Below are 144,179 nucleotides of genomic sequence, written 5' to 3'. Positions count from 1 at the left end.
CCTAAGTCAATGGTTCCATTGGTATACAAATCGCTAACATCATTTCTTGCTGTAATTTTTTTTTTCCGTATTTAAATAAACATATATTATTATTTACATACAAGGTCACTACTTTACGTACTTCATCATTATTAATGACTTCATATACGTTGGACTTTGAAGCTTTATATATAGATTGCTTATGCAATTCTATTTGCCTTTTTCCTGCGCAGGATTTTTGTCTACTTTGGTTTCTGGTAGTGACTTTCAGAACCATTTTGTTTGATTGCATGTTTTTTAAGTCAGTGATAGTAATTCTTGATAGCGCATCGGCTACATAGTTGTCTTTATCCTTTAGATACTCTACCGTAAAATTATATTCCTCTAATTCAAGTCTCATTCGTGTTAATTTGGAACTGGGGTTTACCATTGAAAATAAGTAGGTAAGTGCTCTGTGGTCCGTTTTGACAGTGAAGTGTCTACCATGTGAAGTGTCTGAAATGTGTTATTGCCCAATGAATATCTGCTAGTTCTTGTTCTGTTGTGCTCTTGTTGCTTTCATAAAAAATGAATATTTTGCAGGATGTAACTTTAGGTTGTGTTGCCTACATTTCTCGAAAACATCAGTTAAATTCTTGAGCATATGTTTTTCGGAACAACCTATGACTATTAAATCATCCATATATAGAAATGCTTGCAAAGGTTTCAATCCAGAGAAAGCTATAGTTATCATTCTCTGAAAAGAAATTAATAAAACAAATTATTGGTAGTGATCGATTCGGTTTCTAGTCCGAATACATCGCTATACTGGGTGCATAGTTTTGTTCGTTGTTTATTGAATTGTGGCGGGAAGTTTTTTGAAAGCTGAGTTAATACACTCCTTTCTCGGTTTTTTAAGTCTGTTTGTACTACATCGTAGTTTGAAAGTGGTTCATGTTGAATATTGTTAATGTATGATCTGTGTTTGTTGTGTTTAATAGTCTTATTCTTTTTTAGTCTTTTAGACTATTTTATGCTATGCTATATAAATACCATGCTGGATTTCTTGATTCGGAATTAATACACTGTCTTCTTCTAAATTTATTTCAATTTTTCGGACGACTTGGGATCTTGCTGGCAGAACTAGGGAGTTGTTGCCAGAACTGTATGTTATTGGAACATAAATCGGATATTTGAGGTTATTTGGTCTAATTATAAGCCAGTCTTCAGACGGCTTGAAGTATAGTTGATAGTTGTATCTTTAAATAAAATCGATTCCTAGTATTCCATCACAAGGAATAGCGAATTGTAAATTTACGATATGGAAATCGTGTGGGATTATATATTTAGAAGTTTGTATTTCAATGAGAGTTAAGCCTTTCGATTTGATAACTTCCTGACTTATTCCCTGTATGTTTATTATATGATTATTTTGAATATGTTGAAAAATATCGGTTGTTTTGGTAATATCCGTTGTTTTGGTAATATCCGTTGTTGTGATAGTTACCTCTATTGTTACCCCTACCGCGATAATTATTTTTGAAGTTATTGCCGCGATAGTTGTTTCCTCTTTGGGTGTACAATATTTAATTAGCGTTGCCCGTCATTTCAGTACTGCATTGTATGTGCTTAGTTATTGCTTCGTTCATAGTTGCAAAATTGCCTACTTCCAATATTGTTTTAAGGCGGCCATGCTCACAATTTTTAACATTTGTGGGGATGGCTTCCTTTATGCTGAATTTGTCAGCGGGTTCGGCCGATAGGATTTCATCAATATACGAAGCTTCAAGGATCTTTCGTGGGTTGTCTATTTTTGTTGTTGTTTTTTCCATTTTCGCTTTAACTGCGTCAGATGTTTCGCCGACTATAGTGTCTTGCAGTTTTTTGATTATGGCACAATTATGCTGACACTTGCACTTTCTGTGTGCGGGCCAAGGCATAGCGATCGATTCGAATTTCGGCCACTTGGGTTTATGACCGGGACTTTGAATTATGTAAACACTGCAACAAAGTGTTACAGTGTGTTCCCTTTTAGTACTCTTGGTACAATGGGTGCTCGATATATGTGCATACTATACAAGATCGGACTTGACGGCAATAAGAAAACCACCGCCAAGACGCATTGTGCGGTCACATCTATATATAACATAATATTCAGCAAATATTTCGCAATCAGACACATAGGAATTAAGCCATGTTTCGGTAAAAGCAATCACATTGGCATCCAAAGAAACACTGTTGACGTGCAGTTTACTAAGTTTTCAGAATAAGCTACGAACATTCTTGTAGTGTAGGGAAAAATAACTATATTAACTTTTTTGGAACTTTGGGATATGAGGCCCATGGACCCGAGGGTTAAGCATGTTTACGTTCTCGTGAACAATAAAATGTTCTGGCCATATAGAAACATCGAGAGCTTTATTAAGATGTTCCTCAGGAAGTCAAATTTCAAACGATGATATTTCACGTCACTTCTTAAACTTGAACTTCAAGACGGTTAGTTCTGCTCGAGAAGCATTCAGACAGCTGCTCAGGTAGTTTTTGACGTCATCTTCAGAAGCATCAGGATTAAGGCGGGAGACAGAAATGAGTTTGTTTTGTGCAACGCCCGATAAAGGCTTAGGTTCCAGATGAGCGACTCCAGATAAGGTTGACTGCAGTGGTCCCGTGTTCGTATTAGAAGCCGTCAAAATTATGCCAGAACCAACTGCAGCAGCACACGACGTAGATTCCTGGTCAATGTTGACGAGTTGCGGATCAGAAGGTGCGAGTCGATCGGGCGGTCCAGAATAGGCAGCGGCGGGTGAAGGTCCAGAAAAAGCGTCCGCGTGCGGCTGTCAGCAACATCAGAAGATGCCATCCTGGTAGCCAAACGGCTTTTAAAGTTGGATTCAACCTTTTCAAACCAAGTGAATAAGTCCTTAAATCCGGCCAATAAACACTGCTACTCCAGATCGGATTGCCACCGACCTCAAGATGGTAGGAGGAATAGGAGCGGGCTTATACTGCACTGATCCAGAGTTCAGGCTATCCTATAAGCCACCTACCCAATGCAGCATATTCCAGGCAGAAGTTTTTGTTATCAGGAAAGCAGCGGAGGTCGCACATAACATAGAACGTCCACATGACGTGGTCAACTATTTTGTAGACAGCCAAGCAGTGATAAGATCCATGCATTCGTCCATGATCTGTTCCAAAAATGTACTGGCGAGCAGGGAAGCACTACATAACCTCAGCACTATTAAGATTTTAAGATTTTTGCGAATTTACTTGGTCAAGGCATTGATGGCAACGAGACCGCGGACGCACTAGAAAAGGACGGCGTAATACTGGCAAATGACAGAGCAGAGGATGTTCCCATCTCCTTAAGAACGCATCAAAGCGCTCCGGAGAAACGGGCCGAGGCGCTAACTAAATTTAGGTGGAGAAGAACCAAAACCTGCAAAATGTCAAGATTCAAGTGCAACGAGCGCAATGAGAAACGCAATATACTGCACCTACCACGAAGGGACAGCAGACTACTAGTGGGAATTCTTACAGGTTACTGTCTAACCGCGACGCACGCAGTCAAGCTAGGCATCACCAACAATGGCAGTTGCAGAATATCTGTAACTTCCCAGCAAGGAGAAGATACCTGGGCCTCCCGGAACTGGCACCGCTAGAAGAAGCCTCCAGAAGAACGCCGGAAGAATTAATTGTCTTCACCAAAAGCTCCTCGATGGTCAACGACTTGGACACAACACTCACCAGGTTCGTACTTAACCATCCGGAGAGCTTAGGGCCATATTGGCCTATGCGAGGTCCCTCATTCTGAGGGCCGTCCGGCTAACCTAACTAACCTACACGTTTCAACGCGGGGAGAATGTTGGAAGAGAACGCCTCTCTTATATCCCTGAGTATTATTTCTACGACATTGTAAACTGTTTGCTATATGAATTTTGAATTTGTGAATCGATACATTGATAACCTGGGAAGCACGCGAACTGTCAATACCAATACCTTTCGCTCTCCTTTTTGATACTGTCATTCTTGTCGGACATTCACATGCCCACAAGTTTGGAGATGTTTATTGCGTGACGATTGAGCGAATGCGACGGACGCTCGTTTTTTTATTTGATCGAGAAAGGGTCCAACATATTTCTCATTTATTTACTTTAGAGCTCCACATTTCGGTGGCCTCTGGGAGGCTGCCGTGAAATCGGCCAAGACGCTGGCACTCAAGAACGTGGCACAAGCGAACCCGACATTTGAAGAGCTTTAAACTATTTTTCTTCAGAAATATAAGGCGACAGCGCGTGTCAGTATAAGAAGCAACTAAAATTGAACCCAAATCGGCAGCGACTTAAGAGTCCAATTTTGGAACGGTCGGGAGATGCAGCTTTTCTTGTAAAGGAGAAATAGAGTTGGACCAAGGGCGCTACCTCTATCGTGTAATCGGCGGATATTGTAGTGTTGCATCTCACGGCGAAGGCTCTGTTGTAAAGGTACGATTCAAGTATCCTGTGAGTGTTTTCCGGTAGTAACGCTCTGATTTTATGCATAAGGCCATCGAGCCAGACTCGGTCGAAAGCCTGCGCAACGTCAAGGAATACCGCACTGCAGTATTCCCGAGACTCGAATGCAGTTCGTATTTCTGTTGTTAATCTGTTAACTTGCTCTATTGTTCCATGGCTTTCTCGAAAGCCAAATTGATGCGCCGGAATAATGTTGTGCTCTTTCAGATATGGGATTATGCGTGTCAAAAGGCATTTTTCGAGCAGTTTTGACAGACACGAGGGTAAACTTATCGGTCTATATGAGGCTGGTATTGTGTGATCTTTTCCTGGCTTTGGGATCATTATGATTACCGACTTTTTCCATTTTTTTGGGAAGTAGCCAAGTCGTGTAATCCCGTTAAATAGTTTACAAATTACCTCAACTGCACAGTTTGGGAGTTCAATTAGCATCTTAGGAGTTAATAGATCACCGCCTGGGGCCTTTTTTGTTTTTAATTGCTCGCTGATGACTTTTGCAACTTCGTTTGTTTGGAACAGAATTGGCGCCGTCTCAGTTCCACCTCGAATTGACGGCGACGGTAGTGTGAATGAATTATTTGCAGGGTTTGGCTGAAAAACATTTCGAAGGTGTAAAGCAAATGTACAGGCTCTGTCTTTGTCGCTTCTGGCCCAGCTGCCTGAAGAGTCTCTTACGGAAATTACTGTTTCGGCCGGCGCATTTGGTATTTTGTGGGTGGGGATGCTTGGTGCTGGTGGGTGAAAGTTTCTCAATGTACTGGCGTTGTGCTTTTTCTTCTTCGTGCCTTAGAGCCCTGGTAAGTCTGCGACCAGCTCCCTTAAGACTATGTTTTGAGGATGGCGATCTGCTGGTTTGCCAAGCACTCCTCAAACGTCTTTTCTCCAAAACAAGCTGTTCGATTTCAAGGTTAGTTTTGTGTTGGTGTGTGTGCCCATCCCTCCCTTGCGGTGTAGAGACTTTGGCTGCTGCGATGAGTACAGACTCCAGTGCATTGGCATAGCAGTCGATGTCCTCCTTGAAGTTGAGCTGTGGAGTTAGTTCGATGTGGGAACTTACGTACTTTTTGAACTTCAGCCAGTTGGTTCGATGCGACGTCAGCCTGCAAGGGTGCTCGATTAATTCCGGGCTTTGAAGAAGAGTTATTAGCACTGGTGAGTGGTCCGATGATAGATCCAAAAGCGATTTTGCAGATATTAGATTGCGAGAAATATTTTTTTTCACAGCAAAATCAATTAAATCAGGTAATTTTCTAGGATCTGTTGGCCAGTATGTAGGACTGCCTGGTAAATTATATGTAATAATAATGTTAGGTTCAATATATGTGCGATGTGGTAGTGGTGTAACCAGGACAACCAGAAGTGGACTCACGTTCTGATTCATTATTTACCCCTTTCTGTTAGATAGTATTAAAAAGTACTCGATATCCAGGTCTCACGTAAGAAAAAAATGTAAGCTAGCTGACACTACTCACTCGTCGCCAGAATCTCGAATATAACAGTTGAGAGAGGCACACGTTTATTTTTGTTAAGCTTAAGCAAGACCGTCGAATGTTAATTAAAGACAATTATTAAATACAATATCAACGTCAGCGTTCTTCATTAAAACAGGACTCTGCAATTTTTGGGGTCTCATCCGAGGATTAGCTCACCATTTGGCAATGCCTTAAACATCAATTGACAAAACTACGTGGAGTGCGGTAAACACACACAAACAAGCTGATACATTTGGCGGCTTATGTGTAGAGAAAAATCGAGAAGCAGGAATACAAGAGCTGGGAAAGGTAAAGGAGAATCGGATCGGTCAGGAAACAGTTTTAAAAGCAGCGTAACAAGTGCTGGAAGTATTAGAGAAACGGATCGGGCAGATAGCAGTATTACAGGTTACAGCTGATAGTCAAAAAGGGCTGGTGATCTTGGAGTAGAAGCGGATCTGGGAGCAGTTTCAAAAGCGGCAGGCAAGACTTTGGATCTGGCTGCGTCATCGTGCGAGCGTGCTGTAAGCTGAGGGCTGGTGCAAGGATTTTGGCAGCAGACGAAGGTAGCCAGAAGGTTCCAGTTGAGTTTGGACCATTTGATTGAATGTGTGACGCTACAGAAAGCGGTGCACACGTAAGAGCGAGAAAACGACGAACATAGGCGACATCTTTAAACAAGAAGTTGTACTGTTGGTGGAGTTTTAAGTTTTTTGGAAGCAGTTGGGGTAATTGCAAATGCTGCAAGCAGTGTGGTTTTCACTTTACATTTTGATTTGCGATTTAAATTTAAGAATACTTTGTTTTAAACTTGATATCTAGCAGGTTACCTACGTAAAATATAGAGAAACGAAATCTTGGCATTGAGTGTTGAAGAGTCACGTCAGAATTTGTCAAAAGTCTCGTGGTTCATCCATGCCAGGTAACAAGTATGGCTCGCAGAGCGGCAAAGTTGTGAGCGACATGAACAACGAAGCGGCTGCTGGAACGGTTAGAAAGTGTTTCAGTTGAGGAGATTCCTCGCATATGAAGATAGGCTGTCCGGCTAAGAAGAAATGTCTTAGGTGAGATCAACCAAGACACCGAGCAGCGCAGTGTAGAGCAGAATGACCAGTAAAGCAGAAAGAACAACCAATATCGTACAAGATGAAAAAGTTGTTTCAAAGCCATTGCGTGCATCCTTTTCTTTGAGCCTGGAACTGAAACCTGTGATTTGAGATTGATGCGTAGGCGTTAGCTCATGCAACTAGGTGTACGAATTGGTAGTCTGATGGGTCGGCAAGGGTTTTTAACAGGAATCAGGGAGAGTCAGGTGCCAACGTATGGCTGTTTTATTACAAAGGTCAAGATTGACGGGATTGCCATGTCGGTCGAGTTTCATGTAATTCCTGATGAGGACACGAAGTTTAGACAATGTGGAAATGATGGTAACCGAGTCCGGTACAATATTTTCGCCAAAACAGTGGTCGACAACCAGATTATTCAAAGTTCCTAATTAACGAATTTGAAAGCTTGTGCAGGTTCGGAAGTTGATTTGCCACATTTGAGTCGAAAAGTAGAGTCAGAAGTTGAGTGTATGATTGAAAAATCCAAACCGAAGAAAAAACTTACTTCGCCAGTAGAGGTGAAGATTTTGGTAACAGATGAGTTGCTGTTTTCCAACATCCGAAACGGTTGGCATTTTTGCTTTAAGAAAATCGTCGATGATCAAGCCAAGTGTATCCGAGTTTGCTTCGCCAGTTGTTTTTGTTGATAAGAAGAACGGAAATAAGCTCTTGTGTTGCGATTATCGCAGGTTAAATAAAAAATTAAGCGCACATGATTGAGAAGTTACAAGGTGGAGAGGTTTTCATTTCGTTAGATTTGACTAATGGATTTTTCACGTGCCTGTTTCGGTAGAATCCCAAATGTATACATCGTTCTTTACTCAGAGTGGTCAGTACGACTTCCTGTTTGTAATTTTCGGTATAACAAACTCTCAGCCGTGTTTACCCGATATATCATGGCAGTTATAAGGATTCCATTTAGAACGAGGATGCGGTAGTATGCGTGGATGACGTGGTAGTTGCAAGCAAAAGTTATGAAAAATGCGTGCAGAAATAGAAAAGAGTTCTGGAGGTGGCGCAAAGAAATAGCTTGCGTACGAAAAGTTCTGAAGCTTTATGATCATTCGATTGCAACTGAAATTCGTACGGATGCTTCAAAGTTTAGATTCGGAGCAGTCTTGCTTCAGAGTTTCGACATGGGCAATGTATTTACAAGATTTCGACTACGAAAGAGAACACAGATAAGGTTCGAAGATGAAACACGTCGATGCGTTAAGTAGGGTGTCTTGTTTTGCGGTGACAGATAGCTTGCGACAAGCGCAGTTGCGCAAGCGCTAGACGATTGGACAAAAGTGCTAAAAAGTGTTGTTGAGACCAAGGGCTATGAAGATTTCTACGTGGTAAACGAAGTTTTTTTTTAAGAATCCCAATAAGGAGTTTTTAGTAGTTCCTTCACTGATATAAAACGAAATTATTCAAATGAGTCACAAACAAAGTCACTTTTCTTCTATCAAAACTCAAGATTTGATTCAGAAGTCGTACTATATTTCGAAACTGAACTACAAAGTAGCGCGAGTGGTTTATAGCTGTGTTGAATGCATTCTCGTAAATGCGAAGCCTTGCAGGCAGGAAAGGTTTAAACACCGATTTATAAAAGTGACAAGCCCGTAGTAACAAATCATGTTGATCATGTTGGCCCAATGGAGTCGACCAAAAAGCGTTTTTGTGAATGTAGATGCTTTTTCTAGGGGCTTCATTGCGTCACTGCGTTTTGTCAGATAGAGATGAGGAAAAAGTGAGTCAAAGAGCATAAGTCTACAAAATTTAGATTTTTGCCGATGTTTACTAGATATTTACTCGATATTTGGTATATATTCGATATTTCGATATATATTCGTAGGAATGTATAAGACCTTTAAACAAAAAAAGCTGTTTCTAAAGAAAAATATTCAGAATGGACGAAGGAAAAGGTAAGTATAATCCAAATAAAGAATCGAATATACTTTAATATAAGACCAACACAGATAAGCGATTTTTGTGGAGCAACATTGCTTTTTTGCAGTTGCTAGAAAAACTCCCACATATACAAGGAGATGGCTGAAAAGCTTAAAATGTACTGGCCAACACACAGCGAGGTTAAAAACAAGATGGATAACCACACCAAAAAGGACAGGTAGGATTTGCGAAAACGATAACCACAATCTAAACCATTGTTTTTATCACACGGAGTGAGCTGATCAAGATAGGGCTCTCTGGCAGAGAACCGTCAACATGGGAGCAATTTGACAGGATGTCCGACATTATGGGGGCCAGAACGGATTCGAACTCGTCGGAAAGTACAGGTAATAACGTAACAACATTTTTTTTAAATACATTTCTTGCAGATTACTTTTCGCGAAGTAAGGCCTCCGCCGAGCTGAACATATCCAGTTTTGTAAGCGGATCCTCTTTGGCAGAGACCTCGAGACCTCCGAAAAAGAGGGGTCGGGAGTCCGAGCCCGCCAAGCTGGTCGAGGTGGAGGAGAGAAAGCTGGCCGTGATGAAGAAGTTGGCTGAGGCCTTTTGGCCTTTTGAAATATATTTAACGCGAAATCTACTTCTAAGTAAATATTAAGCAAATAAAATATGTTATAGTGAAGTTTTTACACTATTTATTGAGGACTTGCATTTATGAAATGCCGGCCTATGGGCGAATACATTCAGCACTTTCGTTGTTATTGCCAAGCCAAACTTCTTGCTGAGATTGCTCTCTCTGCTCAGAAATATCTGCTTACCCTTGCCAGTTGTCAGCAAGGCTATACAGCAACAGGCATTTACTATTGTAGTGTTTTCAAATCTGTTCTCAAATCCTTTCCCTATCCTCCGAAATCGGGCCTTAAGGTGTCCGAAAGCGTTTTCTACCACACGTCTTACCCTGGACAGGTGGGAATTGAAGGATTTCTGTTCCGGAGTTGCTTCTACGGAAAAGGGGTAGGGCTTCATAAAGTGTCTTCCAAATCTGAAAGCGAAGTATCCTATTATTAGTAATGAACCTGGGTGCCGTTGATACATTTAGTATTCTCCTTTACTAAATCAGACTCATGAAATATCCTTTTCAGGCTTACTTAAATAATCTGTAACTACATTAAGAATATAAAATAACGAATTTCATTATGTACAAACAACTTCATACCGAAAGTCTACCATGGCGAACAGGACGGTTGAGTACCAATCCTTATAGTTCCTTGTTCCTTGAAAATCTGGTCTAAGTTTTGGACAACATCCTCCTCCCAGATTGATCCGCTTCAACGCTATTTCAATTGGAAATATTAGTATAATTGTAATAAGACTTTATTGACTATAACTTACAAAAGTCCAAACTCTTCGAGGAACCTTTTCCAAATCTTGCAGTAGCTGTAAGGTTCTTGGCGACATCCCCGCCAAATCCATCATTGCCAGTACAGTAGTAGTTTGTTGCTGCACTGCAGAAATGATCATCAACTCTGTTTCGTCCAACTTCCCGTTAATTGTCGTTAATAAGTTTTCGTTTCAACACACAACTTTAGCTATTCCTTAACAAATCAGACGCAATGAAGCACGTCTGTCAAGTGTAAGAGCCTAATCTGCTTCATTGCTGCATCCTCCTCGAAGCACTGGGGTTGAAGAAGTTGTCACTTGCTTGGAGAACCAAGCTGATGCACAAAATTGTTTTTCCAATGCTATCCAAACTAAACCAAAATAGTCCAGGTTGCTGGTATAAGCATGTAGGTAAGGTTCAGCAGATCATAAACAAATTTGAGCCGAGTAGTACCAAAGTTTCGTTATACAAACTTCTAACTGGATTAGATATGCGTATTTCAGGAGATGTTCACCTCAAGGAATTGATCCAGGATTGCCTGATTTCCGAGCTAGATGATGAACGTCATTTAGTAACCATCAAACGCACACAGTATGGTACTGGTGAAGGACCGTATAAAACAAGTACAGTTGCGGAGTTCATTAAGGCATTCGGGGCGAATCCAGTGTCAGGAGGGCCGATTGTGGTATGTGGTAGTGGTGTAACAAGGACAACTTGAAGTGGTCTTACGTTCTGATTCATTTTTTATCCTTTTCTGAACTCGATAGTATTAAGAAGTAATCGATACGCAGGCGCAACCTAAGCAAAAAAGCAATCAAGCTGACACTACTTACTCGTCGCCAGAATCTCGTAGAGAACAGTTGAGAGAAGCACACGTATACTTTTTTTTAAGTTCAAGTAACACCGTCGAATGTTAATTAAAGGCAATTATAAATACGATATCAAAGTTAGCGTTCTTTATTAAAAGGGGACCCTGAATATGTTTTATATATTCATCCTCTGATACAAATGTGTGTTGACAATTCGCTAATTGATTAGTAAGAAATTGAGAGATACATTGATCAGTGAGTTTAAATTTCTGTTCTTATATATTAGCAATTGTGTTTATCAGCTACAAAAAAGATTTAAAGTTATCATTTATGTCAATTTGTAGGCGTAACTTATCTGGGTATTTTATAATTTTATACTTTTGGGTTTTTTAAATGAAGTGGTATATGAACTGAAATAAAAGTGTCCTTAGTCTGGCTACTTATCCAAGCTACATTTTTGATTGATAACAATTTTTCTTCGTCTATGTCATCCAACTCTTCATGTTTTAATATATTATGATAGAATATTCCTAATTTTATTTAATTGTAATCCAATTTGTAAATCTTTAATATACTCAAGGAAAATGTTTAATGAAAATCTAAAAATGTGTAATGCATACTTTTCTTCTTCATTTCTTACAAATCTTTATATGTCCTCAGATTGTTTATTTATTATTGTAATTATTTCGTTAAAATCATTATTTTCAATTACTTGATCTTCTAAATTTTCTAATTTATCTTCCAAATTTTTTTTTAAACGTTAATTGGTCGTTCAATGCAATTACGATTATCTTGTGCATTTTGCACTGTTGCTGTTTTAGTTTTTAACTCATCTTAATTTTGAAACAATTAACTAATTTTGTAAGCTTTAGTTTCCTTTTTTGTAATTCTTTATAAAGCATCTGCTACGTGAGTCGCTATTCCTTTAATGTATTTTATTTCAATATCTAACAATCCAAGTTTTATTTTCAAACGTTGTAATTTCATATTCGGTTCTTGTCGGTTATGTAACCAAACAAGCGGTTAATGGTCTGAGCATAATTTAAAAATTCTTCTTCTTAGTTGCCCGTACTCAGTGTTGGGAAAGGTACTAGTTTTGGATCTAGGTAAGGAAAAAGGAAAGAAAAAGGAAGATAATTTGTCAAGTTGTAACGACCTGATTTCTATGTATTCTCGCTCGCTACGTTAACGGGCGGCTAGCTCAGAGAGGTTATGGGTTCGTTCCACCAAATTTATTATTGGTGATTGCCTTTGACCAATGAATAACGCAAGAGTTCTGTTGGGATCGTAACTGTCTTTATTCGTCTCCTTGTACAAGCCTCGCGGCTCTTCAGCTGCTGCTGCTCCTCGTCGTCGTCCTCTGCGGCGTCGCTCCTCGTCGCTGTCCTTCGCGGCGTCGCTCCTCGTCGTCGACTGTTGCTGGTATCTGCCTCGTGACGGCTCCTTCGAGACTCTGGATGTTATGCGAACCTCACTATCGGGACCGGCAAGGTGTTTCGCCTAGCAGGTAGAACGCCGTTCTGCCTTTCCGCCTAGCTACCTTTATCGCAGGCTCCCTAGGTTGGTCCGGATTGTGTCGGCAAGGTGTATCGCCTAGCCGGTTGAACTCGGTTCGACCTCTTCGCCCAGCCACCTTTATCGCAGACTCCACGCAAGGACTCCCTGAGCTCGATTTAACCACGACCTAGCACCCTTTGGATCTCAGCGTTGAAGCCTCAGCCTTGTAGACTCTCAGTCGTTCGGCGTCTCGACTTTGCGATCTTAATCCTGGTACTCGGCACTTGATTAACTTGCTACTAGTCTCGCGTACACGCACTCGCTTTGATTCTCGCACTATTACTCTTCCTGTGTGCTGCGCTTGCGCCGCCTTTTATAGCCTGTGATGGTCCCGTTATTTCCCTTTTCCAGCTCGCGTGATCGGGTCCAAGGTCCACTGCCGCACCGTTAGTTCACGGTGCGTCCTCTATGTGCGGGTCCGAAGTCCGCCAATTTACCGTTCGACCCTGTTGCCCTTGCCGTATGCGGGTCCAATGTCCAGCGTGGTACCGTTAATTCACGGTGTCTCCGCTTTGCCCGGGTCCAAGGTCCGTTGTTTACCGTTTGACCTTGTTGCCCTTGACTCCTCCGGCATTCTCGCCTCCTTCGCTGTTGCTATGCAGCTCTCCTGCCTCGGAATTTGTGGGGAGTTTTAAGACTCCTCACATATCCCCCTTTCTTCGGAAATGTTATGAAAGTGGTGATCTCCCCGCCCCTGTTGTTTGTTCATTCCAATTCCCCGCCAAACTCGTTCTCCTCGTTCCCCAAAAGACTTTAACTTTCCCTAAACTGTCCTCGTAAGACTCCCCCCAGACAGCGTTCTGAAAGACCTTTAACTTTCCCATGGCTGTGCTGCGTTAGCCTGTTCCCCAGACAGTTCCCCGAAAGACTTGAACTTTCCCAAAACTGCATCTCGTTTCTTAGACCATTCCCCGCGTAGAATTTGAATTTCCCGCCCAGACATTTCCACGAGTTTGAAATCACCATTCCGATTCCCGTCGTCTGGCCACTCTACTGACCCTGTCTCGATCGCACTTATCGATAGTGGGTCCAGCATTGACATCGTTGTTGCTGTTATCGTTTCCGTTGTCTTAAGTTGCCTCCGTGTGACCGTTTCTTGAGAAATCCAGTATCTATCGATCGACCGCCTATCGCCTGGCGCCCCCGTCCCTAATTTCCTCACGGCCTCGTTGTTTTGGAAAAACTGGTAAGTTAACTTGCTGATGATAGTTTTCCTTTAATTAACGACTTTTTACTTTACAGCGACACCATGACCATGATGCCCCTGATGCCCCTGACATGTCTCGGGGTGCTGACCCTGGACCGCGTGCCCCGGGAGACCCTTGCGGCGGCAAGTGACCCCCCTCGCCCTACGCCTGCGGCAGCCTCGTGTTTTCTGCCGGCCCGCGTGCTTGGCCCGCGATTCCCCCCCTCACCGCCCCCGTTCCGCGATCGGCTGCTGCGGCGGACCACTCTTTTTTTTCTGTGTTGTGCCTTGTTGTGATCCCCTGCCCAAAAAATAACTGCTGGGTCAAATTCTATTATCTGTTTATTGGGCCTTAAACACCCGCACCCGGCCCCCTGCTACCTTGACTCGGTAGCGCTGTCCCTCCTCCAGCACGAGCTTGGCCCACCTGGCCTTCCTCTGCCTCCCTCGCTGTCGCTGCGCCTCTTCGGCCACCCGCGCCGGCCAATCCGCCTCCGGAACCTCCGCCCACGGTTCCGCGCCCTCCGACTGCTGTCTCCGCAGCGTCGGCCTCGCCGGTGGGGCTCGCGACTCCGGGCACGAAGTCTGCCGCGCCAGCTTCGGGGGTGGCGCCGTGTCCCGCGACGTCTCCGGCGGGGTTGGCCACTCCCATGGCCCCTTCTCCAGCCCCTCCTGGGCCTCACGTTCCTCCTCGGTCGTCACCTCCAGCCCCGCGCGATCGGCCGTCTCCGCGACGCGTTTCGTCGACCTGGCCTTCGGATCGCGCGGGCTCAGCGGCGGTGGGCGCCGCCACTCGATGGCTTCGATGGCCTCTCTCATCCTGGCCTCCTCTGCTGCCTCCTCGGCGCGGGCCACGTCCACGTGACCGTCTGCTGATGACACCGCCGCCCCTCCACCACGATGGTCCGCAGCGCTTGACCGTTAATTTCGATACCGTGTATCGTCCTCCCCCTTTCTTCGGTTAGGGTACAGTGCTCCTCCGATACGCCGGATTTGTTGAGACTGCCCCTCTTTGCTTTGGGGTTTTAACTGGCTTATGTGTGTTTTCCTTTCTTTGCCCGTGTGTTCGTGCCGCAGGTTGCAAATAACCGGAGAATCGAAATTAATTATTTTAAACGGTCCCTCGTATCTGGGGGCCAGTTTCGCCGCGAATCCTTCTGCCGCTTTGGATAGATGGTGCTCCTTGGCCCATACCGTGTCTCCAATCTGTGGTTTCCAAGGGCGCCTCCGGAGATTGTAGTGGCGCGCCTGATCCTGCGCCGCCTTCTCCATGTTCCGTCTGACCAGCTCGAATATTTCGTTTATTTTTTTCGCATTCTCCGACGGGGTCTGGGTTTCCCTTCCTGTGCCGGTGGTTTCTTCATCAAACAACGCGCTCGGTAACCTGGGCTCTCTACCCTGCGTGACGAATGCCGGCGAATACCCTGTGGACTCGGCTACACAAGTGTTCACGGCCAGCTGCAATTCTGACCATTTCTCATTCCACGTTCTCTGGTCTTGTCCGGCAAACTGTGCGATCATTGTTTTTACGGTTCTATTGGCCCTCTCCGTGGGATTTTCTTGTGGTGTGTACGGGGCTGTGAACTGGTGCCGCACTCCCAACTCTGTCAGGAACCGCTTGAACGCCCTGCTCGTGAACTGCACCCCGTTATCGGTGATTAAGACCTTCGGCACGCCGTACCTTGAGACAATCCTTTCCCGGATTGCCTTTTCCAGCGTCTCCGTGGAAGCCCTACGCATTGGTACTATTTCCGTCCACTTCGAGAACCGATCTACGAGCACTAGTAGCATCGAGTTCCCGTGTTTCGACCGAGGAAGCGGCCCAACGAAATCGGCGCATACTGTGGCCCAGGGCTCCTCTGGGATCTGTGTGAGCATTTTTCCGGCTGCCTGGAGCTGACTGGGCTTGTACCTGAGGCAGCTCTCACAGTTCCGCACGTGCTTCCTAATGTCGCGGTGCATGCCCGGCCAATAATACCTCGCTGCCACCCTCGCGATCGTCTTCCGGCTGCCCATGTGTCCGGCCGTCGGCGTATCGTGGTTCTCAACCATGACTCGCTGCCTTGACCCGATTGGTACGCATAGCTTCCATGCGACAACATCCTCGTTGCCTGCTCTGTGAGGAATGTGCCGGTACAGCCGGTCGGCCTCCACTAAATAGTCCGGATATTTTTGGGGGTTCTGTGCTATCTTGCCCCTTATGTCCCTAATCCAGCTACATTCGGCTTGTTCTGCTGACTGACCAGGTGACTTCGTTTTCAACCTTCGGCAGGTTTCGGGTAAGGGCTGCCGCGACAGTTCGTCCGCCACAATATTCAGCTGGCCTTTTCTGTATGTTATTTCGAAGTCGTATTGCTGGAGCTCCAGTGCCCACCGCGCGATTCTTCCGGTTGGGCTCTCGATGCTATTCAACCACTTCAAGGCCATGTGATCTGTTATCACTTTGAAGTGGTATCCCTCCAGGTATGGCTTTAATTTTCTTATGGCCCACACGATTGCTAAACATTCCTTTTCAGTGGCGGAGTAACTTTTTTCCGACCCGTTTAGGGTCCGACTGGAATAGGATATCACCCGCTCACCCTGGTCGGAATTTTGAGTGAGAATGGCGCCCAGCCCATAATCGCTGGCATCGGTCTGCAGCACAAACGGCTTTGTAAAATCCGGGCATGCCAAAATTGGGTCGGCGACCAATCTTGCCTTGACAGCTTCAAAGGCCTGCTGGTGGTCGTCGGTCCATTCCCATTTGACACCCTTTCGGAGAAGGGCGTTCAGCGGATGCACTAGCGTGGCAAAATCTGGCACAAAACGCCTGTACCACGACGCCACTCCCAAGTACTGCCGTAGTTCCTTGACATTTGCCGGTGGTTTTAGCAATGCTATCGCTGATACCTTTTCCGGATCCGTCCCGATGCCCTGGTCTGTAATGCGATGCCCTAAGTATTGAAGTTCCTTCCTGAAGAATTTACACTTATCCGCGTTTACTTTCAGGTTTGCCGCTCGCAGTCTTCTGAATACTTCCTTTAGGTTCCGCATGTGCTCCTCTAGTGTCCGTCCGATGACGATTATATCATCCTGATACGCGAAAGCGTGCGGCATCATTTCTGGTCCAATTACCTGGTCCAACGCCCGCTGGAATGTTGCTGATGCCGAGTGTAAACCGAAAGGCATAACTTTCCATTGAAACAGGCCTTTCCCTGGCACTGTGAATGCGGTATACTGCCTGCTGGCTGCCTCCAACGGTATTTGCCAGTACCCGTCCTTTAAGTCGAGGCTGCTTATATATTTAGCTTCTCGGAGTTGGTCCAGGATGTAGTTGATCATCGGCATTGGATATGCATCCTTCACGGATTTTGCGTTGATCTGCCTGAAATCCACACAGAGCTTCCATTTCCCGGTCTTCTTTCTCACCATGACTATTGGTGAGCTGTACGGACTCCTTGACGGTTCGATGCATCCCTTTTCAAGTAGCTCGTCTACTTTGGCGTTGATCTCGCCCTGCATTTTTGGATTCTTCGGATAGTACCGCTGTTTGACCGGCTGATCGTCCTTCATGGTGATCCTGTGTACTGCCACGTTTGACGTGCCTTGCAGATTTTCCAGGCTCTCCAACTCGGTCTTTAAAAACTGGTCCACATCCTTCTCCGAAATTCCTTCGCGGCTTCCACGACTGCTACCGACAGTTTTTCCTCTAGCCAGCCTCGGTGTCTGTCCCTCGCCGGTATCATCACTCTGTGACCTGCGCATTTCACCTCGGCTCCGATTTTGGTGAGGAAGTTCCATCCTAGCACCAGTTCGTCAATCAATCCTGGGAGGATCAGCAGCTCCATTGACACTTTTCTTGTGCCAAGTCCGATTTGAATTTCTAACTGCGATTTTACGTCTCCGCATCTACCGTCCGCCATCCGTACTTGCCTCTTTGTGGGTCCAACCTTTTCTGCCGCCTGCAGCCTGTCCGCCAGCTCTTTGCTGATGAAACTCGCTGTCGCGCCGGTGTCCACCGTGGCCTTAACGTTCGCGTCACCTATGAGCACTGTGGCGGACAGTTGCATTTCTTCCGCCTTCAGGTCGCCCATTATTTTTGAGAGGCAGCGCCTTACGATCCCTGGCCGCCCCTCGGAGGCTGGGATCGTTGCGCGTTTCCCGAACAGCACTCCACCGTTCGGACGCCTATCTTTACGCATCGCCAGCAGAATGTGAGTCGCCGGTTCCGGCACTCCTTCGTCCAGTGGTCCGCGCCCCCGCATCTGCGACACGCGTTGGCCGGATTCTGTATAAATCCACTGCGATCGGCTGGTGGTCCGTGTTCCTACGGGGTATGCCTCCGTGGCGCCTCCGTGTCCTCCTGGCACCGCCTACACACCGCACCCTGATCTGCCCTTGGCCTTGGCACTGGGCGGTTCTGTGTCCTCTGGGAGTGGTTTTCCATTTCAAACTTCTCCCGTTGCTCCTCCAGCTCCTCGAACTCGTCTGCCAGCGCCATCAGGGTGTCCAGGTGCCGACACTCGTACGGCCGGATAAACATTCGGAGGGCCGGCGTGCTGTTCTCCTTTATCCTGTTCAGGACTTCCTTGGCAGACATACCCAGGGGCCGCATCATCGTCTGCATGTCCACCATGTAATCTTTAAATTTTTCCCCGTATGTCTGCCTCCGCTGCCTGACCTGGTCCGCTAGTTTCTCCATGTAGCCTCGAGGAAGGAAATATCCTTGGAAGCTGAATATGAAGTCTCCCCAGTTGTCCCACTGCCGGTTGTTGGCTATGAACCACTTTAGGGCTCTGCCCTGCAGCAGCTCCGGCATTGCTCGTGGGATCTGGTTTATATCCAGACCATATGTCACGGCTGACCACTCCACCTGCTCCAGGAACTCCAGTGGCTTGTCGTTGCCGTCATACCGAAAGTTCCACTCTCGGACTTGCTTGGCCACCTTGGCGTAGTCCTGCGGATGTGGCCGTACGCTTTCTTTCCTCTCGCTGCCTGCCGTCGCTTGCCATGCTCTGAATATCCAGGCTTGCTATAAGGCCTTCGGCATCTGCGGCTGTTAGCTTGAATTTTGGGACCGGCAGCTTCCGGAATTTGACCTCCAGACCTGCCACTAACTCTGCCACGACCGGGTCTTCTGTTATGCGGTCAACCGTCTCTGCCAGGGTCTTCCTCATCGCCTCTACCGAGCCCTCAAGTTCTATTCCCAGAACATTGCTCACCTCGGCGAAGTCCTCCTTCCTGAGATTATAAATCCAGGACTTTCCCATCTTTGATCTTTTGTTCTCTTGGTCAGGGCAATCACTCATGGGCGCCAGATGTAACGACCTGAATTCTATGTATTCTCGCTCGCTACGTTAACGGGCGGCTAGCTCAGAGAGGTTATGGGTTCGTTCCACCAAATTTATTTTGGGTGATTGCCTTTGACCAATGAATAACGCAAGAGTTCTGTTGGGATCGTAACTGTCTTTATTTGTCTCCTTGTACAAGCCTCGCGGCTCTTCAGCTGCTGCTGCTCCTCGTCGTCGTCCTCTGCGGCGTCGCTCCTCGTCGCTGTCCTTCGCGGCGTCGCTCCTCGTCGTCGACTGTTGCTGGTATCTGCCTCGTGACGGCTCCTTCGAGACTCTGGATGTTATGCGAACCTCACTATCGGGACCGGCAAGGTGTTTCGCCTAGCAGGTAGAACGCCGTTCTGCCTTTCCGCCTAGCTACCTTTATCGCAGGCTCCCTAGGTTGGTCCGGATTGTGTCGGCAAGGTGTATCGCCTAGCCGGTTGAACTCGGTTAGTTCACGGTGCGTCCTCTTTGTGCGGGTCCGAAGTCCGCCAATTTACCGTTCGACCCTGTTGCCCTTGCCGTATGCGGGTCCAATGTCCAGCGTGGTACCGTTAATTCACGGTGTCTCCGCTTTGCCCGGGTCCAAGGTCCGTTGTTTACCGTTTGACCTTGTTGCCCTTGACTCCTCCGGCATTCTCGCCTCCTTCGCTGTTGCTATGCAGCTCTCCTGCCTCGGAATTTGTGGGCAGTTTTAAGACTCCTCACAAAGTATCTAGGTGAGGTAAAAGGTACAAAAAAGGGTAAAAAAAAAACAAATTTTCTAATACAATTTGTTTTTAATTTAATAATTTTTTGCTCAATTTTTTTTTACGAAGTTTCAGATGAATTGTGATATTGTGTATACGCTCTGTCAATTAAGTCTGGTTATATAAACATGTAAAAGAAACATCTAATATCTTGCTATTCCAGGGCTTCCGACATCCTGCCAACTTTAACATTCAAAATAAGTGTGAAAAAGTATTTTTTTTTATTTTTTTAATTTTTGTTTAGGATAGCTCCTAATAATCTTTACCACTGGTAAAAAAAATTTAGCTGAACATATCCAGTAACTTCTTGGAATTAAAAAAAAATACTTGAATTTCACACGCGACAAAAACAGAACAGCAATTTACAAAACATGATAAAAACACAAAGGTCTGCAAATCTGGATGGTCATTTTTTCAGCCCTCTTAGTAGGGCTAGCATTCATCTAGCAAGTTTTATTGAAAAATTTTCGAAAATGAATATATATTTCGGATCCGACAATTTCGGACGTGACATATTTTTACTAAAAAAAAAATTTTTAATTGCAGAGATATATTTTGTTTTATTAAAATTCATCCTGAAAAGTTTGGCGACATTTTTTCAACAACAAGCATCTATTTTAAGTCAACAATCAACAATCAAACAATCAAATTGTATCTGTTTTTTCTACGGCACACACAAATTGAATTTGATAAAGACTGTTTAATTTGGCGATTACAAGAGATTTTTATATTAACCATTGAAAATTGTACTTTTGATGTTAGAAAATGTTTTTTTTAATTTTTTTGTCATTGAAAGTTCTCTTAACTCGAAAAAGAGAGAATCATGCAAGATGGCGACAAAAATTCAATAAGTTAGACGGAGAAGGAGAGTTACGAAATTCCAGCTCCCGCTTGCACGGCTTTCGCATTGTTTGTTTTTCGGTCAGTCGAAATAATTGTGGTAAAGTGGTCGGTGCGTTTTGCAAATGGAGTGCAGAAAAGAAAAAGTGGGTAGTAGTTTTAAACTTAATAAATAAATGAAATTAAAATGTAAATGTAACTAATAAGCTAAACAAGTTATTGTTTTAGTAACATTTTAATATTTGTGTTGTGCGTGTGAGTGTCTTTGCTGGCCTGCAAAAAAATGCACAAGTGACTGTATGTGTGTATGTGTCTATGACAGTAGTCCGGCTGCGTTCCAAAAATTTCGGAAATGTGTGTTTAGGAGAAAGGGCGGTGAAGTGACAAGTGAGATCTTGAGCTTGGGTTGGTAAAATATTATAAGTTTTTAACACAGTTTAAATTTTATTGAAAATATGCGTCGAATGAGACGGTTGGATCCTATGCTCCGTTCAAAAGTTATTCATATATATATATATATCGTATATATATATATATATGTTTTAAAAATACAAAAGTTTTTTTGTGTTGGGCAGGTCGTTACAAAAAAAGTTTGTTCTAAGACTTTTTGAAAGACTAGCTTGTTTAGCGGAAAATCGCTAAAAAAAAACTAAACTTTGCGCGGCTTTAATTTCTAAACTAGTAAAACTACAGACAAGTGATATCTGTCAATAAAAATGTATTGTCAAATGCTAATCACGTTGCCTTAATATTATATAATTTATGTAATTAAAATTGTTTAAAAATTATAACATTTTTTGGTTTTTTTTTACCTTTTTGCAAATTTTTAAAAATTGTTAGAGTCGATTTTTGTTTAACTTTGTACGATAATAGCCCTTGAGATTCCTCTAATTTTGGTATATAACTTGCCCATTAATCTTTTTACTTTCACTTCAAATTTTGGCGTGTTTCGATCGTCACCTTGTTCATGATGCGCCCCAAACTATCAATGAGTACCCTTTGCTCACGGAACATGGATTCAATTTCCAAATCTTCATCCGTAGATGTAATGGATTCGGTTTGAAGAGATTATATTTCGATATTCACCCACCAGGTTCTTTAATACAATGAAATAACTATTTGTAAATACCTGTGGTCAATTTTTTTTCTCTTGAGGGTACTTTGAAATTAATCATCCCTGGAGGCGAAATAAATCCACTGGCCTTCCGGATTAGTTAAGCGTTCCATATAACAGGCAGGATTAGTCTTTCTGCTCTCGGAATCTTTTTTAAAATTCCTTATTATACTTTGGAAACGCTCGCCCACCGCATGCTGTTCATCCATTAAAGTGTGAATGCTTGAAGAAGCAATTTTATTTTTATAATAGAGGCATGTTGTTATGCATGCCTCGACTCAAACCGTGGTTAATAAAATTACTATAAAAATGGTCAGTAATCAAGTGTTTTTTGGTTTTTGTTATGTAAGGAAAGTTCTTCTCGCCGGATTGACCACAACTTGTCTTCGGTTGTGTGTTTTGATCGCCAAGTTGATCGTACACAAAACGCAGAATGATCGGGAATTCGATTGGAGTCCCAATTCAAACAAATTTTGCGGCTCAAAGTCGAAGGTCAGCAAATGTACGAATTCAAATGAATTCAGAATGCTGAAATATTTTTTTGTTGCGTGCCGCAATAATTACAATACCAATTGAGCTGCGGAAAAGTGAATACGTTGTAACGACCCTGTTTTGGGAGGCAGTATAGCTCGCCGTGGCCAGGGCACTACGGAAGGCCGTATGTTGCACTGCTTGCTACTGACACTGTACAATGGTTCGAGGAACTGCTTGGCGTTGCCGATGTGTGATGACCGAATGTACTGCTCGTTGTCGACGTTGTGTGGTAGCTGGGCGCACTGTTTGGTGTTTGCGCTTCGGGAGGGCCGAGTATGCACTGCTTGATGTCGACGGTGTACTGTGGCTGGGTGCACTGCTTGGTGTCGGCGCTTCGGGAGGGCCGATTGTGCACTGCTTGGCGTCGTCGTGTCTCGTCGTTCGAGTACGTCGGGTTCGTAATGATCTGGGTCGTTTTAGAGGAACGAACTACTTGGATTTTCTAGTGGGATGTGGGAATGTAGGGCATCGTTAGTTTCGAGCTGCCGGGCATCGACTAACAACCAGAAAACTTACCCGGGTATTCCTCCTTGTTGTTGTTTCCGCGAGAGTCGTCGGAACGCAAGTGACTGGTCTAGGGCGGTATCTCCGCTTATATAGGCGCTGCTTAGTGTGACCAGATTGGACGATGATGATAGTCCCGCTTTGGGTAATCGGGTTTTATTGTGCGGTGATTATCGGCAATCGATAACTTCGTGGAATAAATGTGACAGGGTGCTGTTGGCTTTGGGCGCGCGTTTGAATAAAAAATAAAAGGCCAGTATTTGGAATGTTCTTTTTAAGTTTTAATGACGGTGGGTCGTCACACTCCCCACTCTTCTGTACCAGGAGGCCACCCCAGGAAGCTGTGTACTTGCTTCGTTGTTTGTGGGCTTGGCATGTTGAGGATCGCGGCTATCTTTTCTGGATCGGTATGTATACCTCTTGCGCTGATTACCTGTCCTAGGTATTTAAGTTCTTCCTTAAAGAAGTGGCATTTCTCTGTGTTGATCTTAAGATTTGCCTTGCGGAGTCGCCTCATTACCTCCTGTAGCTTCTCCAGGTGTTCCCGTTTCGAGCGTCCGAATGCGTCCATTATGCGAACGCGAATGGTTCCATCTCTGGTCCGATGACTGAGTCTAGCGCTCTTTGAAAGGTCGCTGGTGCTGTGTGTAATCCGAAGGGCATTACTTTCCACTGAAAAAGTCCGCGTCCTGGTACTGTAAAGGCAGTGTACTGTTAACTGTCTTTGTCCATCGGTATCTGCCAGTAGCCACTTTTCAGATCCAGTGTGCTTATGTATTTTGCCTCGCGGAGTTGGTTGAGAATGTGATCCATTCGTGGTACTGGGTATGCGTCTCGCTCAGAGTGCTCGTTCAGTTGCCTATAGTCAATGCAAAGCCTCCATTCCTTGTTTTTTTTTCTCCACGATTACCACTGGCGAACTATAGGCGGAGTGTGAGGGTTCTATGAGGTTCTGTGCTATGAGTTCGTCGACTTGTTTGTTTATTATTGACTGCATTGCTGGGTTTCGAGGATAGTACCTCTGTTTAATTGGGCGGTCGTGCTTCATGAAGATTTTGTGGCTTGCAATGTGACTTACTCTTTTGAGATGATGAGCCATCTCTAGCTCTCTTTTGAGGGTCTCTTGGATCTGTGCGTCTGTTAAATCCCCTGTTTCTAGATCCGATGCCGTGTCTCTTGTGTTTCTTGCATCTGCGTTGGCTCCTCTTCTTCTTTTTAATTTTCGCTGTGATGCCGCCGCATTCTAGTGTAGCGTTGCATTGTTCTGAGGTCTATTCCCAAGAGTAGGTCTCTGATCACCTCGTCGAGGACTAATAGTGTTGTTGTGTTTGTTTGTGTCCCAAATTATATTGGTACTTCTAGCCTCTGTGACCGTTCTGTTTGTTCCGTCTGCCAGTCTTATGGCTTCGATTACTTGTTTTCTTTTTCCATGTCTAGCTATTCTGCTGGCTAGTTCTTGGCCGATAAAACTCCGTGTGGCTCCTGTGTCAATTGCACCGCGAATTCTTGTGCTGCCTATGATGACTTGTGCTAGTAGACGTCGACCGTTGAATTTTATTGATGTTGCGGGTGTGGTGTGTGCCTTGTGTGCCCGCTCTGATCCCATGGGCATCTTCCGTTTCTCGCTTCCATTCCATCCTGTCCGCATACCCAGCAAAACAGTCTTGGTTGGTTATTGCATCCGCGTGCTACGTGCCCCACTGCTTTGCACCGCGAGCATCTATTGCTCATGTCACAAGATCTTGTGACGCCTCTGTTAAGTATTGGTTGTGTTTCTTGGGGTCTCCACTGGTTCCTTGGTGGTCTCCAGTAACATCCTGGTGGTTGATGTCCCAAGCGAGTTTCCGGTGTTTGTTGCGTTGTCTGCTGTGCTGTGTGCCCATGTGGTTGTAGTGCCTCGAATTCCTCGGCTAGTCGGAGGAATTCCGCTAGGGTTTGGCATTCTCCACGTTTACGTACACCCACTCCAGTTTATTTTCTTCTGTGAGCGTAGTGAATCGCATGATTTTCCTGAGTTCTAGCGCATATTCCTTCGCTGGCTCTATGTGTGATGCTTTCCATAGCTTTCTTCTCATGATCCGTTGGCCTGTAATACTCTAGGAATTGTTTCCGAAAGGTGCTCCATGACGGCATCGGGTTTGGGTGGGTGTGCCACCAATCCAAGGCACAGCCTCTGAGAAGTATTACCATTGCTCCTGCTGCATGATCTAGATCTATGCCGTATGCTTCTGCTAATACCTCTATTCTACTAATGAACTCTTCCGGGTTTCCAGTTCCGTCGTATTCTTCTCCCCAACTTCGTATTACTCCCATCGTGGCCACTTTATGTCCTTCTGTCCTTGTGGGCTTAGGTCCAGGTTTTCCTTCGACCAACTCCGTCGGTTTCGGCACTTTTGTATTTATGTTTTTCCTCGATGTGTTCCTCTGTGTCGGTTGTCCCACTAATGCCTTTCGGTTGGTTTCCTGTTCCGTTAGGTGCTGGTGATGGGCTTCTTGCGTGTTTCTGAGCCAGTTCTAAAAGGCGTTTGATAGTTTCCTCGCCGTGGTTGCCGTTCTTTATAAAATCTGACATTTGTCTTCGCATGTCCTCGCACAGTGTTTCTGGTTTGACCTCGAATTCTATAAGATAGGCTTCCAGTTGGGCTTTATTGGCATTGCTTATCCAGCCTCGAGTTAATTTGTCTGCCATTGTATTATTTTGTGTTGTGTTGAGGAAGAGGGTAAACGATCTTTGGTGTTTCCATTTGAGGATACTGTCTTGTTGTGTTCAATTTGCTCGGGCGCCACTGTAACGACCCTGTTTTGGGAGGCGGTATAACTCGCCGTGCCCAGGGTTCGAGACAGAAATTTATTTCCTCTTTTGATCGGTTTACCTCCCTTTCCCCAAAGAATAACACAAATCGAACGCTACAGAGTATGGTTATATTTTAATAGTACGATTGATTAAAACTACGTTTCTAACTATAATTATATCGAGCGAGATACTGCTTGCAAAGTGGTGTCGGCGCTGCTGAAGGGCCGAATGTGGTACTGCTTGTTGATATCGACGCTGCGGAAGGGCCGAGTATATCGCAGCTCGTTGAGTATCGCACTGCTTGGTGTGCGGGATCGGCGTTACGGAAGGCCGTATATTGCACTGCTTGCTACTGACACTGTACAATGGTTCGAGGAACTGCTTGGCGTTGCCGATGTGTGATGACAGAATGTTCTGCTCGTTGTCGACGTTGTGTGGTAGCTGGGCGCACTGCTTGGTGTTGGCGCTTTGGGAGGGCCGAGTATGCGCTGCTTGATGTCGACGGTGCGCTGTGGCTGGGTGCACTGCTTGGTGTCGGCGCTTCGGAAGGGCCGATTGTGCACTGCTTGGCGTCGTCGTGTCTCGTCGTTCGAGTACGTCGGGTTCGTAGTGCTCTGGGTCGTTTTAGAGGAACGAACTACTTGGATTTTCTAGTGGGATGTGGGAATGTAGGGCATCGTTAGTTTCGAGCTGCCGGGCATCGTTTCCGGGTCGTCACAACGTTAAGAGTTCTTTCGTACTGATAATATTGAGTATAATTTGGGGTTTATTCATATGTTTTTGGGTCAAAAGGAATTTACTTTGGTCTACTCTACGCACAAAAAAATAATCGTAAAGTTCAATTTGATAACGACTTTTCAATTTGATATTTACAAGAGAATTGTTTTTCTGTGATTCATCGGTAGTGCGTTTTACAAGTGGAGCGCAAAAAAATTTGAGAAGTGATTTTTAAACTTTATAAATTAGTGATAACTAGTTAAACAAGTTATTGTTTAAGCACTTAAAATTTAATAATTAATTTGTGTTGTGTGTGTGAGTGTCTTTGCTGGCCGGTAAAAATGTGACTGTATGTGTGTGTGTGTCTGTCTCAGGTCGTTACAAAAAAGTTTGTTCTACGACTTTTTTGCGGGAAATCGCTAAAAATAGCTAAGCCTTGCAACTTTAAAGCTACAGACAAATGATATACGTCATTAAAAAGCTATTGTCAAATGCTAATCACTTTGCTTAATATAATTGATCTAAATAAAATATTTAAAAATTATTAAATTTTTGTTTTTTTTTTTTTAAATTGTTAGAGTCGGTTTTAGTTTTCACGTTTATAGTCCTTGAGACTCAACTTTTGATATATAACACAATTTTCTGCATGAATGTTTTTGCTGCTTAGGCAAGAATTTCATCCTTAAAGTATCAACCAATTTGGTGAAGGAAATAATATAAAAAAATGGTTTCAGGCTGAAGGAAGAAATATTTTCATTAAATAAATGTAAAATATTAATTACTTATTTATTAATATTAATTTAAACAAATTTAATTGAAATCAGATACTTTGAAAAAAAATGAGCAAGATGAAACTTGAAATCAAATATCTTAAAAACAACGATTTTATTCTAATTTAAATCTAGTTAATTTTTATATCCTTACAAATGGTATTTTAGTTTCAGTCATTAGGACACATTCTCGACACGAACAGCATAATTAGGAGACTCGATCTAGCCATGTCCGATTGTTTGTCCACTCGCAAACTACGCAAACTAGCCCATCAGTTTTAAAACTTTTAGTGGAAGTGGAATCAAGCCGGATCGGACGGCTTTATCGTACAGTTCCCATGGGAACAATCGGGAAAATATATAAAGAAATATAATTTAACTGTTTTTTTATTGATTTGAATGTATTTCGATACAAAGTAATGGCTTATTGTTTTAGAACTACGGTTCTAATTTTATTAAAATCAAACCACAATATCAAAAATCTGCTTGTAAAACACAAAAGCATAAATATCAAGTATTGTTGTTTTACAAAATATTCAAAGTTTGGAATAGTTGCAAGGGTAGATAAATTTGGACTTGCCGAAGTTTCATCTAAGTTGAGATTTAAAGTCTTGCCAAAACAAAATCAGTACTTAAGTATAGGTAAAAGTTTTTTTTGTAAGAACCATGGTCACAATATTAAGGTACTTTGACTATACTTCAAACCAAAACTTCTGATATCAAACAAAAACACCTCTTAACGAGGTAAAAATGTCGTGACGATCGCACCTTCAACATGTAATAATAAATAATTAAAAATATCATCTAAATAGGTAAAAAAATACAAATTGAAATAATCCATACAAGCAGGATTCGAACTCGGGCGGCCATTCTCGCCCATGACCTATCCAACTGACACCCTGCGCCACTAACATCTTGAATTCTATGTGCACGAGTAACGTGTAAAGCGCATGTACGTGTGAAGTTTGTTCTTTTTTTGGCCTGACAATAAAGCAAAATCTTGACAATCTTGCAATGTATATAACTGTTAGATTTGTATTGCGGTTCATTCGTTTAAAAATAAATTAACAATTAATTAAACTCTTAAAAATTCTTTGAATAAATAAAAAAAAAGAATTTTATACATAAATACTAAAGCAGGTACAGAACCAAAAAATTCAACAAACCAATTGTATTTTTCCATAATAATTGGGTGCTCCTGAGTAAAAGTCTTTTACTAACATATTATGCATCAACTAGGGGTTTCGCGGTATATCTAAGAATACGAAAATCAGATGTTTGAAGAAATTTTAAAGTAAGTAGCCCAAATAATTGGAGTTGCCTAATTTTTTTTAATACACTACAGGACTATAACAAAAAATCAACAATTGCAAAATTCGTCTTTGTAAAAGGTGCAGGCTTCTTTGCACATTAAAATGTAAGTATAGACTTATCTAAGCATGTCTGTATACTTAGTTTTGGTTTCTAAAGCTTCGTATTTGTGATGTTGCGGTTAAAAAAAAATAACAACATTTAAAGTTTTAATTAAAGATACCTTCGATACAGTGTAATCCACTTCAATAGAACTCTTGAAATTAAATATTTTAGATGAATTTGCTTACATTTGTATTGAATTTTCCATCATATCTTAAGTAAAACTAAAGTTATGAATATTTTAATAGATGTGCTCACCTTTTTTCCCAAGGTATTTCAAGTGTAAACTTTAAAAAATATAAAGAAAAATTGCTACAAGTAAATATTTTACATGCGTGAAGGTCGGTTTTTTCTAATTTTTGCGTACCAAACACTATTGTAAGTAAATTTTTTCAAAATTTTACACATTTTCTCAAATTATAAAATGCCCCTAAAATATATATCTTGGAATCTACAGTCCTCTGTATGTTGTAACTTTGGTTTAATCATTATTTATATGTATATTTAGTTTATATATATATATAAATATATATTTATTGTTATATAATATATTATACATTATTTTTTCAGTCAGAAGTTTGCAACGCAGTGAAGGAGACATTTCCGACCCTATAAAGTATATATATTCATGATCAGCATGACTAGAAGAGTCGATCTAGTCATGTCCGTCTGTCCGTCTACCCGTCCGTCTGTCCGTCCATTTCTACGCAAACTAGTCTCTCAGTTTTAAAGCTATCTGCATGAAACTTTCCCAAAAGTTGTCTTTCTATTGCAGGTTGTACAAAAGTCGGAACGAGCCGAATCTGACGACTATGGCATATAGCTCCCATATGAACAATCGGAAAAAAAATTTAAAAAATTATAACTTAGCTGTCTTTTTCTTTTTTTTTAGTTCCTTGACTTTTAGTAATGGAAAAATATTTCAAAATTACTGCTTAATTTTCATCAAAATCGGACGACTATAACATAAAGCTCCCATGGAAACAATGAAAATATAAATTTTTTTTTTATATGTAACTTTTCTATTTCTTAATTTTTTTTTTTTAATTCTTTTTGACTTATTAATAATTTGACAGTTCAGAATTACGCTTATAATTTTTCTAAAATCTAAAAACGATATCAAATAGCTGCCATAGGAACTATCGAATAATTGAGCTACAATTCATCATAGCTTCAATGTTTTTAAACATATACGCAAGTAAATGATAATTTTAATGTTTTCAAGAATATTTAATTTTTGCAATAGCTGCAAGGGCATATAAACTTCGGCTTGCCGAAGTATGCTTCTTTTCTTGTTTTTAAAATTGTTTCAATGGGAACGGCTTATAGCCTGATTTCATTGTCGCATTAGTGAACTTTTTAAATGTGCCAGATTTTATTAGAGCATTAGCATTAAGCTAATGCTACTCCAACATGTGAGTGGCACGAACTGCTGATCTGGGTTTGTTTATTTTTGAATTTTAACAAATCCAAAAGAAATTAATTAAAAATAATCAATATGAGTGAGTTTACTCAACTCTTTAATGCTCACCAGGACATCCATAATGCGACCGATGCATTTGCCAACTTAGACGACAAGGAAGAGAAGCTAAGTGCGTTCTTTGACTGGTTTGCAATGGAGACCACCACAGTTTCTAAAAATAGTTATTTCATGCCAGATCCAGCTGAAATGCTTTGTGGTACTGCGAGCAGAATTTGCAGCGTGCGCTCTAGCTTTCAGTCATTTTTATACAAAATAGATTTTTTGCATATTGAAAACAGCTGTTGTAGTGGTGGCACGAACAAAATATCGATGGTCCTATGGGACGATCCGGCTCGTTCCGACTTGTATACCTGCAATAGACAGAATTGCAGGTAAAGTAAAAGTAGGAACTAATAGCCTGATCCCATTGGCGCTCTAAAACGCATTTAGCCTGGTGCGCATTTATTTACACAGAAAATCCCATAAGGCTAAATGCCGCATTTAAAATAAATGCTATAGTTAAATGAGATTAAACACCATTCGCCCCGAACGTTTTAAAAAACAAATACCGGAAAATACCGATGTTTAACGATATTGTGTTCGTGCCACCACTACAACAGCTGTTTCTACATGCAAGGTTGGCGCAATTTTGTATGTCTTTTGAATATAAAATCTATTTTGCATAAAATTGACTGTTGTATTTTTAGGTACTTGAAGGCTTTTTGACATTGATCTGTCCACTTGAATTTTACATTCTTTTTGTAAATTCGCGTTATGTGTCGTGAAAAATCGGAAACATTTTTAATGAATCTTCTTTAATAATTGCAGAATGCAACGAATCTTCTAGCGCTATCTGCGTCCGTTGGGACTGGGAATTTTACTATGACCTCATATTTCTTTTTGTCTGGTAGAATACCTTTGTCAATACACTTATGTCCAAGGAAGGTTACTTCGTGTCTGAAAAATTGGCACTCTTCTGGGTGCAATTTAAGGTTGTGTTTCCTGCATAAATCAAAAACGTTTGTGAGGTTTTTAATCATATGCTTTCTGAACAACCGATGACAATTAGGTAATCCATATAAATAAATACCTGCGAAGGTTCGATACCTGAAAATGCAACTGTCATCATTCTTTGGAAAGAATTTATGAGACATTGCTCGTGGAAAATGACGTTATATTCCGAGAGTTTTCTTCGAGCTCTATTTGATGAACTTCTGACATTAAACCTAAACATGAGAAGTATTTTGCTCTGCTTTTCGTCTTTCTGTTCTAGTGCTCCTGTCTTTTTGAATGGGTTTACTAATTTCGCTTTACGTGTTTACACTTTTACGCATTTATTTTTATACGGCAGTCTGATAACCACCCCTCCACTACCACGCGATGATCAGCTAGTAGTGCTGTTGCCTGAATTGGGCATTTGGACCGACTTAAGATCGCGATATCGTCTGCGAATGTAGAAGTAGTTAGCCGCTCGTTCGTGGGAATATCTGCGGTGTAAAGGAGAAATAGAGTTGGACCAAGGGCGCTACCTTGAAAAAACTCCAGCCTCTATCGTGTAATCGTCGGATATTGTAGGTAAAGGTACGATTCAAGTATCCTGTGAGTGTTTTCCGGTAGTAACGTTCTGATTTTATGCATAAGGCCATCGAGCCAGACTCGGTCGAAAGCCTGCGCAACGTCAAGGAATACCGCACTGCAGTATTCGCGAGACTCGAATGCAGTTCGTATTTCTGTTGTTAATCTGTTAACTTTCTCTATTGTTCCATGGCTTTCTCGAAAGCCAAGTTGATGCGCCGGAATAATGTTGTGCTCTTTCAGATATGGGATTATGCTCGTCAAAAGGCATTTTTCGAGCAGTTTTGACAGACACGAGAGTAAACTTATCGGTCTGTATGAAACTGGTACTGTGTGATCCTTTCCTGGCTTTGGGATCATTATGATTACCGACTTTTTCCATTTTTTTGGGAAGTGGCCAAGTCGTGTAATCCCGTTTAAGAGTTTACAAATTACCTCAACTGCACAGTTAGGGAGTTCAATTAGAATCTTAGAAGTTATTAGTTATTTTAATTGCTCGCTGATGACTTTTGTAACTTCGTTTGGTTGAAACAGAATTGGCGCCGTCTCAGTTCCAATTTGAATTGACGGCGACGGTAGTGTGAATGAATTATTTGCAGGGTTTGGCTGAAAAACATTTCGAAGGTGTAAAGCAAATGTACAAGCATTGTCTTTGCCGCTTTTAGCCCAGCTGCCTGAAGAGTGTCTTATGGGAGTTACTGTTTCGGCCGGCGCACTTAGATTTGGGTGGTCCCTCCACAAGGGATGCTTGGTGCTGGTGGGTGAAAGTTTCTCAATGTACTGGCGTTGTGCTTTTTCTTCTTCGTGCCTTAGAGCCCTGGTAAGTCTGCGACCAGCTTCCTTAAGACTATGTTTTGAGGATGGCGATCTGCTGGCTTGCCAAGCACGCCTCAAACGTCTTTTCTCCAAAACAAGCTGTTCGATTTCAAGGTTAGTTTTGTGCTGGTGTGTAGAGACTTTGGCTGCTACGACGAGTACAGACTCCAGTGCATCGGCATAGCAGTCGATGTCCTCCTTGAAGTTGAGCTGTGGAGTTAGTTCAATGTGGGAACTTACGTACTTTTTGAACTTCAGCCAGTTGGTTCGATGCGACGTTAACCTGCAAGGGTGCTCGATTAGTTCCAGGTTTTGAAGAAAAGTTATTAGCTCTGGTGAGTGGTCCGATGATGGATCCAAAAGCGATTTTGCAGATATTAGATTGCGAGGAATATTTTTTGTCACAGCAAAATCAATTAAATCAGGTAGTTTTCTAGGATCTGTAGGCCAGTATGTAGGACTACCTGGTGAAACGTAGTCCAGTTTGTTGCATGTTTTGGTGAGTGCATTATATAGTTGCCTGGCGTTGTAATCACCTGCTGCTATGAATCGCTCTCCAAGTGAATTGTAGAAGTCCATGAATTGGTCTTCGGAGACTGTAAAGCGGGGTGGGCAGTAGACAGCGGTAATGGCAAGGTTGCAGTTGCCCAATTGCAATTTTATCGATGTAGCTTGCAGATAATTTTTTGCAAACCGTTGGTGAAAGTGGTGTTTGTTGCGGTCTCTTATTAGGATGCCGTTTCCGCCATGAGCTTTCCCATCTGGATGATCGGTGCCGTAGAACGTGTATCCCCGTATTTGAAAGTTATATTTGCTGGTGAGATGCGTTTCTGCCAGCAACATAACGTCGATGTGGTTTTCGTTCAGAAATTGAGTTATTTCGGGTATATGCCGTGAAACTCCGTTGGTGTTCCACAGAGTTATTCGAAGGCTAGGCATAATTTATTTGGACTGCTGAGCTGCAAGCATTTGTAACAAGATATTTTGGTTTATCATTAGAGTTTGCATGGTGGTTTTTATGAAGGACATAAATTCCATCATATTTTGTTGCAAAGTTATCAAGCCTGCCCCATGGCCTGCTCTATTTTATCGATTTTCGGCTCTATGTGAGCTGTGCCTGATCTTAGAGCACTGGCGTAGGAAATGCCGTTGGTGGTAACTGGCTGCTTTTGCGAAGAAAACTTCCGGTGTCGTTTGTGATTTCATATAGAGGTTCTGGCGTGCCGTTGTCGCTCGTTGCATACGACTTTTCATCTCCTTGTAGACTGGACAGCCTATGTAGTTTGCTGTTTGGTTTCCTTGGAAGTTTACACACTTTTTAGTGAGAGAGTCTTCCTTGTGGGCAGGTCAGGGTTCGGAGCCGTGGCAGTTTCCACAAGCTACAAAAACTGACCTGAGGGTGCAGTATGCCCTTGTGTGTCCGTATTCCTGGCAATTTGTGCATTGCACTGGCCCGTTCCGTTTGTGCGGCTCTTGGACAGTGATCCTACGGTACAGAAGGTACTGCAACTTGTAGATTGGGTGCACTGCGTTTTTTTTCAAAGTTCTGCTGTATGGCTCCAGCTCGACATTGAAAAGTGGTTGCGGCTTCTTGTTTTTGTTTATAATATTTATAACATGTTTTGCGCAAAAACCGTTTTCTTTTAAAGCCTCTATAATTTCGGAGGGGGTCACATTGGGTTCTATTCCCTTGAGCACAATTTGTAAGCCTTCGCAACTTTTCAGTTGGTACGTGTAGTAATTCTTTTTGACAACATTTAAGTACTTCGACACTGCTCGGCAATCATCTTCGGTTTTGGTTTGAAGTTTGGTTTCGCTTATATTCCCTTTCATAAGCGGAATAACATGAAAATTATTTTTTCCGACAAGCTCAACTATTTTGTTGACTAGGATGATCGAGATCTTCTCCCGAACAAAAATAGGTAATGGCATAAGATTCTTTGGGGCTAATTCTTCAGACTCTGTTTCAGGCTCCGCCAGAATGGAAAATCTATTTGTTGGTACGGTTTATTTTGGGCATATTGCCGTCAGATTTTTTTGGAAATATTAATGTAGCGATCCATGCCTGACTGCATGTCCGAACCCGCTTGCGGAATTGTAATTTCACCTACCCTAGCTTTGTTTTTGCCGCTTGACCCGATTTTTGCTCTTTGTTGTGTTGTTGCTTTACCCACTGCAGAAGAAGAGAGCGGAGTCGTTACTGCATTGTTGGCGACAGAGACCGTTGTGGTTGACGTAGTAGTTACTGTTGTTGTTGCACTAGGTGGCAGAAGCTCGGTTGGAGTTTTGCATTGCTCACTCCAAGGCGTTTGAGCGGTGAAAAGTAGGGCGGGAGACCAAGAACTAGCTCTCTGGTTTTCGGCGGTCAGTAAACTTGCACTTTCTTGCACTTTCAGTTCTAGAGTATTACTCGTGAAAGAGAAATAAGCATTGTTACGGGCCAAGAAAAGACGACGTTTGTCTTGCTCTCTCTGAGCTTTTTCACGGGCTTCGTATTGTTGTTTTTGGCGTTGAGTGCGCTGATCCACGTTCTTACTTATTTGTTTATTGTTAATGCGTAAAGATTAATTAATTAAAACTTTAGTTTACGATATGCGAATTAGCATCGCGAATCGCAAAATCTCGCGTTTTTAAATTTTTTCGAACGTTTTCGACTGAGAGACTATTTGTTTTTTCCAGAGCGTTAAGAATACACGTCCACACGCGACCGGAGCTTTTCACTTGAGGGTTAGTCATTGAAAATATATATGTTAGTGGTCTGTTTTTACTGTGAAGTGTTTTCCGTATATACATGGTCTAAAGTGTTTAATTTCCCAATGTATAGCTGCTAATTCTCGTTCTGTCGTGTTTTTATTACTTTCTCAGTTGTATTTTTAGGTACTCGAAGGCTTTTTGACATTGATCTGTCACTTCGTGTCTGAAAAATGTGCACTTTTTTGGGTGCAATTTAAGGTTGTGTTTCCTGCATAAATCAAAAACGCTTGTGAGGTTTTTAATCAGATGCTTTTCTGAACAACCGATGCCAATTAGGTCAACCATATAATGGAATGCCCGTGAAGGTTCGACACCTGAGAATGCAATTGTCATCATTCTTTGAAAAGAATTTGGTGCTATTTTTAAGCCATAAGGTAATCGCGTGCAACGATAGGAGCCATTGCTCGTGGAAAATGACGTTATTTTCCGAGAGTTTTCTTCGAGTTCTATTTGATGAAATCCTGACACTAAATCTTAACATGAGAAGTATTTTGCTCTGCCTAGTTGATCGAGAATGTCGTCTATTCTTGGTAATGGGAATTTATCGGATAAGATTTTCTTATTGATTTGGCGGTAGTCAATTACTAAACGCCATCTTTTATCGGTTGAATTGGGTAGTGACTTTTTGGTACAATTGATAATGGACTGTTATACTTAAGGTTTTAGGATTTTATCTTTGATTAATTTATCGACTTTTTTCTGTAGTTTTTAATATAAACTGGTTCATCATCTTTCAATCTAATTTTTTGTTTGTAAAAATTATTTGTTGATATTGATATATATGGTTTCTGTTCCGAATATGTCCAATTATTTTGTACAAAATTCATTAAGTATTGTTTTAAATTGGGAAGGGAAATTTTTATTCAATTCATTTTAAGTATCTGTATTGCTGTCATTTTCGTTTGTTTTTACCATTTCGTAGTCATCTAATGGTTCAATTTTTAGTTCCTTTAAGTGGATAATTTCGTTTTTAATGGTAGTATTTAAAATTCGGACAAATTTTTTTTTTTGAATTTGTAATGGAGTTTCCAGTGAATACTCCGTTTTTGATTTCTTGGTTTGGTATAAATACATACTTGGTTGCTGCGTTTATAGCAATTTTTCGGACAACTTTGGACCTTGCTGGAAGAATTGTCAAATTGTTTTGAAGTGTATAATTTATTGGAATGTTTATTGGTATAGTATTAGTATAACCTAATCGTTTCCTGGTTTTAAGTCGTTTTTTTTTTTTTTGTTTTTTTTTTTTACATATGCATTTTATTTATTGAATCTTCTCTGAATTGAGACTAACAATAGGTATATAAAATCTTAAATTAAAAAGCTATATCTCAGTCAAGTTGACTGACGCGGGATGTAAGGGCTTTAATAACTATTGCTGAGCTGGAAGGTCATTTCGTTGCAATCGGGTCCGGTTGGAAACCCTGGCTAGGCCCCTGGCGAGCTGGTTTGGATAAGAAGTTAGCTTGGTGTGGTAGGACGCCTTTTGTTTTGAAATTTCATCTTTTGGATGTTGTCGTTCCGAACATACCAAGGTGCCCCAGTGATAGTTCTCAGGATTTTTGATTGTGCTCGCTGGATAATGTCGATGTTACTGCTGCTCGCGTTTCCCCACAATTGGGAGCCGTAAGTCCAGACTGGCTTAAGCGTTGAATTGTAGAGCAGAACCTTGAAGTCCAGGCAGAGGGGGGAGCGAGCGTTTATGAGCCAATGAAGGTTATTGGATTTTAGTTTCAGATGAATTTTCTTAGCTTCGATATGTCTCCGCCATGTAAGTCTTCTGTCAAGGTGGACGCCAAGGTACGTTACATCGTCAGCTTGTGGAAGTGGCGTGTTATTCAGAGTTAGCGGGGGACACGTTTGTCTGTTAAGAGTAAATGTTATGTGTTTACACTTTTGCGCATTTATTTTTATACGGCAGTCTGATAACCACCTCTCCACTACCACGCGATGATCAGCTAGTAGTGCTGTTTCCTGAATTGGGCATTTGGACCGACTTAAGATCGCGGTATCGTCTGCGAATGTAGAAGTAGTTAGCCGCTCGTTCGTGGGAATATCTGCGGTGTAAAGGAGAAATAGAGTCGGACCAAGGGCGCTACCTTAAAAAAACTCCAGCCTCTATCGTGTAATCGTCGGATATTGTAGTGTTGCATCTCACGGCGAAGGCTCTGTTGTAAAGGTACGATTCAAGTATCCTGTGAGTGTTTTCCGGCAGTACCGTTCTGATTTTATGCATAAGGCCATCGAGCCAGACTCGGTCGAAAGCCTGCGCAACGTCAAGGAATACCGCACTGCAGACTCGAATGCAGTTCGTATTTCTCTTGTTAATCTGTTAACTTTCTCTATTGTTCCATGGCTTTCTCGAAAGCCAAGTTGATGCGCCGGAATAATGTTGTGCTCTTTCAGATATGGGATTATGCGCGTCAAAAGGCATTTTTCGAGCAGTTTTGACAGGCACGAGAGTAAACTTATCGGTCTATATGAGGCTGGTATTGTGTGATCTTTTCCTGGCTTTGGGATCATTATGATTACCGACTTTTTCCATTTTTTTGGGAAGTAGCCAAGTCGTGTAATCCCGTTAAAGAGTTTACAAATTACCTCAACTGACAGTTTGGGAGTTCAATTAGCATCTTAGGAGTTATTAGATCACCGCCTGGGGCCTTTTTTGTTTTTAATTGCTCGCTGATGACTTTTGCAACTTCGTTTGCTTGGAACAGAATTGGCGCCGTCTCAGTTCCACCTCGAATTGACAGCGACGGTAGTGTGAATGAATTATTTGCAGGGTTTGGCTGAAAAACATTTCGAAGGTGTAAGGCAAATGTACAAGCTCTGTCTTTGTCGCTTCTGGCCCAGCTGCCTGAAGAGTCTCTTATGGGAGTTACTGTTTCGGCCGGCGCACTTAGATTTGGGTGGGCCCTCCACAAGGGATGCTTGGTGCTGGTGGGTGAAAGTTTCTCAATGTACTGGCGTTGTGCTTTTTCTTCTTCGTGTCTTAGAGCCCAGGTAAGTCTGCGACCAGCTTCCTTAAGACTATGTTTTGAGCATGGCGATCTGCTGGTTTGCCAAGCACGCCTCAAACGTCTTTTCTCCAAAACAAGCTGTTCGATTTCAAGGTTAGTTTTGTGCTGGTGTGCGTGCCCATCCCTCCCTTGCGGTGTAGAGACTTTGGCTGCTGCGACGAGTACAGACTCCAGTGCATTGGCATAGCAGCCGATGTCCTCCTTGAAGTTGAGCTGTGGAGTTAGTTCGATGTCGGAATCTTACGTACTTCTTGAACTTCAGCCAGTTAGATCGATGCGACGTCAGCCTGCAAGGGTGCTCGATTAATTCCGGGCTTTGAAGAAGAGTTATTAGCACTGGTGAGTGGTCCGATGATAGATCCAAAAGCGATTTTGCAGATATTAGATTGCGAGTAACATTTTTTGTCACAGCAAAATCAAACAGGTAGTTTTCTAGGATCTGTTGGCCAGTATGTAGGACTGCCTGGTGAAACGTAGTCCAGTTTGTTGCATGTTTTGATGAGTGCATTATATAGTTGCCTCCCTTTGGGGGTAACATGGCGGGATCCCCAGTGTGTGTGCTTGGCGTTGTAATCACCTGCTGCTATGAATCGCTCTCCAAGTGAATTGTAGAAGTCCATGAATTGGTCTTCGGAGATTGTAAAGCGGGGTGGGCAGTAGACAGCGGCAATGGCAATGTTGCTGGTGCCCAATTGTAATTTTATCGATGTAGCTTGCAGATAATTTATTGCAAACCGTTGGTGAAAGTGGTACCAGTACCATCTGGATGATCGGTGCCGCAGAACATGTATCCTCGTATTTTAAAGTTATATTTGCTGGTGAGATGCGTTTCTGCCAGCAACATAACGTCGATGTGATTTTCGTTCAGAAATTGAGTTATTTCAGGTATATGCCGTGAAACACCGTTGGCGTTCCACAGAGATATTCGGAGGCTAGGCATAATTTATTTGGACAAGATATTTTGTAACAAGATATTTTGGTTTTGCATTAGAGTTTGCATAGTGGTTTTCATGAAGGATATAAATTCCATCATATTTTGTTGCAAAGTTATCAAGCCTGCCCCATGGCCTGCTCTATTTTATCGATTTTCGGCTCTATGTGAGCTGTGCCTAATCTTAAAGCACTGGCGTAGGAAATGCTGTTGGTGGTAATTGAAGGGCCAAATGATGACCTGGCTGCTTTTGCGAAGAAAACTACGGGTGTCGTTTGTGATTTCATGTAAATGTTCTGGCGTGCCGTTGTCGCTCTTTGCATCCGACTTTTCATCTCCTTGTAGACTGGACAGCCTCTGTAGCTTGCTGTGTGGTTTCCTTGGCAGCTTACACACTTTTTAAGTGAGAGAGTCTCCCTTGTTGGCAGGGCAGGGTTCGGAGCCGTGACAGTTTCCACAAGCTACGCAAACTGACCTGAGGGTGCAGTAAGCCCTGGTGTGTCTGTATTCCTGGCAGTTTGTGCATTGCACTGGCCCGTTCCGTTTGTGCGGCTCTACTATTGTGATCCTACGGTGCAGAAGGTACTGCAACTTGTAGATCGGGTGCACTGCGTTTTTTTTTCAAAGTTCTGCTGTCTGGCTCCAGCTCGACCTTGAAAAGTGGTTGCGGCTTCTTGTTTTTGTTCATAATGTTTATAACATTTTTGGCGCAAAAACCGTTTTCTTTTAAAGCCTCTATAATTTCAGAGGGGGTCACATCGGGTTCTATTCCCTTGAGGACAACTTGTAAGCCCTTGCAACTTTTCAGCTGGTACGTGTAGTAATTCTTTTTGGCATCGTTTAGGTACTTCGACACTGCTCGGAAATCATCTTTGGTTTTGGTTTGAAGTTTGGTTTCGCTTATATTCCCTTTCATAAGCGGAATAACATGAAAGTTATCCTTTCCGACAAGCTCAACTATTTTATTGACTAGGACGTCGGAGATCTTCTCCCGAATAAAGACAGGTGGGGGCTTAAGTTTCTTTGGGGCTAATTCTTCGTATTCTGTTTCAGGCTCCGCCAGAATGGAAAATTTATTTTCATTTAATGGCCCGAGATTTTCAGGGCTTTTGTTAGTACGGTTTATTTTGGGCATATTGCCGTCAGATTTTTTTGGGGGGGTTAGCTTGCGCTTGGAAACATTAATATAGCGATCCATGCCTGTCTGCATGGCCGAACCCGCTTGCGGAATTGTAATTTTTTCTACCGTAGCTTTGTTTTTGCCGTTTGACCCGATTTTTGCACTTGGTTGTGTTGTTGCTTTACCCGCTGCAGAAGAAGAGAGTGGAGTCGTTATTGCATTGTTGGCGACAGAGACCGTTGTAGTTGACGTAGTAGTTGCTGTTGTTGTTGCACTAGGTGGCAGAAGCTCGGTTGGAGTTTTGCATTGCTCACTCCATGGTGTTTGAGCGGTGAAAAGCAGGGCGGGAGACCAAGAACTAGCTCTCTGGTTTTCGGCGGTCAGTAAACTTGCACTTTCTTGCACTTTCGGTTCTAGAGTATTACTCGTGAACGAGAAATAAGCATTGTTACAGACCAAAGAGAGACGACGTTTGTCTTGCTCTCTCTGAATGTTTTCACGGGCTTCGTCTTGTTGTTTTTGGCGTTGAGTGCGCTGATCCACGTTCTTATTCATTTATTGATAGAGCGTAATATTAATTAATTAATTAACTAAAACTTTAGTTTACGATATGCGAATTAGCATCGCGAATCGCAAAACCACGCGTTTGTAAATTTTTTCGAACGTTTTCGACTTAGTGGCTTATTGTTTTTCCGGAGCGTTAAGAAAACACGTCTACACGCGACCGAAGTTGACTTGATAATGGAGTCCATTTGACAATTATATTTTTTCATGAAGTCGATGCCAATAATTCCATCACATGGAATTGGAAAATCTGTTGTTAATAAATAGAAATTATGTGGGATGGCCTAGTTATTTGAAAGGAGTTCTATTGAAGTTAGTCCCTTAGAGTTGGTTGTTCCTTCACCAACACCTGATATTTGAATAATATTTGTGTGATCTACGTTAAATAAATCTGAATTTTCTTTTATTAATGAAATATCTGCACCAGTATCAACTAATAATGTATATAATTTCTTAGTTTTTTCATTCCGGAGTGAAAAGAAAAGATTGAAAATAAGTTTGATTGTATCACTAACCATACACCATATAGACTGGTCATTTCATACAACGATTTTGGACACAAAAACAATGTAAAGCGGGAGGCCCCCCATGCTGACAGCAGCAGGCCCCTGCACTTCGTGTGCGTTCGGGTTTTCTGCTCTCTCATTCTTATTCTCATTTTTATGCTCGCGCACTCATTGCACGAGTTCAGTCGTTCAGTCGCAGAGAGGCGCTTTTTGAAGAAGGCTTCCCTACGCTTGAATTCGTCTTTGTATGTATGCGTGATCATGCATTCTCATACACGGGAGCATGTGTGCGTTTATTTCATTTCGGCGCATCAAGAATATTTTGTCTTTTGCCACTTTTCAAACTTGGTACCCTAAGAATATGGGCGTATTTACTATTGGGTTATGATAAAAATATGAATATTATATGTTATAATATATGTTTTTTAATATTTCAGCATACATTTTATTTTCGTTTAGAAATTCAAATCAGTGATAGCAGTAAAATTTTTTACATATAAGTATGTATTCAAATTATTAGAAATCAGTCAACTGAGATGAGAACAGGTTATATCGCAGTCGTGTCACTTAAAACACCGACTGCTCTTCAGTGGTTGAGAAAACTTGAAACTAAATCAGCTCTTGTCGATGTTTTGCGAGCGATTGGTGCCTACATACCCTACCGACGATTGCTTTTAAGGGGAGCGGGCTTTTAGGACACTTGTTTTAAATGTTGTGTTTAGTGATCTTGGGTGATTTATTTATAATGATTCGCAGTGTAATTTTAATTGTCTTTAAACAAGAAATAAATAATAAAATACTTTTTATATATTTGTAAAGGTAAATGAATGAAACAAATATAAAAATCCGCATTTTTTTAATGATAATAATTTATTTTAATGATAATAATTTTAGATTTTTATTGTACCAATATTTTGGATTATAACGAATTGTTTAAAGACAATTAAAATTACACTTCGAATCATTAAAAAATAAATCTTATTTAGTTTGAAGTTTTCTCAACCACTGAAGAGCAGTCGGTGTTTTAAATGACACGACTGCGATATACCCTGTTCTCATCTCTGTGGACTGATTTCTATTAATTCGAATACATACATATATGTAAAACATTTTACTGCTACCACTGATTTAAATTTGTAAACGAAAATAAAATGTATGCTGAAATATTAAAAAATTATATTATAACATATATTTTTAACATAACCCAATAGTAAACACGCCAATATTCTTAGGGTATCAAGTTTGAAAAGTGGCAAAAGACAAAATATTCTTGATGCGCCGACATGAAATAAACGCACACATGATCCCGTGTATGAGAACCCAGTCGGAAAAAACACGCTTCCAGGATGCGTTCTTTTACGCTTCCTTTGCATGCGAAAAACGCATTCCAGATCCCTGAAAGCTCCCTTTCCTTTTTGTTCGAGACGGGACAAAAAGCAAGCCTTCTTTTAGAACCGATCTAAGAACGAGTCTTAATGCGTTCCATTGGAAGGTAGTTTCAACTTCGGAAACGCTGGGGTTTCCCTTCCATTTGTACTTTACGAAGGAAGCATTCTACAGCGCACTGTTAGAATGAACTTAGAAACGTTCCTCGGGAACCTTCCTGGATAGCTTCCAAAGCAAGCATTGTGTAACACATCTACAGAATTAATATTGATTCCTTCCACAAGAACACATTTAGAATGATTCCAAAACATGCCTTTTAATAGTCTTACCCAAGAATGCAAATATTATCGTTCCCAAAAAAGCTATTGGGAATCGTTTCTTTTTTATATTCCAATTTTTATTTATTTAATTTTTTTTTTTAATATAAACATGCTTTAAAACTTATTGTATTACTCCTGGCCGTTTTCGTCCTCTCTCATCTTTTTGGCCATACTTTTACCCTTATAAGTTTTATTTTTGGCCCTAGTGAAGGCCAGTCGAAGGTCTTTAAAATGGTCTGTGAAGCGGTAACCGTCCCTTCTTTGTGACTCTGAAAATATAATAATGAGAAAATATAATATAAAATATAATAATGAGGAAATATGTAATTTTATTAAAATACGATTGTAAGTTTGTAAAACACTTACCGAATAATGTTTCATTTAAATGAATGTAGGACGCAAAACCTTCCCTGTCCCTAGTACCGTCATAATTAAGCTCCATTATCAAACTTGGACTTAATATCCTACTGAAGATCTAGATTTTCCGAATTCAAAAAATTTTAAAAGTGCATCAAGTTGATCTCCAGTAACATTATTATTATTGTACCATTCTAATAATTTTTCACGAAGATTCATAGGTATCATATTCAAAAGAATAGTTTGATGCACTTTTATCCGATTCGGGCTCACATAAATTTGGGCATTCATTTCCAAAATTATTTTTTGTACCAAAAGTAAGAACTCTAGCAGCCGATTGATGAAGCTCTTCCTTTTGTTTTTTTCGTTAAACGGTGAATATTTGACCGCGACATTCCCTCAATTTAAATTTTATTAGTTTTGTTTATTTTGTAAAATATTTTTTTCAATTAAATTATTAAATTTTTTATTTATGTAATGTCTAATAATTTAAATTTATATTTATTTTTCTTACATTTTTGTTCACTTAATTTGTGTTCTTACGTCCACCCTAAACACACATAAGTCCACCCTAGGTAGAAGTAAAAGGAAGAGAGAAAAAAGAAACAAAACGAGTTCACAAAACAAAAAATTTAAATTTATGAAATATATATAAATTACCTTTTGTTTTGAAATAGTTTTTTCTGGATTTAAACGTAAATAATATTTAAAACGCATTAATTAAATTAAAACTCAAGTCTTATTGCAGTGTACGCTCAAAAATAATAATTCTTTTTATTTGTTTGCTTAATAGCCACACACAGTTTTAAGAACAATTTTTTTACATTTGTTTTGACCGTACACTGTTTTTAAGACTGTTAATAAGTGTTTATAAATTTAGTATTTTTTTGGCACAGGTACACATCACTTATTGTTTTAATTAATCCACTGTTTAGTTCATGTTATTTTATTTACAGTATTGGAACTCCTATTTAGTTTGTTTATATCAACACTATACTTACTTGAATATTAAAACCTCAAAGAATATATTACTTTCACAAATCACAGAGGCACCAGCTATTTGAAAAACAAAATGCAAGTGGCGAGAAATGCAAAAGAAACGAAAAAGACCGCGCGCATTCTTGCATTTTCTCTTTTGTTCTTGTCGTTTGCTTTTTAGAGTACCGTTTTGTTCGATTACTCCTTGTGAATACAGTGGCGGAGGAAACTATAGCGCCGGCAATGTAAAATAATAATTTAAAACAAAATCGCGCTTTGAAAAAAAAATCATGTAATCGTGTATATATTATTACCTAAAATTAAAATATATAAAAAACTGATTCAAATTAATAATTTTCTAATACAATATAAAATATATTAAATATTATTATTAATAAAATTAAATATTAATATTTTTTACAGAATTAATTTTAGGAAAACTTTAAGAAGTCATATACCCCAAACATAACAAAGCGTTCAGATATTGTTTTTAAAGATAAAAAGTGAATATATTTACGCCGCTCCTGTTCATTAAGAAAAATAGATTAAATTGGTTTCCCATTTGTTTGTCCATTCCGAAACAAGACTTCTTTTTAGCTTCGAACATGGCTCTCAGCAGAGCTTGGGCAGAGGCCCGGGCAGTGCAAATGGTGCCTCTATATAGTTTCTTACTCTATGTCTCTGCGACGAACTCGTGCAGTAGTGCGCGAGCATAAAAATGAGAATAAGAATGAGAGAGCAAAAAACCCGAAGGCACACGAAGTGCAGGGGCCTGCTGGTGTGAGCACGGGGGGCCTCCCGCTTCCCGTTTTTTTGTATCGTTGTGTGAAATGACCAGTCTATATGTTGTATGGTTAGTGATTGTATGAACCGTTTATTTTACGTTTGTTTCTATCTTAAGGGAGTTTACAAGTTTTCCGTCGTAGCTTGTACATTTCGAACATTATTATTATTATTATTATTATTATTATTATTATTATTATTATTATTATTATTATTATTATTATTATATTATTATTATTATTATTATTATTATTATTATATTATTATTATTATTATTATTATTATTATTATTATTATTATTATTATTATTATTATTATTATTATTATTATTATTATATATCCATTGTTCCTCTCCTCTACCACGAAAATTACCTGGATAGGCTTGTCTCCACGTGCGCATATTATGGAGTTCGCCTTGCCCGCCATTTCCTTACTACATTGTATATACTTTGTGATGGCATCTTTCATTGTGGTAAAGTTACCAGCTTCTAGTATTGTTTTTAGTCTGCCATGCTCACAGTTTTTAACCATTGTGTTGATGGTTTTTTTTGTGCTGAACTTATCAGCATGTTCGGCTAAAAACCCTTCATCGATATACGAAGCTTCAAGTAGCTTTCGTAAATTGTCTATTGGATTGGTAAATTTTTCAGCTTTTTTTCCTTCCTGCGTTGTTTTAGTCATTTTAGCCTTTAGTACATCGGATGTTTCACCGACGACATTGGCTTCCAGCTTCGCAATTATTGCCGTAATAGTGGTTTCATTTTGCATTTCGTATAAGGTTGAGCCTACTATTTTCGACTTAATTACTTCGATATCCAGGTGTTCAAATGGTCCTTTTGTTAAGTCAACCAATTTGACTGCTGTTATGAATCTTCGTAGATTCAATTTTTGGCCATTGAATTCGGGTATGGCGCTTGATATATCTTTTATGTATGCTCGCTGGGCAATGGTTTCGTCTGCCATAATGGTAGGTTTGGATTCTATTATTTCCAGGTCTGAATCTTCAGTATATGTTTTTGGTATTAATACCTTAGGGATTGTTAGATCGTGTAGTTCGTTTTCTTTCCTTACCTCAGAGTCTGTTGGTTCAGGGTTATTTGATTTAAGTTTTTCACTTGGATCTATTGTCAGAGGGGTATTTAAAATTGTTGGTATAGCTGATCAATAATTTTGATACCTTTGACCAGTTCGTTTTACTTATTATTTTTCTATTTTCATGCACTAATGTTCTTGCCTTATTACATAAGTCGACAAGTAGTTTTGGATGTTTTCTTATATATCTTATTTTATTGTCCTTTTTTGGCTTAAACTCTTAAAGGATTTATAATAGCGTCTTTTATTTTATGGATATGAGTAGTTGATTCCTCCCATTCCATACTAAGGCTTTTTGTAAGCGACGAAATCTAGTGTTCGTCCTAAATATTTAATTTAGTTTATAATTGACTTTACGAACACTCCTGGAATTGTTGATAATACACATCCTGTTTGTGTTCTTGAGCAATGAATCAATGGTAAAAAATCTAACCTGAATAAATCTATGGAACTGTATTCGAGCTATAATATGCTCCTCGGGGTCGTTGAGACCAATTGTAGAATTCTATGTCGAAAATTTGGGTCATTTCTATAGACCTCTGTAATAGCTTCTAGAGTGTTCATTTTTGGTTATTTAAAAAAATAAGAATGATATTGGGAATTATTGTAAGTTGAAAGATTCGATCTTATTTACAACGTTTGCCGTTGAGTCTACCACTTTGGTGTCTACTAAATTCATTTTGCTTGTTTTATAATTTATTCCAATTATATTTGGTTTTTTTCTCAATTTGTAAATTGTCTTTGTGTGTTAAGTTGTTTTTGATTTTATGGCATGTTTTTCCAATAATAATACCTTTTTATTTTTGCTAATGTTCTAGTTATGCCTGTATGACCTCCTTGTATTGGATCGTCATGGAATGAAAACAGTATCTTTCTCTTTATTATTATTTGATAAAAGTGTCATCGGCTTGAGTAGCGCTACTCTTAGAGATTGTAATATTTTATTGCCCATTATTTTGAAAGATTCCATTGAGATGGTGTCAAAGATCTTTTTGCTCGATGCCACTTTGAGTTGGCTGATATTTAGTAAACCGGCTTGCTTTTCAAGCCTTTGAAAGAACTGACCTAGGTCGAGAATTCCATTGGTGTACATATCGCTAACGTCAATTCTTGCTATAACTTTCTTTCTATGCTTTAGTAAGCAAGGTGATTTCGTTAATCGCAAGGTCACTACATTTCGTACCTCATCTTTACAATGACTTCGTATACGTTGGGCTATTAAGATTCATTTAAAGTTTGCCTAGGAAAATCTATTTTTTCTTGTTCTGTTCCTGCGTAGGAATTTTTCTGTTTACTCTGGTTTCTGGTAGTGACTTTCAGAATTTTATTATTCGTTTGAATATTTTTTAAGTCCGTTATGGTTATTCGAGATAATGCGTATGCAATGAGATTGTCCTTTCCCTTAAGATATTCAACAGTAAAATCGTATTCCTCTCAAGTCAAGTCTCATTGTGGTTAATTTTGAACTTTGGTTAGTCATTGAAAATATATATGTTAGAGGTCTGTGATCTGTTTTTACTGTGATTTGCTTTCCGTATATATAAGGTCTAAAGTGTTGAATTGCCCAATGTATAGCTGCTAATTCTTGTTCTGTCGTGTTTTTATTACTTTCTCCTTCTGTGAATGAACGTGATGCGTCTGCTACTGGTAGATGAGCTCCTGCATGCTGCGGTGTCTAGTGGTTCAGGGCAGTCGTTCGGGCAGACGTCAGGTTTCTTCGACAAAGGCTTTGGATATGGTGGTTAATTAGTTATTTTTTCATTTATAAATTTAATATTATCTGAGTGAGTTGCGGTATTTGGTTTGCGAAGCTGGATGCATTCTTTTAAAAAATCAAGCTCAGCAGTTAATTTTTCTGCTGTTGTGGGCGGCGTATTTATCTTGTTTTTCTGGCACTCGCACTCTACTCATTCATAATTTAGATTTTTGCATCCTATTTGTCAATTTTCCGCGTTGGTGTAAGGGGCGGATTGCCTCTCACACTGCCACTTCCTATTTGCCACTTTTCCCGGTAAAGGTCATCTTCTTTTCTCCTATGATTCAGGTCCTCTAGGACCATGTCACGGTCGCCATGAAGTATCCACTTTGATCACAATTGAAACATCAAGTTTTTTAAAATTAAAATTTTATTTTTTATTTTGTAGAAGCAGCAATTGTGACGTTATATGTTTTCTGATTTCTGCATTATTCTTTTAATTCTATGAAGGCTAAGAGACGGCTATGTATATGCTAAAGCATATAGGCTATGCTCTCTTAAGCGGGAGCGCGAGGTATATGCACATGAGGTCCGTTCGTGTTACTATTATGCCGACGCTAGCACTTTGATGTGTAGTGCAAGACATTGCGATCGGTTCATATTTCGGACACTTAGCTTTATGAGCGGGACATTTTGATTATGTAAACACTGCAACAAGTTTTACAGTGTGTACCCTTTAAGTACTCTTGGTATAGTGGGTATATAATATGTGTGCATACTACACTATAGCGCACGCTGCAAATTCTGCTCGCAGTATCACAATGCATTACTGTTGGATCTCTGGCATAAAAGAACTCTCACATATACGGGGGTCCTTGCCCTTTTTAGAAACTGTGGTGGTCTCCATTGCAAACCCGTCAAACAACGTAATCAGCTTCTCTTCCTTGTCGTCCAAGTTGGCAAATGCCTCAGTCGCATTATGGATGTCCTGCTGAGCATTAAAGAGTTGAGTAAACTCACTCATATTCATTATTTTTTATTTAATTTCTTTTGGATTTGCAAAAATTCAAAAATAAACAAACCCAGATCAGCTGTTCGTGCCACTCACATTTCGGAGTAGCAATAGCTAAATGCTGGTGCGCCAATAGAATCAGGCACATTTAAAAAGTTCACTAATGCGGCAATGGCATCAGCCTAAAAAACTCTGTGTTGGAGTCTCTCGGTATCCAGAGTGGTGTTGCATTTTTAGTTGAAGTCGTCAATCGTTATCTATCGATAAAATTCGATAATGACACCGACTGTTGATAGTTGGAGAGGATTTAGTTATTTAAATTTAGCACGGCTCGCTCGGTAACTGGGTTAAATGGCCTTGAATGCGTTTACTGACCCATTTTGGGAGAGCGGGAGTGAAAATGGCAACGACTTTGTTTTGGGTCATGGTTTTTTTTATTTCATTAGCTGCAAAAAGTCGTAGGCGACGTAGGCGGAAAAAAGAGGAGTTCTTAAATTTGTTATTTGTGCTTAGATAAGTTAAAGTGAGTAGTTAATTATTGGTCTTAAACTTATAAATAACAGTGATTTTTAAAATATTAAAGCCACCGGGTACCCTGTTTATTAGGAGACTCGTGAACAGAAGACACTTACCTGGCTGACCTAACCTGGTCATGAAGACCACGTCGTTCGCAGAGGACTAAGTAGCCTGCACCTGACCGTTAGCAGCGATCCGCAGCAGCATCAGCAGCATCAGCAGCAGCAGCTGCAGACTTCATCAGAGGCTTCAACGCCTCCAGCAATTGCCCCGTGTCTGCCACATACGGTGATTTCCTCGGTGAGTCCGTTCCGGGAACGAACGACCACGTAGTCATCCCTGGAACTCACTGCATCCGGCCACTTCTGGCCAAAGGCTGAGCTTCCTCTGGACCATTTGGTTCCGTGCGGACTCGTGTTGGTTATCGCCGCAAGCAGTCTCTCCCTTCTTTCTGCTGCTTCGACCAGTCAAAATTGTTCTAAATACTCACTGTAAATTCTAATCTGGAATTAGAAGCTTAGTTTTGCACCCTAGACGCGCGTCCAACTATATCTTAATTGGGTCGCGAAATTTAACGACGTATGGGATTTGTTTAGCATACTTACCTTTTTCAGCACGTCCCTTCTTTTTCCCTGGAGCACCTCAGGATTAGGTGATCTGGTTGGCGAACACTTCCGAATTGGTGCCGTATATTTATTTCCCTGGTCTATTTTGTCAAACACTTATTTTATAATTAATCTTAACCGAAATTTAATGTAAGCAAACTGCCGAAATGTTTGTGTGAGTTACCTTGGGAGGGAAGATGAACCGTTTATAATCCACCAGGAATAGTCTCCGGTCTGCCGGAGATGGGGTGTGCCTCCAACAATACCCTTGTGGCATTCAAGGAAGGGTAAGGGCGTTTTGGCATTGACACGAAAGACACCAATTTTGCCCAATTGTAAATCTTTTTGTATGTAAATAAACCATTGTTTTGGTTTGATTTGCGAAAGTGATGGTAATCGTCAAGTTAGTGACGTGAGACGTCCGATGAGTCGGAATCGACTGTTTGGACTGCAGGGCATAGGGGGTACAACGCGTTGGGACTCCGTGGCTAGCCGACGCTGCTTCCGGGAAAGATGCAGTTCCGTAACAAAAAGTATCAATATAATGAACATTTTTTGATATTCAGGTGTTGAATCGACCATGTTGTAAATTGCATGCTTTAATATCAAAACTTTATTATTGCATATATGAGATATTCAACATGAAAGGAAGCAAACTTATATAAACTTATAAGTTTATATACCTTTGCAGCTATTGCAAAAATTAAGTATTCTTCCAAACATTAAAAATATCATTTACTTGCGTATATGTTTAAAAACATTGAAGCTATTATGATTTGCATCAATTATTCGATAGTTCCTATGGCAGCTATATGATATCGTTTTTCGATTTAAATAAAATTAAAAGCGTAATTCTGAACTGTCAAATTATTAATAAATCAAAAAGAATTTAAAAAATATATTAACAAATATAAAAGTTATATTTAAAAAAATTATGTTTTTTATATTTTTAGTGTTTCTATGGGAGCTTTAAATTGAAATCGTAATTCTGAATTGTTTAACCATTACTAAATGTCGAAGAACTAAAAAAAAAAATTAAAAAACAGCAAAGTTATAATTAAAAAAAATTTTTTTTTTCCGATTGTTCCTATGAGAGCTATATGCTATAGTCCTCCGATCCGGCTCGTTCCGACTTATGTACTACCTAGAATAGAAAGACAACTTTTTCGCTAAATAAATCGTCTCGAACTACTGCAGTCACAAGTTTCGCGTTATTAATACAAAACAGTATTAAATTTTCATGGTGACCCCGACGTGATAGCAGTAGAGTTCGCGAGTTGTTTTAATTTTTTCGGTGAAAAGCTATAAAAAATACCAACAAAAACACAAAACCAATATATTCGTGTCGGTTCGGCCAAAAAATTAAATTCACCTATATCTCGTCGCTGGAAATTTTCCGTTTCTTGAGTTGCCGCAGTTGCCGCCAAATGGAAGTAAAAAATGAAATTGCAATTATCAAGACGGCCATCCAGGTATAGAGTGCTAAAAGTTGAAAGTTAATCTGTGGCGTTTTGTCAATTGTGCTTTGACCCATCTTTCAACTTTTTGCATTCGTGTAAAAATCAGTACATGGCATTCTAACCAAGAAATAAAAATTTGCATGTACTAACAATCAAAATCCTGCAATAAACATAATATATTTCGAATTATATATTTTGACCCATAAACAAGCAAATAAAATACTCGTCGTCGACCCAATCAGTGCGAACTTGATTCCCCCAATTTTCGTCGTAGTGAGCACCAATTTAGGGTATAAATAAAACAACTGGAAAAAAGTGCAAATTGTAAAAAGTGTAGTTCTCAAAAATTAGCGGCAAAAACTTACGCCGCATTATGTCTGAAAATTTTTTCGGCGCTTTTCAGAATTTTCCGCGCCTTTCCAATTTTCCCGCGTTTTTCATAATTTTTGCGCGCCTTTCGGCATCAGGCTTATATATTCGTTGCCCACAGCTATCGGTCAGTGTATCATTCTCCGTTTGCATTTGCCTAGGAAGAGCCGCACCGACACCGCTGCCGCTATTTCGAGTTATCTTTGGTCGTTTTCGTTCTCGATCGCTGCAGCAGTGCAATTTTCGGTCTGCTTTAACGTTTGTTCGTGTTTTCGGTACGCTTGAGCTTGAGCGTGCGTGCGGCATATTACTGTCGCAGGGTATATAAAAACCCTATTTAGATATTATTCGCTGTACTTCTCTCGGCACTTAGCTCCCTTACACTGTGTGTGATCGGTATATTACTTGTTGATTTTTTTATTAGAATTTTTAACCAATGAATAATTTAATAAAAATAAGTATTTCGCACCTCTTCAATACCAAAAAATAAATACAAATAAACGCAATGGCCACTAAGGATATCGAAGAGCTTAAACACCATCGAGATGTTTGCATCAAAAGTATTAACCGAACTTATCGCCATTTAAAAGAAGCTAAACTATCAGTAAATCCGGTTGAGCTTGAGTGTCGACTAGAGATTCTAAATACGCACATTGAAAATGCTTCACTTTTGCAAAACCAAATAGAAGTGAAAGATACAAAAGATGTATACCGCGAAGAGTTGGAAGAGAGGGCCGAAATGACAAAGTCATTGCTGATTTCAATTTTAAATAAGTCCAAACAAAATAATATCGAGAAATCCGCTCCGCCAGCAAATCGCCCGCCTCAATGCCGTCTGCCGAGCGTTGCTCTCCCAACTTTTAGCGGAAAACACTCCGAATTTAAAAATTTTATAAGCCTTTTCGAAACTTTTGTTGGCAAAGATGACACTTTACACGATATTGAAAAATTCAATCATTTAATTTCGTGTTTAGCTGAAGACGCTTTAGGAACAGTGAGGGCCTTGAGGAAAATTATCCCAAAGCCCTGGCTAGCCTGAAGCGGGTGTACGATAATGATTGTCTTATTTTCTTTGACAACATATCGACACTTTTTAATTTGCAAAAAATTTGCCAGCCTTCAGCTACAGCCTTGAGAACCCTCATCGAATCGGTCACAGCCTTGTATGACTCCTTGCTGTCCATTGGGGATGATAGACGCATTACTAATGCTATTTTAATATTTCTGGTAATGAGCAAGGTCGATGCCGGAACTAAAAGAAAATGGGAAGAACAGTTAGATTATACTTCACTTCCACTTTCGAGCGAGTGTGAGGCGGCCCTAAACAGGCGATACACACACATGGTAGCGGATGAGGCTTCCAAGCCCAAAACTGTTCAGCAGACCCAATCTAACCCTAAGAAGAATGGAAATAGGAGTTTTTCGTTTGTCGCTGCCAGGAACGACTCTGTTCAATGCGTGTATTGCAACTCAGCTGAACATCAGATTGGAAACTGCGCTTCCTTCGCAGCCCTAACAGCAAAGATTTGATTTCGCTATAAGAGCACCCTTATGCATTAACTGCTTAAGAAAGGGTCACACGGTCAAATAGGCAAATCGAACAGATGTAGAGTGTGCAATTCCTCACATCACACTTTGTTACACATATATTCCCCAAACACAATTCTCGCGTTGTCACCCCCTTCTCAGCCCACGCTCATGCAGGAGTCATCCATCGAGTCATTCTTGCAACTGCTGTTGACGAGTTTGTATTAGCTCGAGCGTTGATCGACAATTTCACAAATAAATTTTGTGACCGATGAGCTCGCTCAGAGGCTCAAAATTACAAGATAGGGCGTGTGCATGAGCTTGCGAGGCATTGGTGGAACTTATGCCAAAGCCACAAAAAAATACACACGATTGTGATGTCGCGAGTAGGAAACAGCCAATTGTCGTCCATTTTTTGGATTTTTAAAAATATTTCTGGTTATCATCCGGATCAAGCGGTGAAAACCAGCGGGTGGAGGGTGCCTGAAAATATTCAGTTGGCAGATCCATTCTTTTTCAAGCCCCAAAAAATAGAAATGCTTATCGGCGCTGATACGTTCTTTGAACTTTTATCTATTGGCCAGATAAAGCAGGGACCTGAATTACCCATCTTACAAAAGACAGTTCCCGGCTGGATAGTGTCAGGGAGATGAGCCTCTAAAAATAATGTAAACGCTGAAAAAATGGTACATCTCAACCCTGCAGAATTTTGCCGCCCAAGGCTGAAGTCCATACTTCTGTGGAACAACTCTGTCAACAAAAAAAAATACTCAAAGATTGTTGTCCGGTAGAAGTTCGGTTCGTTTGCCGTTCAAATCTGACCCAAATACTCTTGGTTCGTCATACGAAGTTGCGAAACGTAGATTTTTGTCGCTATAAAGAAAATTGTCAAAGGACATCTTGATGGTAGGCCCAACTATCCAAGAGGAGCTGTACTCGACTCGGTTTAGATTGCATAAGTTTGCCCTTGAAGCCGACGTCAAAAAGATGTATCGCCAAGTGATGGTGGACGAAGCTGATCGAAACTTCAGCTCATAGTATGGAGACGAGATCCTTCTGAGTCCCTGAAAATCTTTAAGTTAAAAACCGTTACATATGGAACTTCGCCAGCACCCTTTTTGTTTAATGCGGCTAGAAGGGATGGCGCAAGCAACTCATCCAAAAGCTGCAAAGGTTATTCAGAATGATTTTTATGCTGACGATTTGTTGACTGCCGCCGGATGCGTTGAGGACCTGCAAAGGCTTCGAGACGAAGTTTCTCAGATTTTGCGAGAGGCATGGTTTGGTTACCGGTTAAAGATTACTTCCAATTTTGGTTGGATGACTCTTTCCTGGATCTTCGCGCGACAAAACGAATTATTTTGTCGGTGACTGCTTGACTTTTCGACCCATTTGGCCTCTTGTGTCCTTTGGTCACAAAGGCAAAGATGTTGTTGCAGGAACTGTGGACGTTTAAAGCGACGCTTCTGCAGCTGCCTAAAATTAAGGTATCGCGATTCGTCAACACAGATCCACAAGCCCCGATTCAAATACATGGTTTCGCTGACGCTTCCATGCGAGCGTAGGGAGCGTGCATCTACGTTCGGACTCAAACTGCTGAAGGTTTGAAAGTGTCTTTATTGACCGCCAAATCAAAGGTAGCTCTCCTCAAGATGAAAATTGTCCCATTGAGATTGATTTCCTTGGGACAGACTCCGAGATCACTTTACACTGGATTAAAACCCATCCCTCGTCGTTGTCGGTTTTTGTTTCTAACCGGATTGCAGAAATTCAGGAGTGGTCGGAGAAAGCAATTTGGACACACGTTCCCACGAAAGTCAACCCAGCAGACATAGTGTCCCGAGGATGTGACGTACAGGAGCTTACAACGTCCATTTGGTTCGGTAGGTCTTCGTTCTTGCTAGACTCAGAAAATAATTGACCTGTAAATAAACATTTCGAACTGCCGTCTGATGTAATGTCGATGGAGCTACGAAAATCGGCAATAACTCTCGTAGTCAGCCCAGAGCCAAATTATGTGCTTCAGAAAATAGAGTCCTTTTCGTCGCACCTGAAGCTTCTGAGAGTGTTCGTGTGGGTTTTTCGTTTTATTCAAAGGTGCAGAAAGGTGTCGAAGCCCTTTGAAAAAAGTATTTCGCCAAGAGAACTGGATTTCGCTTTTAATAAAATTGTTGAAGTTGTCACGAATTCAGGGACGACATAAGTAAAATTCGGAAAAAAAAAACCGGTAGCAACGAATATTCAAAAGTTAAACCCTTTTCTTCAGGAAAATAAATTAGATTTCGAGATGAGAAACACCTCAACATTGCTACGAGTTGGGGGTCGGTTATTAAATGTTCCTATCCCGTACGACCCCAAATTCCCGTTGTTGCTGTCTAAAAGCTCACAGTTCGTCAGATCCTTATGTGTCACGCTGTCACGCTGGCCCACGAGCTCTTGTAAGTCGTCTGCGCGAGAAAATATGGCTAGTTAATGGTCAAGAAGTCTGCCGACGAACAGTTCGGTCGTGCATGCGTTGCTTTTGCTGCAAGCCGCAACTCTTGACGCAAATTATGGGGAACTTGCCAGCAGATAGACTTCGAGCTCTCCGCCCGTTCATTATTTGTGGCGTTGATTTTTGTGGTACCTTCAACAAAGTATCGTATCCGTGGTAAGCCACCGTACAAGCCGTACGTGGCCTTGTTCGTCTGTTTTACGTCCAAAGCGGTCCATTTAGAATTAGTGTCTGACCTAACCCCGTGAGTCGTCGCGGGATTCCGGAGAAGGTGTGGTGCGACAACGCCACCAACTTCGTTGGCGCAGATCGCCACATGAGAGAGTTCCGAGCCCGTCTGGAGGAGCAGGGGGAGGTATCGAAACATTCGCAGCAAAAAAAAGGATGCGAGTTTGCGTTTATACCGCCCAGAGCACCGCACTTCGGCGGACTTTGGGAGGCAGGTGTGAAGTCTGCAAAGCACCTTTTCCTTCGGACGGTAGGCCAAGACCTCTTCACCGCGGAGGAGCTTAGAACTCTGCTCACCAGCGTGGAGGCCGTGCTCAACTCCAGGCCCCTCGGAGCTCTAAGCAGCGACCCGAAAGACAGCGAAGCCCTGACCCCCGGGCATCTGATCATCGGCGGCCCTCTTCTGGCCCCACCATCAGCGGCGCTCCCGGACGAGATCAGCCTGACCTTCTTGCGACGATGGGGAGGTGTCTCGTCTCTCAGGCACAGGTTTTGGCAGCGATGGTCCCGGGAGTACATCTCCAGCCTCCAGCAGCAGTTCAAGTGGCACCAGGGGGAGCCCAACATCGTCGTGGGAGCGCTCGTCGTCATCGCAGGAGACAATCTCCGCCCCAGCAGTGGAGGATAGGACGAGTGGTAGCGGTGCACGCCGGCGCCGATAGCAAGGTTCGCGTGGCGGACGTCAGGACGCAGGACGGGGAGTATCAGCGAGCTGTCCACCGACTGGCCCTGTTGCCCGTTCAGGGCTGAAGGACGTCGTCCCTTCATAGGGGGCGGTGTTTGCGCACTTCGCACTTGTATTTGAAATCACTAGTTGTAGGGCGAGAGCGGGAGCCAATAAAGCTTTTGTCCGTTCGCTCTTGCGAATTCGCCCGGTCTCTCGCCACCGTAGCGTAAGTTAGGTTCTAAGAAAAATGATTAAAAAATTATAGTTAGTGATCAATTGAACGTCATTGAAACCACTCCTTTTCGTTGTCGTGCTCTCGAAATAGTTTCTCCACAAGTTTCGCAAAATAAATCGTCTCGAACTACTGCAGTCACAAGTTTCGCGTTATTAATACAAAACAGTATTAAATTTTCAGCGTATATAGGTGTTATCACGGACATAGTTTAGAGCCCTTTTGAGAGCCACTCAATAAACCATAGTGCAAAAGTTGATAAACTATCAAAGGAATTAGCACATTTAAAAGAAACGCATATAGAATTAAAGGGAATAAATGTGCAGCACATATCTGGTCATACTTCTTTGATTAGCTAATTTATAACGTTGCGACATTTAAAATGATTTGTTGCTTCTGCACAGTCGAAGCAAATGCAAAAATCAAAAAGCGACAAAAATCAGAAATCAGCCCTGACACCTATTCCCATTTAGTTTCTCAATTAGTTTCTCAAAACGAGTTCCTTCCGTAAATTTGCCTTTAATAAGCTAAGCTACTTGATTTCCGAATACAACTGCACAAACTAATACAGATGCATGGATATGGAATGTGCAACTAAATTGTTTTATAGCGTTTTAAACAAGTTTTTTATGAATGCGTCTTTCTCCAAAACTTAACAGACCTCCGTGATTTACACAAGAGATTCAAAAAGCTTCAAAGGGCAAGCCATCCGACTTTTCGAAAAATGTGGTCACCATGTAGTGTAAACAAAATATTTCCTTGTAAGACTTCTTTATTTTTAAGTTAAATTGTATTAAGTATCGATATCATATAAATAAAAATTTGTTACGGACCTAGTTTTCCGATGGTGCAAGGCCGGCTAGCCAGTCCACCTCATGGTGGGGTTCTTCCCAGCCCTCAGTCCGCACAACAGCCCAGCTGATCGGCCATCTCAATTCGACGAAATCACAACAAGAAAAAAAGTAACAAATTGAAATAAACAATGTTACAAATTGGACGTTACTGGAAACTTCACTTACGCTGGACAAATTGGAGTTTAGGTGATGTACTCCGACACCCCCACCCTACCTGAGATCTGGCATGCATCCTTCTCCAAATCTCCCTTCCGCTGGCTCCCGTCAGCCTGCTCCAAGGTCAGTCTCATTTCCCCTCCCCATAGACGAACACTTAGCACATCATCCTCACTTTACAATTTTATTCTTCGATATTAACATTCATCTTTTAATTGATTTAAATTTTTGTTACACGCTTGTCGACCCACATACGAACATATACATATGGATTAAACCATAACTATTTAATTAAATTACCCTACCTATTTGGAGCTTTAACCAGGGGTTAAATATCGAAATCTTTTTATCTCGGGATTTCTAAAGTTATTTATTTGAGATTCTTTACTACACTCGTTTAAAGACCTGTTGCTAGACCTCCGCATATTTACACAAGGTTTTGATTTGTTTATGTAAATGTATGTTCATTTCTTTGCTTCCCTAAATATTAATTTTATTAAATTTTATATTTTACTTATAGGTACTGCTTATAATATTTAGAAATGGCATATATGGATATTGTAACGACCTGATTTCTATGTATTCTCGCTCCCTAACGGGCGGCTAGCTCAGAGAGGTTATGGGTTCGTTCCACCAAATTTATATTGGGTGATTGCCTTTGACCAAAGAATAACGCCATAGTTCTGTTGGGCTCTTAACTGTCTTTATTCGTCTCCTTCTACAAGCCTCGCGGCCATTCAGCTGCTGCTGCTCCTCGTCGTCGTCCTCTGCGGCGTCACTCTTCAGCTGCTGCTGCTCCTCGTCGTCGTCCTCTGCGGCGTCACTCCTCGTCGCTGTCCTTCGCGGCGTCGCTCCTCGTCGTTGACTGCTTGCTGGTATCTGACTCGTGACGGCTCCTTCGAGACTCTGGATGTTATGCGAACCTCACTGTCGGGACCGGCAAGGTGTTTCGCCTAGCAGGTAGAACTTGGTTCTGCCTTTACGCCTAGCCACCTTTATCGCAGGCTCCCTAAGTTGGTCGGGATTGTGTCGGCAAGGTGTATCGCCTAGCAGGAAGAACTAGGTTCGACCTCTTCGCCCAGCCACCTTTATCGCAGACTCCACGCTTTAACCACGACCTAGCACCCGTTGGATCTCAGCGTTGAAGTCTCAGCCTTGTAGACACTCAGACGTTCGGCGTCTCGACTTTTCGATCTTGATCCTGGTACTCGGCACTTGATTAACTTGCTACTGGTCTCGCGTACACGCACTCGCTTTGATTCTCGCACTATTACCCCCTGTTCTGCGCTTGCGCCGCCTTTTATAGCCTGTGATGGTCCCGTTATTTCCCTTTCCCAGCTCGCGTGGGTCCAAGGTCCACTGCCGCACCGTTAGTTCATGGTGCGTCCTCTTTGTGCGGGTCCGAAGTCCACCAATTTACCGTTCGACCCTGTTGCCCTTGACGTGTGAGGGTCCAATGTCCAGCGTGGTACCGTTAGTCCACGGTGTCTCCGCTTTGCCCGGGTCCAAGGTCCGTTGTTTACCGTTTGACCTTGTTGCCCTTGAATCCTCCGGCATTCTCGCCTCCTTCGCTGTTGCTATGCAGCTCTCCTGCATCGGAATTTGTGGGGAGTTTTAAGACTCCTCACATATCCCCCTTTCTTCGGAAATGTTATGAAAGTGGTGATCTCCCCGCCCCTGTTGTTCGTTCATTCAAATTCCCCGCCAAACTCGTTCTCCTCGTGACCCCATAAAGTTCCCCAAAAGACTTCAACTTTCCCTAAACTGTCCTCGTAAGACTCCCTGAAAGACCTTTAACTTTCCCATGGCTGTGCTGCGTTAGCCTGTTCCCCAGACAGTTCCCCGAAAGACTTGAACTTTTCCAAAACTGCATCTCGTTTCTTAGACCATTCCCAGCGTAGAATTTGAATTTCCCGCCCAGACATTTCCCCGTGTTTGAAATCACCATTCCGATTCCCGTCGTCTGGCCACTCTACTGACCCTGTCTCGATCGCACTTATCGATAGTGGGTCCAGCATTGCCATCGTTGTTGCCGTTATCGTTATCGTTTCCGTTGTCTTAAGTTGCTTTCGTGTGACCGTTTTTTGAGAAATCCAGTATTTTTTTTGTACCCATCGATCGCAACTATCGATCGACCGCCTATCGCCTGGCGCCCCCGTCCCTAATTTCCTCACGGCCTCGTTGTTTTGAAAAACTGGTAAGTAAACTTGCTGCTTGTAGTTTTCTTTTAATTAACGACCTTTTTCTTTACAGCGACACCATGACCATGATGCCCCTGATGCCCCTGACATGTCTCGGGGTGCTGACCCTAGACCGCGCGCCCCGGGAGACCCTTGCGGCAGCAAGTGAGATCCTCCCGAGCCCTGCCGTCGCCCTGCTCAACCGGCGGAAGACCATCCGGTCCCTCGCAGCTAGCCGCGCCGCGTCGTCCTCGTCCGAGGACACCCGGGACTGACGGTCTCCGTCCCCTCCTCCTCCTCCTCACTCGCGTCCTCCGGTCCACTCTCATCGGAGGAGATGGCGACGACCTCTGCGATCTCCGTCGCATTTGCGCCTGCGTCCTCCTCCTCGGAGGGCAACTCCACGCCCGAGATCTCTCCGGTGGACTCCTCGTCAGCCTCGCTGACCGGTGACGGGGATCGCGACACCAGGGGAAACGCCAGAAGCTGGAGGACGGAATCGGAGTCCCGTCTCCACTTCGCCACTGGCTGTTCCCTGGCGCGCTCCTCCCTCACCTCGTGCTCCACTAGTTGCTGGGTGCTGGTGCTACGTGCGCTCATGGAAAGACCGAAACCGTGCAGCGCCGTCGCTGACGAAACCTCGGTTCTTCCGCGTATCCTCGGTTCCGTTATTCGCGGAAACGTGTACCGGTAACGGGACTCGCTCTCCGCTCTGTGTCCGTGTAATGTTTCAAAGTAAGGTTCCCTCCGTGTACACGCCTCCTACGCAACCCGTGCATGTGTGTGTTTAGCCGGTAACGGTGCCTACGGCTTTTTAAACCCTCCCTGTCCCGCTCTCGCGCTCCTGATTTGTGTGCCTGTATGTGTGTGCTTGACCGTTAATTTCGATACCGTGTATCGTCCTCCCCCTTTCTTCGGTTAGGGTACAGTGCTCCTCCGATACGCCGGATTTGTTGAGACTGCCCCTCTTTGCTTTGGGGTTTTAACTGGCTTATGTGTGTTTTCCTTTCTTTGCCCGTGTGTTCGTGCCGCAGGTTGCAAATAACCGGAGAATCGAAATTAATTATTTTAAACGGTCCCTCGTATCTGGGGGCCAGTTTCGCCGCGAATCTTTCTGCCGCCTTGGATAGATGGTGCTCCTTGGCCCATACCGTGTCTCCAATCTGTGGTTTCCAAGGGCGCCTCCGGAGATTGAAGTGGCGCGCCTGATCCTACGCCGCCTTCTCCATGTTCCGTCTGACCAGCTCGAAGATTTCGTTTATTTTTTTTGCATTCTCCGATGGGGTCTGGGTTTCCCTTCCTGTGCCGGTGGTTTCTTCATCAAACAACGCACTCGCTAACCTGGGCTCTCTACCCTGCGTGACAAATGCCGGCGAATACCCTGTGGACTCGGCTACACTAGTGTTCACGGCCAGCTGAAATTCTAGCCATTTCTCATCCCATGTTCTCTGGTCTTGTCCGGCAAACTGGGCGATCATTGTTTTTACGGGGCTGTGAACTGGTGCCGCACTCCCAACTCTGTCATGAACCGCTTGAACGCCCTGCTCGTGAATTGCACCCTGTTATCGGTGATCAAGACCTTCGGCACGCCGTACCTTGAGACACTCCTTTCCCGGATTGCCTTTTCCAGCGTCTCCGTGGTAGCCCTAAGCATTGGCACTATTTCCGTCCACTTCGAGAACCGATCTACGAGCACTAGTAGCATCGAGTTCCCGTGTTTCGACCGAGGAAGCGGCCCAACGAAATCGGCGCATACTGTGGCACAGGGCTCCTCTGGGATCTGTGTGAGCATTTTTCCGGCTGCCTGGAGCTGACTGGGCTTGTGCCTGAGGCAGCTCTCACAATTCCGCACGTGCTTCCTAATGTCGCGGTGCATGCCCGGCCAATAATACCTCGCGATCGTCTTCCGGCTGCCCATGTGTCCGGCCGTCGGCATATCGTGGTTCTCGGCCATGACTCGCTGCCTTGACCCGCTTGGTACGCATAGCTTCCATGCGACCACATCCTCGTTGCCTGCTCTGTGAGGAATGAGCCGGTACAGCCGGTCAGCCTCCACTAAATAGTCCGGATATTTTTGGGGGTTCTGTGCTATCTTGGCCCTGGTGGTCTTCGGTCCATTCCCATTTGACACCCTTTCGGAGAAGGGCATTCAGCGGATGCACTAGTGTGGCAAAATCTGGCGCAAAACGCCTGTACCACGACGCCACTCCCAAATACTGCCGCAGTTCTTTGGCAGTTGCCGGTGGTTTTAGCAATGCAATCGCTGATACCTTTTCCAAATCCGTCCCGATGCCTTGGTCTGTAATGCGATGCCCTAAGTATTGAAGTTCCTTCCTGAAGAATTTACACTTATCAGCGTTTACTTTCAGGTTCGCCGCTCGCAGTCTTCTGAATACTTCCTTAAGGTTCCGCATGTGCTCTTCTAGCGTCCGTCCGATGAAGATTATATCATCCTGATACGCGAAAGCGTGCGGCATCATTTCGGTTTCAATTACCTGGGCCAACGCCCGCTGGAATGTTGCTGATGCCGAGTGTAAACCAAAAGGCATCACATTCTATTGAAATAGGATTTTCCCTGGCACTGTGAATGCGGTGTACTGCCTGCTGGCTGCCTCCAACCAGTCCTTTAAGTCGAGGCTGCTTATATATTTAGCTTCTCGGAGTTGGTCCAGGATGTAGTTGATCATCGGCATTGGATATGCATCCTTCACGGACTTTGCGTTGATCTGCCTGAAAACCACACAGAGCCTCCATTTCCGGGTCTTCTTTCTCACCATGACTATTGGTAAGCTGTACGGACTCCTTGACGGTTCTATGCAGCCCTTTTCAAGTAGCTCGTCTACTTTGGCGTTGATCTCGCCCTGCATTTTTGGATTCTTCGGATAGTACCACTGTTTGACCGGCTGATCGTCCTTCATGGTGATCCTGTGTACTGCCTCGTTTGACGTGCCTTGCAGATTTTCCAGGCTCTCCAACTCGGTCTTTAAAAACTGGTCCACATCCTTCTCCGAAAATTCCTTCGCGGCTTCCACGACTGCTACCGACAGTTTTTCCTCTAGCCAGCCTCTGTGTCTGTCCCTCGCCGGTATCATCACTCTGTGACCTGCGCATTTCACCTCGGCTCCGATTTTGGTGAGGAAGTTCCATCCTAGCACCAGTTCGTCGATCAATCCTGGGAGGATCAGCAGCTCCATTGACACTTTTCTTGTGCCAAGTCCGATTTGAATTTCTAGCTGCGATTTTACGTCTCCGCATCTACCGTCCGCCATCCGTACTTGCCTCTTTGTGGGTCCAACCTTTCCTGCCGCCTGCAGCCTGTCCGCCAGCTCTTTGCTAATGAAACTCGCTGTCGCGCCGGTGTCCACCGTGGTCTTAACATTCGCGTCACCTATGAGCACTGTGGCGGACAGTTGCATTTCTTCCGCCTTCAGGTCGCCCATTATTTTTGAGAGGCAGCACCTTACGATCCCTGGCCGCCCCTCGGAGGTTGGGATCGTTGCGCGTTTCCCGAACAGCACTCCACCGTTCGGACGCCTATCTTTCCGCATCGCCAGCAGAACGTGAGTCGCCGGTTCCGGCACTCCTTCGTCCAATGGTCCGCGCCCCCGCATCTGCGGCAAGCGTTGGCCGGATTCTGTATAAATCTACTGCGATCGGCTGGTGGTCCGTGTCCTCCTGGCACCGCCTACACACCGCACCCTGATCTGCCCTTGGCCTTGGCACTGGGCGGTTCTGTGTCCTCTGGGAGTGGTTTTCCATTTCAAACTTCTCCCGTTGCTCCTCCAGCTCCTCGAACTCGTCTGCCAGCGCCATCAGGGTGTCTAGGTGCCGACACTCGTAGGGCCGGATAAACATTCGGAGGGCCGGCGTGCTGTTCTCCTTTATCCTGTTCAGGACTTCTCTGGCAGACATTCCCAGGGGCCGCATCATCGTCTGCATGTCCACCATGTAATCTTTAAATTTTTCCCCGTATGTCTGCCTCCGCTGCCTGACCTGGTCCGCTAGCTTCTCCATGTAGCCTCGAGGAAGGAAATATCCCTGGAAGCTGAATATGAAGTCCCCCCAGTTGTCCCACTGCCGGTTGTTGGCTATGAACCACTTTAGGGCTCTGCCCTACAGCAGCTCCGGCATTGCTCGTGGGATCTGGTTTATATCCAGACCATATGTCACGGCTGACCACTCCACCTGCTCCAGGAACTCCAGTGGCTTGTCGTTGCCGTCATACCGAAAGTTCCACTCTCGGACTTGCTTGGCCACCTTGGCGTAGTCCTGCGGATGTGGCCGTACGCTTTCTTTCCTCTCGCGGCTGCCTTCTCGCTGCCTGTCGTCGCTTGCCATGCTCTGAATATCCAGGCTTGCTATAAGGCCTTCGGCATCTGCGGCTGTTAGTTTGAATTTTGGCAACGGCAGCTTCCGGAATTTGACCTCCAGACCTGCCACTAACTCTGCCACCACCGGGTCTTCTGTTATGTGGTCAACCGTCTCTGCCAGGGTCTTCCTTATCGCCTCTACCGAGCCCTCGAGTTCTATTCCCAGAACATTGCTCACCTCGGCGAAGTCCTCTTTCCTGAGATTATAAATCCAGGGTTCGTTCCACCAAATTTATATTGGGTGATTGCCTTTGACCAAAGAATAACGCCAGAGTTCTGTTGGGCTCGTAACTGTCTTTATTCGTCTCCTTCTACAAGCCTCGCGGGCATTCAGCTGCTGCTACTACCTCGTCGTCGTCCTCTGCGGCGTCGCTCCTCTTCGCTGTCCTTCGCGGCGTCGCTCCTCGTCGTCGACTGCTTGCTGGTATCTGACTCGTGACGGCTCCTTCGAGACTCTGGATGTTATGCGAACCTCACTGTCGGGACCGGCAAGGTGTTTCGCCTAGCAGGTAGAACGAGGTTCTGCCTTTTCGCCTAGCCACCTTTATCGCAGGCTCCTTAAGTCGGTCCGGATTGTGTCGGCAAGGTGTATCGCCTAGCAGGTTGAACTCGGTTCGACCTCTTCGCCCAGCCACCTTAATCGCAGACTCCACGCAAGGACTCCCTGAGCTCGATTTAACCACGACCTAGCACCCGTTGGATCTCAGCGTTGAAGCCTCAGCCTTGTAGACTCTCAGTCGTTCGGCGTCTCGACTTTGCGATCTTGATTCTGGTACTCGGCACTTGATTAACTTGCTACTGGTCTCGCGTACACGCACTCGCTTTGATTCTCGCACTATTACCCCCTGTTCTGCGCTTGCGCCGCCTTTTATAGCCTGTGATGGTCCCGTTATTTCCCTTTCCCAGCTCGCGTGATCGGGTCCAAGGTCCACTGCCGCACCGTTAGTTCACGGTGCGTCCTCTTTGTGCGGGTCCGAAGTCCGCCAATTTACCGTTCGACACTGTTGCCCTTGCCGTGTGAGGGTCCAATGTCCAGCGTGGTACCGTTAGTCCACGGTGTCTCCGCTTTGCCCGGGTCCAAGGTCCGTTGTTTACCGTTTGACCCTGTTGCCCTTTACTCCTCCGGCATTCTCGCCTCCTTCGCTGTTGCTACGCAGCTCCCCTGCCTCGGAATTTGCGTGGAGTTTTAAGACTCCTCACAATATATGTTAATAAACAATTTACGATATACGCATGTGGGATAGATATGTTTAGGTCTGCATAAATAATAAATTAACATACAAAATTACACTAAGGTGTACGAACAAATTTTATATAAATTATTGGGAACGAAATTTTAAATAAATTCAAGAGGGAATAGTTTAATTTAATTTATTTAAAAATTACTTTTTAAATCTTTCATAATTGCGGCGTTAATAAATTAAATTAGGTCAATCTACTTTCTGTAGAGCCATAATTGTTATATATTCAACAAAAAGAAAATCAAATAAAAAATCCAGTGCCAGTGTGGTGCGGTGAATTACAGTGCACAGTGGGCCAGGATTGGAAAAAAGTGGCAAAAATTAATAACTCCCAAATTATCAATAGATTTAAAACTTTTAGTATGTTATCTTATGTTCTTGGGGTCGCTGATTCCGAATCTGAAATTGGATTTTCAAAATTCAAAATGGCGGATTCAAAATGGCGGACTGAATATGATGACTTTTCTAAAAACTGATTAATTCTCATTGAAACTTGTTATTAAATTACTTCTAATCATTATTTTTAATTTTTTTTATATCAATTTATATATTTTTAAAAACGATACGTGATAATTTTGTTTTATAATTATATATTACGCTTAGAATTAGCTGATTTTGCTAAAGCACTCAGGATGTGCCACGAGAAGGCTCCTTAACCGATTTAACATCCCGTTTTTTTTTTGTTTTGGTTTTTTAATTTTTTTTTTTTTTATTTATTTTTATTTTTTAATTTAATCCAGTTGGTTTGCTTGCAGAAAGCATTCAGCTGCAGCGCATGTAAATTCCTGCACAAATGTGTATACGCAAGCTTGCAAAAAATGTGGAAGCGCGCTAGGTTTTTTATTTATTCCTTTCTTAAAACAAAGAACGCGCAAAAAGGCTCAACTTTTTCAAAAACAGCACATTTCAAGGAATAATTCCGAGTAATTCACATATTGATAACTAGGGCAACGAAGGGGAACGCCTATTTGGAAGTGTCGCAAACATTGAAAATCGTATAACTTTGTATTGAAAATAATAAAAAAAAATATTTGTTCGACTTTTTTGAAGAAAAAACACTATTATTTTTTATTTTAGTAACATTATTAGTTGTAAAAAAATAATAAATAGTTTTGTATCACATAAAAATTAATTTGTATTTAAGGCAAGGTATATTTATCTGAGTTTCAAGCAATATTTTCTATTTAAATTCCATGTAAAAATTGTAATTTGTAACCAAATGCTTTGAAACTTTGACAAATACTAGTTCAATACATCCGTTTTTAATACAGCTAACTACTTTTTTGAAATTCCGAAATCGGTTTTTGCAACTTTTTGGATTTTCTGGCCCACTGTGCAGTGGTCGGGCCCGGAGCCGGTGGCACGTGGTCCAGATATTTTATAATGTATCTTTATTTATTTATTTATTTCGCCAACGGTGACCCAATTGGGAAAATTTTAGATTTTATTTTCCCCTATTTTTTTTCAAATGAATATTTTTCTCATTGGAACGGACTTACTTTTTCGTTGACGGTGCCTTCTTTTCCCGGTCCCGGCTGCCGATTTCCCGTTCCGTCGTGCAAACTCGTCCAGTCTTCCCTTCCTGATGATGTATACTTATATTTTGTTTATTTACAATACAATAACTACACTTTAGACTGATGGCCAATACCCCATCATCTAACTCACTTTTTAAGAAAATTTTATATTACTTCTGGGCCAGGGTAGGTGGTGGAATCTAAGAGCGGATTAATGTTCTCTTTTTGGATCGTCCACCAGGGGCGTCTTTTACGTTCCCCTTTCCCCCTCCTTTTTCTGGCCCTGCCAACCTTCGAAAAACTGGCCACACTGCCATCTCCTAGGGCGATATTCCCCTATCGATAGCTTTGAATTGATCTTAATAATCAAACCAACAACTTTGCTATCCTGCCTTGCCCCCTAATAGCCTTTTGTGCCCAACGTAGGCCTACACCCACGAGACTCTTGGTTTGCTACCCAGGTATGTATGTAAGTATGCGTGTGTACGTGTATCGCTAAACCCACTGTTTATATTTACGTTTTTAGGTCTTTTGCGTGGAAAATCCCAACAGGCTTCACCCCAGATCGTCCAATTCGTAGGCATTGTTCCCTAATTTACTTCAAACGTAATCTTACATCTCAACTGTTGCGAGACCTCCGCAAATTTACAAACGATTTGCTTGGTATATGTATATGTAAATGTATATTTTTTTAATTTGCTTCCCTAAATTTTAATTATATAAAATTTTATCTTTTGCTTACAAGTACTGCTTATAATATTAAGAAATGGTATATTTAGATATATGTTTATAGACAATTCACTATATATGCAAGTTATCCAACCCGTGAAACCAGGCCACTTATGGCTTTTATAAGTTAAACAAATCAAAATTAAAGTAAAAATCAGCTTCCGTTCGACGCCCAATCAATTGCGCCTTTTGCGTTCTAAGTGTCCGCCAAATTGCATCGGTCAGCATTATTGAATTTCGCAATGAGATGCGACAGTTTCATCTTAAGCTTTTAATCTAAACATAATTTGAAGATTTAAAGTTCAAAAAGAAAAGCTTCTGGCCGGGGTTCGTTGGATTTGAGTTAAGATTGGAGTGTCAGTCATATTTTGATCGAGATTGCGATCGGTTAAGAAATACTAGAAAGTAACAAAAGTGTATTGTATTAATTGTGTTAATAATTTTATCAATAAAGGTTTAACTTCATAAAATATTTGAAAATAAAATTTATATTTTTTTCTTAAAAATTTTCGGAAGAAAATTAACTGGCGCCCAACGTGGGTCCGCGTCATAAAAAGTTCAAAATAATTTTTTAATGAAAAACAAGTTAAATATAAACGGAGCCCGCGCGGCCCATAACTCAACATTTTAAGTGGAAAATTTAAAAAATCCATCACCAATCGACGACGTCTAACATCGTGACAGTGCTCGTTGTTCAAAAATTAAATGGAAATCAATTAATGTAATAATCCGTTTAAGCCCGGAAATATATTAAAGGTGGACCGAAAGATAAATTATTAACACAAAATAAAAACCAAACTAAAAATACAGTGGCTAAAAAAGAAAAAAATACGACAGAAAATTGTAACAAAGAAAAACTAAGTGTAAATTTTATATTTCTCTGCAGGTAGAATAGACACAGCTGGAGGCCTAACAGTGGAGTTTATTAATAGATTAATAAATGTTCAGTTGAATGAAGTGAGCAAAAAAGGTTAGAAGGTTTAGAAGGAAGACTAGCCACAGATGCAAACACTGTGGAGGATAACAAAATACAAACAATCGACCCAACTATAAAGTGCGATACAACGCTTGAAGTCGTAAAATCTTTACCAAAGTTCACCGGGGAACCAACACAATATGTAGGTTGGAGGGAAGCTGCAGAAACTGTTATCAGTCTTTATAAAATTTAAAGTGAACAATACTTTGTTGCTTTACCAATTTTACGAAATAAAATTATGGGAGCTGCCCATGATGCTCTTACCAATCATGGCACCGTTTTAAATTTTCAAACAATTTTATCTAGATTGGATTTTATATATAAAAGACCAGTACATATTCTAGAGTCAGAACAAAGTATCAGGCAGGGACGAATGACAGTTAACGAAGTTAATAAAAAAATTACTTTATTAATAAACAAAACCATAATGACACACGGAAAGGACAGCGTAATTTCCAAGGAAACAAAAAAAACAATAAGGAGCAACGCTCTACGAATTGTGAGGAGTCTTAAAACTCCCCACAAATTCCGAGGCAGGAGAGCTGCATAGCAACAGCGAAGGAGGCGAGAATGCCGGAGGAGTCAAGGGCAACAAGGTCAAACGGTAAACAACGGACCTTAGACCCGGGCGAAGCGGAGACACCGTGGATTAACGGTACCACGCTGGACTTTGGACCCTCACACGGCAAGGGCAACAGGGTCGAACGGTAAATTGGCGGACTTCGGACCCGCACAAAGAGGACGCACCGTGAACTAACGGTGCGGCAGTGGACCTTGGACTCGATCACGAGAGCTGGAAAAGGGAAATAACGGGACCATCACAGGCTATAAAAGGCGGCGCAAGCGCAGCACACAGGGAATAATAGTGCGAGAATCAAAGCGAGTGCGTGTACGCGAGACCAGTATCAAGTTAATCAAGTGCCGAGTACCAGGATCAAGATCGCAAAGTCGAGACGCCGAATGACTGAGAGTCTACAAGGCTGAGGCTTCAACGCTGAGATCCAACGAGTGCTAGGTCGTGGTAAAATCGAGCTCAGGGAGTCCTTGCGTGGAGTCTGCGATAAAGGTGGCTGGGCGAAGAGGTCGAACCGAGTTCAACCTACTAGGCGATACACCTTGCCGACACAATCCGGACCGACTTAGGGAGCCTGCGATAAAGGTGGCTAGGCGAAAAGGCAGAACCTCGTTCTACCTGCTAGGCGAAACACCTTGCCGGTCCCGACAGTGAGGTTCGCATAACATCCAGAGTCTCGAAGGAGCCGTCACGAGTCAGATACCAGCAAGCAGTCGACGACGAGGAGCGACGCCGCGAGGGACAGCGACGAGGAGCGACGCCGCAGAGGACGACGACGAGGAGCAGCAGCAGCTGAAGAGTGACGCCGCAGAGGACGACGACGAGGTGTAGCAGCAGCTGAATGCCCGCGAGGCTTGTAGAAGGAGACGAATAAAGACAGTTACGAGCCCAACAGAACTCTGGCGTTATTCTTTGGTCAAAGGCAATCACCTAATATAATTTTGGTGGAACGAACCCATAACCTCTCTGAGCTAGCCGCCCGTTAACGTAGCGAGCGAGAATACATAGAAATCAGGTCGTTACATCTGGCACCCATGAGTGATTGCCCTGACCAAGAGAACCAAAGATCAAAGATGGGAAAGTCCTGGATTTATAATCTCAGGAAGGAGGACTTTGCCGAGGTGAGCAATGTTCTGGGAATAGAACTCGAGGGCTCGGTAGAGGCGATGAGGAAGACCCTGGCAGAGACGGTTGACCGCATAACAGAAGACCCGGTAGTGGCAGAGTTAGTGGCAGGTCTGGAGGTCAAATTCCGGAAGCTGCCGATGCCAAAATTCAAACTAACAGCCGCAGATGCCGAAGGCCTTATAGCAAGCCTGGATATTCAGAGCATGGCAAGCGACGGCAGGCAGCGAGAAGGCAGCCGCGAGTGGAAAGAAAGCGTATCGGCCACATCCAGAGGACTACGCCAAGGTGGCCAAGCAAGTCCGAAAGTGGAACTTTCGGTATGACGGCAACGACAAGCCACTGGAGTTCCTGGAGCAGGTGGAGTGGTCAGCCGTGACATATGGTCTGGATATAAACCAGATCCCACGAGTAATGCCGGAGCTGCTGCAGGGCAGAGCCTTAAAGTGGTTCATAGCCAACAACCGGCAGTGGGACAACTGGGGGGACTTCATATTCAGCTTCCAAGGATATTTCCTTCCTCGAGGCTACATGGAGAAGCTAGCGGACCAGGTCAGGCAGCGGAGGCAGACATACGGGGAAAAATTTAAAGACTACATGGTGGACATGCAGACGATAATGCGGCACCTGGGAATGTCTGCCAGAGAAGTCCTGAACAGGATAAAGGAGAACAGCACGCCGGCCCTCCGAATGTTTATCCGGCCCTACGAGTGTCGGCACCTAGACACCCTGATGGCGCTGGCAGACGAGTTCGAGGAGCTGGAGGAGCAACGGGAGAAGTTTGAAATGGAAAACAACTCCCAGAGGACACAGAACCGCCCAGTGCCAAGGCCAAGGGCAGACCAGGGTGCGGTGTGTAGGCGGTGCCAGGAGGACACGGACCACCAGCCGATCGCAGTGGATTTATACAGAATCCGGCCAACGCTTGCCGCAGATGCGGGGGCGCGGACCATTGGACGAAGGAGTGCCGGAACCGGCGACTCACGTTCTGCTGGCGATGCGGAAAGATAGGCGTCCGAACGGTGGAGTGCTGTTCGGGAAACGCGCAACGATCCCAACCTCCGAGGGGCGGCCAGGGATCGTAAGGTGCTGCCTCTCAAAAATAATGGGCGACCTGAAGGCGGAAGAAATGCAACTGTCCGCCACAGTGCTCATAGGTGACGCGAATGTTAAGACCACGGTGGACACCGGCGCGACAGCGAGTTTCATTAGCAAAGAGCTGGCGGACAGGCTGCAGGCGGCAGGAAAGGTTGGACCCACAAAGAGGCAAGTACGGATGGCGGACGGTAGATGCGGAGACGTAAAATCGCAGCTAGAAATTCAAATCGGACTTGGCACAAGAAAAGTGTCAATGGAGCTGCTGATCCTCCCAGGATTGATCGACGAACTGGTGCTAGGATGGAACTTCCTCACCAAAATCGGAGCCGAGGTGAAATGCGTAGGTCACAGAGTGATGATACCGGCGAGGGACAGACACCGAGGCTGGCTAGAGGAAAAACTGTCGGTAGCAGTCGTGGAAGCCGCGAAGGAATTTTCGGAGAAGGATGTGGACCAGTTTTTAAAGACCGAGTTGGAGAGCCTGGAAAATCTGCAAGGCACGTCAAACGTGGCAGTACACAGGATCACCATGAAGGACGATCAGCCGGTCAAACAGCGGTACTATCCAAAGAATACAAAAATGCAGATCAACGCCAAAGTAGACGAGCTACTTGAAAAGGGCTGCATCGAACCGTCAAGGAGTCCGTACAGCTGACCAATAGTCATGGTGAGAAAGAAGACCCGGAAATGGAGGCTCTGTGTGGATTTCAGGCAGATCAACGCAAAGTCCGTGAAGGATGCATATCCAACTACATCCTGGACCAACTCCGAGAAGCTAAATATATAAGCAGCCTCGACTTAAAGGACTGGTACTGGCAGATACCGTTGGAGGCAGCCAGCAGGCAGTACACCGCATTCACAGTGCCAGGTAAAGGCCTATTTCAATGGAATGTGATGCCTTTTGGTTAACACTCGGCATCAGCAACATTTCAGCGGGCGTTGGACCAGGTAATTGGACCCGAAATGATGCCGCACTCTTTCGCGTATCAGGATGATAAAATCGTCATCGGACGGACGCTAGAAGAGCACATGCGGAACCTTAAGGAAGTATTCAGAAGACTGCGAGCGGCGAACCTGAAAGTAAACGCTGATAAGTGTAAATTCTTCACGAAGGAACTTCAATACTTAGGGCATCGCATTACAGACCAAGGCATCGGGACGGATCCGGAAAAGGTATCAGCGATAGCATTGCTAAAACCACCGGTAACTGCCAAAAAACTGCGGCAGTATTTGGGAGTGGCGTCGTGGTACAGGCGTTTTGTGCCAGATTTTGCCACGCTGGTGCATCCGCTGAACGCCCTTCTCCGAAAGGGTGTCAAATGGGAATGGACCGACGACCACCAGCAGACCTTTGGAGCTGTCAAGGCAAGATTGGTCGCCGACCCAATTTTGGCATGCCCGGATTTTACAAAGCCGTTTGTGCTGCAGACCGATGCCAGCGATTATGGGCTGGGCGCCATTCTCACTCAAAATTCCGACCAGGGTGAGCGGGTGATCTCCTATTCCAGACGGACCCTAAAGAAAAGAGTTACTCCGCCACTGAAAAGGAATGTTTAGCAATCGTGTGGGCCATAAGGAAATTAAAGCCATACCTTTAGGGATACCACTTCGAAGTGATAACAGATCACATGGCCTTGAAGTGGTTGAATAGCATCGAGAGCCCAACCGGAAGAATCGCGCGGTGGGCACTGGAGCTCCAGCAATACGACTTCGAAATCACATACAGGAAAGGCCAGCTGAATATAGTGGCGGACGCACTGTCGCGGCAGCCCTTACCTGAAACCTGCCGAAGGTTGAAAACGAAGTCACCTGTTTAGCCAGCAAAACAAGCCGAATGTAGCTGGATAAGGGACATAAGGGGCAAGATAGCACAGAACCCCCAACAGTATCCGGACTATTTAGTGGAGGCCGACCGGCTGTACCGGCACATTCCTCACAGAGCAGGCAACGAGGATGTGGTCGCATGGAAGCTATGCGTACCAATCGGGTCAAGGCAGCGAGTCATGGTTGAGAACCACGATATGTCGACGGCCGGACATATGGGCAGCCGGAAACCGATCGCGAGGGTGGCAGCGAGGTATTATTGGCCGGGCATGCACCGCGACATTAGAAAGCACGTGCGGAACTGTGAGAGCTGCATCAGCTCCAGGCAGCCGGAAAAATGCTCACCCAGATCCCAGAGGAGCCCTGGGCCACAGTATGCGCCGATTTCGTTGGGCCGCTTCCTCGGTCGAAACACGGGAACTCGATGCTACTATTGCTCGTAAGCAAAGTAAGGAAGGAAGATCAACCCACAACCTCATAGAAGGAAGACCCCATCGGGACAGTTTCGCGAGGAATTTATTTGTAATAACAAAAAATTAAAAATTATAATTTATGTTCAGGGAATTAAGAAAAATAAATAATTGATTAAAATAATAAAATAGATTCGCGAATTAAAGAATATCATCGAGAAACTATCTGGAATATTTAAGAAATAGCTTTGGTGAATTCAAATTAAAAATGGCAACCGAAGGTTCAGCACCAAATTTCTCTGCAGGTAGAATAGCCACAGCTGGAGGCCTAACAGTGGAGTTTATTAATAGATTAATAAATGTTCAGTTGAATGAAGTGAGCAAAAAAGGTTAGAAGGTTTAGAAGGAAGACTAGCCACAGATGCAAACACTGTGGAGGATAACAAAATACAAACAATCGACCCAACTATAAAGTGCGATACAACGCTTGAAGTCGTAAAATCTTTACCAAAGTTCACCGGGGAACCAACACAATATGTAGGTTGGAGGGAAGCTGCAGAAACTGTTATCAGTCTTTATAAAATTTAAAGTGAACAATACTTTGTTGCTTTACCAATTTTACGAAATAAAATTATGGGAGCTGCCCATGATGCTCTTACCAATCATGGCACCGTTTTAAATTTTCAAACAATTTTATCTAGATTGGATTTTATATATAAAGACCAGTACATATTCTAGAGTCAGAACAAAGTATCAGGCAGGGACGAATGACAGTTAACGAAGTTAATAAAAAAAATTACTTTATTAATAAACAAAACCATAATGACACACGGAAAGGACAGCGTAATTTCCAAGGAAACAAAAAAAACAATAAGGAGCAACGCTCTACGAATTGTGAGGAGTCTTAAAACTCCCCACAAATTCCGAGGCAGGAGAGCTGCATAGCAACAGCGAAGGAGGCGAGAATGCCGGAGGAGTCAAGGGCAACAAGGTCAAACGGTAAACAACGGACCTTAGACCCGGGCAAAGCGGAGACACCGTGGATTAACGCTGGACTTTGGACCCTCACACGGCAAGGGCAACAGGGTCGAAGGGTAAATTGGCGGACTTCGGACCCGCACAAAGAGGACGCACCGTGAACTAACGGTGCGGCAGAGGACCTTGGACTCGATCACGAGAGCTGGAAAAGGGAAATAACGGGACCATCACAGGCTATAAAAGGCGGCGCAAGCGCAGCACACAGGGAGTAATAGTGCGAGAATCAAAGCGAGTGCGTGTACGCGAGACCAGTAGCAAGTTAATCAAGTGCCGAGTACCAGGATCAAGATCGCAAAGTCGAGACGCCGAACGACTGAGAGTCTACAAGGCTGAGGCTTCAACGCTGAGATCCAACGGGTGCTAGGTCGTGGTAAAATCGAGCTCGGGGAGTCCTTGCGTGGAGTCTGCGATAAAGGAAGCTGGGCGAAGAGGTCGAACCGAGTTCAACCTGCTAGGCGATACACCTAGCCGACACAATCCGGACCGACTTAGGGAGCCTGCGATAAAGGTGGCTAGGCGAAAAGGCAGAACCTCGTTCTACCTGCTAGGCGAAACACCTTGCCGGTCCCGACAGTGAGGTTCGCATAACATCCAGAGTCTCGAAGGAGCCGTCACGAGTCAGATACCAGCAAGCAGTCGACGACGAGGAGCGACGCCGCGAGGGACAGCGACGAGGAGCGACGCCGCAGAGGACGACGACGAGGAGCAGCAGCAGCTGAAGAGTGACGCCGCAGAGGACGACGACGAGGAGTAGCAGCAGCTGAATGGCCGCGAGGCTTGTAGAAGGAGATGAATAAAGACAGTTACGAGCCCAACAGAACTCTGGCGTTATTCTTTGGTCAAAGGCAATCACCTAATATAATTTTGGTGGAACGAACCCATAACCTCTCTGAGCTAGCCGCCCGTTAACGTAGCGAGCGAGAATACATAGAAATCAGGTCGTTACATCTGGCGCCCATGAGTGATTGCCCTGACCAAGAGAACAAAAGATCAAGATGGGAAAGTCCTGGATTTATAATCTCAGGAAGGAGGACTTCGCCGAGGTGAGCAATGTTCTGGGAATAGAACTCGAGGGCTCGGTAGAGGCGATGAGGAAGACCCTGGCAGAGACGGTTGACCGCATAACAGAAGACCCGGTAGTGGCAGAGTTAGTGGCAGGTCTGAAGGTCAAATTCCGGTAGCTGCCGATGCCAAAATTCAAACTAACAGCCGCAGATGCCGAAGGCCTTATAGCAAGCCTGGATATTCAGAGCATGGCAAGCGACGGCAGGCAGCGAGAAGGCAGCCGCGAGTGGAAAGAAAGCGTATCGGCCACATCCGCAGGACTACGCCAAGGTGGCCAAGCAAGTCCGAAAGTGGAACTTTCGGTATGACGGCAACGACAAGCCACTGGAGTTCCTGGAGCAGGTGGAGTGGTCAGCCGTGACATATGGTCTGGATATAAACCAGATCCCACGAGTAATGCCGGAGCTGCTGCAGGGCAGAGCCCTAAAGTGGTTCATAGCCAACAACCGGCAGTGGGACAACTGGGGGGACTTCATAATCAGCTTCCAAGGATATTTCCTTCCTCGAGGCTACACGGAGAAGCTAGCGGACCAGGTCAGGCAGCGGAGGCAGACATACGGGGAAAAATTTAAAGACTACATGGTGGACATGCAGACGATGATGCGGCCCCTGGGAATGTCTGCCAGAGAAGTCCTGAACAGGATAAAGGAGAACAGCACGCCGGCCCTCCGAATGTTTATCCGGCCCTACGAGTGTCGGCACCTAGACACCCTGATGGCGCTGGCAGACGAGTTCGAGGAGCTGGAGGAGCAACGGGAGAAGTTTGAAATGGAAAACCACTCCCAGAGGACACAGAACCGCCCAGTGCCAAGGCCAAGGGCAGACCAGGGTGCGGTGTGTAGGCGGTGCCAGGAGGACACGAACCACCAGCCGATCGCAGTGGATTTATACAGAATCCGGCCAACGCTTGCCGCAGATGCGGGGGCGCGGACCATTGGACCATTGGAGAGCCTGGAAAATCTGCAAGGCACGTCAAACGTGGCAGTACACAGGATCACCATGAAGGACGATCAGCCGGTCAAACAGCGGTACTATCCGAAGAATCCAAAAATGCAGGGCGAGATCAACGCCAAAGTAGACGAGCTACTTGAAAAGGGCTGCATCGAACCGTCAAGGAGTCCGTACAGCTCACCAATAGTCATGGTGAGAAAGAAGACCCGGAAATGGAGGCTCTGTGTGGATTTCAGGCAGATCAACGCAAAGTCCGTGAAGGATGCATATCCAACTACATCCTGGACCAACTCCGAGAAGCTAAATATATAAGCATCCTCGACTTAAAGGACTGGTACTGGCAGATACCGTTGGAGGCAGCCAGCAGGCAGTACACCGCATTCACAGTGCCAGGGAAAGGCCTATTTCAGTGGAATGTGATGCCTTTTGGTTTACACTCGGCATCAGCAACATTTCAGCGGGCGTTGGATCAGGTAATTGGACCCGAAATGATGCCGCACGCTTTCGCGTATCAGGATGATATAATCTTCATCGGACGGACGCTAGAAGAGCACATGCGGAACCTTAAGGAAGTATTCAGAAGACTGCGAGCGGCGAACCTGAAAGTAAACGCTGATAAGTGTAAATTCTTCACGAAGGAACTTCAATACTTAGGGCATCGCATTACAGACCAAGGCATCGGGACAGATCCGGAAAAGGTATCAGCGATAGCATTGCTAAAACCACCGGTAACTGCCAAAAAACTGCGGCAGTATTTGGGAGTGGCGTCGTGGTACAGGCGTTTTGTGCCAGATTTTGCCACGCTGGTGCATCCGCTGAACGCCCTTCTCCGAAAGGGTGTCAAATGGGAATGGACCGACGACCACCAGCAGACCTTTGGAGCTGTCAAGGCAAGATTGGTCGCCGACCCAATTTTGGCATGCCCGGATTTTACAAAGCCGTTTGTGCTGCAGACCGATGCCAGCGATTATGGGCTGGGCGCCATTCTCACTCAAAATTCCGACCAGGGTGAGCGGTTGATCTCCTATTCCAGACGGACCCTAAACGGGTCGGAAATGAGTTACTCCGCCACTGAAAAGGAATGTTTAGCAATCGTGTGGGCCATAAGGAAATTAAAGCCATACCTGTAGGGATACCACTTCGAAGTGATAACAGATCACATGGCCTTGAAGTGGTTGAATAGCATCGAGAGCCCAACCGGAAGAATCGCGCGGTGGGCACTGGAGCTCCAGCAATACGACTTCGAAATCACATACAGGAAAGGCCAGCTGAATATAGTGGCGGACGCACTGTCGCGGCAGCCCTTACCTGAAACCTGCCGAAGGTTGAAAACGAATTCACCTGTTCAGCCAGCAAAACAAGCCGAATGTAGCTGGATAAGGGACATAAGGGGCAAGATAGCACAGAACCCCCAACAGTATCCGGACTATTTAGTGGAGGCCGACCGGCTGTACCGGCACATTCCTCACAGAGCAGGCAACGAGGATGTGGTCGCATGGAAGCTATGCGTACCAATCGGGTCAAGGCAGCGAGTCATGGTTGAGAACCACGATATGCCGACGGCCGGACATATGGGCAGCCGGAAACCGATCGCGAGGGTGGCAGCGAGGTATTATTGGCCGGGCATGCACCGCGACATTAGGAAGCACGTGCGGAACTGTGAGAGCTGCAACAGCTCCAGGCAGCCGGAAAAATGCTCACCCAGATCCCAGAGGAGCCCTGGGCAACAGTATGCGCCGATTTCGTTGGGCCGCTTCCTCGGTCGAAACACGGGAACTCGATGCTACTAGTGCTCGTAGATCGGTTCTCGAAGTGGACGGAAATAGTGCCAATGCTTAGGGCTACCACGGAGACGCTGGAAAAGGCAATCCGGGAAAGGAGTGTCTCAAGGTACGGCGTGCCGAAGGTCTTGATCACCGACAACGGGGTGCAATTCACGAGCAGGGCGTTCAAGCGGTTCATGACAGAGTTGGGAGTGCGGCACCAGTTCACAGCCCCGTAAAAACAATGATCGCCCAGTTTGCCGGACAAGACCAGAGAACATGGGATGAGAAATGGCTAGAATTTCAGCTGGCCGTGAACACTAGTGTAGCCGAGTCCACAGGGTATTCGCCGGCATTTGTCACGCAGGGTAGAGAGCCCAGGTTAGCGAGAGCGTTGTTTGATGAAGAAACCACCGGCACAGGAAGGGAAACCCAGACCCCATCGGAGAATGCAAAAAAAATAAACGAAATCTTCGAGCTGGTCAGACGGAACATGGAGAAGGCGGCGCAGGATCAGGCGCGCCACTACAATCTCCGGAGGCGCCCTTGGAAACCACAGATTGGAGACACGGTATGGGCCAAGGAGCACCATCTATCCAAGGCGGCAGAAGGATTCGCGGCGAAACTGGCCCCCAGATACGAGGGACCGTTTAAAATAATTAGTTTAGATTCTCCGGTTATTTGCAACCTGCGGCACGAACACACGGGCAAAGAAAGGAAAACACACATAAGCCAGTTAAAACCCCAAAGCAAAGAGGGGCAGTCTCAACAAATCCGGCGTATCGGAGGAGCACTGTACCCTAACCGAAGAAAGGGGGAGGACGATACAAGGTATCGAAAGTAACGGTCAAGCACACACACACAAGCACACACCTCAGGAGCGCGAGATCGGGACAGGGAGGGTTTAAAAAGCCGTAGGCACCGTTACCGGCTAAACGCACACATGCACGAGTTGCGTAAGAGGCGTGTACACGGAGGGAACCTTACTTTGAAACATTACACGGACACAGAGCGGAGAGCGAGTCCCGTTGTCGGTACACGTCTCCGCTAATAACGGAACCGAGGATACGCGGAAGAGCCGAGGTTTCGTCAGCGACGGCGCTGCATGGTTCAGGTCTTTCCAAACAAGATAGTCATCATGAGCGCACGCAGCAGTAACACCCAACAACAAGTGGAGCACGAGATGAAGGAGGAGCGCGCCAGGGAACAGCCAGTGGCGAAGTGGAGACGGGACTCCGATTCCGTCCTCCAGCTTCTGGCGTCCCCCCTGGTGTCGCGATCCCCGTCACCGGTCAGCGAGGCCGACGAGGAGTCCACCGGGAAGATCTCGGACTTGGAGTTGCCGGCCGAGGTGGAGGATGTAGGCCCGAGCGCGACGGAGGTCGGAGAGGTCGTCGACATCTCCTCCGATGAGAGTGGACCGGAGGACGCGAGTGAGGAGGAGGAGGAGGGGACGGAGACCGTCAGTCCCGAGGTGTCCTCGGACGAGCACGACGCGGCGCGACGAGCTGCGAGGGACCGAATGGTCTTCCGCCGGTTGAGCCGGGCGAGCAGACGGTCACGTGGATGTGGCCCGCGCCCGAGGAGGCAGCAGAGGAGGCCAGGATGCGGGAAGCCATCGAGGCCATCGAGTGGCGGCGCCCACCGCTGTTGAACCCGCGCGAGGCCGACGCTGCGAAGACAGCAGTCGGATGGCGCGGAACCATGGTCGGAGGTTCCGGAGGCGGAGTGGCCGGACGACAATCTTTGAGTATTTTTCTCAAAGTGTTGTTGACAGAGTTGTTGCTCAGGAGTATGGACTTTAGCCTTGGGCGGCAAGTCCTCCACAGACCAAAATTTCTGCAGGGTTGTGTCAATTGACTCCAACGCTTCCTCCTGGCAGCTGAGATGTACCATTTTTTCAGCGTTTTTATTATTTTCAGAGGCACATCTGCCTGACACTATCCAGCCGAGAACTGTCTTTTGTAGGATGGGGAATTCAGGCCCCTGCTTTATCTGGCCAATAGATAAAAGTTCAAAGAATGTTTCAGCGCCGATAAGCATATCTATTTTTTGGGGCTTGAAGAAGAATGGATCTGCCAACTGAATATTTTCAGGCACCCTCCACCCGCTGGCGTTCACCGCTTGATCCGAATGATAACCAGAAATATTTTTCATAATCCAAAAATCGGACGACAATTGGCTGTTCCCTACTCGCGACTTCACAATCGTGTGTATTTTTTTTGTGGCTTGGGCATTAGTTCCACCAATGCCTCGCAAGCTCATGCACACGTCCTCTCTTGTAATTTTGAGCCTCTGAGCGAGCTCGTCGGTTACAAAGTTTAATTGTGAACCAGAGTCGAGCAACGCTCGAGCTAATACAAACTCGCCGCTTTTTGTTTGGACGCTCACAACAGCAGTTGCAAGAATGACTCGATCCGATGCATTCGCATGCAAAACATGCGAAGTGGATGGAGACTCCTGCATGAGCGTGGGCTGAGAAGGAGGTGGCAACGCGAGATTTGTGTTTGGGGCATATATATGTAGCAAAGTGTGATGTGAGGAATTGCACACTCTACATCTGTTCGATTTGCATTTTTTGACAGTGTGACCCTTTCTTAAACAGTTAATGCATAAGGGGTGCTCTTTTAGCGAAATCGAATCTTTGCTGAACTGTCAGGGCTGCGAAGGAAGCGCAGTTTCCAATCTGATGTTCAGCTGAGTTGCAATACATGCATTGAACAGAGTCGTTCCTGGCAGCGACAAACGAAAAACTCCTATTTCCATTCTTCTTAGGGTTAGATTGGGCCTGCTGAACAGTTTTGGGCTTGGAAGCCTCTTCTGCTACCATGTGTTGGTATCGCCTGTTGAGGGCCGCCTCACATTCGCTCCAAAGTGGAAGCGAAGTATAATCTAACTGTTCTTCCCATTTTCTTTTAGTTCCTGCATCGACCTTGCTCATTACCAGATGTATTAAAATGGCATTAGTAATGCGTCTATCATCCCCAATAGACAGCAAGGAGTCATACAAGGCTGTGACCGTGTCGATGAGGGTTCTCAAGGCTGTAGCTGAAGGCTGGGAAATTTTTTGCAAATTAAAAAGTGTCGATATGTTGTCAAAAAAAAAAAGACAATCATTATCGTACACCCGCTTCAGGCTAGCAAGGGCTTTGGGATAATTTTCCGCAGTGACTTGGAAGGCCCTAACTGTTCCTAAAGCGTCTCCAGCTAAACACGAAATTAAATGATTGAATTTTTCAATATCGTGTAAAGTGTCATCTTTGTCAACGAAAGTTTCGAAAAGGCTTATAAAATTTTTAAATTTGGAGTGTTTTCCGCTAAAAGTTGGGAGTTCAACGCTCGACAGACGGCATTGAGGCGGGCGATTTGCTGGCGGAGCGGATTTATCGATATTATTTTGTTTGGACTTATTTAAAATTGAAATCAGCAATGACTTTGTCATTACGGCCCTCTCTTCCAACTCTTCGCGGTATACATCTTTTGTATCTTTCACTTCTATTTGGTTTTGCAAAAGTGAAGCATTTTCAATGTGCGTATTTAGAATCTCTAATCGACACTCAAGCTCGACCGGATTTATAGATAATTTAGCTTCTTTTAAGTGGCGATAAGTTCGGTTAATACTTTTCATGCAAACATCTCGTTGATGTTTGAGCTCTTCGATATCCTTAGTTGCCATTGCGTTTATTTGTATTTATTTGGTTGGTATCGAAGAGGTGTTAAATATTTATTTTTATTAAATTATTTTTTTTTTTTTGTTAAATAATAAAATAAAAAATCAACGAGTACTATACCGATCGCACACGGTGTAAGGGAGCTAAGTGCCGAGAGAATTACAGCGAAAAATCTAAATAGGGTTTTTATATTTTTTATATAAACCCTGCGACAGTATATGCCGCACGCACGCACTATAGGGGAGTTACCGCTCAAGCTCAAGCGTACCGAAAATACGAACAAACGTTTAGGCAGACCGAAAATTGCACTGCTGCAGCGATCGAGAACGAAAACGACCAAGAATACCTCGAAATAGCGGCAGCGGTGTCGGTGTGCGTGTGTATGTGCACGCGGCTAGCGGCTCTTCCTAGGCAAATGATACACCGACCTATAACTAAGGGCAACGAATATATACCCCTGACGCCGAAATGCGCGCAAAAATTATGAAAAGCGCGGGAAAATTCTGAAAAGCGCGGGAAAATGTTCAGACAAACTGCGGCGAAAGTGTTTGCCGCTAATTTTTGAGTAATACACTTCTCATAATTTGCACTTTTTTTTCAGCTGTTTTATTTATACCCTAAATTGGTGCTCACTACGACGAAAATTGGGTGATTAAGTTCGCACTAATTGGGTCGACGACGAGTATTTTATTTGCTTACTTATGGGCCAAAGCGATTCACATATAATTCGAAATATATTATGTTTATTGCATAATTTTGGTTGTTAGTACATGCAAATTTGTATTTCTTGGTTAGAATGCTCACTATCTACCGATTTTTACACGAATGCAAAAAGTTGAAGGATGGGCCAAAACACAATTGACAAATCGCCACAGATTAACTTTCAACTTTTGGCACTCTATACCTGGATGGCCGACTTGGTAATTGCAACTTCCTTTTTTCCTTCCATTTGGCTGCAGCAGCAAATTAAGCAATTAAATTTGCAGAAACGTCTGGGGCAACTCAAGGAACGGCAGAAAATTTCCAGCGACGAAATATTGTTGAATTTATTTTGTTGGCCGAACCGACACGAATAAATTGGTTTTGGGTATTGTTGGTAATGTTTATAGTTTTTACCGAAAAAAATTAAAACAACTCCCGAACTCTACTGCTATCACGTCGGGGTCACCATGAAAATTTAACACTGTTTTGTAATAACAACGCGAAAACTTGTGACTGCAGTAGTTCGAGACGATTTTAATTTGCGAAACTTGTGAACAAACTATTTCGAAAGCGACGACGAAAAGGAGTGGCTACGATGACGTTCGATTGATCACTAACTTTAATATTTCTAATATTTAATATTTAATAATTTCTCTTAGAACCTAACTTATGCTTCGGTGGCGAAAGACGGGGCGAATTCGCAAGAGCGAACGGACGGAAGCTTTATTGGCTCCCGCTCTCACCCTACAACTAGTGATTTAAATACAAGCGCCAAGTGCGCAAACACCGCCCCCTCTGAAGGGACGACGTCCTTCAGCCCAGAACGGGCAACAGGGCCAGCCGGTGGACAGCTCGCCGATACTCCCCGTCCTGCGCCCTGACGTCCGCCACGCGAACCTTGCTATCGGCGCCGGCGTGCACCGCTACCACTCGACCTATTCTCCACTGCTGGGGCGGAAGGTTGTCTTCTGCGACGACGACGAGCGCTCCCACGTCGATGTTGGGCTCCCCCTGGTGCAACTTGGACCGCTGTTGGAGGCTGGAGATGTACTCCCGGGACCATCGCTGCCAAAACCTGTGCCTGAGAGACGAGACACCTCGCCATCGTCGCAAGCTGGTCAGGCTGATCTGGTCCGGGAGCGCCGCTGATGGTGGGGCCAGAAGAAGGCCGCCGATAAAAAGATGCCCGGGGGTCAGGGCTTCGCCGTCGTTCGGGTCGCTGCTTAGAGCTCCGAGGGGCCTGGAGTTGAGCACGGCCTCCATGCTGGTGAGCAGAGTTCCGAGCTACTCCGCGGTCAAGAGGTCTTGTCCTACCGTCCGAAGGAACAGGTGCTTTGCAGACTTCACACCTGCCTCCCATAGTCCGCCGAAGTGCGCTGCTCTGGGCGGTATGAACGCAAACTCGCATCCTTTTTTTGATGCGAATGTTTCGATACCGCCCCCCTGCTCCACCAGACGGGCTCGGAACTCTCTCATGTGGCGATCTGCGCCGACAAAGTTGGTGGCGTTGTCGCACCACACCTTCTCCGGAATCCCGCGACGACTCACGAACCTTTGAAATGCCAACAAGAACGCATCAGTGGTTAGGTCAGACACTAATTCTAAGTAGACCGCTTTGGACGCAAAACAGACGAACAAGACCAGGTAGGACTTGTACGGTGGCTTACCACGGATACGATACGTTATGCTGAAGGGACCACAAAAATCAACGCCACAAATATTGAACGGGCGGAGAGCTCGAAGTCTATCTGCTGGCAAGTTCTTGAGCATTAACTAGCCATATTTTTTTGCGCAGACGACTTACGAGAGCTCGTGGGCCAGCGTGACAGTTCATTAAGTGCAGGTATGACACATAGGATCTGACGAACTGTGAGCTTTTAGACAGCAACAACGAGAATTTGGCTCCGTACGGGATAGAAGCATTCAATAACCGACCCCCAACTCGTAGCAATGTCGAGGAGCACCAATCTAATTCATTTTCTTAAAGAAAATGCTTTAACTTTTGAATATTCGTTGCTACCGGTTTATTTTACCGAATTTTACTTATGTCGTCCCTGAATTCGTGAAATTGGAAAACTTTGACAATTTTATCAAAAGCGAAATCCAGTTCTCTTAGCGAAATACTTTTACCAAAGGGCTTCGACACCTTTCTGCACCTTTGAATAAAACGAAAACCCCACACGAACACTCTCAAAAGCTTCAGGTGCGACGAAAAGGACTCTATTTTCTGAAGCACATAATTTGGCTCTGGGCTGACTACGAGAGCTATTGCCGGTTTGCGTAGCTACATCGAAATTACATCAAACGGCAGTTCGAAATGTTTATTTACAGGGCAATTATTTTCCAAATGGACGTTGTAAGCTCCTCTACGTCACATCCTCGGAACACTATGTCTGCTGGGTTGACTTTCGTGGGAACGTGTCTCCAAATTGCTTTCTCGGACCACTCCTGAATTTCTGCGACCCGGTTCGAAACAAAAACCGACAACGACGAGGAATGGGTTTTGATCCAGTGTAAAGTGATCTCGGAGTCTGTCCACAGAAAAACATTCTCAATGGGACAATTTAGCAATGGCCTGACACGATTATAGAGATCTGCTAAAAGGTAAGCTGCACACAGCTCAAGGCGAGGCAAAGTTTTCGTCTTGAGGGGAGCTACTTTCTATTTGGCGGTCAATGAAGACACTTTCAAACCTTTAGCAGTTTGAGTTTGAACGTAGATGCACGCTCCATACGCTCGTATGGAAGCGTCAGCGAAACCATGTATTTGAATCGGGACTTGTGGATCTGTGTTGACGAATCGCGATACATTAATTTTAGGCAGCTGCAGAACGTCTCCCACAACGTGAGCAACTGCATCGGTAGCGACTCGTCCCAATCTAATTTTCGAACCCACAGTTCCTGCATCAACATCTTTGCTTTTGTGACCAAAGGACACAAGAGGCCAAGTGGGTCGAAAAGCCGAGCAGTCACCGACAAAATATTTCGTTTTGTCGCGCGAAGATCCAGGAAAGAGTCATCCAACCGAAATTGAAAGTAATCTTTAACAGGTAATCAAACCACGCCAAGGGTCTTGGTAACGTCTGAGTCTGCCATAAGTAGCATTACAGTGCTATCAGATGCGGATAACTCTGGGCAGTTTGAAAACCACTTTGCCAATTCAAAGCCTGCCTCTTGCAAGACCTAAAAAACTTCGTCTCGAAGGCTTTGCAGGTCTTCAACGCATCCGGCGCCAGTCAACAAATCGTCAACATAAAAATCATTCTGAATAACCTTTGCGGCTTTTGGATGAGTTGCTTGCGCCATCTCTCCTAGCCGCATTAAACACCGAATCGCCAAAAAAGGCTGGCGAAGTTCCATATGTAACGGAGTTCAACTTAAAGATTTTCAGGGACTCAGAAGGATCTCGTCTCCATACTATGAGCTGGAAGTTACGATCAGCTTCGTCCACCATCACTTGGCGATACATCTTTTTGACGTCGGCCGCAAGGGCAAACTTATGCAATCTAAACCGAAGCAGAGTCGAGTACAGCTCCTCTTGAATAGTTGGGCCTACCATCAAAATGCCATTCAACTCTACCTGCGTAGAAGTACGGCTCGATGCATCGAAAACTACTCTCAACTTAGTTGAAGTACTTTGTGGCCGTAGAACGCATTGGTACGGAATGAAATAGTGCGGAGTATTCGGAATTTTGTCATTGGTGGAGGACATGTGGCCCAGTGAAACATATTCCTCCATGAATTCAATATACATCTTCTTCAGCGAAGGGTCCTTTGACAATTTCCTTTCTAGCGACAAAAATCTACGTTTCGCAACTTCGTATGACGAACCAAGAGTATTTGGGTCAGATTTAAACGGCAAACGAACCGAAAATCAACCGGACGACAATCTTTGAGTATTTTTCTCAAAGTGTTGTTGACAGAGTTGTTGCTCAAGAGTATGGACTTTAGCCTTGGGCGGCAAGTCCTCCACAGACCAAAATTTCTGCAGGGTTGTGTCAATTGACTCCAACGCTCCCTCCTGGCAGCTGAGATGTACCATTTTTCAGCGTTTTATTATTTTCAGAGGCACATCTGCCTGACACTATCCAGCCGAGAATTGTCTTTTGTAAGATGGGGAATTCAGGCCCCTGCTTTATCTGGCCAATAGATAAAAGTTTCAGCGCCGATAAGCATATCTATTTTTTGGGGCTTAAAGAAGAATGGATCTGCCAACTGAATATTTTCAGGCACCCTCCACCCGCTGGTGTTCACCGCTTGATCCGGATGATAACCAGAAATATTTTTCATAATCCAAAAATCGGACGACAATTGGCTGTTCCCTACTCGCGACTTCACAATCGTGTGTATTTTTTTTGTGGCTTGGGCATTAGTTCCACCAATGCCTCGCAAGCTCATGCACACGTCCTCTCTTGTAATTTTGAGCCTCTGAGCGAGCTCGTCGGTTACAAAGTTTATTTGTGAACCAGAGTCGAGCAACGCTCGAGCTAATACAAACTCGCCGCTGTTTGTTTGGACGCTCACAACAGCAGTTGCAAGAATGACTCGATCCGATGCATTCGCATGCAAAACATGCGAGGTGGATGGAGACTCCTGCATAAGCGTGGGCTGAGAAGGAGGTGGCAACGCGAGATTTGTGTTTGGGGCATATATGTCTAGCAAAGTGGGATGTGAGGAATTGCACACTCTACATCTGTTCGATTTGCATTTTTTGACAGTGTGACCCTTTCTTAAGCAGTTAATGCATAAGGGTGCTCTTTTAGCGAAATCGAATCTTTGCTGAACTGTTAGGGCTGCGAAGGAAGCGCAGTTTCCAATCTGATGTTCAGCGGAATTGCAATACATGCATTGAACAGAGTCGTTCCTGGCAGCGACAAACGAAAAACTCCTATTTCCATTCTTCTTAGGGTTAGATTGGGTTTGCTGAACAGTTTTGGGCTTGGAAACCTCTTCTGCTACCATGTGTTGGTATCGCCTGTTGAGGGCCGCCTCACATTCGCTCCAAAGTGGAAGCGAAGTATAATCTAACTGTTCTTCCCATTTTCTTTTAGTTCCTGCATCGACCTTGCTCATTACCAGCTGTATTAAAATGGCATTAGTAATGCGTCTATCATTCCCAATAGACAGCAAGGAGTCATACAAGGCTGTGACCGTGTCGATGAGGGTTCTCAAGGCTGTAGCTGAAGGCTGGGAAATTTTTTGCAAATTAAAAAGTGTCGATATGTTGTCAAAAAAAATAAGACAATCATTATCGTACACCCGCTTCAGGCTAGCAAGGGCTTTGGGATCATTTTTCGCAGTGACTTGGAAGGCAATAACTGTTCCTAAAGCGTCTCCAGCTAAACACGAAATTAAATGATTGAATTTTTCAATATCGTGTAAAGTGTCATCTTGGCCAACGAAAGTTTCGAAAAGGCTTATAAAATTTTTAAATTCGGAGTGTTTTCCGCTAAAAGTTGGGAGAGCAACGCTCGGCAGACGGCATTGAGGCGGGCGATTTGCTGGCGGAGCGGATTTCTCGATATTATTTTGTTTGGACTTATTTAAAATTGAAATCAGCAATGACTTTGTCATTACGGCCCTCTCTTCCAACTCTTCGCGGTATACATCTTTTGTATCTTTCACTTCTATTTGGTTTTGCAAAAGTGAAGCATTTTCAATGTGCGTATTTAGAATCTCTAATTGACACTCAAGCTCGACCGGATTTATAGATAATTTAGCTTCTTTTAAGTGGCGATAAGTTCGGTTAATACTTTTCATGCAAACATCTCGTTGGTGTTTAAGCTCTTCTTTATTTATACCCTAAATTGGTGCTCACTACGACGAAAGTTGGGGGAATTAAGTTCGCACTAATTGGGTCGACGACGAGTATTTTATTGCTTGTTCTTTGGCCAAAGCGATTCACATATAATTCGAAATAGATTATGTTTATTGTAGAATTTTGGTTGTTAGTACATGCAAATTTTTATTTATTGGTTAGAATGCTCACTATCTACCGATTTTTACACGAATGCAAAAAGTTGAAAGACGGGCCAAAACACAATTGACAAAACGCCACAGATTAACTTTCAACTTTTGGCACTCTATACCTGGATGGCCGACTTGATAAGTGCAACTTCCTTTTTGTCTTCCATTTGGCGGCAGCAGCAAATTGAGCAATTAAAATTTCCGAAACGTCAGGCGCAACTTCAAGAACGGCAGAAAATTTCCAGCGACGAAATTATTGAATTTAATTTATTGGCCGAACCGACACGAATAAATTGGTTGTTGTTGGTATTGTTTATAGTTTTCACCGACAAAAAAAATTAAAACTCGCGAACTCTACTGCTGATCACGTCGGGGTCACCATGAAAAATTTAATACTATTTTGTATTAACAACGCGAAAACTTTGTGAACGCAGTAGTTCGAGACGATTTTAATTTGCGAAAAATTGTGATACTATGTCGAAAGCGCGACGAAAAGGAGGGGCTAAGATGATGTTCGATGGATCACTAACAATTATATTTCAATAATTTCTCTTAGAACTTATGCTACGGTGGCGAGAGACGGGGCGAATTCGCAAGAGCGAACAGACGAAAGCTTTATTGGCTCCCGCTCTCGCCCTACAACTAGTGATTTAAATACAAGCGCTGAGTGCGCAAACAGCCCGAGTCCATAAAATACTCCGAAATACTATTTTTCATGGGCGGAGGTGCAAAAAGAAACAGGGGGCATAAGCACAAAATCAATATTTGTTTTTTTCTCGTCTGGTTAATTGAAAAATTCCAATTCCAACATTCCGGAAAAGCCCGAGTCCATAAAAACTCCGAAATACTATTTTTCATGGGCGGAGGTGCAAAAAGAAACAGGGGGCTTATGCACAAATCAATATTTGTTTTTCTTGTCTGGTTAATTGCAAAATTCCATTTCCAACATTCCGGAAAAGCCCGAGTTCATAAAAACTCCGAAATACTATTTTTCATGGGCGGAGGTGCAAAAAGAAACAGGGGGCTTATGCACAAAATCAATACTTGTTTTTCTTGTCTGGTTAATTGAAAAATTCCAATTCCAACATTCCGAAAAGGCCCTAATCCATAAAAACTCAGGAATACTATTTTTTCAAATCGTTCCACACACCTACAATTCTGCATTTTTGTACATCCAAACTGACACAACTCAAAAATACAATTTTCAAGTAGCGTGCTCCGTTCCAATCGTTCCACAGACCTACAATTCCGCATTTTTTTCATCCAAACTGACACAAACATAGTGTGGCGAGATCCACAGCTATTCGCGTGCGTTTTTTGGTCTTAGTATGCCCGGTGGAGACGATAAGAAAAAGGTATCTGCTTCCCCCTTGAGCAAAACCAAGTCCACGCTCTCGCCGCTGGCAACCAAAAGCTCCAAGAGCCCATCAAGCATCGTGGTGAAGCCGGCTGCGCCAAAAACTCCAAGTTCATTAAATCCAAACGCCAAACCCGCTACTTCCAGTTCAAGGGTGACTCGATCCATACAAAAAATGGCTTCAACTGCTTAAGAGTTAGCGTTAAATAAGTTCATTGCGGTCTCAGATCGTCTAAGCGATCTCGAAAGCAGAACCAACACTCCTGGAAACGAAACTCCAAGCGTTTATTTGCTCAAAATCCGTCGGGAGCAAGTCCGAGTGTTATGGGACAAGGTGGAGAAAGAGTTCGACGTATGCTCAGAGTGCATTACGGCAGCAGGCGAGGATGCAGCGTCCACATTGCCCATTCTCAAGTCAAAGTATAACTACTGTTATACAGTGTATGGGAGATACGCCGCTCAGCTCACAGGGCACAATTCCGCCAGCTCAAGCTCAAGCCCCTGCCCAGAACTATATCTCCTTTGGCTGTCGGCTGCCTCCGTGCGACACAGAGGTTTTCTCAGGCTATTACCTACGCTGGCCCACTTTCCGGGACCTTTTTACAGCGATAAATATAAATAATCCAAGGCTCACGCCTGTGGAAAAGCTGTTCCACTTAATCGCTAAAACGAGCGGTGACGCGCATGCCATAATCGCAAATTCCCCTCTCACCAACGATGGCTTTCGCTCAGCTTAGGATAACCTAACAGAGCGGTTCGACAACAAGCGATTGCTAGTAAATAGCCAGCTTAAAATCCTCTTCAACCTCCAGTCGATTTCGCAAGAATCTGGGGCAGCTCTAAAGGAACTGCAAACTACGATTCAAGGCTGTCTGAACGCCTTGGAACTGTCCGGAATTCTGAATACGGATTGGGACTGCATTCTTGTCTATATGTGCTCGTCAAAGCTCCCCAAGCTTACACTTTCCTTATGGGAGCAGTCCTTGCACGATAAAGCCGCAATTCCAAAATGGGTTGACCTGAACACCTTTCTCACTGAGCGCCATCGAACCCTCGAGGTCATAGATGACGTGCGACCTTCTGGGTCAAGTCATTCGCAGTCCAAAGCAACGAACGCTAGCGAGTCTTTAAGCAGAATAAATTCTTATGAGACTAAGATAGTTCCGAAACCGAGACGTTGCGATCTGTGCTCAAGGGAAAGCCACCCTATACGCACTTGTCCACGTTTCCTCCAAATGACAGTAGACGAGCGGGCCGCCTATATCTGAAACAAGCAATTGTGCTTGAACTGCTTTGCCCGAGGGCACCAGCTTCGGGACTGCACAAGTACCCACAGCTGATTCACCTGCCGCAGTCGCCACCATACGCTGCTGCACCGAAGCAACCCTTTTGCCAGCCCTCCAAGTCGGCCTGATGTTCCCATGTCACGACCAGCAACGTCGACAGAAGGCGCAGCCGCTTCCGATGACCAGTCGGGAGTGCAAGCCTGTTTCGCGTCAGGTGCAAGATCGGTTCTGCTGGGGACAGCCATCATAAATATTTGTCACCTCGTGCCCTTATCGACTCAGGATCCGAAGCAACATTTGTGATAGAGCGTCTGTTCAATCTTTTCAAATTACCCTTCCAAATCGTCCAAGCCCAAGTCTCAGGCTTAAATCAGACAGTGTCCGCTCAGTCCAAGAAGCTCTTTCATTTTACAATCAGATCTCCAAGTAGGCCCGCTCTGCAGTTAGAGGCGTCAGCCTATGTCCTTCCTCAACTGGCAGGGAATCTGCCTTCCTACCCAATTCCGCAAGACTTTCTTCGAAATCTTCCCGAATTACCATTGGCGGATCCGAAGTTTTACGAGAGCGCACAGATAGATGTTCTGATAGGAGCCGACATTCTGCCTTCGGTTCTCCTAAATGGGGCAAAAACAAACATCTGTGGCTCCCTCCTTGGACAAAAAACAATTTTTGGGTGGGTGCTCACTGGGCCAGTATGCGCTTCCACCCAGAGTCAGATTGCCACCTTCTCTACGCAAATTTCCCATGCGTACGACAACGGCTTAGATAAAATCCTCATGATGGAGGATTTACCAATAAAGTTGGTAAAGGAATCCGATTCTGTCTGCGAAGAGAATTTTCTCCGAACGACCACGAGAGATGCGAACGGCAGATACGTCGTAACCCTACCTTTTCGCGACCCGGAACATCCAGGGTCAGGGTTAGGGTACTCCAGGTCTTTTGCGTTATCTCAATTTTTGAGAAACGAGCAACGCTTAAAAAGAGACATTCCACTAAAGATACGATACGACTCAGTGATTCAAGAATATCTTGATCTGAACCATATAAGAGAGGTCTTTCCTACCCACGATTTCGCCAGCTACTACCTTCCACATCATGCCGTACTTAAGCCTGAGAGCACTACTACAAAGCTGCGCTTAGTATTCAACGCATCCAGCCCTTCTGCGAATGGGGCCAGTTTAAATGATATCCTTCATGCTGGCCCAGTCTTACAGTCCGACCTTACCATTCAAATCCTAAAGTGGCGGTATTTTCAATACGTGTTTAGCGCCGATATTGAAAAGATGTATCGGCAGATCTGGGTAGATCCGAAGCACACGCCTTTCCAGCGGATATTGTTCCGTAATCCTGATGGGGACATCCGAGAGTTCGAGTTGAAAACGGTCACCTTTGGAGTCAATTGCGCTCCGTACCTGGCCATTCGCGTGCTTCAACAACTGGCAACTGACGTACAACACAGCCATCCTAAAGCGAGTGATGTCATTCGTCATTTTATGTATGTAGATTATGTCCTAGCTGGCGCCGACTCTAAAGAAGACGCTCGGCTCTCGATTTAAGAGCTACAAAGTGCCCTCAACTTCGCTGGGTTTCCATTGAGAAAATGGACGTCCAATCATAAGGATATTTTGGCTCACATTCCGAGTGACCATCTCCTGCGCTCCGATTTTCTGGAGATCGATGCCGAAAGCACGGCAAAAACGCTCGGTGTCCGTTGGAAAGCCACATCTGATGAATATTTCTTTGTTCCGCCCGAATTATCCGATGAATCGTCCCTTACAAAACGCCAGGTTCTGTCACAAATTGCCAAATTGTTTGACCCTGCAGGGTGGCTCGCGCCCTTCGTAGTGCGTGCGAAAATCTTCATGCAGGAGATTTGGCTGCAGGACCTGGGGTAGGACGACGAACTTCCAAGTGATCTGTGTCTGAGATGGCAGAGCTTTCTACAAAGCTATTCTGCCTTAAATCGAATCCGCATTCCAAGGTGGGTCTCCTTCCGACCAGAATTCAGAGTCGAACATCACGGTTTTTGTGACACGTCTCAAACGGCCTACGGTGCTGCGATCTATGTACGAGTGGAAGTGGGGCATACGACTATGGTGCACCTTCTCACTGCAAAGACGCGAGTTGCGCCGGTAAAAACGGTATCGCTTCCCAGATTAGAGCTTTGCGGGGCCTTGTTACTTGCTGAAATGGCAGCAAGTGTTCTTCCGAGTATGCCAATACTCACATCCGAACTCTTCTGCTGGACAGACTCCACCATTGTGCTCGCATGGTTAAACAAGCAGCTTGCCAGTGGACTACTTTTGTTGCCAATAGGGTGACCAAGATTACCCAGTCTACAAAGGCCGAGAAGTGGTCGCATGTTCAATCCGAACACAATCCCGCAGACCTGGCCAGTAGAGGGGTAGCACTTCAGGAATTGGTCGACAATCCTCTTTGGTGGCATGGTCCCGCATGGTTGCAAAAGCCAGGCAGCCAATGGCCAAGTCAGGGCGACGATTCCCCAGCGACCGAGCTAGAGAAACGTCCCCTTAAGTCCCACGTCGCAGCTATTCCGTCTGAAGATTTCCTTGACCGTTTTTCAAAGTTCGAGAAAGCACTGCGGGTTCTCGCTTATGTCAATCGTTTCATCCAGCTATGCAAAAAACAAGCAACACCCTCTGATAAGCACCTGCTAGCTCCGGCAATTTCCGCCGCGGAACGACTACTTATTCTGAATACTCAGCGCAGAGACTTCTCCCATGATTTTCACTGCTTAAGTGAAAAGCGCTCTGTGCCTTCTTCAAGTTCTATCCTGAGCATGAACCCGTTCATAGATCAACATGGTCTGATAAGAGCGTGCGGTCGCGTGACGGCCTCCGACAGCCTTCAATACGATGGACGGCATCCAGTTATCCTTCCATATAGCTGCCCACTTTCTCGCCTACTTGTCCAGTTCACTCATCGCATAACCCTCCATGGCGGCAACCAGTTGATGGTACGCCTCATTCGGTCAAGCTACTGGATACCAAAACTAAAGAACTTAGTAAAGGCAATAGTAAACTCCTGCAAGGTATGCGTGATCTACAAGAAAAGGCTACAAACACAGTTGATGGGCACTTTGCCGAAAAACCGTGTCGGTCGTTCTCCCGACCATTTACGTACACGGGAATGGACTTCGCCGGCCCATTCGAAATTAAAAATTATACCGGAAGAGCATGTCTCATAACAAAAGGATATGTGTTAGTGTTCGTTTGTTTTTCCACCAAGGCCATCCACTTAGAGCCTACCTCTGATCTCATGACCGAGAAGTTTCTCGCCGCTTTCGCTCGCTTCGTTTTCCGGAGAGGGTGTCCTCGACAAGTCCAGTCTGACACCGGAAAAACCTTCGTTGGCGCTGCCGCCTTGCTTTCTCGCGACTTTCTTCAGGCTGTAAAAGAGTCTGTGACAGATTCCTATGGTCATCAGCAGCTCACCTGGCAATTTATACCTCCCCTCACATGGGAGGCCTATGGGAAGCTGGTGTTAAAAGCTTTAAAGCACTGTTCTATAAGTCCACAGCCACTCGAAAATATTCTTTCGAAGAGCTTTCGACGCTTCTGGCAAAAATTTAAGCTTGCCTAAATTCCAGGCCACTCTCCCCTATGTCCGAAGACCCTACCGAACTATTGGCCCTGACACCAGGTCATTTTCTCGTTGGAGGACCTCTCCTGTCTACCGTGGAACCAGAAGTCAAAGGGGACACCAGGTCTATGATCAACCGCTGGCAGCATCTAAAGGCTCTCCATCAGCAGTTTCGTATGCGATGGAAGGAAGAATACCTTAAAGAACTCCACAAGCGCAATAAGTGGCAGGCCCCCGCGAAGAATCTTCACGTCGGCGACATGGTTGTCATAAAGGACGAGAATTTGCCTTCCAACGAGTGGTGGCTCGGCAGAATTGACTCTGTCTTCCCAGGAGCCGATGGCAATGTCCGTGTAGTAGACATCCGCACGGCACGCGGGGTTGTCAAACGTCCAATAACCAAAGTCGTACTTCTGCCTGTGGAGCCTTCAAAACTTCCACAATAAATTGGCCCACATTTTTTAGTCCTAAGTTGCTATCCACAATTCCTAATATGATTTCCCTTTATTCACCTTCATTCATCCATGATCTAGATCATAAAAATGACTTCCCAGGAGCCGATGGCAATGTCCGTGTAGTAGACATCCGCACGGCACGCGGGGTTGTCAAACGTCCAATAACCAAAGTCGTACTTCTGCCTGTGGAGCCTTCAAAACTTCCACAATAAATTGGCCCACATTTTTTAGTCCTAAGTTGCTATCCACAATTCCTAATATGATTTCCCTTTATTCACCTTCATTCATCCATGATCTAGATCATAAAAATGACTCCCCGAACACGCACCGAAGAACCCCTGGACGGCAGACGTACTCGAGGTATTAAACCCTACCGTTGCCGAGTCTGCAAGGGAGTCCATCCTCTACGGAAGTGTAGCAGGTTTCTGAAGCTGAGCGCTGAGAAGCGGCTTCGTGCAGTCTTGGTAAACAAGTATTGCTCGAATTGTCTTGCCCACGACCACTCGAAAGCTGACTGTCGTAGTGGAAAATGCAAGAAGTGCCAACGGAACCACCACACGCTGCTGCATATGCATGAGCGGTCTAATTATGGGCAGCGTTCGCGCCGGCAAAATCCGCCAAATCGCCCGACGCCTGCGTCAAGGCAGCGCTCAGCCTCCCCTACACCAGCTCCGTCGCTTTCATCGCTGCTACAACGTCACAGCGTCAACGTCCTTACGACTGCTTCGATGATGGTGAAGACCGGAAGCAAGACTTTCGAGACCGCAGCTTTAATCGACCCTTGCACATCAGTGAGCTGTATCGACGCTTCTCGGGCCGCCGCATTTCGGTTGCCAACGACCAGTGTTGGTGACGACAAGGTGTGCAACGCGACGATACAGTCCAAATGCGGGACGACCAAGATGGAGGTGGTGTTCAAAGTCGAGCCCAAGGTGGGCATTCGCACACCGACTCGGACACTCAACGACGCCGTCCGTACCAAATTTAAGGGCATATAGCTCGCGGATGAGCGGTTCTATCTTCCCGCCACAATTTCTGTCATTCTTGGCTTCTTTTTCCCCACCACGAAGTCTCCATGAAGTCTCCACTGCGCTCTGAAGAGCATTAGAATAAGTTAGAATAGTCAGTTCGATTTACATAGTGAATAAAAGTGGTTGCGCCCACACCCCTGCCATCGAAACACCTACGACTCGTCATTTCCTTTACAGGACCTGTGCACCTTTCAGGACCATCCAGAGGACTCGGCCACCCCTCTACGTTCAAGAATAAAATCTTCACATATAGCTTTCGCTACTGTGTTTGCACTCTTATTTGGTATTGGTATAGCTACTAGATATTTAGTTAATTCATTGGTAAGTGTTACTGCATATTCCTTTCCATTATTAGATTTTGGTAGTGGAACAGTTGTATCCAGTTTCGGTTTAAATGGGGTCTTTGTATGTTTAGTCGTTTTAGACATTTATTTTATGTCTTTAGACATATTTTTCCAGTAATAGTGTCTCTGGACCCTGGCCAAAGTTTTTGTAATGACTGTATGAACTCCTTGTATTGGATCATCATGGAATGTAGACAATAAAGCTTCTTTTAAGATCACCGGGTTGAGTAGCGCTACTCTCAATGATTTTAATATTTTATTGCCCATATTTTTAAAATTATCAATTGAAACATGTTCAAAGATATTTTCCAGCGGTGCCACTTTGAGTTGGCTGATTTTATTAATACCGTCCTGCTTTTCAAGCCTTTGAAAGAATTGACCTAAGTGAATGGTTCCATTAGTATACAAATCGCTAACATCATATCTTTCTGTAATTTTCTTTCCGTATTTTTATAACTACTTTACGTACTTCATTATTATTAATGACTTCATATACGTTGGGCATTGAAGCTTTATCTATAGATTGGTTATGCAGTTCTATTTGTTCTTTTCCTGCCCAGGATTTTTGTATACTTTGGTTTCTGGTAGTGACTTTCATGTTTTTTAAGTCAGTGATAGTGATTCTTGATAGCGCATCGGCTAAGTAGTTGTCTTTACCCTTTAGATACTTTACCGTAAAATTATATTCTTCTAATTCAAGTCTCATTCGTGTTAATTTGGAACTGGGGCTTACCATTGAAAATTAATAGGTGAGTAACATAAATATATGTTCTGAAATGTGTTATTGCCCAATAAATAGCTGCTAGTTCTTGTTATGTTGTGCTCTTGTTGCTTTCACCTTTTATAAAAGATCTTGATGCGTACGCAACTGGAAGCTGTAGTCCATTTTTGTCTTGTGTTAGGACTGCTCCAAAAGCATTTTGCTAGCAACTGTAATTATGCAAAATTCTTTGCTAAAATCTGGGTATTGTAAGAGAGTTGGGTTTATTAATGCTGCTTTAAGATGTTCGAAGGCGTTTTGGCATTCAGTTGTCCATTCGAATTTTACCGTTTTCTTACACAATCATGTTAGGTGACGGGAATATTCAGCTAAATTTTTTATAAGCCGTCTGTAATAATTGCAAAATGCAATGATACTTCTAGCGCTGTCCGCATCTTGTGGGACTGGATAATTTTGAATGGCGTATTTTTTGTCGTCAGGCAAGATTCCTTTATCTGTGCACTTATGTGTTAGAAAAGTGACTTCGTGCATTAAAAAATGTACATTTTTCAGCATACATTTCTCGAAAACATCAGTTAAATTCTTTAGCATATTTTTTTCGGAACAAACTATGACTGTTAAATTATCCATATAAAAAAATGCTTGCGAAGGTTCCAATCCAGAAAAATATCGGAATTTTCCTTCAATATGGATATTTCCGCACCTGTATCTAGTAGAAATACTAATTCTTTTCCTGTTGCTACGTTTATGAAAGTGACGAATGTACTCTGACTGCGATTAATGGTGTGAATTTTGATGTTATCTACTGCTGTGTATCTAAAGGTGTTAGGGGTTTCCCGAATTCGTTTGGGCTACCCTAACGTTGTTGTTTTGACCGCGTTTGTTTCCACCGCGGTTGCTTCCACCTCTGTTGTTTCTATAAAAATTGTTAGTTTGGACATTATTATTTCGGTTGTTACCGTTGTTTTGGTAATATCCGTTGTTGTGATAGTTACTGAAAATTTAACACTGTTTTGTATTAACAACGCGAAAACTTGTGACTGCAGTAGTTCGAGACGATTTTAATTTGCGAAACTTGAGAACAAACTATTTCGAAAGCGACGACGAAAAGGAGTGGCTACGTTGACGTTCGATTGATCACTAACTTTAATATTTCTAATATTTAATATTTAATAATTTCTCTTAGAACCTAACTTATGCTACGGTGGCGAGAGACGGGGCGAATTCGCAAGAGCGAACGGACGAAAGCTTTATTAGCTCCCGCTCTCACCCTACAACTAGTGATTTAAATACAAGCGCCAAGTGCGCAAACACCGCCCCCTCTGAAGGGACGACGTCCTTCAGCCCAGAACGGGCAACAGGGCCAGCCGGTGGACAGCTCGCCGATACTCCCCGTCCTGCGCCCTGACGTCCGCCACGCGAACCTTGCTATCGGTGCCGGCGTGCACCGCTACCACTCGACCTATTCTCCACTGCTGGGGCGGAAGGTTGTCTTCTGCGACGACGACGAGCGCTCCCACGTCGATGTTGGGCTCCCCCTGGTGCTACTTGGACCGCTGTTGGAGGCTGGAGATGTACTCCCGGGACCATCGCTGCCAAAACCTGTGCCTGAGAGACGAGACACCTCGCAATCGTCGCAAGCTGGTCAGGCTGATCTGGTCCGGGCGCGCCGCTGATGGTGGGGCCAGAAGAAGGCCGCCGATAAAAAGATGCCCGGGGGTCAGGGCTTCGCCGTCGTTCGGGTCGCTGCTTAGAGCTCCGAGGGGCCTGGAGTTGAGCACGGCCTCCATGCTGGTGAGCAGAGTTCCGAGCTACTCCGCGGTCAAGAGGTCTTGGCCTACCGTCCGAAGGAACAGGTGCTTTGCAGACTTCTCACCAGCCTCCCATAGTCCGCCGAAGTGCGGTGCTCTGGGCGGTATGAACGCAAACTCGCATCCTTTTTTTGATGCGAATGTTTCGATACCGCCCCCCTGCTCCACCAGACGGGCTCGGAACTCTCTCATGTGGCGATCTGCGCCGACAAAGTTGGTGGCGTTGTCGCACCACACCTTCTCCGGAATCCCGCGACGACTCACGAACCTTTGAAATGCCAACAAGAACGCATCAGTGGTTAGGTCAGACACTAATTCTAAGTAGACCGCTTTGGACGCAAAACAGACGAACAAGGCCAGGTAGGACTTGTACGGTGGCTTACCACGGATACGATACGTTATGCTGAAGGGACCACAAAAATCAACGCCACAAATATTGAACGGGCGGAGAGCTCGAAGTCTATCTGCTGGCAAGTTCTTGAGCATTAACTAGCCATATTTTTTTGCGCAGACGACTTACGAGAGCTCGTGGGCCAGCGTGACAGTTCATTAAGTGCAGGTATGACACATAGGATCTGACGAACTGTGAGCTTTTAGACAGCAACAACGGGAATTTGGCTCCGTACGGGATAGAAGCATTCAATAACCGACCCCCAACTCGTAGCAATGTCGAGGAGCACCAATCTAATTCATTTTCTTAAAGAAAATGCTTTAACTTTTGAATATTCGTTGCTACCGGTTTATTTTACCGAATTTTACTTATGTCGTCCCTGAATTCGTGAAATTGGAAAACTTTGACAATTTTATCAAAAGCGAAATCCAGTTCTCTTAGCGAAATACTTTTATCAAAGGGCTTCGACACCTTTTTGCACCTTTGAATAAAACGAAAACCCCACACGAACACTCTCAAAAGCTTCAGGTGCGACGAAAAGGACTCTATTTTCTGAAGCACATAATTTGGCTCTGGGCTGACTATGAGAGCTATTGCCGATTTGCGTAGCTACATCGAAATTACATCAAACGGCAGTTCGAAATGTTTATTTACAGGGCAATTATTTTCCAAATGGACGTTGTAAGCTCCTCTACGTCACATCCTCGGAACACTATGTCTGCTGGGTTGACTTTCGTGGGAACGTGTCTCCAAATTGCTTTCTCGGACCACTCCTGAATTTCTGCGACCCGGTTCGAAACAAAAACCGACAACGACGAGGAATGGGTTTTGATCCAGTGTAAAGTGATCTCGGAGTCTGTCCACAGAAAAACATTCTCAATGGGACAATTTAGCAATGGCCTGACACGATTATAGAGATCTGCTAAAAGGTAAGCTGCATACAGCTCAAGGCGAGGCAAAGTTTTCGTCTTGAGGGGAGCTACTTTCTATTTGGCGGTCAATGAAGACACTTTCAAACCTTTAGCAGTTTGAGTTTGAACGTAGATGCACGCTCCATACGCTCGTATGGAAGCGTCAGCGAAACCATGTATTTGAATCGGGACTTGTGGATCTGTGTTGACGAATCGCGATACATTAATTTTAGGCAGCTGCAGAAGCGTCGCTTTAAACGTCTCCCACGACGTGAGCAACTGCATCGGTAGCGACTCGTCCCAATCTAATTTTCGAACCCACAGTTCCTGCATCAACATCTTTGCTTTTGTGACCAAAGGACACAAGAGGCCAAGTGGGTCGAAAAGCCGAGCAGTCACTGACAAAATATTTCGTTTTGTCGCGCGAAGATCCAGGAAAGAGTCATCCAACCGAAATTGAAAGTAATCTTTAACCGGTAATCAAACCACGCCAAGGGTCTTGGTAACGTCTGAGTCTGCCATAAGTAGCATTACAGTGCTATCAGATGCGGATAACTCTGGGCAGTTTGAAAACCACTTTGCCAATTCAAAGCCTGCCTCTTGCAAGACCTGAGAAACTTCGTCTCGAAGGCTTTGCAGGTCTTCAACGCATCAGGCGCCAGTCAACAAATCGTCAACATAAAAATCATTCTGAATAACCTTTGCGGCTTTTGGATGAGTTGCTTGCGCCATCTCTTCTAGCCGCATTAAACACCGAATCGCCAAAAAAGGCTGGCGAAGTTCCATATGTAACGGAAGGATCTCGTCTCCATACTATGAGCTGGAAGTTACGATCAGCTTCGTCCACCATCATTTGGCGATACATCTTTTTGACGTCGGCCGCAAGGGCAAACTTATGCAATCTAAACCGAAGCAGAGTCGAGTACAGCTCCTCTTGAATAGTTGGGCCTACCATCAAGATGCCATTCAACGCTACCTGCGTAGAAGTACGGCTCGATGCATCGAAAACTACTCTCAACTTAGTTGAAGTACTTTGTGGCCGTAAAACGCATTGGTACGGAATGAAATAGTGCGGAGTATTCGGAATGTTGTCATTGGTGGAGGACATGTGGCCCAGTGAAACATATTCCTCCATGAATTCAATATACATCTTCTTCAGCGAAGGGTCCTTTGACAATTTCCTTTCTAGCGACAAAAATCTACGTTTCGCAACTTCGTATGACGAACCAAGAGTATTTGGGTCAGATTTAAACGGCAAACGAACCGAAAATCTACCGGACGACAATCTTTGAGTATTTTTCTCAAAGTGTTGTTGACAGAGTTGTTGCTCAGGAGTATGGACTTAAGTCTTGTGCGGCAAGTCCTCCACAGACCAAAATTTCTGCAGGGTTGTGTCAATTGACTCAAACGCTTTCTCCTGGCAGCTGAGATGTACCATTTTTTCAGCCTTTACACTGTTTTCAGAGGCACATATCCCTGAGACTATCCAGCGGAGAACTGTCTTTCGTAAGATGGGGAATTCAGGCCCCTGCTTTATCTGGCCAATAGATAAAAGTTTCAGCGCCGATAAGCATATCTATTTTTTGGGGCTTAAAGAAGAATGGATCTGCCAACTGAATATTTTCAGGCACCCTCCACCCGCTGGTGTTCACCGCTTGATCCGGATGATAACCAGAAATATTTTTCATAATCCAAAAATCGGACGACAATTGGCTGTTCCCTACTCGCGACTTCACAATCGTGTGTATTTTTTTGTGGCTTGGGCATTAGTTCCACCAATGCCTTGCAAGCTCATGCACAAGTCCTCTCTTGTATATTTGAGCCTCTGAGCGAGCTCATCGGTTACAAAGTTTATTTGTGAACCAGAGTCGAGCAACGCTCGAGCTAATACAAACTCGCCGCTTTTGGTTTGGACGCTCACAACAGCAGTTGCAAGAATGACTCGATCCGATGCATTCGCATGCAAAACATGCGACGTGGATGGAGACTCCTGCATGAGCGTGGGCTGAGAAGGGGGTGGCAACGCGAGATTTGTGTTTGGGGATTATATGTGTAGCAAAGTGTGATGTGAGGAATTGCACACTCTACATCCGTTCGATTTGCATTTTTTGACCGTGTGACCCTTTCTTAGACAGTTAATGCAAAAGGGTGCTCTTTTAGCAAAATCGAATCTTGGCTGAACTGTTAGGGCTGCGAAGGAAGCGCAGTTTCCAATCTGATGTTCAGCTGAGTTGCAATACACGCATTGAACAGAGTCGTTCCTGGCAGCGACAAACGAAAAACTCCTATTTCCATTCTTCTTAGGGTTAGATTGGGTCTGCTGAACAGTTTTGGGCTTGGAAGCCTCTTCCGCAACCATGTGTTGGTATCGCCTGTTGAGGGCCGCCTCACATTCGCTCCAAAGTGAAAGCGAAGTATAATCTAATTGTTCTTCCCATTTTCTTTTAGTTCCTGCATCGACCTTGCTCATTACCAGATGTATTAAAATAGCATTAGTAATGCGTCTATCATCCCCAATAGACAGCAAGGTGTCAAGGCTGTGACCGTGTCGATGAGGGTTCTCAAGGCTGTAGCTGAAGGCTGGGAAATTTTTTGCAAATTAAAAAAGTGTCGATATGTTGTCAAAAAAAATAAGACAATCATTATCGTACACCCGCTTCAGGCTAGCAAGGGCTTTGGGATAATTTTCCGCAGTGACTTGAAAGGCCCTAACTGTTCCTAAAGCGTCTCCAGCTAAACACGAAATTAAATGATTGAATTTTTCAATATCGTGTAAAGTGTCATCTTTGTCAACGAAAGTTTCGAAAAGGCTTATAAAATTTGGCGGAGCGGATTTCTCGATATTATTTTGTTTGCATTTATCTAAAATCGAAATCAGCAATGAATTTGTCATTACGGCCCTCTCTTCCAACTCTTCGCGGTATACATCTTTTGTATCTTTCACTTCTATTTGGTTTTGCAAAAGTGAAGCATTTTTAATGTGCGTTTTTAGAATGTCTAATCGACACTCAAGCTCTACCGGATTTACTGAGAATTTAGCTTCTTTTAAATGGCGATAAGTTCGGTTAATACTTTTCATACTCTTCGATATCCTTAGTTGCCATTGCGTTTATTTGTATTTATTTTGTTGGTATCGAAGAGGTGTTAAATATTTATTTTTATTAAATTATTTATTTGTTATATAATCTAATAAAATATCAACGAGTAATATACCGATCGCACACAGTGTAAGGGAGCTAAGTGCCGAGAGAATTACAGCCAAAAATATCTAAATAGGGTTTTTATATTTTTTATATAAACCCTGCGACAGTATATGCCGCACGCACGCACTGTAGGGGAGCTAACGCTCAAGCTCAAGCGTACCGAAAAAACGAACAAACGTTTAGGCAGACCGAAAATTGCACTGCTGCAGCGATCGAGAACGAAAACGACCAAGAATACCTCGAAATAGCGGCAGCGGTGTCGGTGTGCGTGTGTATGTGCACGCGGCTAGCGGCTCTTCTAGGCAAATGATACACCGACCGATAACTAAGGGCAACCAATATATACCCCTGACGCCGAACTGCGCGCAAAAATTATGAAAAGCGCGGGAAAATTCTGAAAAGGGCGGGAAAATGTTCAGACAAACTGCGGCGAAAGTGTTTGCCGCTAATTTTTGAGTACTACACTTCTCATAATTTGCACTTTTTTTTCAGCTGTTTTATTTATACCCTAAATTGGTGCTCACTACGACGAAAATTGGGTGATTAAGTTCGCACTAATTGGGTCGACGACGAGTATTTTATTTGCTTGCTTATGGGCCAAAGCGATTCACATATAATTCGAAATATATTATGTTTATTGCAGAATTTTGGTTGTTAGTACATGCAAATTTGTATTTCTTGGTTAGAATGCTCACTATCTACCGATTTTTACACGAATGCAAAAAGTTGAAAGATGGGCCAAAACACAATTGACAAATCGCCACAAATTAACTTTCAACTTTTGGCACTCTATACCTGGATGACCGACTTGGTAATTGCAACTTCCTTTTTTCCTTCCATTTGGCTGCAGCAGCAAATTAAGCAATTAAATTTGCAGAAACGTCTGGGGCAACTCAAGGAACGGCAGAAAATTTCCAGCGACGAAATATTGTTGAATTTTATTTATTGGCCGAACCGACACGAATAAATTGGTTTTGGGTATTGTTGGTAATGTTTATAGTTTTTACCGAAAAAAATTAAAACAACTCCCGAACTCTACTGCTTCACGTCGGGGTCACCATGAAAATTTAACACTGTTTTGTAATAACAACGCGAAAACTTGTGACTGCAGTAGTTCGAGACGATTTTAATTTGCGAAACTTGTGAACAAACTATTTCGAAAGCGACGACGAAAAGGAGTGGCTACGTTGACGTTCGATTGATCACTAACTTTAATATTTCTAATATTTAATATTTAATAATTTCTCTTAGAACCTAACTTATGCTACGGTGGCGAGAGACGGGGCGAATTCGCAAGAGCGAACGGACGAAAGCTTTATTGGCTCCCGCTCTCACCCTACAACTAGTGATTTAAATACAAGCGCCAAGTGCGCAAACACCGCCCCCTCTGAAGGGACGACGTCCTTCAGCCCAGAACGGGCAACAGGGCCAGCCGGTGGACAGCTCGCCGATACTCCCCGTCCTGCGCCCTGACGTCCGCCACGCGAACCTTGCTATCGGCGCCGGCGTGCACCGCTACCACTCGACCTATTCTCCACTGCTGGGGCGGAAGGTTGTCTTCTGCGACGACGACGAGCGCTCCCACGTCGATGTTGGGCTCCCCCTGGTGCAACTTGGACCGCTGTTGGAGGCTGGAGATGTACTCCCGGGACCATCGCTGCCAAAACCTGTGCCTGAGAGACGAGACACCTCGCCATCGTCGCAAGCTGGTCAGGCTGATCTGGTCCGGGAGCGCCGCTGATGGTGGGGCCAGAAGAAGGCCGCCGATAAAAAGATGCCCGGGGGTCAGGGCTTCGCCGTCGTTCGGGTCGCTGCTTAGAGCTCCGAGGGGCCTGGAGTTGAGCACGGCCTCCATGCTGGTGAGCAGAGTTCCGAGCTACTCCGCGGTCAAGAGGTCTTGTCCTACCGTCCGAAGGAACAGGTGCTTTGCAGACTTCACACCTGCCTCCCATAGTCCGCCGAAGTGCGCTGCTCTGGGCGGTATGAACGCAAACTCGCATCCTTTTTTTGATGCGAATGTTTCGATACCGCCCCCCTGCTCCACCAGACGGGCTCGGAACTCTCTCATGTGGCGATCTGCGCCGACAAAGTTGGTGGCGTTGTCGCACCACACCTTCTCCGGAATCCCGCGACGACTCACGAACCTTTGAAATGCCAACAAGAACGCATCAGTGGTTAGGTCAGACACTAATTCTAAGTAGACCGCTTTGGACGCAAAACAGACGAACAAGGCCAGGTAGGACTTGTACGGTGGCTTACCACGGATACGATACGTTATGCTGAAGGGACCACAAAAATCAACGCCACAAATATTGAACGGGCGGAGAGCTCGAAGTCTATCTGCTGGCAAGTTCTTGAGCATTAACTAGCCATATTTTTTTGCGCAGACGACTTACGAGAGCTCGTGGGCCAGCGTGACAGTTCATTAAGTGCAGGTATGACACATAGGATCTGACGAACTGTGAGCTTTTAGACAGCAACAACGGGAATTTGGCTCCGTACGGGATAGAAGCATTCAATAACCGACCCCCAACTCGTAGCAATGTCGAGGAGCACCAATCTAATTCATTTTCTTAAAGAAAATGCTTTAACTTTTGAATATTCGTTGCTACCGGTTTATTTTACCGAATTTTACTTATGTCGTCCCTGAATTCGTGAAATTGGAAAACTTTGACAATTTTATCAAAAGCGAAATCCAGTTCTCTTAGCGAAATACTTTTACCAAAGGGCTTCGACACCTTTCTGCACCTTTGAATAAAACGAAAACCCCACACGAACACTCTCAAAAGCTTCAGGTGCGACGAAAAGGACTCTATTTTCTGAAGCACATAATTTGGCTCTGGGCTGACTACGAGAGCTATTGCCGGTTTGCGTAGCTACATCGAAATTACATCAAACGGCAGTTCGAAATGTTTATTTACAGGGCACTTATTTTCCAAATGGACGTTGTAAGCTCCTCTACGTCACATCCTCGGAACACTATGTCTGCTGGGTTGACTTTCGTGGGAACGTGTCTCCAAATTGCTTTCTCGGACCACTCCTGAATTTCTGCGACCCGGTTCGAAACAAAAACCGACAACGACGAGGAATGGGTTTTGATCCAGTGTAAAGTGATCTCGGAGTCTGTCCACAGAAAAACATTCTCAATGGGACAATTTAGCAATGGCCTGACACGATTATAGAGATCTGCTAAAAGGTAAGCTGCACACAGCTCAAGGCGAGGCAAAGTTTTCGTCTTGAGGGGAGCTACTTTCTATTTGGCGGTCAATGAAGACACTTTCAAACCTTTAGCAGTTTGAGTTTGAACGTAGATGCACGCTCCATACGCTCGTATGGAAGCGTCAGCGAAACCATGTATTTGAATCGGGACTTGTGGATCTGTGTTGACGAATCGCGATACATTAATTTTAGGCAGCTGCAGAAGCGTCGCTTTAAACGTCTCCCACAACGTGAGCAACTGCATCGGTAGCGACTCGTCCCAATCTAATTTTCGAACCCACAGTTCCTGCATCAACATCTTTGCTTTTGTGACCAAAGGACACAAGAGGCCAAGTGGGTCGAAAAGCCGAGCAGTCACCGACAAAATATTTCGTTTTGTCGCGCGAAGATCCAGGAAAGAGTCATCCAACCGAAATTGAAAGTAATCTTTAACAGGTAATCAAACCACGCCAAGGGTCTTGGTAACGTCTGAGTCTGCCATAAGTAGCATTACAGTGCTATCAGATGCGGATAACTCTGGGCAGTTTGAAAACCACTTTGCCAATTCAAAGCCTGCCTCTTGCAAGACCTAAAAAACTTCGTCTCGAAGGCTTTGCAGGTCTTCAACGCATCCGGCGCCAGTCAACAAATCGTCAACATAAAAATCATTCTGAATAACCTTTGCGGCTTTTGGATGAGTTGCTTGCGCCATCTCTCCTAGCCGCATTAAACACCGAATCGCCAAAAAAGGCTGGCGAAGTTCCATATGTAACGGTGTTCAACTTAAAGATTTTCAGGGACTCAGAAGGATCTCGTCTCCATACTATGAGCTGGAAGTTACGATCAGCTTCGTCCACCATCACTTGGCGATACATCTTTTTGACGTCGGCCGCAAGGGCAAACTTATGCAATCTAAACCGAAGCAGAGTCGAGTACAGCTCCTCTTGAATAGTTGGGCCTACCATCAAGATGCCATTCAACGCTACCTGCGTAGAAGTACGGCTCGATGCATCGAAAACTACTCTCAACTTAGTTGAAGTACTTTGTGGCCGTAGAACGCATTGGTGCGAAATGAAATTGTGCGGAGTATTCGGAATTTTGTCATTGGTGGAGGACATGTGGCCCATTGAAACATTTTCCTCCATGAATTCAAGATACATCTTCTTCAGCGAAGGGTCCTTTGACAATTTCCTTTCTAGCGACAAAAATATACGTTTCGCAACTTCGTATGACAAACCAAGAGTATTTGGGTCAGATTTAAACGGCAAACGAACCGAAAATCTACCGGACGACAATCTTTGAGTATTTTTCTCAAAGTGTTGTTGACAGAGTTGTTGCTCAGGAGTATGGACTTAAGTCTTGTGCGGCAAGTCCTCCACAGACCAAAATTTCTGCAGGGTTGTGTCAATTGACTCAAACGCTTTCTCCTGGCAGCTGAGATGTACCATTTTTTCAGCCTTTACACTGTTTTCAGAGGCACATATCCCTGAGACTATCCAGCCGGGAACTGTCTTTTGTAAGATGGGGAATTTAGGCCCCTGCTTTATCTGGCCAATAGATAAAAGTTCAAATAATGTATCAGCGCCGGCACCTCATCCCACCCTCATCCCGCTGGTGTTCACCGCTTGATCCGGATGATAACCATAAGTATTTTTCATAATCCAAAAATCGGACGACAACTGGCTGTTCCCTACTCGAGACTTCACAATCGTGTGTATTTTTTATGTGGCTTTACCAATGCCTCGCAAGCTTATGCACACGTCTTCTCTTGCAATTTTGAGCCTCTGAGCGAGCTTTTCGGTCACAAAATGTATTTGTGATCCAGAGTCGAGCAACGCTCGAGCTAATACAAACTCGCCGCTTTTGGTTTGGACGCTCACAACAGCAGTTGCAAGAATGACTCGATCAAAACATGCGACGTGGATGGAGACTCCTGCATGAGCGTGGGCTGAGAAGGGGGTGGCAACGCGAGATTTGTGTTTGGGGATAATATGTGTAGCAAAGTGTGATGTGAGGAATTGCACACTCTACATCCGTTCGATTTGCATTTTTTGACCGTGTGACCCTTTCTTAGACAGTTAATGCAAAAGGGTGCTCTTTTAGCAAAATCGAATCTTGGCTGAACTGTTAGGGCTGCGAAGGAAGCGCAGTTTCCAATCTGATGTTCAGCTGAGTTGCAATACACGCATTAAACAGAGTCGTTCCTGGCAGCGACAAACGAAAAACTCCTATTTCCATTCTTCTTAGGGTTAGATTGGGTCTGCTGAACAGTTTTGGGCTAGGAAGCCTCTTCCGCAACCATGTGTTGAGGGCCGCCTCACATTCGCTCCAAAGTGAAAGCGAAGTATAATCTAATTGTTCTTCCCATTTTCTTTTAGTTCCTGCATCGACCTTGCTCATTACCAGATGTATTAAAATAGCATTAGTAATGCGTCTATCATCCCCAATAGACAGCAAGGTGTCAAGGCTGTGACCGTGTCGATGAGGGTTCTCAAGGCTGTAGCTGAAGGCTGGGAAATTTTTTGCAAATTAAAAAAGTGTCGATATGTTGTCAAAAAAATAAGACAATCATTATCGTACACCCGCTTCAGGCTAGCAAGGGCTTTGGGATAATTTTCCGCAGTGACTTGAAAGGCCCTAACTGTTCCTAAAGCGTCTCCAGCTAAACACGAAATTAAATGATTGAATTTTTCAATATCGTGTAAAGTGTCATCTTTGTCAACGAAAGTTTCGAAAAGGCTTATAAAATTTCGCGGAGCGGATTTCTCGATATTATTTTGTTTGCATTTATCTAAAATCGAAATCAGCAATGAATTTGTCATTACGGCCCTCTCTTCCAACTCTTCGCGGTATACATCTTTTGTATCTTTCACTTCTATTTGGTTTTGCAAAAGTGAAGCATTTTTAATGTGCGTTTTTAGAATGTCTAATCGACACTCAAGCTCTACCGGATTTACTGAGAATTTAGCTTCTTTTAAATGGCGATAAGTTCGGTTAATACTTTTCATACTCTTCGATATCCTTAGTTGCCATTGCGTTTATTTGTATTTATTTTGTTGGTATCGAAGAGGTGTTAAATATTTATTTTTATTAAATTATTTATTTGTTATATAATCTAATAAAATATCAACGAGTAATATACCGATCGCACACAGTGTAAGGGAGCTAAGTGCCGAGAGAATTACAGCGAAAAATATCTAAATAGGGTTTTTATATTTTTTATATAAACCCTGCGACAGTATATGCCGCACGCACGCACTGTAGGGGAGCTAACGCTCAAGCTCAAGCGTACCGAAAAAACGAACAAACGTTTAGGCAGACCGAAAATTGCACTGCTGCAGCGATCGAGAACGAAAACGACCAAGAATACCTCGAAATAGCGGCAGCGGTGTCGGTGTGCGTGTGTATGTGCACGCGGCTAGCGGCTCTTCCTAGGCAAATGATACACCGACCTATAACTAAGGGCAACGAATATATACCCCTGACGCCGAAATGCGCGCAAAAATTATGAAAAGCGCGGGAAAATTCTGAAAAGCGCGGGAAAATGTTCAGACAAACTGCGGCGAAAGTGTTTGCCGCTAATTTTTGAGTAATACACTTCTCATAATTTGCACTTTTTTTTCAGCTGTTTTATTTATACCCTAAATTGGTGCTCACTACGACGAAAATTGGGTGATTAAGTTCGCACTAATTGGGTCGACGACGAGTATTTTATTTGCTTACTTATGGGCCAAAGCGATTCACATATAATTCGAAATATATTATGTTTATTGCATAATTTTGGTTGTTAGTACATGCAAATTTGTATTTCTTGGTTAGAATGCTCACTATCTACCGATTTTTACACGAATGCAAAAAGTTGAAGGATGGGCCAAAACACAATTGACAAATCGCCACAGATTAACTTTCAACTTTTGGCACTCTATACCTGGATGGCCGACTTGGTAATTGCAACTTCCTTTTTTCCTTCCATTTGGCTGCAGCAGCAAATTAAGCAATTAAATTTGCAGAAACGTCTGGGGCAACTCAAGGAACGGCAGAAAATTTCCAGCGACGAAATATTGTTGAATTTATTTTGTTGGCCGAACCGACACGAATAAATTGGTTTTGGGTATTGTTGGTAATGTTTATAGTTTTTACCGAAAAAAATTAAAACAACTCCCGAACTCTACTGCTATCACGTCGGGGTCACCATGAAAATTTAACACTGTTTTGTAATAACAACGCGAAAACTTGTGACTGCAGTAGTTCGAGACGATTTTAATTTGCGAAACTTGTGAACAAACTATTTCGAAAGCGACGACGAAAAGGAGTGGCTACGATGACGTTCGATTGATCACTAACTTTAATATTTCTAATATTTAATATTTAATAATTTCTCTTAGAACCTAACTTATGCTACGGTGGCGAAAGACGGGGCGAATTCGCAAGAGCGAACGGACGAAAGCTTTATTGGCTCCCGCTCTCGCCCTACAACTAGAGATTTCAAATACAAGCGCCATGTGCGCAAACAGTTACCTCTATTGTATGCCCTTTTGGCTATGGTTTCATCAGCCATTGTGGTCGGTTTTTCTTCTATAAGGCTATCGTTTGTATAGGAGTCTGCTAAGTAATTATTTGATTATTCAGATTGAATAAGGACGGCGGGAATGGTGAGGTTATTAATATCTTTTTCCTCTATTTCGGGACCTGTAGAGACGGGGTCATCTGTCTCATCCGGCTCAAGTGCTGGCGAATCCGATAATTCTGGCTAGTCTCTAGTTTCTACTGTCAATAGTTGGTACAGAAAAACTTAAATTGTACCTTTGTTATTTAAGTATTAAGTTCGATCGCAATTTGATCAAGAACCTAGATACTTGAGTCCAATGTGCTTTGTCTAGCCGGTCTCTCTGGTCATGTATTAGTATACGCGCTGTGCTGAAGCGGTTTAGTAATTTTTCAGCAATTTTATTTACAGTAATTGCTGTACTGGCCGGTTTCTTGCTAATGACTTATAAGATTTGTCAAAATCACTTTTTAAGTTATTTAACTCCTTATACAACTCATTCCGTTCCATTATTTAATGGAATATGAATTATTTCTTTGAAACCATCATTAAAAGGTTTCTTACATGTAATGGAAGAAAAAGCTAGATTGGATCTATTTATACATTCACATTCGAAATCTGAAATTAATAGAGGCTCTGCTCCGTTTCTAACTATGGCTAATACTCTATTCTCAAAATTTGGTTCCTTATCGATAGCAATTACAATGCAACACCGTGTATTCATTTTTATTTTTTAATTATTTTTATTTCATTTTCAATAATAATAATTCAAAATAAGGTTTTTTGATAAAATGTATTTGTATTTAATTTGTATTTTTAAAACATATTTTTATAAAAATTGTTTGCGGTTTATTAATTTATATCTTATCCAGATCGTTAGTCTGGCTTCTGTTTACAGCCCTGCCTAGTTTTTGCATGGTTTTCAGGTCACACGCTAATTGAAAAACTTTAGTTTCGCTCAATTTTTACATTGATTTTTATATACTATAAAAAAAATACGCATCGCAGTGCAATATAAAAAAAATTTGCAACGCAGTGCACGGTGAAAAAAAAATGCGCTCTAGGAAGCGCTGTCGGTTCACTTTTCCTTGGTCTTACTTGAGTGGTAAGACGTTGCCGGTGCTGACTGCACAGGCTGGACTTCTACGATGGGGAAACGCTGCTGGCTGCACAGGTGTACTCGCAATGGGGCGAGCTCAGTGGTCCCTCGCAGTCGTTTGGGCACTTCTTCTGTAGTTTTCGGATCTCTTGTTTCTGTGGCGGAGGTAATTTTTCTTGAGTTTTAGCTAGGCCTTGAATTGCAGGGTAGGTGGATGTGTGGGTGGTTGTGGTTTGAATTTTTCTGTCAATTATTAGATTTTTTATATGCTCAACTTCGGCGTGTATTTTTTCCGAGTTGTTCCAGTTAATTTTACTTCCGCTATTTAGTATCTTCAGTAATTCAGCCCTTCTAGCTTTAACCACACCACTGCGTTTAGCACACATCACACTCTACTCACTGCGGTTGTTGTTTTTTTTTTCATCGGTCCTCCGTCCTCCGTTAACTTTCACTTTAATTCTTGCGGTTATGCTTCGGTCTTTCGATGTCATCTTCGAATCGGTCACGGTCGCCATGTAATCCCATGGAGTAATTTAATTAAAAAGTCCACTTTTAAAATTATTTAGTTTCGTTTTTATTTTACTAGAGCGGCTGTAGTTGACGCTTCCAGCTCTCAGGAGTTTCTTGTCTTTTACAAATTTACTTAGAAGCTAAATAGCTCTAAGTCTCGTAGCTGCGCTGCCAACAGCGGCATAAATAAATAGCTATGCTCACTTAGGCTGGAGCGCGGAGGTATATGCACATACATGAAGTCCGCTCGTGATACAATTATGCTGTAATTTGCACTTTCTGTGTGCGGGCCAAGGCATAGCAATCGGTTCGTATTGCGGCCACTTGGGTTTATGACCGGGACTTTGAATTATGTAAACACTGCAACTATGTGTTACAGTGTGTACCATCTTTAATACCCTTGGTACAGTGGGTGCTCGATATGTGCATACTACAACTGTATCACTGGGAAGTCATGCCGTTTGGCAGCCATTCAGCATCAGCCACATTCCAACGGCGCTCGACAGCGTCATAAGACCTGACATGGAGCCCTACGCGTTTGCGTACCTAGATGAGTAATCATCATCGGACGCACTCTAGAAGAGCATGTGCAGCATTTTCAAGAGGTATTACGACCGCTACGAAAAGCGAACCTTCGCCTCAATGCAAAGAAATGCAGTTTCTTTAGGCGCAGGCTGGTGTACCTGTGGCACGTCATCAGCGAGGAAGGAATCCACTCTGATCCCGACAAGATTTCGGCATTACGGCAACTGAGTCCGCCCACCACATGCAAGGAACTACGAAGATGTCTGGGTATCGCGTCATGGTACAGGAGATGTGTACCCAACTTTGCCAGCATCGTGCAACCCATGTCTCTGTTGCTGAAGAAAGAAAAGAAATGGCAATGGCAATAGAATCAAAAAGACGCGTTCGAAGAATTGAAGCAGAATCTCACGGAGGCACCTGTGTTCGCCTGCCCGTACTTTATTGAAAAGTTTGTCTTACAAACAGTCGCCAGCGATATAGCGGTAGGAGCCGTCCTAGCCCAGAATATCCAGGGAGAGGAACGCGTCATCGCTTTCGCTAGCAGACGCTTCATCGCCGCTGAAGAGAATTATTCAGCCACTAAGAAGGAATGCCTGGCCATTATATGGGTCATAAGGAAGCATAGGCGTTACCTAGAAGGGTATCGATTTGAGGTGATAACGGACCATCTCGCATTAAAGTGGCTCAACTCAATCCATAATCCCACCGGCCGAATCGCACGCTGGGCGTTAGAACAGTAGCAACAGTATCAGTTTGAAGTCACATATCCGCGCGGGAGCCAGAACATTGTCGCAGATGCGCTGTCACGACAACCCTTGGAGGTACTTCAAATGATCCAGGAGGATAAGCCTGGGTGCACATGGTATCAGCGAATGCTAGAACTCGTTGGACAAGCCTGAAGATTTCCCGATTTCGTGTGCGAGAACCAGCAGTTATATCGGCACATCGGATCCCGACCCGACGATGAAAACTCCGTGCCACGGAAACTGTGTGTGGCCAAGGAACATCGACCAGCCTACGGCGGGACATCTCGGAATCAGTAAGAGAACAACCCGGATCGGGACTCTTTCGTGATGTGGCCAGGTATGTTCGCAAGTGCAACATTTGTCAATGGTTCCAGGTAAGCCAAAACAAGCCAGCAGATCAGTGAGCCCTTTGACACTGTCTGCGCCGGCTTGAGAAATCCTTTCGGGAAAGTATTTTAAATCACTTTGGGATTCCCCGTACCTTTGTTTGCGATAACGGGATCCAATTTACAAGACGGTCTTTCAAAGCTTTCTGCAAACAGGCGGAAATGGAGATCCAGTAAACGGCACCATATACTCCGCAGCAGAACCCGACAGAGCGGGCAAATCGCACCATTAAAACTATGATCGGCCAGTATATTGAGGATAAACAGACGACGTGGGACGAACTGCTCCCTGAGCTGAACCTGGCTATAAGCAGCAGCGTTTCTGACTCCACCGGATTCAGCCCGGTGATTATTATACAAGGCAGAGAGCCCAGACTCCCAGGGGCCTTGTACGATAAAGTCATTCCGGGGCCAAGCCATGTTCCGAGATCACCCGTCGCGAAAGCGGAGTTGCTGCGCGACGTGTTTAAGGTGGTCCAAGCACGCGCGCTTGGGATCGCTGGATTGCAAAGCAGCATCACTAGTCATATTCATTTCGTCTACGAGCGTGCGTTTCAGCACACACGAACTAAGCAACGCAGGACAGCATCGCTCGGAGACCTGAAGGAAGCAGACGACGATCCGGAGACCCTGAGTCCGGTACCGGTAGGACAGGACAGCCCAGACGAAGCCAAGACAACAGAGCTGGTTTAGTGGTCGGGTTACCGTAAACTCCAACGCAGGCAGCCCGCCCCGCGGCAGCACAGAGAGCCCGCCCCGCGGCAACGCAGAAAGCCCGCACTGCGGCATCACCAATTCACACGGACCACTGTGACAGGAGCCAAGTTTGAGTCAGTGGGGGCCACTTGCTGGACGTTGCGCCTTCCCAACGCCCCCACTCCTCTAAGGGGAAACTCAAAGCTTCCAGTGCCCACCGTAGCTTAGCCCCCTAGCTACAAACTAACCAAAACTAAAACGCTAGCCCCTTTCACAAACTAAAAACTAATAAAAGGTTATTTTCCCCAACAGATATGGCATCGGGCGACTCCCCCGGAGTCTGGACCCTAACGGGGTCGTACTCGAGTACGAGGATGAGGAGGGCAGCGTGTCGGCGACTACAGCACCGACACCCCTTGGAGACGATCGACCTCTCCGATGAGGAAGCTTCGGTGGCATCCCCGCCGCCCGCCACATGCGACGATGTAGAAGAGGTGCACCCCAAGATCCCGGGCTCCACCGACCCGTCCGTATCCGAGGACGAGGAGCTGGCAGGAGAGGAGAGCGGCCTGAAATTGGGCCCGCAGCAGCAGATCTCTGCACTACCACGTATCGAGGACAACCGCGCCGACCAGGCCACCGAGGGGCCGATATGGATGCGTAACCCTTTGCCCATGACGCGAAGCAGACGACGGGCCAGGCGATGTTTCGATGCCGAAACTTCGATAAGCCAAGAAAACAGAACGGCGAGAAGTTTCGCAAAACAAAACTCGTAGAGTTCTTTGAAAGAGGTCGATTGGCACGGACGAAGAATTTTTATGCGTTAAGAGTGTGCGATGCCCCTTCCTGGCAAGTGACCAAGCGAGGAGAGGAAAAGCGCTCAACAAGCCCAGATGGTCGACTGACACCTGCAGGATACCGGCCCCACCTGAAGGTAAAACACCCGAGGACACCCGCCTCACCTGAAGGCGAGGAAACCCAGTCGTCGAGTGACGACCGACGCGGAGAAGGAGCAGCAGAGGATTTGGGAGTAGTTGTGCCGGCACAGGACCAGCGTCGGAGCACCAACTCTCCCGCGCGGTTGCGTGTGTGTGTGCGAGAGAGGGACGGGTGATTGCCAATTCAGCGAGACCGCAACGAGTGGCCAGCGAGGCAAGTCCGGCAAAAAGGCTGTGTGTGTATTTTAAAATCTCCGCAGGCCTCGATGCGGTATCGCTTGGTAGAAACAGGCCAGATCAGCCATAACCCATAAAATACGATGTATACATCTAAATTATAACCAAAATACAACGAAACGTATATATATATTTTGTCAAAGCTGAATCAAAAGAAATGTACAAAAATCTAATAAAAAGCCAAGATCAACTTTAAGTTTAGAAATACACTATTTTTCTGAGCCGGCCCAAAAATGCCCTCTGAAAATTTAATACTATTCTGTATTAACAACGCGAAAACTTGTGAACGCAGTAGTTCGAGACGATTTTAATAGCGAAACTTGTGAAAACTATGTCGAAAGCGCGACGAAAAGGAGTGGCTCACCGACAATTATATTTCAATAATTTCTCTTAGAACCTAACTTATGCTACGGTGGCGAGAGACGGGGCGAATTCGCAAGAGCGAACAGACGAAAACTTTATTGGCTCCCGCTCTCGCCCTACAACTAGTGATTTAAATACAAGCGCTGAGTGCGCAAACACCGCCCCCTCTGAAGGGACGACGTCCTTCAGCCCAGAACGGGCAACAGGGCCAGTCGGTGGACAGCTCGCCGATATTCGCCGTCCTGCGTCCTGACGTCCGCCACGCGAACCTTGCTATCGGCGCCGGCGTGCACTGCTACCACTCGTCCGATCCTCCACTGCTGAGGCGGAAGATTGTCTTCTGCGACGACGACGAGCGCTCCCACGACGAGGTTGGGCTCCCCCTGGTGCCACTTGGACCGCTGCTGGAGGCTGGAGATGTACTACCGGGACCATCGCTGCGAAAACCTGTGCCTGAGAGACGAGACACCTCGCCACCGTCGCAAGCAGGTCAGGCTGATCTGGTCCGGGAGCGCCGCTGATGGTGGGGCCAGAAGAGGGCCGCCGATGAGCAGATGCCCGGGGGTCAAAGCCTCGCCGTCGTTCGGGTCGCTGCTTAGAGCGCCGAGGGGCCTGGAGTTGAGCACGGCCTCCACGCTGGTGAGCAGAGTTCCGAGCTCCTCCGCGGTCAAGAGGTCTTGGCCTACCGTCCGAAGGAACAGATGCTTTGCAGACTTCACACCTGCCTCCCATAGTCCGCCGAAGTGCGGTGCTCTGGGCGGTATGAACGCAAACTCGCATCCTTTTTTTGATGCGAATGTTTCGATACCGCCTCCCTGCTCCTCCAGACGGGCTCGGAACTCTCTCATGTGGCGATCTGCGCCGACGAAATTGGTGGCGTTGTCGCACCACACCTTCTCCGGAATCCCGCGACGACTCACGAACCTTTGAAATGCCAACAAGCACGCATCAGTGGTTAGATCACACACTAATTCTAAGTGGACCGCTTTGGACACAAAACAGACGAACAAGGCCACGTACGACTTGTACGGTGGCTTACCACGGATACGATACGTTGTGCTGAAGGGACCACAAAAATCAACGCCACAAATATTGAACGGGCGGAGAGCTCGAAGTCTATCTGCTGGCAAGTTTCCCATAATTTGCGTCAAAAGTTGCGGCTTACAGCGAAAGCAGCGCATGCACGACCGAACTGTTCGTCGGCAGACTTCTTGAGCATTAACTAGCCAGATTTTCTCGCGCAGACGACTTACGAGAGCTCGTGGGCCAGCGTGACAGTTCGTAACGTGCAGGTATGACACATAGGATCTGACGAACTGTGAATAGGGATAGGAGCATTCAATAACCGACCCCCAACTCGTAGCAATGTCGAGGAGCACCAATCTAATTTATTTTCCTGAAGAAAAGGGTTTAACTTTTGAATATTCGTTGCTACCGGTTTATTCTTCCGAATTTTACTTATGTCGTCCCTGAACTCGTGAAATTGGACAACTTCGACAATTTTATCAAAAGCGAAATCCAGTTCTCTTGGCGAAATACTTTTTTCAAAGGGCTTCGACACCTTTCTGCACCTTTGAATAAAACGAAAACCCCACACGAAAACTCTCAGAAGCTTCAGGTGCGACGAAAAGGACTCTATTTTCTGAAGCACATAATTTGGCTCTGGGCTGACTACGAGAGCTATTGCCGATTTGCGTAGCTCCATCGACATTACATCAGCCGGCAGTTCGAAATGTTTATTTACAGGCCAATTATTTTCTGAGTCTAGCAAGAACAAAGGCCCACCGAACCAAATGGACGTTGTAAGCTCCTCTACGTCACATTCTCGGGACACTATATCTGCTGGGTTGACTTTCGTGGGAACGTGTCTCCAAATTGCTTTCTCCGACCACTCCTGAATTTCTGCAACCCGGTTCGAAACAAAAACCGACAACGACGAGGGATGGGTTTTAATCCAGTGTAAAGTGATCTCGGAGTCTGTCCACAGGAAAACATTCTCAATGGGAGAATTTAGCAATGGCCTGACACGATTATAGAGATCTGCTAAAAGGTGAGCTGCACACAGCTCAAGGCGAGGCAAAGTTTTCGTCTTGAGGGGAGCTACTTTCGATTTGGCGGTCAATAAAGACACTTTCAAACCTTCAGCAGTTTGAGTCCGAACGTAGATGCACGCTCCATACGCTCGCATGGAAGCGTCAGCGAAACCATGTATTTGAATCGGGACTTGTGGATCTGTGTTGACGAATCGCGATACCTTAATTTTAGGCAGCTGCAGAAGCGTCGCTTTAAACGTCTCCCACGACGTGAGCAACTGCATCGGTAGCGACTCGTCCCAATCTAATTTTCGAAGCCACAGTTCCTGCAACAACATCTTTGCCTTTGTGACCAAAGGACACAAGAGGCCAAGTGGGTCGAAAAGCCGAACAGTCACCGACAAAATATTTTGTTTTGTCGCGCGAAGATCCAGGAAAGAATCATCCAACCGAAATTGAAAGTAATCTTTAACCGGTAACCGAACCACGCCAAGGGTCTTGGTTACGTCTGAGTCTGCCATAAGTGGCATTACAGCGCTATCAGATGCGGATAACTCTGGGCTGTTTGAAAACCACTTTGCCAATTCAAAGCCTGCCTCTTGCAAGACCTGAGAATCTTCGTCTCGAAGGCTTTGCAGGTCCTCAACGCATTCGGCGCCAGTCAACAAATCGTCAACATAAAAATCATTCTGAATAACCTTTGCGGCTTTTGGATGAGTTGCTTGCGCCATCTCTCCTAGCCGCATTAAACACCGAATCGCCAAAAAAGGCTGGCGAAGTTCCATATGTAACGGTGTTCAACTTAAAGATTTTCAGGGACTCAGAAGGATCTCGTCTCCATACTATGAGCTGGAAGTTACGATCAGCTTCGTCCACCATCACTTGGCGATACATCTTTTTGACGTCAGCCGCAAGGGCAAACTTATGCAATCTAAACCGAAGCAGAGTCGAGTACAGCTCCTCTTGAATAGTTGGGCCTACCATCAAGATGTCATTCAACGCTACCTGCGTAGAAGTACGGCTCGATGCATCGAAAACTACTCTCAACTTAGTTGAAGTACTTTGTGGCCGTAAAACGCATTGGTACGGAATGAAATAGTGCGGAGTATTCGGAATGTTGTCATTGGTGGAGGACATGTGGCCCAGTGAAACATATTCCTCCATGAATTCAATATACATCTTCTTCAGCGAAGGGTCCTTTGACAATTTCCTTTCTAGCGACAAAAATCTACGTTTCGCAACTTCGTATGACGAACCAAGAGTATTTGGGTCAGATTTAAACGGCAAACGAACCGAAAATCTACCGGACGACAATCTTTGAGTATTTTTCTCAAAGTGTTGTTGACAGAGTTGTTGCTCAAGAGTATGGACTTTAGCCTTGGGCGGCAAGTCCTCCACAGACCAAAATTTCTGCAGGGTTGTGTCAATTGACTCCAACGCTTCCTCCTGGCAGCTGAGATGTACCATTTTTTCAGCGTTTTTATTATTTTCAGAGGCACATCTGCCTGACACTATCCAGCCGAGAATTGTCTTTTGTAAGATGGGGAATTCAGGCCCCTGCTTTATCTGGCCAATAGATAAAAGTTTCAGCGCCGATAAGCATATCTATTTTTTGGGGCTTAAAGAAGAATGGATCTGCCAACTGAATATTTTCAGGCACCCTCCACCCGCTGGTGTTCACCGCTTGATCCGGATGATAACCAGAAATATTTTTCATAATCCAAAAATCGGACGACAATTGGCTGTTCCCTACTCGCGACTTCACAATCGTGTGTATTTTTTTTGTGGCTTGGGCATTAGTTCCACCAATGCCTCGCAAGCTCATGCACACGTCCTCTCTTGTAATTTTGAGCCTCTGAGCGAGCTCGTCGGTTACAAAGTTTATTTGTGAACCAGAGTCGAGCAACGCTCGAGCTAATACAAACTCGCCGCTTTTTGTTTGGACGCTCACAACAGCAGTTGCAAGAATGACTCGATCCGATGCATTCGCATGCAAAACATGCGAGGTGGATGGAGACTCCTGCATAAGCGTGGGCTGAGAAGGAGGTGGCAACGCGAGATTTGTGTTTGGGGCATATATGTCTAGCAAAGTGGGATGTGAGGAATTGCACACTCTACATCTGTTCGATTTGCATTTTTTGACAGTGTGACCCTTTCTTAGGCAGTTAATGCATAAGGGTGCTCTTTTAGCGAAATCGAATCTTTGCTGAACTGTTAGGGCTGCGAAGGAAGCGCAGTTTCCAATCTGATGTTCAGCGGAATTGCAATACATGCATTGAACAGAGTCGTTCCTGGCAGCGACAAACGAAAAACTCCTATTTCCATTCTTCTTAGGGTTAGATTGGGTTTGCTGAACAGTTTTGGGCTTGGAAACCTCTTCTGCTACCATGTGTTGGTATCGCCTGTTGAGGGCCGCCTCACATTCGCTCCAAAGTGGAAGCGAAGTATAATCTAACTGTTCTTCCCATTTTCTTTTAGTTCCTGCATCGACCTTGCTCATTACCAGCTGTATTAAAATGGCATTAGTAATGCGTCTATCATTCCCAATAGACAGCAAGGAGTCATACAAGGCTGTGACCGTGTCGATGAGGGTTCTCAAGGCTGTAGCTGAAGGCTGGGAAATTTTTTGCAAATTAAAAAGTGTCGATATGTTGTCAAAAAAAATAAGACAATCATTATCGTACGCCCTGCTCCTCCAGACGGGCTCGGAACTCTCTCATGTGGCGATCTGCGCCGACGAAATTGGTGGCGTTGTCGCACCACACCTTACAGCGAAAGCAGCGCATGCACGACCGAACTGTTCGTCGGCAGACTTCTTGAGCATTAACTAGCCAGATTTTCTCGCGCAGACGACTTACGAGAGCTCGTGGGCCAGCGTGACAGTTCGTAACGTGCAGGTATGACACATAGGATCTGACGAACTGTGAACTTTTAGACAGCAACAACGGGAATTTGGCTTCGTACGGAATAGGAGCATTCAATAACCGACCCCCAACTCGTAGCAATGTCGAGGAGCACCAATCTAATTTATTTTCCTGAAGAAAAGGGTTTAACTTTTGAATATTCGTTGCTACCGGTTTATTCTTCCGAATTTTACTTATGTCGCCCCTGAACTCGTGAAATTGGAAAACTTCGACAATTTTATCAAAAGCGAAATCCAGTTCTCTTGGCGAAATACTTTTTTTAAAGGGCTTCGACACCTTTCTGCACCTTTGAATAAAACGAAAACCCCACACGAACACTCTCAAAAGCTTCAGGTGCGACGAAAAGGACTCTATTTTCTGAAGCACATAATTTGGCTCTGGGCTGACTACGAGAGCTATTGCCGATTTGCGTAGCTCCATCGACATTACATCAGCCGGCAGTTCGAAATGTTTATTTACAGGCCAATTATTTTCTGAGTCTAGCAAGAACAAAGGCCCACCGAACCAAATGGACGTTGTAAGCTCCTCTACGTCACATTCTCGGGACACTATATCTGCTGGGTTGACTTTCGTGGGAACGTGTCTCCAAATTGCTTACTCCGACCACTCCTGAATTTTTGCAACCCGGTTCGAAACAAAAACCGACAACGACGAGGGATGGGTTTTAATTCAGTGTAAAGTGATCTCGGAGTCTGTCCACAGGAAAACATTCTCAATGGGAGAATTAAGCAACGGCCTGACACGATTATAGAGATCTGCTAAAAGGTGAGCTGCACACAGCTCACGGTAGCTCACGGTAGCGACTCGTCCCAATCTAATTTTCAAAGCCACAGTTCCTGCAACAACATCTTTGCCTTTGTGACCAAAGGACACAAGAGGCCAAGTGGGTCGAAAAGCAGAGCAGTCACCGACAAAATATTTCGTTTTGTCGCGCGAAGATCCAGGAAAGAGTCATCCAACCGAAATTGAAAGTAATCTTTAACCGGTAACCGAACCACGCCAAGGGTCTTGGTTACGTCTGAGTCTGCCATAAGTGGCATTACAGCGCTATCAGATGCGGATAACTCTGGGCTGTTTGAAAACCACTTTGCCAATTCAAAGCCTGCCTCTTGCAAGACCTGAGAAACTTCGTCTCGAAGGCTTTGCAGGTCCTCAACGCATCCGGCGCCAGTCAACAAATCGTCAACATAAAAATCATTCTGAATAACCTTTGCGGCTTTTGGATGAGTTGCTTGCGCCATCTCTCCTAGCCGCATTAAACACCGAATCGCCAAAAAAGGCTGGCGAAGTTCCATATGTAACGGAGTTCAACTTAAAGATTTTCAGGGACTCAGAAGGATCTCGTCTCCATACTATGAGCTGGAAGTTACGATCAGCTTCGTCCACCATCACTTGGCGATACAAATTTTTTGACGTCGGCCGCAAGGGCAAACTTATGCAATCTAAACCGAAGCAGAGTCGAGTACAGCTCCTCTTGAATAGTTGGGCCTACCATCAAAATGCCATTCAACTCTACCTGCGTAGAAGTACGGCTCGATGCATCGAAAACTACTCTCAACTTAGTTGAAGTACTTTGTGGCCGTAGAACGCATTGGTACGGAATGAAATAGTGCGGAGTATTCGGAATTTTGTCATTGGTGGAGGACATGTGGCCCAGTGAAACATATTCCTCCATGAATTCAATATACATCTTCTTCAGCGAAGGGTCCTTTGACAATTTCCTTTCTAGCGACAAAAATCTACGTTTCGCAACTTCGTATGACGAACCAAGAGTATTTGGGTCAGATTTAAACGGCAAACGAACCGAAAATCAACCGGACGACAATCTTTGAGTATTTTTCTCAAAGTGTTGTTGACAGAGTTGTTGCTCAAGAGTATGGACTTTAGCCTTGGGCGGCAAGTCCTCCACAGACCAAAATTTCTGCAGGGTTGTGTCAATTGACTCCAACGCTTCCTCCTGGCAGCTGAGATGTACCATTTTTTCAGCGTTTTTATTATTTTCAGAGGCACATCTGCCTGACACTATCCAGCCGAGAATTGTCTTTTGTAAGATGGGGAATTCAGGCCCCTGCTTTATCTGGCCAATAGATAAAAGTTTCAGCGCCGATAAGCATATCTATTTTTTGGGGCTTAAAGAAGAATGGATCTGCCAACTGAATATTTTCAGGCACCCTCCACCCGCTGGTGTTCACCGCTTGATCCGGATGATAACCAGAAATATTTTTCATAATCCAAAAATCGGACGACAATTGGCTGTTCCCTACTCGCGACTTCACAATCGTGTGTATTTTTTTTGTGGCTTGGGCATTAGTTCCACCAATGCCTCGCAAGCTCATGCAAATTAATTTTCTTCCGGAAATTTTTAAGAAAAAAATATAATTTTTATTTTCAAATATTTTATGATGTTAAACCTTTATTGATATAATTATTAAACACAATACAGTTTTGTTACTTTCTAATATTTCTTAACCGATCGCGGTCTCGATCAAAATAGGACTGACTTTTCCAATCCCAAATCAAATCCAACGAACCTCGGCCAGGAGCTTTTCTTTAAGAACTTTTGAACTTTAATTTATGTTTAGATTAAAAGCTTAAGATGAAACTGTCGCATCTTATTGTGAAATTCAATTATGCTGGCCGATGCAATTTGTCGGACACTTGAAACGCAAAAGGCGTAATTGATTGAGCTTCGAACGGAAGCTGATGTTTACTTTAATTTTGATTTGTTTAACTTAGCTGTGGAACCAAGATCGGACCTCTAAGTCAAAGGCAAAGACAAAGGCAAATGCAGAGATTGAAATTATTGTTTATAAAAGCCATAAGTGGCCTGGTTTCACGGGTTGGATAACTCTCCCCCTTCTAAAATGGATCGTCCCGATTCAATATGAAATTCATTTAATTGATCTCTTAATTCTGTTAGAAAATTTTCTTGGTTAATAGATTTTTCTGGTTCTGGCCGTTGTTTTTTGGTTACAAATAATATAGCATTTTTGTATTTTATAACAAGTAAAAATATTAAATATATAATGATTAAAATTAATAATATAAAGGTAAGTGATATTTTAGTATTATTAATTTTAATGAAAGGATTTAAGATATTTATATTATCTAAAGAGAGTTCCGAGTTATTTGATAAAATGTAATCGGATATTTCATAATTTTTGAAGTGGTTCGTAGTTATGTAGTCAAGAATTTTGTTTTCCAAATTGGTATATGAGATATTATTAATTTTGGTTGTACCATTAAATGTTATTAAATATGACCCGTTTAAATGGGAGTTGTTAACAATATTGTTACCATTTATAAGAATGGCACCATCTTGAATGATGTCTATTTTTTTATTTTTTTCTCTTATTTTCTTACAAGTTGATTTCTCACCATTTAATAATCGGGTAAAACAAGTTTTTTCCTTAATTAAAGTGCAGTAATTATTAAAAAGTTCGTTCTTAAAGTTAGACATTTCATAAAAAATATTATCGCATTTTGCGACTTGATTGCTTAATACTAGTTTCCCATCGATTTGAGAAATCGCTCTGGTGTGATATATTTCGCATCTGTTTTTTATTATTGGGTATTTTATATAAATTATTAAAAGTTCTTTATGAAGTGCGATTTTAAAAACAGAGATGTCCATTAAGTCAGCGATAATTACTGGTTTTTGTTCGTGTTTTAATATTTCCATGATATCATCATTGTTTAAAATTTTGGTATTAAAAACGTCAATTTTTGCAAGTGTGATTGTGTCAATTAAATTTTGCAAATCAAATGTTAATAATCGTAAGCGATGTTTTCGCAATGGTAAATCTTGATCAATAAAAACATTTTTAAAATCATCAGAAAGAGATTCTATTTCTTTGAACAATTTGGAATTGATAATAGATTGCTTATTATTATTTTCAATTAATTCATTGATTTTATTCTGTACTTTAATAAAATCATCATGATCCGGGGTTCCAGCTAACCATTTCCACATAGTGCCTAACTCATTTATACCCCTTTTTGATCTGGTTGAAATTAATTGTGATAAAATTAATTCGATTACTTCTAAGTCATATTTAATTTCCCATTGTGATCTTTTATTAGTATCCCTTTTTATATTATCTGATTCCAATTTTATTATTTCTTTATAAAAACTTAAGTTAGTTACGTGAAATAAATCTGCGTATGAATCATACGTCAATACGTCTTTATTGTCCTTGAATAAAAGATACTCGTGACTTGTATAGTCAATTATTTCTGATTTTGTAAATAAAATAAGGTGTAGTATGAGCATCTGATAAAACATTTTCTGGAAAAGGTAAAAAAAAATAGATAATATATAAATATTTAGAATTTTATATTATCCTTGTGAATAATTCTATTTCTACTGTTGATTATTATTTTGTTAGGTAAATTTTCCTTAACTACTTGTTTTTTATATCTAGTTTTAAGTTTATTTCTTTCCCCGTGTTTCTTTTCATAAACTACCTGTCCTACATGATATTGTTTTTCTTTTCTGTTATCATTATGTGTTTCTAACATTTTCTCTTGTGTATTTTTTAAAATTTGAGGAATATTTTCGTGCTTTATTTTATTGTATAGTACGTCAAATGGTTTTTGGTTCGTTGATGAATGAATGCTCTGATTATATTCTTGAGCTGCTCTAATTACTATTTCGGAATAGTCAGTTAAATTAAATTCTTCTTTAATGCATCGAGCTAATTCTGTTAATGTAGAATGTGCCCTTTCAACTTGTCCGTTTGAGGTACTGTGCCTCGGGTCTGCGTAATGTAAAGTTAAACCGCACCTTTGTGCAAAAGATTTAAATTGGGCCGAGGTAAAGCTTGGTTCATTATCTGTCATTATTACTTTGGCTTGTGGAAATTGTTGAAGTAATTCCATTATTTTGTTTTCGATATTTAATTTATTTTGGATTTCTTTTACTACTAGAAATTTTGAATAAGCATCAATACAAGTTATGAAAGTGAGACTTTGCGCGTAATATATGTCAATGTGTAAATTTTCTCCTTCTTTACTTGGGATTGGGGCTTCTCCAATTGGAATTTTAATTGGATGCCTGTTATATTTGTTTTCATTGCAAATTTTACAATTTTTTATATATTCTTTTAATTTTGTGAGTAAGTTTGGCCAATAATACAATCTATTGATTTGTTTATAATTTTCGTCAAGTCCCCTGTGCGCTCGACAATGTGTTTCTTCGATTATAAGTGCTCTGTCTTCAGAATTTTCCACATCTTGGACAAATATTCTTGTATACAAAAATTTATTCATAAAATTTTCTTTAAGTGGTTTTTGAATTCTGTAAAAGTCCTCTAAAGTACAATGAATACCTACTGTTATATTAGGAGGAATGTATTCTCTTAAGATTGAAATCAAATTTTCGGGAATGTCGAATTCTACTATATGTCTGGTATTTTCAAATATATTAATCGACTCATGTACTGTATACCTCCCCGTTGCTATTAGCAATTGTTGCTTAAACTGGTTTAAGGGTTTTCGGGTTTCTTGTATAACATTCTCAAAGCTACTCTCTGCTGAATGCTGAGTGTTTTGATCTGAGACCGATTCGTTACTTTCAGTTAAGTTGTTAATCTGAATCCTTGATAAAGCGTCTGCAACTACATTAGTTGTACCTGGTTTATAAATGACTTTTGGAGTGAAACTTTCTATGAAGGAATACCAGCGTTTCATTTCTATATTAGGATTTTTATCAGAGATTGCGAAAGATAATGGTTGATGATCGGTCTGAATTTCAATTCCAATCACTCCGTATAAGTAATTTCTTAGATTTTTAAGAGCCCATACTATAGCTAGAAGTTCTTTCTTATTAGTTGCATAAACTTGTTCTGTTTTGGATAAGGTTTTTGAAATAAAAGTAATCGGTTTACCTTCTTGAGATAAAACTGCACCAATTGCGACGTCCGAAGCGTCGGTGGTCAGGGTAAATTTTTTATTATAGTCTGGTTGAACTAATTCTACTTGCGCAATGAGATTTTCTTTCAGCTCGTTAAAAGCTTTAATAGCTGCGTCGTCCAGCTGAATTAACATTTTTGTTGACATTCTTTTTGAAATTTTGCCATTATGACCGCCAAGGTATTTTGTTAGAGGTTTGGCTATAAAGGCGTAGTTTAAAACAAATTTTCTATAATAGCCCGTAAGGCCTAGGAAACTTCTTAGTTCCCGAATATTTTTTGGAAGCGGATATTTAGAAATGGTGTCAATTTTTTCTGGGTCTGTCTTAATGACGTTATAAGATACGATGTATCCTAGAAAACTGGTTTCGCGTTTAAAAAACTTTGATTTTTCTAAAGAGATTTTCATGTTTGCATTAAATAATATATTTATAATTTTGTTTAGGTCTTTATAATGTTGTTCAATAGAATTTGAGAATATTATAATGTCGTCCATGTAGACATGGCATGTTTTCCCTATTTGTTCTCTTAGGATGTCATCCATTGCTCTCTGAAAAATTCTTGGTGCATTTGTTAATCCGAATGGCATTCTTAAAAATTCGTATTTTCCATTATTTATTGAAAAAGATGTTTTTTCGACATCAGATTCTTTCATTAATATCTGATGAAAACCTGATTCTAAATCTATTGTTGAAAAATATCTTGCTTTCCCCAAATTAGATAGAATTACTGATGGGTCTTGCATAGGGTACCTGTCAGGTATGGTACTTTCATTTAATTTTTTATAATCAATAACGAGTCTTAACTTACGGCTTCCGTCTTGATTCTCTCCTTTCTTTGGGACTACCAGAACTGGTGAATTGTAAGGGCTTCGGCTAGGCCTTATAATTTCTTCTGATAACATTCTACTGATTTCGCTATTCACAAAGTCGGTGACAGATAAAGCATACGGATATTGTTTCCCGTATATTGGCCTTTCGTGAATAAGATTTATTTCCCCCTTTATGTCTGTTCTAAAAGGAATTTGCATATTTATCTTTGAATGCTCTTTTTCAATATAGTGAACTAATTTTTCTTTTAGTTCTTCTAATTGATCTGTACCTATATTATTTATCTGTTGTTTGTCGGATACCTCAACGACGGCGGGCTTGAAATTTTTACATTTCAAACGATTTTTATTTATTCGATTTTTGACGGAATTTTCTTCGTCGGCACTCTCAGGATTTTTGATTCCCAAGATTTTTTTATTATTGTTGACGGATATTTCTACGTCGGCGTTCTCAAGATTTTCGAATCCCAAGCTTTTCTCACTATTTTCCACAAATAATGAATCTGTGTCTTCGCTACTTTTTTCATCAAAATATTTTTGTATAATAAATTCTTTTAACGGAAGAATATTATTTTTTTCTTCAATTAAACTTGTTTTATTTTTTTCCTCATTATCGTAATATTTTAACTTTTCAGTTTTCCCTTTATATTCCAGTACTCCCTTTGCTATATTTATTATAGCTCCAATTTTTCTTAGTAAATTGAACCCAATTAGAAGATCAGATTCTAATCCTTCTATTTCATAAAATAAATGTCGTGTTTCAAATATAGTTATCATATGGTAATACTTAATAATTGAATACCCATGAACTGTAGTTACCTTTTTATATGTTGATAACTCATTTTTATTTTCAAAAATTCCCTTTTTTATGTAACAAGCAGTGGCTCCTGTATCTATTAAAATTTTTAACTGCTTCTTGCTTTTTCTGTCTGTCCTATTTAAATAAGGCATTCCCCTGTAAGGGTCTCGTCTAAAAAATGATCTTCATTAATATTATTTATTCTAATTACTTTATTTGCTGGCTGATTTACAGTTCCCTCGAGTTCCCTTTTTTGAGCTTGAGTTTGCTCTTTATTTTGATTTGGGCGATAGTAATTTGAACGATAATTATTTTGATAATAATTGTTATTATATCTTCCTCGATTATTATTTGCCTGCCAACTATTATTCGGCTGCCGATTGTTATTGGGTTTATTTTGGAGTTGAATCGATGGATCAACATCCATTGGCTCGACAGCTTGTTGCTTTTGAGTGTTGTTTTGGTTATTGTTTTGCCAAAAATATCCCTTTTGTGGCCAATTATAATTTTGGTTATTACCCCAATGATTGCCCGTTTTAGTATTATTTGGTCGTACTTGATCAAATCGTAAGTTGTTTCCCTGATATTTATTTTCATTTTTAAACCCATTAAACCTGTTCGCAAATTGAGCACGGAAATTGTTTGATTCTAATTCCTGGACCTTTGCCAAAGCATTGGGTAAATCTGGTGGATTTAATGAGAATAGAGTTTCTGAAATAGATCCATTTAATCCGGATATAAATATTCGTAGAGCGTTGCCCCTTATTGTTTTGTTTGTTTCTTTGGTTATTACACTGTCCTTTCCGTGAGTCATTATGGTTTTGTTTATTAGTAAAGTCATTTTTTTATTAACTTCGTTATAGTATTCGGTAACTGTCATTCGTCCCTGCCTGAGAATACTTAATTCTGACTCTAGGATATGTATTGGTCGTTTATCGTTATATATAAAATCCAATCTAGATAAGATTGCTTGAAAATTTAAAACGGTGCCATGATTGGTAAGAGCATCATGGGCAGCTCCCATAATTTTATTTCGTAAAATTGTTAAAGCAATAAAGTATTGTTCGCTTTGAATTTTAAAAAGACTCATAGCAGTTTCCGCAGCTTCCCTCCAACCTACATATTGTGTTGGTTCCCCGGTGAATTTTGGTAAAGATTTTACCACTTCAAGCGTTGTATCGCACTTTATAGTTGGGTCGATTGTTTGTATTTTATAATCCTCTACAGTGTTTGCATCTGTGGCTAATCTATTTTCTAAACCTTCTATTTTCCTGCTCACTTCATTCAACTGAACATTTATTAATCTATTAATTAATTCCACTGTTAGGCCGCCAGCTGTGGCTATACTACCTGCAGAGAAATTTGGTGCTGAACCTCCGGTTGCCATTTTTAATTTTAATTCACCAAAGCAATCTATTAAATCTTCCAGATTGTTTCTCGATGATATTCTTTTAATTCACGAATCTATCTTATTGTTTTTATCAACTATTTTATTTTTCTCAATTCCCTGAACTTAAATTAAAATTTTTAATTTTTTATTATTTTAAATTAATTCCTCACGAAACTGTCCCGAAGGGGTTTTCCTTCTGTGAGGTTGTGGGTTGATCTTCCTTCCTTAGTTTGCTTGATCGTTTTTGTGTTGATTTTGGCGAGGGAATGCCCTTCAGCCCTTCCTTCCTTCTTATATATTTTATTTATTTGTTATCGTGTTGAGTTTGGCGAGGGATTGCCCTACAGCCCTTTATTTTTTTATAATTTATTCGATGATTTTTTTAATTCACTTAGTTTTTCTTTGTTAGATTTTTCTGTCTTTATTGTTTTTTTTTTTTTTTTTTTTTTTTTTATCCACTGTATTTTTAGTTTAGTTTTGGTTTTTATTTGTGTTAATAATTAATCTTTCGGTCCACCTTTAATATATTTCCGGGTTTAAATGGATTATTACATTAATTGATTTCCATTTAATTTTTGAACAACGATCACTGTCACTATGTTAGGTGTCGTCGACTGGTGATGGATTTTTTAATTTTTCCACTAAAAATGTTGAGTTATTGGCCGCGCGAGCTCCGTTTATATTTAACTTGTTTTTCATTAAATAATTATTTGGAACTTTTTATGACGCGGCCCCACGTTGGGCGCCAATTAATTTTCTTCCGGAAATTTTTAAGAAAAAAATATAATTTTTATTTTCAAATATTTTATGATGTTAAACCTTTATTGATATAATTATTAAACACAATACAGTTTTGTTACTTTCTAATATTTCTTAACCGATCGCGGTCTCGATCAAAATAGGACTGACTTTTCCAATCCCAAATCAAATCCAACGAACCTCGGCCAGGAGCTTTTCTTTAAGAACTTTTGAACTTTAATTTATGTTTAGATTAAAAGCTTAAGATGAAACTGTCGCATCTTATTGTGAAATTCAATTATGCTGGCCGATGCAATTTGTCGGACACTTGAAACGCAAAAGGCGTAATTGATTGAGCTTCGAACGGAAGCTGATGTTTACTTTAATTTTGATTTGTTTAACTTAGCTGTGGAACCAAGATCGGACCTCTAAGTCAAAGGCAAAGACAAAGGCAAATGCAGAGATTGAAATTATTGTTTATAAAAGCCATAAGTGGCCTGGTTTCACGGGTTGGATAACTTGCACACGTCCTCTCTTGTAATTTTGAGCCTCTGAGCGAGCTCGTCGGTTACAAAGTTTATTTGTGAACCAGAGTCGAGCAACGCTCGAGCTAATACAAACTCGCCGCTGTTTGTTTGGACGCTCACAACAGCAGTTGCAAGAATGACTCGATCCGATGCATTCGCATGCAAAACATGCGAGGTGGATGGAGACTCCTGCATAAGCGTGGGCTGAGAAGGAGGTGGCAACGCGAGATTTGTGTTTGGGGCATATATGGCTAGCAAAGTGGGATGTGAGGAATTGCACACTCTACATCTGTTCGATTTGCATTTTTTGACAGTGTGACCCTTTCTTAAGCAGTTAATGCATAAGGGTGCTCTTTTAGCGAAATCGAATCTTTGCTGAACTGTTAGGGCTGCGAAGGAAGCGCAGTTTCCAATCTGATGTTCAGCGGAATTGCAATACATGCATTGAACAGAGTCGTTCCTGGCAGCGACAAACGAAAAACTCCTATTTCCATTCTTCTTAGGGTTAGATTGGGTTTGCTGAACAGTTTTGGGCTTGGAAACCTCTTCTGCTACCATGTGTTGGTATCGCCTGTTGAGGGCCGCCTCACATTCGCTCCAAAGTGGAAGCGAAGTATAATCTAACTGTTCTTCCCATTTTCTTTTAGTTCCTGCATCGACCTTGCTCATTACCAGCTGTATTAAAATGGCATTAGTAATGCGTCTATCATTCCCAATAGACAGCAAGGAGTCATACAAGGCTGTGACCGTGTCGATGAGGGTTCTCAAGGCTGTAGCTGAAGGCTGGGAAATTTTTTGCAAATTAAAAAGTGTCGATATGTTGTCAAAAAAAATAAGACAATCATTATCGTACACCCGCTTCAGGCTAGCAAGGGCTTTGGGATCATTTTTCGCAGTGACTTGGAAGGCAATAACTGTTCCTAAAGCGTCTCCAGCTAAACACGAAATTAAATGATTGAATTTTTCAATATCGTGTAAAGTGTCATCTTGGTCAACGAAAGTTTCGAAAAGGCTTATAAAATTTTTAAATTCGGAGTGTTTTCCGCTAAAAGTTGGGAGAGCAACGCTCGGCAGACGGCATTGAGGCGGGCGATTTGCTGGCGGAGCGGATTTCTCGATATTATTTTGTTTGGACTTATTTAAAATTGAAATCAGCAATGACTTTGTCATTACGGCCCTCTCTTCCAACTCTTCGCGGTATACATCTTTTGTATCTTTCACTTCTATTTGGTTTTGCAAAAGTGAAGCATTTTCAATGTGCGTATTTAGAATCTCTAATTGACACTCAAGCTCGACCGGATTTATAGATAATTTAGCTTCTTTTAAGTGGCGATAAGTTCGGTTAATACTTTTCATGCAAACATCTCGTTGGTGTTTAAGCTCTTCGATATCCTTAGTTGCCATTGCGTTTATTTGTATTATTTGGTTGGTATCGAAGAGGTGTTAAATATTTATTTTTATTAAATTATATATTTGTTAAATAATATAATAAAAATCAACGAGTAATATACCGATCGCACACGGTGTAAGGGAGCTAATTGCCGAGAGAATTACAGCGAAAAATCTAAATAGGGTTTTTATATTTTTTATATAAACCCTGCGACAATATATGCCGCACGCACGCACTGTAGGAGAGCTACCGCTTAAGCTCAAGCGTACCGAAAAAACGAACAAACGTTTAGGCAGACCGAAAATTGCACTGCTGCAGCGATCGAGAACGAAAACGACAAAAGATAACTCGAAATAGCGGCAGCGGTGTCGGTGTGCGTGTGTATGTGTACGCGGCTAGCGGCTCTTCCTATGCAGATGCTAACGGAGAATGATACACTGACCGATAACTAAGGACAACGAACATATAAGTCTGACGCCAAAATGCGCGCAAAATTATGAAAAGCGCGGAAAAATTGGAAAAGCGCGGGTAAATTCTGAAAAGCGCGGGAAATGTTCGGACAAACTGCGGCGAAAGTTATTGCCGCTAATTTTCTGAGAGCTACACTTTTCACAATTTGCACTTTTTTCCAGCTATTTTTATTTATACCCTAAATTGGTGCTCACTTCAACGAAAGTTGGGGGAATTAAGTTCGCACTAATTGGGTCGACGACGAGTATTTTATTGCTTGTTTTTGGGCCAAAGCGATTCACATATAATTAGAAATATATTATGTTTATTGCAGAATTTTGGTTGTTAGTACATGCAAATTTGTATTTCTTGGTTAGAATGCTCACTATCTACCGATTTTTACACGAATGCAAAAAGTTGAAAGATGGGCCAAAACACAATTGACAAAACGCCACAGATTAACTTTCAACTTTTGGCACTCTATACCTGGATGGCCGACTTGATAATTGCAACTTCCTTTTTGACTTCCATTTGGCGGCAGCAGCAAATTGAGCAATTAAATTTGCCGAAACGTCAGGCGCAACTTCAAGAACGGCAGAAAATTTCCAGCGACGGAATTATTGAATTTAATTTATTGGCCGAACCGACACGAATAAATTGGTTTTTGTTGGTATTGTTTATAGTTTTTCACCGAAAAAAAAATTAAAACTCGCGAACTCTACTGCTAATCACGTCGGGGTCACCATGAAAATTTAATACTATTTTGTATTAACAACGCGAAAACTTGTGAACGCAGTAGTTCGAGACGATTTTAATTGCGAAACTTGTGAAAACTATGTCGAAAGCGCGACGAAAAAAAGTGGCTACAATGACGTTCGATGACAATTATATTTCAATAATTTCTCTTAGAACGTAACTTATGCTACGGTGGCGAGAGACGGGGCGAATTCGCAAGAGCGAACAGACGAAAGCTTTATTGGCTCCCGCTCTCGCCCTACAACTAGTGATTTAAATACAAGCGCTGAGTGCGCAAACACCCTCCAACGTTAAATGAAACCCAAACTACAACGAAACTTATATATATATATTTTGTCAAAGCTGAATCAAAACAAATATAAAAGTGTACAAAAATCTAATAAAAAGCAAAGATCAACTTGAAGCTTAGAAATACACTATATTTTCTTGCCCACACTTGAGCCGGCCCTAAAATGCCCTCCAACGTTAATACCTAGAGTTATTTAACTAGATGTTTAGTCCGAGGTCTGGCTCAGCCGACCGCATAGCTTGGCCCGACAGCGAGTGCTGGCGGATTTCCATGTAAGGCAGCCACATGCTGTAGAATTGCAAGACGTGTCCCTTAATCGATTCCCTCTCGGTCCCATCATGGCGAGTGCCGCGAGCCAGACCTAGTACGCGCTACCGCGGACCCCATTCGCTCTTAGTTGATATCCAAATCAAAAACTGTGTTTTCTGATCAGTAACCCGGTGGCTAACACACTCCATCTCACGTCAGCCCACCGCTCATCGAAGACCCTAGTCCCAATCCTTATATAATTGCCTACTTTACAGTTATTGATACGTTTTCAAAGTATCCGTTCGCCGAACCAGTTAAGACTAAGTCTGCACCGGATGTAGCAGATTCAATCAGAACTGTTTTTATAAATAGTAAATGTACACCAAAAAACATTCATTCAGATCAAGGAAAAGAATTTTTTAATTCTATTTTTGGGGAATTAATGAAAAAATGTCATATAAATTATTTTCATACATATACACATTTCAAACTTCTATATGTGGAAAGGTTTAATAGAACCTTAAAAAATCGTATGTTGAAAATGTTTAGTATGCAGATAAATACAAATGGATTCATAAAATCAAATTTCTTGTAGATCAGTACAATAATTCTTGCCATCGAACTATAAAAATAAAATCTGTAGATGTATGCGCAAACAATGAGAAGTTCATTTTAAAATCAGTTTATAAACATACATTTCTGTAGGGGATTTCGTTAGAATAAGTAAATACAAGAAAGTATTTATGAAGTGATATTAACACAATTCGCCCTCCAAAGTTTTAAAAGTTATAAAAATTTTGCTCAACAGACCCAGTACCTTACGATACAGAAGATTATATGAGTGTTCATATTGAAGGATCTATTCATGATGTGGAACTTGAAAAAGGAAAGGACAAGAATGCTTTTCTGGTAGAGAAAATAATTAATAATAATAAAATAAGAAAAAAGAACAAAGTGCTCGTAAAGTTAAGCGGTTTTGATTCCAGCCACAACCCATGGATATCTGTAAATGATCTAATTAAGTAATACAACACAGAAAATAAATTTGATTTCAATTTATAGACTGTTTCCATTGTCGCATTAGTGGACTTTTTAAATGTGCCTGATTTCATTGGCGCATTAGCATTTAGCTACACCTGCGACCAGGATTTTCTAAGCGTGTTTTTGTTTTCAGTAATTTGTACGCAAAATAAATTTTATGTTCAAAAGAAATCAAACTTTGCGCCATCCTTACATATAAAAACCAGCTTTTGTAGTGGTGGCACTAACGAAATATTCCTTTATATATGTATTTTCCGGTATTTTTTCTAGAAACGTTCGGGCGAATGATTTTTAATCGCATTTATTTTAAATGCGGCATTTAGCCTTATGGGAAGTCCTGTGTCAATTAATGCCCATTAGGCTAAATGCATTTTAATGCGCCAATGGAATCCGGTGATTATCTAAATTTTTATTTGCTTTTTATTTTTTTCCTACATTTTATTCTTGTATTTTACCAGTATGGTAACAAATTTTATACCCTTGCAGAGGGTATTATAATTTCAGACAGAAGTTTGCAACGCAGTGAAGGAGACATCTCCGACCCTATAAAGTCTATATATTCTTGATCAGCATCACTAGGAGAGTCGATCTAGCCATGTCCGTCTGTCCGTCCGTCTGTCCGTCCGTCTGTCCGTCCGCTTCTACGCAAACTAGTCTCTCAGTTTTAAAGCTATCTACATGAAACTTTCCCAAAAGTTGTCTTTTTATTGCAGGTAGTATATAAGTCGGAACGAGCCGGATCGGACGACTATAGCATATAGCTCCCATAGAAACAATCGGAAAAATAAATTTAAAAAAATTATAACTTTTCTATTTTTTAATTTTTTTTTTAGTGAAACACGCACAGAAGATTGGGAGTACACAGTGATCTTTTATTAGCCGACTTGACCCTCGGCCGGGGTGATGTAATGATAATGTAGAACTACGTTCTTCCGTCGTCCCCTTCCCACGTTGAACGTCTCGCTGGATCGTGCTGGCTCGCCGGAAATGGTGTCTCTCTCGCCGGTTTGGCTTGCGATGTCCTCTGCTGCCCTTGGCTTGGCTGGGCTATAGGGATTAGGGATGCGTCACCGTTCCCAGACAAGGGTGAACAGGCACTGTGCTCTCAAGGCGTACGCATTTCGCAGCCGCAGCCGCAGCCTCTTGTGCGTTGCTCTGTCCCGGCCGGTCGCACCGGACGTCGGCTCAGTTCCTACTTGACGGTTCAGGCGTACGCCGGAAGCCGCCAACGCAGTCCCTGGGTCAAACGCCAGGTTCTAGACGAACGCTTCTACCCTACCCTCTCTGCCGCAGGCTTAAGAATTCAACGTATAGGCTGCTCGCTCGACGCTCGTTGTTCGTCGTCCTGGGGTCCTCGTTGTTCTTGTTCTGCCTCCAGGTATCTCGACCAACTCCGCTCCTTGTTGGCGACTCGGTAAGCTGCCGTTCTGGGACTCTAGCGGTGGACCGCTGTGCTCTCAACGCATACGCCTTTCGAGACACCAGCTGAACAAACGCGCGTCCTTCCGGGCTATTCGCAGCAGGACCTTGTACAGTTCCTGCAGGACGATCAGGCATACGCCGGAGTTCGCCAATGCAGTCCTTGTAGGCAGGCTCCCCTCCTTGTTGGCGACTCGGTAAGCTGCCGTTCTGGGACTCTAGCGGTGGACTGCTGCGCTCTTAACGTATACGCCTTTCGAGACACCAGCTGAACAAACGCGCGTCCTTCCAGGCCAGTCGCACCAGGATCTTGTACAGCTCCTGCAGGACGATCAGGCATACGCCGGAGTTCGCCAATGCAGTCCTTGTAGACAGGCAGCTAGTTCTAGACAACTTTCCTTCTGAGCCCACGGTTCTTTGTCGAAGGCCTCTATTTGTTCAACTCTGCCGGACACGCCGGGTGGGATGCCAAGCTCAAATCGCGACAGAAGTTGTGACGAAGCGCCTGGACCTAGCCGTGTGATGCCGTAAAAACCTCAGCTACCTGTGTCTCAACTCGGAGACTTTAGCTCCAAGTCCCGAACGTCTCGACGTAGCGATCTTGTTTCCTTGATGACTCCGCACGGCTTTACCTGCTCCTTCACGTTGTTTCACTGGTTACTGGTTCACTTGATGACTGTTACTTGTTGACTTGGTAGAAATCGACTGATCCAGCTTCCTGCGCTCGGCCGGTTTATATAGGCCTCCATTTACCGCTAATTATCGGCGTCTCCTTGCCTCCTGGTCCAAAGTCCACGGTTTTACCGTTCGACCTTTCGCCCTCTGCGCACGGCACCAATATCATGGTCCAAAGTCCGGTGCCGTGCCGTTACTTCCTTCTGCCCACGGCCTTTCGCCTTTCGCTCTCTTCTATTGCTGTCCCTCTCGGACTCTCCTTGTCCTTGCCTGGTGCTCCGTGCACCACTCTCTCTCTCTCCGCACTACCGTTACTACGGGCGAATTCGCCGCGTAACTGGTACTGGTAGGCCACTGCTTGCATGCGCTTACTCTGCTTGCTTCTTAACCTGTGGGGAGTTATTCAACTCCTCACATTCTCCCCTTACTTCGGGAATAAAAAAGAGACTCGCTGTTCTCTCTGCCTTGGTATACTCCACATCCTTCCCTCCACGTGTCTTTTCCTCGTACTTGTCCTCGATTGCTTGTAGTCTTCTAGTCGACTCGCTCCTCCAGACGGTTCCCACGACGCTCACAGCTCCTTCTTGAGTTCCACAGCGCCGATCATCCTTCCAGATTTTTGAATCTCCCGCCCAGACGTTTCCCCCGTAGATTTTTGAATTCCCGCCCAGACGTTCCCCCGATGATTTTCTCGGTCTCCGTGATTTGTCTTCTCCGTCGGATGGTCACTCTACGTCGTGCCGATCGGTCTCCAGTCGTTATCGGTGTTATCGATATTCTCTCGTGTGACTCTCAGTTGTATGGTCACTCTCCGCCAAATCGATCGGTCTCCAGTTGTTATCGGTTCCGTGACCCAACGTGGCGTTGCCACCCAAAGTTATCGATGTTCCACAGCGTGACTCCTTGTGTCGATATTTCCATTATCTTGTGCCCACCGATCGACACTATCGTCTAGTGCCAATCGGCCGCCATGAATCAAAGTGCCCCCATCCCTTGTTTATAGTGACTTCGCACAATGCTTTGGTAAGCGCAATTTCCTATCTATTTCATGTTTACTTATTTTCTTTTTCCCCCAAAGCTTGGCTCAGGATTGCAGAGTTGACCTTTCCTGCCCTTGGGGCCGGGGTCAATGTCCCTGCTCGGCTCATCGCTTTCTTGCGTCGTTCTCTCTCATTTCAGATTGCCGGATCATCCGTAGTGCATTTCATGTGTGTGTATTTTTTTTTTTTTTTTTTTTTTTTTAACCGTGGCCGTTTATGTGTGTGCGCGTAATTTTCGTGTTTTTCCGGCTTGGCATGCTAATTAATTTAACTATGGCTGTTTATGTGTGTGCGCGTTATTTTCGTGTTTTTCCTTGGCATGCTATGGTAAAGCTCTCGAGCTGTACCGTCTCCCCTCTTTCCTCGGGAAACAAAGATCTGGTCGTGGTCTTCCTCGATTCGTACAGAGTCTGCCGACGCTACGGATTGTTGTTGTCCTGCGGTCTTTTCGGTTTCTTGTCCTGTGCATCACCTTATTCTTCGCGGCGTATTTACGGATGACTCTGGCTACATGCCCGACGCAGAATCTGTTTGCCTCGTTGTCTGGGTCACTGTGCCTCCCTGTTTCCTGCGTTCTATATAGACTCTGGTACTTGTGCCCGACGATATAGTCCGCACTTTTTGTCGTTGAATGCTCGTGTGTTCCTGCGGTCTATATAGACTCTGGCTTATGCCTGACGCTATAGTCTGTGCTTTTTGTCGTTGCATGCTTGTGCTACCCTGCGGTCTATATAGACTCTGGCTTATTCCGACGCTATAGTCCGCACTTTTTGTCGTTGCATGCTCGTGTTGTCCTTGCTTGTCTGTACCGAGTTCTTGTGTTTGTTGCTTAAGATCACTGACGTGGACGGTTCGTTCTTTTTGTGTATCCTTGTGGCGGATTTTACAAATGACTGATGAGACGAAATCTATTACCGTGTACGGTCCGTCATATTTCGGCGCTAGCTTTGCCGCGAAACCCTCGGCTGCCTTTGTCAAATGGTGCTCCCTCGCCCAGACCGTGTCCCCTATTGTTGGATTCCATTGCCTCCTTCGTAGATTGAATTGCCTGGCTTGGTCCTGAGCAGCCTTCTCCATGTTCCTGCGCACAATTTCGAAGATCTCCTTCATCTTATTGGCCTTATCTTCAGGCGTTTCCGTCTGCTTTCCTGTGCCGATGGTTTCCCTGTCGTACAGGGCGCTGGGCAGTCGAGGCTCTCGAGCCTGCGTGAGGAAACCCGGGGAGTGTTGAATTTACCGCTAGCATAATCTCCGGCCACTTCTCGTCCCAATTCCTTTGGTTCTGTCCCGCAAACTGCGCTATCATGGTTTTAACTGTTCGGTTTGCTCTTTCCGTCGGATTCTCCTGCGGTGTATATGGTGCTGTGAATTGTTGCTTAATGCCCATTTCGTTGAGGAATTTTTTGAATGCGCGACTGGCAAACTGAACTCCATTGTCCGTTATTACCACCTTCGGGACTCCGAACCTAGCGATGACTCTTTCTCGGAACGCCTTTTGAAGTGTTTCTGCCGTTGCTGCTCGCAGTGGCACCAATTCTGTCCACTTTGAGAACCTATCTATCAGCACTAGCAGCATCTGGTTGCCATGCTTCGACCTGGGCAATGGTCCGACAAAGTCTGCACATACAGTTGCCCATGGTTCTTCGGGTATTTGCGTCAGCATCTTCCCAGCTGCCTGCATCTGGTTAGGCTTGTATTTGAGGCATGTCTCGCATTTCCGTACGTGTGCTCGGGCGTCCCTATTCATTTCTGGCCAGTAATATCGAGCCGCCAGCCTTGTAATCGTTTTCCGACTTCCCACGTGTCCAGCGGCTGGTGAGTCGTGATTCTCCTTCAGGACTGTTTCCCTCAGCCCCCGTGGGACACAGAGCTTCCATGCTGCCACGTCTTCGCTGCCTGCTCTGTGCGGGATATGCCTGTATAACGCGCCTCCCTCCATGATGTAGTCCGGAAACATCTGTGGCTGTGTGTTAATCTTCTCACACATATCCTTGATCCAGCTACATGTTCCCTGCGTGTCCTCCGGAGTTTCTTTGGTTAGCCTAAAGGCTTCTGGTAGAGGCTGTCTTGACAGTGCATCAGCGACCACGTTAAGCTGCCCCTTCCTGTATGATATTTCAAAATCATACTGCTGCAACTCCAGGCCCCACCTCGCTATTCTTCCTGAGGGACTTTCGATGCTGTTCAACCATTTAAGCGCCATATGGTCCGTCACCACTTTGAAGTGGTATCCTTCCAAGTATGGTTTGAGCTTCCGGATTGCCCACACGATTGCCAGGCATTCCTTTTCGCTGGTTAAATAGTTCTTTCCCGCGCCATTCAGGGTCCGGCTTGAATATGAAATGTGATGCCGTAAGGACCTCAGCTACCTGTGTCTCAATTCGGAGACTTTAGCTCCAAGTCCCGAACGTCTCGACGTAGCGATCTTGTTTCCTTGATGACTCCGCACGGCTTTACTTGCTCCTTCACGTTGTTCCACTGGTTACTGGTTCACTTGATGACTGTTACTTGTTGACTTGGTAGAAATCGACTGATCCAGCTTCCTGCGCTCGGCCGGTTTATATAGGCCTCCATTTACCGCTAATTATCGGCGTCTCCTTGCCTCCTGGTCCAAAGTCCACGGTTTTACCGTTCGACCATTCGCCCTCTGCGCACGGCACCAATATCATGGTCCAAAGTCCGGTGCCGTGCCGTTACTTCCTTCTGCCCACGGCCTTTCGCCTTTCGCTCTCTTCTATTGCTGTCCCTCTCGGACTCTCCTTGTCCTTGTCTGGTGCTCCGTGCACCACTCTCTCTCTCTCCGCACTACCGTTACTACGGGCGAATTCGCCGCGTAACTGGTAACTGGTAGGCCACTGCTTGCATGCGCTTACTCTGCTTGCTTCTTAACCTGTGGGGAGTTATTCAACTCCTCACATTCTCCCCTTACTTCGGGAATAAAAAAGAGACTCGCTGTTCTCTCTGCCTTGGTATACTCCACATCCTTCCCTCCACGTGTCTTTTCCTCGTACTTGTCCTCGTTTGCTTGTAGTCTTCTAGTCGACTCGCTCCTCCAGACGGTTCCCACGACGCTCACAGCTCCTTCTTGAGTTCCGATCATCCTTCCAGATTTTTGAATCTCCCGCCCAGACGTTTCCCCCGTAGATTTTTGAATTCCCGCCCAGACGTTCCCCCGATGATTTTCTCGATCTCCGTGATTTGTCTTCTCCGTCGGATGGTCACTCTACGTCGTGCCGATCGGACTCCAGTCGTTATCGGTGTTATCGATATTCTCTCGTGTGACTCTCTGTTGTATGGTCACTCTCCGCCAAATCGATCGGTCTCCAGTTGTTATCGGTTCCGTGACCCAACGTGGCGTTGCCACCCAAAGTTATCGATGTTCCACAGCGTGACTCCTTGTGTCGATATTTCCATTATCTTGTGCCCACCGATCGACACTATCGTCTAGTGCCAATCGGCCGCCATGAATCGAAGTGCCCCCATCCCTTGTTTATAGTGACTTCGCACAATGCTTTGGTAAGCGCAATTTCCTATCTATTTCATGTTTACTTATTTTCTTTTTCCCCCAAAGCTTGGCCCAGGATTGCAGAGTTGACCTTTCCTTCCCTTGGGGCCGGGGTCAATGTTTCTGCTCGGCTCATCGCTTTCTTGCGTCGTTCTCTCTCATTTCAGATTGCCGGATCATCCGTAGTGCATTTCATGTGTGTGTATTTTTCTTTTTTTTTTTTTTTTAACCGTGGCCGTTTATGTGTGTGCGCGTAATTTTCGTGTTTTTCCGGCTTGGCATGCTAATTAATTTAACTATGGCTGTTTATGTGTGTGCGCGTTATTTTCGTGTTTTTCCTTGGCATGCTATGGTAAAGCTCTCGAGCTGTACCGTCTCCCCTCTTTCCTCGGGAAACAAAGATCTGGTCGTGGTCTTCCTCGATTCGTACAGAGTCTGCCGACGCTACGGATTGTTGTTGTCCTGCGGTCTTTTCGGTTTCTTGTCCTGTGCATCACCTTATTCTTCGCGGCGTATTTACGGATGACTCTGGCTACATGCCCGACGCAGAATC

This window comes from Drosophila gunungcola, unplaced genomic scaffold, assembly GCF_025200985.1.
Source record: "Drosophila gunungcola strain Sukarami unplaced genomic scaffold, Dgunungcola_SK_2 000061F, whole genome shotgun sequence".
Classification (NCBI taxonomy): domain Eukaryota; kingdom Metazoa; phylum Arthropoda; class Insecta; order Diptera; family Drosophilidae; genus Drosophila; species Drosophila gunungcola.
The sequence above is the reverse complement of the archived record's forward strand: the minus strand, read 5'-3'. Positions refer to the sequence as shown.